We start from the raw sequence: 144,179 nt of genomic DNA, 5'->3' as shown, positions 1-144,179 counted from the left end.
TACACAGGCATGCCCCAACTTCTCTGCATACCACCTTTCCACTTCGTATTCGTTTATTTTGCTGCCATGCATAACTTCATCTAGCCACTCTTCATCGCTAAAACACCAAGATGGTTCCTCAATCTTTTGTCGATTCAAACGTTCGTAAACTTTGATCAACTCATAGCACTCTCCACTTGTTAGAAAGTTCGGTACCTCGTAGACATCTGGATCACTATGCAGTTTGATGTGCTCACGATCTTTGATTTTTTCTATAACATCAACCCACCAGTTTCTTTTTAAATAGTCAGGTGGATGCATAGACCCCTTATCATCAGATGGATGCACTTGCTCTTGCTGTAAGGAATTGAATGCAGCATGATCATTAAAATCCATTGGATCTTCTGATGGTTCTCTCGGCAACATGTCTTTATCAATACCCTCAGCTATCGAGTCATACTCCTCTGCTAATGAAACACTCCGCTGTACTGATTGTTTGCTCAAATGATCTGTCTGTCTTTTGTTGTTGCCTTTCTTGTCAAACGTTCTTTCTTGTCCCGGAAAGTTAGTTTCTTGTGCGTGATATTGCTGTTTATTGCCACTGTTCCAATACAATAGAACAACTCCACCAATGATGACTGAGATCAGTAAACCCAACAGAACTTCCTTCATTATTGCACCATGGCCACCTGCATTGACTGTTCTAACTGTTGACGCTTCGCCATTGGACAGAGCTCCAAGCCGTTTGCGTTTTCTTTGCCGAGATTTCTCCATCGAGACGAGTCACGTGGAAGGAAGAAGCACTGCGGCAACCATACACAGACGGATATCATCACACTATTGACATCTTTACTGAAATTACAGTAGCCGAACCAACAGCCGACCATATTTCTTACATTCTAGAGTCCACAGAAGACGACGAGGACAAATCGTTCCTCTGTTGTACGGGACTGATGCACCTTTGCAGAATCACGTGACATGACCTAGTTGATGGCTAGAAGTGTCGAAAAAATCGAGTTCATTAATCTCAAGTCGATGGTATACACATATTGATCTGACGATAGTACATATGTCTACAGACTCTGCAGAATAAAGGACCCAGTAGGTTATTGGAATTCCCGGATGTGTCGGTTGATTGAAGAGAGGTGACAATTAAATTTCTGAGGAAGACGACATCAGTCCAAAGTGCCGTGAAGACTGGTAACCGTACAGCTCAGCTTAGTGGTCATCATCTGCGCGAGTAAATTGGATAGACCACGCCCATCGGTTGTCATCGAGCTGTTGATTTTGAGTCTTACGAAGGTCTGTCATCCGGTGCCGCCGCCGCGTTCGGACGACGATCTCCTGCCGAGTTGTCAACTGACGGTTTGTTGTGAGATTATACGTTGAGGGATGGCGAACGAGTGCAACGTAAAGGTTTTCTGTCGCGTTCGTCCTCAAAATGCTTTAGAGGAAGCGACAGACGGACGGATGTCAATCAAATTCGGAGAGAAAACGGCATTATCTCACAATGTAGGCTCATATACTCTTTCTTATTTCGCATTTTATGGCTACTACGTGTCGTTGGTTAATTGCGTTTGTTTAGGGGCGAGTCTTTCAGTTTGACCGAGTTTTTGATACGGCGACGAAGCAAGTGGAGGTCTACGAGGAGGCAGCCAAACACATTGTTCAAGGTGAATAGAAATAACCTAGCTAACAATCATGATTAGTGCTAATATGTCGTGAAGAGTACGTGCGGCGTGAAAATGAATGACCTATGTAATTCTAGACGTGCTGAGCGGCTACAATGGCACTATTTTTGCGTATGGTCAAACTTCCAGTGGAAAGACACACACAATGGAGGTATGGACACATATGGTGGCAGTGTTGTTTGTCCGCTTCATGTATTATGTTCCTGCTATGTACCCACTAGTACTACTGTCTTTTGGACTAGACAAGTGTATAAATTGTGGAATAGAAAATTTTGCTAATAATGAATGCAGCATTTAACGGTATTACTGCATTTCTATGGCCAAGTGTACCATGCAGAGAAGAATGATGTAAAATTTAGGTCGTCATTTTGATTACATAATCAGCTAGAAATGAAAGTATTGAACCAGGGTGGTGAGACTGGGGCTGTGGGGCTCAGCTTGGAGTGAGAGGCAATGTCATGAAGTGTAGCAGTGTTAGCATAAACATACAGCATACTATTTGTGAGGCATTGGACTACATTACTATTTATCTAATTGCTGTCTAAAGTAAACAAAATGCTGTGACTATCTGGCTCTGCTGATATTCATATTGTCAGCCTCATCAGAGGAAACGTTCTCTTTTTACTTCTGCTTGAAGAAGTTTTTGCAGAGTAGCATGGCACACAAATTCTGAATAACTGTCTTATGCTTCATGTTCACAAGGAACTTACCGACGGCATAGATGCCTGTGCTATTGCAAACTACTTTGCGTTTACTGTTGGTAATTTTGGAAGATTTCAGTTTATGCACAAAATTAGGTATTGTAAATTAGAAGTGACAGTTTGTGATTTTACTTCATGTGCAGATTGTAGTGCAGGGGTGTTCCCAAGATTTTCGTAAGACACCGCGGAAATTGTTATATACCCACACCCACTCTAAGTTTTTTTGCCCGCCTATTGAATTTACACTGAGATGCTGTAAACTGTTGTGTCGTGGAATGCTCAAGCACAGAAGGAACAAAGTGGTTTATTTTCAAAGAAGATTTCTCTCAATCTTAGTGCACTGTGCTTGACCACATGATAGCTATATTAAGCCTTATAGCCGGTGGACCTCAAGAAGCTGAGAACCTAAAGTACATAGGATAGGAAGGGCCAGATATCTACAGAACTCGTTTGTTACCATGAGATACTGACTAAATAGTGGGGGTGCTGACAACTGCTATTGATTGATCTTTGAATAATTGTATTACAATTACCCTAGGGCAGTCTTTGTCTTAATTGGTTTTATCTGCAAACCAATCACCCCAGGAATTACTTGTTAGCCTCAAACAACTTCTCACTTTTCAAAGTACAAATACAAGTTCATAGTCTTCATAGCTAATCATTGCCTACTCATGCAGCAAAGCACGAAGGTCCTGTAACAAGTGGAAGCCAAGGCATAGTGGAATGCTGTGCCTTTTGTATGCTGGAGACAACCCTCTGTCTAAGTGCTACTTTTATACTTTCAATTTAGTCCCCAACTTGTAATATGCTCTGTCACCCTGATTGAAAACTAGACCTTTTCCAATTGTGGAATAACAGTGCATGATGACTGAACAGCAAGGAAAGATGTAGAACCAACTGACTTATTGAATATTTCCTTGTTGTCTTCAGACAGTAGGAGTGTCGGATACTTGTGCGCACCTGTATTCCTTGGCATGTTTGCATATTTTATGTGCGCATGTTTATTCATGAATGTACGTCTCTGTCTGTTTGTCTCTGTCTGTTTGTCTGTCTGTCTGTCTTTTATTTCTTACATTAAACTATGATACAATTCTGCAAAGAACTACAGTAATACAACTATACTAATGTTCATTGAAAGCTAACATTACAGCAAACTAAAACACTTATATATAACTCAGACAAATGAGGAAAAAATTGGGTGCTGAGAGAGTCAGGCCTCTCACAATATGCTAATTTTCTTTGATATAACTTGAACGTTACACTTCTGTAATTGTACAGAGAATCTTTTCCTCCCAAAGTCTAAAATTCTGCAGCATTAGGTCTTCCTGCTTTATCTGATGAAAAGGCTGCCAGTTTCTGCAAAATATTCTCACTTCTCCCCATGATCCAAAATGTTCCATAACCAGTGGAACGACTTTGACTACTGAGCCTCCAGGCAGTTTGTGTTGTTCGTACTTGGACACCTTTCTGGTTTCTCTTCGATTAGCTGCAACCCCTGTTGCCTCGCAGAGCTTGGGAAAACATTTGAGCTCCAAGGGTGTGCCAACGAGATGTCAAGGTCAAGATTAGAATCCGACTCAGATCAAACATGATAATGTCAGGTCTACATTCAGATTTAGTATACCTGTTTCTTGACTCACGACAATGATGAATTCTTAGACTTCTAAGGCACTCTGTCTGTCTGTCTGTCTGTCTGTCTGTCTGTCTGTCTGTCTGTCTGTCTGTTTGTCTGTCTGTCTGTCTTCATATTTGTGCTTTGATGAGTGCAGGGCATCATCACTGATCCAGAGATGCAAGGAATCGTGCCTCGCATTGTGGATGGCATATTTCAATACATCTTTACTATGGACGAGAATTTGGAATTTCACATTAAGGTACTGTAACTTTAGTCTTAAATGATGATGTGATATCCAGTGCAGACAATTGTTTTTGTTTTCTTAGGTAGCCTTATTTGAAATATACATGGAGAAAATTAGAGATCTCCTGGATGGTAAGTATGAAATACTAAGTGCAAGACTACTGTAGATGACTGATTGTTAGTGTTGAATACTTAATATTTGTGACGTCTGTAAATACTGTTGTGACTGAAAAGTCCAGTATTTAGATACTGTATTGGAAAGATATAGGATTGTTAATTGCTATGTGACTGCAGCTGAAGCTATAGATACAATGTAGGTGTGGGTATAGTAGCAGCAACAGCTTTTAGGCTAGTAATGGGGTTATATTATGCTTTTGAGTTTCTCTCAAGTGAATCATTTACTGTTAAAGTACTTACTCAACAGCTCTAATATCACCACCCCTATAGTATAGTATAGCAAACAGTGTATGTACCTTATTTCTGCGAAAGAACGCTGCCCTTACAGAACGCCGCAGGCTCTCGCTACTAACTTAAATGAATGCTTCCCTTAAAAACGCCGTAGGACAGGTAATTGATGTTCATTATACATACCTCATGCTTGACACGTGCCTAGATCGTCTAAACTGCACGGCTGAAGAGAAGCTCTCTTACGAAGCTGCCTTCAAACTCAAAGTAGTACAGTACACGTGATGCTTCAGGAACAGGCTAGCACAACGAGACTGGAGGGTACGTAGACGAACACCGAGTGGCCAAAAACAATTAACCTCAAAGACGATGTTGTGTGCATGGAAAAAGGCAAAGGCAGGAGGAAGAAAGATCAGCCTTGGGCCATGCAGACGTGTGAATTAAGCGTGTAATACTGTACATAAAATGACATTGAAAGAAAGCCGCTTTAATTAATTAATGTATTGGACATCTGGAATTGTGATGCAGTGGAACCTCACTAATTTGAACAGCCTCGTGCTTAGCGCTGTTCGGATTGGTGAAGTTGTTTTGATTACCAAAATGCAGAGCCATGTCAGCTTGAACAGTAGTTGATACCCAATCCATGCCACATAGACTCTATTGTTTGCCATTTGTCTGGTAATTGGCCTGATGCAGCATGTGACCATTATGGTTGAAGGCAAACAGCAATACATCGATGAGTTTGTCCAAATGCTATTTGACTGCAGCTATAGTCAACCAGTGGTGCAGCATCAACATACAAACAAGTGCTGCTTAGTTTTTGACAATTCTGTGTCGTCAAGGAATTGGAGAATGTCTGTTCAATGCAATACCCTAAAACTTTAAGTTGGTTTGTCTGCCTCTCTACTGTGTCCACCGTGATAGAGTATCATTTTAACACAGTTAAGGCCCATGTCAAATGCTGTCTGAGCCAGGACTGTCTCATTCTTCCAAGTGAATGTCAGACCCTTGTTGCTGCTAGAAGAGAGTTTCTGCATAGTCTATTTCCTGAACGCTGGGTAGGGATAATCGCTGCTGCCTGCCTCAATTCATTTTATTGTGTACCAAGTGATAGTGCTTTGGCTGCTGTAAGACTATGGCATTTCTATCCAGCAAGATTGCGATGCAATCTACAAATGATTACTTGGAAGTGTTATACCTCTCTACCCTATATACATATACATATACTATACTACATATAGTCAAGATTGTCTATTACCGACTCATACTTTTATCTGCATAACTTGATATGTCGGATAATCAAATGGCTGATTCAGATGTCTGGTTGCCTAAATCGGATTATTGAGCCGGAAATACTGCAATACGTAGGAAACACAATGGGGTAATGGGTTACATCAGGAGCATATAGGGAGAGAAGGTTAGGGTTAGAAACGTTTATGAGCAAGGAAAACAGGGTAACTCAACTGCACGAGGATCAGTAACAGACAAGAGTGTTGTTTAAATATTGAATTATGTGCACTGTTTTACACTTATTTTGTTTATTAGTAGATCTTTTTGCATATTTAATAAATGGGTTGTCTGTTGTTTGGAAAGGGATGCAAGTTTAGGGTTGCATATGACAGTGCAGACCCTATTGAAGCTAACCCAAAGTGCTACGGCCAAACATGCACTAGAAGAGGTGGTTAACATGGGTGTAATTAACAATGGCATTGCAAAATCTAACAACATATAGCAAACATGATTGACAGCGTGGACAACAGACCGTTTACATGTGTTCCAGACAATTCCTCAGAAACCAGGAATGCGACAGGCTGCTAGCAATACCTTTAAAAAGTGCTACGGCTATGGTTATAGCGCCGTAGTCGTTTTGCCGGTCCTGTAGTGGTAAACTTACGTGGAGATGTTCTGCTAGTGCACAATGAACTTGTCACTAAACTGATAGGCTTCTCTTGGTGGCATCCATGCTAGCAAAGATCTTTTATACTCCTATTTGCTAATTGTGTTGTTTCTTGAATGTAAGCATATGTACATTCTGGTAGTGAACAAAATCAATCTTGCTATTCACGAGGATAAAAACCATGTTCCATACGTGAAAGGAGTCACTGAGCGTTTTGTTTCCAGTCCGGACGAAGTGTATGCGACAATTGCCGAAGGAAACAGAAACAGGCACGTTGCTGTTACAAGTAAGAAATCAAATGAAAATGTGGCTAGTGTAACCAAGTTTATTCTATTGCTGTTAAGATATGAACGAGCACAGCTCGAGAAGTCACTCAGTATTCCTAATTCAAGTGAAGCAAGAAAACTTGGCGACTCAGAAGAAACTGAGCGGCAAGTTGTACCTTGTAGACTTGGCTGGATCGGAGAAGGTTAGCAAAACAGGTGCAGACGGACTAGTCTTGGAAGAGGCAAAGATGATCAATAAGTCATTGTCATCATTGGGCAACGTGATAGCAGCACTGGCAGATGGCAACGTATGTATATACTTTATGTTGTTTTTCGTCGTGTTCATTAGTCTATACATGATTATATGAGTTACGTCGTGTTCATTAGTCTATACATGATTATATGAGTTAAGTGTTTGCATGTTTTTTGTATAGAAGAGCCATGTTCCTTACAGAGATTCTAAGCTGACTCGCATTCTTCAAGAAAGTTTAGGTCAGTATTGTCTTTGTTATCGGTAATTTGAGTGTATTGCCTTTTATTGCTTTCTTTACTTAATTAAGTGCTTTATGTATTTGTTATTTGTTGGGAGTGAGATGATTTTTGTCATGCAGGTGGTAATGCAAGAACGACTGTAGTCATCTGTTGTTCTCCTTCTTCGTACAATGACACTGAAACACGAAGCACTCTTCTCTTCGGTCAGAGGTAAGTGTACGTTCTGTTGAAGTGTTACTATGTTATGAATTACTTGTAGATACTAACAAGTTTGTGTGAAAAAATTGTTATATTGTGTACTTAAAAAGAGCACAGACCTGGTTAGCCCCCAGACTCCACTTTGTACTCATTTTGATTTTGCAGCAGAATTCAAATTCCTTACAACAACAATAGACTTGAAATAAGTTACAGGAGGATGAAGCAGCTAAGTGCAAATGACAATTTATAAGCCAATTGATTTGAGTCTTTATTGTAACTATGTCCAGACTAACTAAATTATTGATGCTTGGATATCTGGACTTGAAACCTGGACCAGCTGTTTGAAATAGAAAATGGAAAGTGTGATGATCATGTGACATTTTGAGCTTGTGCAGTTTTCATTGCACTGCATACAAACGTGAGATAACGAAATGGACACTCAGGCAAAAGGTAGTCATACCGAGTGGAACATGGAAGCAGTCACTGGACCACATGCAGTGTTGACACTTGCTGAGTCATTGATACATAGTTGTAGTATTATGTACTATCAAGTTATTTTATAACAGGCATGATATCATTCCACATGAACACATCGAATTTAATTTCTGTTTGGTCAAGCTTGAAGATGGACTGGCAAATCTGAGCATCAAGAAATTTAATTGTTCTGTCCTTTCCATAAAGATGTGATTTCAACTTGTTGAAATTACAATTCTCTAAGAATTGCAGGAACTATATAGTACGTAATGAGATAACCTACTGAGTTGTCTATTGTATTAAATGTGGGATTTATTTAGTTAGTTGTTTTTATTCTTCTACTCTTTCGGAAAGGTTTCTGTACACTTCTTTGTGTTTGTTGACGTACTCTCATGATTCTTATGGAAATATCGGATGGGTGTAACTAAGAATAGCAGCATGGGTACTTTTCTGTAACTAATTAGCTATGTGGAGAAGCCAAATTAAAGTTTGCAGTTGCTTATTATACCGTTGCACTTGATGGGCATTGTACTGATCTTGTTCATGGATTTTCAATGACATAGTGTAGTGGAACAACGTAAAAGATGCAATAGGAAGAAACAGGGGCAATGTGGAGGTGTGAAATGGCAGTTCTTGCCGTCTTTACTGCACCACAGCTATCAGCTTACTCCTCACAGAAGAAATACCTAACTCCCTAAAGACATCAAAGATGATATTAGTAAGCTCTTGCCATCTTTACTTCACCACAACTACAGTATCAGCATACTCATTACACAAGAAATACCTAACTTTCTAAAGACATCAAAGGTGATATTAGTCAGTTATTGCCATCTTTGCTCCACTACAATTGAAGCCTGGGCTACTGCCAGCATATTCATTACACAAGAAGGACCTAACTGCCCCAAGATACCACAGATGATATTAGTGACAAAAGCCTTTATCACCAACATCATGTTTGAAGAGTGCTAATTTTATTGTTTAATACATACAACCCACAGCTGCAGCTGATAATAAGCAATCATTGAAGCTGTCTGATGAAGACGTGCTGACAGAGTGTTTGCAAGGAATGATTCAGAATAGTTTCTAAGACAAAATGAAGGTGTATTGGCACTCTTACAGCTTTCTTCACTTCTAGCATTCTGTTTATCTAATGAGGTGTTACAGCTATGAAAAATTTGTAGGAATTATGATGAGACACTATAGGGGGGTGAAGAAAACTGTAATTGTGACAGTCTCTTATTGCAGTCATGCAGTAACGTGTGTCTGTTCCTTTGTCTTCTTTGGATTTGCTTTCAAATGCAACTATTTACTAATATGATGCAACTTATTTTGAGTTTCTGTTCTGTATTAATAAATTTATAATTTAATCCAGACAAAGATGTTGCTGCATTTGACTTTTGGATAAACAGTTCTACTGCAAGTTGTCAGATTATTTGCTTTAATTAATTACTTCAAGCAGATGTGTCGTCTGACTAGCTTTTAGCATTGCCATTTGGCATCCATAGAATTTCATCAGAATAGTGAGCTATTGCCATCGTAATTTGTGGTATACATGGTACACTAGAAATTGTAATTAATTTATTGCACTAGTATTTTGAATAACTTTGTCTATTGTAGGCGTGGCTAGGTAGACTACTTGGACAATTCAGCAAGCTGTTAGGGGTTACATGCTGGTAGAGTCGTGCAAGTACTGTATGAGCTATGCAGGTACTGTCCTTTATGAGTCATAGGCTCTCTCTCTGGCATGGCAATCGCTCATACAGTGTTACTGTTAGAAGGAAAACCAAGCATTGGAACAGCAAGCATCAATTGCAGTTGAGCAATTAATAGCGCTATGCCTTGATAGCTCATACACGTACAGAGACTTACAGCAATTGCAGTTGCCGCTAAGCAATAGTGAATAGCAGATTGAATCGACCATGCACTGCTCCTTTAATAACACCAACCATCCCCATAGTATAACTTACTTATAACATGGTGGTTTACATTCAATCTGTCATCTTGACTGTTGGTGCTCATCACATTGATAGAACTTGTCTGCTGCTCTTTCATTTTCTCAGAGATGAGTTCTTTCATAAATAATACTTGACAAATTTGCACAAGTGTGTATAGTAGCTTGCGTAATGTGTTCACTGAGTGGAACTTAAACTTTTGTTTATGAGCTTTACAGATATTGTGCAATTGATCAGTGCATTTTGAACATTAGATTTTGAACACAACAAAGCAGCTGTTTGTATTTGTAGGGCTAAAACAATCAAGAACACTGTTGTGATCAATGAAGAACTGACTGCAGGCATGTTCTATTTGAGTAAACATCGATTAGTATAAATAAATTGTGCTATGTAGAGGAATGGAAGAGAAGGTATGAACGCGAGAAAGAGAAAAACAAACACCTGAGGGCTGCTTTAGAGCAAATGGAATGGGAATTGAAACGATGGAGAGCCGGAGAGCATGTGAGTCCATCTGAGCAGTACAAGTTAAAGGATTTGATGGAGAAAAGAATGGCAGACAAAGCGAACATGCCGATGAAGCAGACATTGTCGCCTTTAGAAAGAGAAGAGTTTGAAGTAGAGAGGCAGCAACTGTATGGGCAATTGGATGAGAAGGATGATGAGATCACAAGTACTTCACAGGAGTTGGAGCAGCTGAAAGCTGATATGGCTCAATTTGAATTGGTATGTTGCTGTATTTGTTGTTCATGTCTGAAATGAATAATGTACTGTTATTGTAGTGAATTTTTACTTCTGGGTCGCAAAAAAATTAACATTGCAGTTGTTACCCTTTTGTTGCTGCTCTGCAGCTTTTGTTTCGTAAGGAATCTTTTGCAATTAATCTTTTTGTTAAAATCAAGCTACTGTAACTAAAGAGAAATTATACATACATACTGTACATGTACATACGTTTGTTTTATGAATTTTATGTACAGTTACTGAAGAGTCAGAGAGAGTCAGCAGTGTTTGTCAAATTGTGTCACAGTTGTTATTTGCTATTTTGTCAACCATGTGCCAATAGTAGGTCCCATTAAAGTCTTATACTGTTGATCGTGTAAGAAAGCAGAGTTCATTGTAAAGAACAAAGTATATATGGTTCTCTGCTTCTGATTTGAATGGCATGGACAATAGTTTATACTTGTAGAATTGAAAACTACTTCTGTATGTTAAAACTGAAGAAACTGAATTTTTTAAATGTTCGTATTGGTCTCAACATGAAACCTGAACTTGTGCAGATCTCAACAACCTCTCATTGGATTAGAGGTTATTGAACTGGACTCTACATGAATTTGTGGTGACTTAGCATAGCCAGGTTTTTCTGAAGTATGTTTGGGGAATGAGGTCAGTGCTTTTTGTTATGCAAAATTGCTATTCTGTTTTTATGTTTTTTTGGTTGTAGTATTGTAGTTGAGAGTGAAAAGTAGCATTCATGATACAAACTATGATATGATACAGACTGAGATTTTAGTTGATAGATACAATGTACTAGGCATTTCATGTACATTGACATAGGAACCTAGCTTTGGGCATGGCACTGAACAACAAGTAGGCCAAATGTACAATGAACAAGTAAAACAGAAGACTTAACGATAACACTAGCAATAGACAACTATCCAGGTAGTTCAGAGTACTTTCTTCTCCATTTTCCTTTTCTGATGAAACACTATCACTGTTAGTTTTAGAGTTCTGTCACTCCAAATACTCAACATACTCAGTCAATTTTCATGCAAACAGAGAGGGGTATGGCTAGGCAGTCAGATTAGACGATGACCATGCAGATGAACAGACATGCAAACATACATAAACAGACAAAGATGGTATTCAAGTTAAATAAGAAATTTGTGGATGATGACTAAATGCGTTTACTTGATGTAATTTTGATGACATTTGTTAATACTTGTGTTAATTTGTTTATTAGGTATTGCAATCATCTCGGCAAGAGAATGCTAGCTTAAGTCATCAACTAGAGAGATTACAAGAAGATTACGACAAGGCTAAAGAAGAAGTGCAAGAAGTTCTTGGGTCACTAGAAGAGGTTGCTTTGAATTACGACATGAAATGCCAGGAAGCAGACGATCAAGTCAAAGAAACAGCAGCTATTGCACAACAGTTGGCAGCAATACAGGTAATCACTTATTGTGGCTCTATTTGAGTGTACCAATTATTTGAGGACAGTCAAGGTAGCAAGTTGGTCCATTGTAATAAATCGTTTCTCCGGCATTGCTCTTAGCTTTTCTTCTTAAAATATATGTTGGGCGCAAAGTGCAGATTTGGACATTGCCCGGTACAGTACTGTACAATCCATGGATAAGTGCCTGTATAAACCATGCATTGCCATTATAAACCATGCATACCTAACCCTAGCTTTAACTGTAACCCTAACCCTAATTCTACACATAGCCCTAACTCTCAGTTTACCCATAATAATCCATATCCACGCTTTGTGCATAACATATACATTAACCAGGTTTGCAGAAAGCTAGAATACAGAGAAGACATGTCATTAATTAATTCTAATTTGGTGTAGATGTACATAGTACTTGAAGTTGCAAATGTTTTTTAGATGCATTGGGGAGCTGACATTTGACCTATATACAAGCAGGAGCGTCGCATAATAGGGGCTAGAGGGGGCTGAAGCCTCACCACATTTTGGGGGCATATTCAAAATTTTTAATATCAGAGACCAGAGCCGAAGTCTTAGCAGCGAGTCAGCCCCACCACTTTTTGCGCCCCTGCGACGCCCCTGATACAAGATTAAGTGTGACCTTCTTTTTGGGTGTTAGTGCACTGAGAAAAGGTGGTAGAATCAAACTACGCAACTTGTTTAACTATGCTTGTATAAGCATTTTACTGTATGCTGCAAGACCGAAAGATTCCGAATGTTTGATTTCTATTTTTGTGTAAGATGATTTGTTTTTTAGATTTTAGTGTTGTGAATGTTTTATTTCAAAATATGCCAAAAATTACATGATCTGTACATATCACTACAGAACTGACAAATCTGAGCTGTGGTAGTGGATGGAACTATTTCCCTCTCAGTTGAATCATTAAGAGTATACGTGCTTTATTGAAAAAAGACATAGTTTAATGTGTACAATCAAAGGGTGCAAGCATAAACCTTGTGCTTTAGTTTTTTGTGCTGTCTTGGTCAGTGATAGTGTTCCTTTTTACAGGATTCATCAGAAAAACTAAGCAAGAAACTAACACAGGCAGAGACTGTGTTGCAAGTGCAACAACGCAAAGCAGCTGAGATGGTCGACAGTCTCCAAAATGAAATGGTTCACACACACACATAAAATCTTAGATGTCAATTGTGTAATATTTCTTGTTATCTAATGTTAGACTGGATTTGACATACTGTTGGGAACAGGAATGGAAGATGTTCATGAGGTTTTTCACATGAACATTTTCAGTATAAGTATCTAAATGTGTTAAATAAATTGTCGTCTGTTGCAGATGCCTGGTGGGTCAAATACTGATGAAGAGTATACAAAGCTTCGATTGCATTTGATTCGAGTAAAAGCCGAAGTAGAGGACATGACAAAGGTTTGATGTTTCGTTTAATGGAAATTGTCGTCAAGTTACAGATATGAATTGCATGTAGCTCAAAGCAAGTCTGCAGGCTGGTCTAGAGTCATCTACTTCAAAAATTTTGAGTTCCGAAAAAGAGCTTACTTCGTGTCGTCTTACCATTGTGCAGGTTCTATTTCATCGATCTTATTTGTAGATCTTTAGTATTTTAATTTGTTGGTTACATATATGTATTTATGGTAGCAAGAAACAAAGTTGCATTCGTTAGCGGTAAACTTAGAAGAAGTAGAAGAGAGGAAACGACTACTTGAAGAGACTGCAGATCAACTGAGTTCTGAATATCATCAACTGAATGCACAGGGTAGTACGCTGTTATTTTGTATTGTTAATTTGTTTTACAGTTGAAGTTGGTACGTTGGCTTGTTGTACTAGATAAATTGAGAGAGGCATCACAGCGAGACAAGGCTAAGCACCAGGAAGGTCTACTGCAGTCTGCTAATGAAATGAGGGTTGGTCTTCTATGAAGTTTGTGAATATTGTCGTCTATAATCGTCTGTTGCAGCAAGCATTGGAAGAAGAGTTGGAGAGTCATCGCGATGCACATCGCCGTCAAATATCGACAATGAGATCGGATGTGGCTAAACTAGAGAAATGTGTTAACGAACTGAAAGAGTTTGTTACTGTATTGCTGTTTATTAGGGCGACGTTTAACAGGGTTTCGTGTTTAGTGAATTGCAACAGAAAGAGATGGCTTATGAAACAATCAAGGTTAGTTGATTTGGTTTGTCTATTAGGTTTATATTAGCTCAGTTGACGTTGGAGTTTGAAGGATGTAACTGTTACTGTTGATCTAAGTTGCAGGATTAGGGTTAGTTAAAAAAATTGGTAATTACATACTTTATTACTAATGGTAATCACCATGAAATGAATGTATGAAAGAGCTGCATTCAATATCAAACTTTATAAGAAGGTTTGAGATAATGGACGATGGAATTGACAGATACATGCATGTACATCCAAACAGTGAAAGGATATCAATCTACAAATACGTTTGCAGTGTTATCAAACTTAGTGTTTTTCCAATTGTTTAGTGTGTAATGTTTTGTTATTTAATTTGCAGTCGGAGTATGAAAGGGAAAAGATTGATCGTCAGATGCAACGTATTGAGTTGGACAAATTAAGGCATGATGATGGCAACAGCATTATACTGCATAGTCGGTGGTGTATGGAATGTGTACGTGTAGATCTCAATCATCAATCCATGACAAAGCAAGGAAAGAACTGAAGGCAGTGGAAGAGACTGTGGTATGTCAATATGCGAAATGGGTATAGCGTGGGATTATTTAGTGATTGGCAATGTTGCCTTTGTAGATTAAAGAGTTGCATAGTCTGCAGCGTGTCCGTCAAGACCTTCTGAAGGAAGTGCAGTCACGTTCTAAGTCGGTAAGGTTCCATAAAGTGAGCTGTAACCTTTTTTCTAGACGTTCTACATACGGTAGACTATGGGCGACGGAGCTGGAGGGATGAGGGGGCTCAGGCACTCTAAACTTTAGCACAACCTGTATTTTTGTAAGCAAACAGTACCTTCGTAGTTTATGTACTCCGATGTCTTTTTATGCCCCTCCCTCCTCTAACTTGAGAGTCGCTCTGCCCACGCCCCCTGTTAGACGTTGGAGTTCTTTTTTTGAAATGGTGGTTTAGGTGTGTGCAGTTTTCTTGCGTGCGTGCACATGTGTGTGTGAGTGTGTGTGTGTGTGTGTGTGTGTGTGTGTGTGTGTGTGTGTGTGTGTGTGTGTGTGTGTGTGTGTGGCTGTGGCTGTGTCTGTGCATGTGTGTGTGTGTGTGTGTGTGTGTGTGTGTGTGTGTGTGTGTGTGTGTGTGTGTGTGTGTGAGTGAGTGAGTGAGTGGGTGCACGAAAGCGCTGTTGCATTTGTACTAGACTTGATGGATTACGTCCACTCTGTTCCAGGGTGTCAACAGCGAAGCTCAAACTCTTGAAGCACAAAAGATCGCATTTTTGGAGAACAATCTTGATCAACTGACCCAGGCACACAAACAGGTCGAAGCTTTTTACCACAGTGACATTCTTATATATATTTTTGGCGTCAAATGTATGTAGCTTGTACGGAATAACACCGAGTTGACTTGTCAACTACCAAAATTGGAGAGACGTCTAGCATCTAAACGAGATCGAGTCAATCAATTGGAAGAATCAATACGAGAATTCAAAGCTAACGCACACAAAGAAAAGCAGCGGCTAGCGACCGAATTGGAAAAATTAAAGAAAGCGTACGAATTGCGAATGCAAAGAGGTAGGAACATCATACAGTTACTATTATTGCTTGTGATTCACACATTGCATGTAATCATATCAACTGCATGCTGATACAAACATTGTAGGCTATCTATCACTTTGTTTCTTGAGTCGCTTTCTATTATTTAGGGAGGACAACGTCCAGACAAGCCACAATCGGTACATAGTGAGCAATCATCGTATTTCGCTCTTGCTGATAGAAATGACTGCATTTATAGTAAAAGCTGTTCGTCCCGGTCAACAAGTGACACCGTCATCCAGTGGCATATGGGGATTGCGGTCGAGCGACGTCTCGCCTTCCATCAGTGGTTCTCCATTTTTGACTCTCCCTGCACCTGATGCCGCCCCTCTTTTTAATCCTGCCACATCGGCCACAATGGGACAAAGTGAAGGTGGCAAAGCAAGGACTAATCCGTTTGCCAGTACAATCTCGAACGAAGCACGTGTTGGTCGACAGTTGGCAGTCGCACCCGACAGTGTGAGAACAGTTGCTGAATCAAGCAGCCGTCACAACTCTGGAGGTAAGGTCACTATTTGTTGCATGTTTGTCTTTGTTCCCACCCGCACTTGTACTCTTTTGGAACCGCTTCCAGTAGGGCCTCTGTAGCCATTAGTTATGCATTGCACGTGCACAGATTTTAGTTTTATGTACAGCATTTTTTAATTAAACGCTGCCTATTTATATGCCGCACTTGCGAAAAGGTATTAAGCACTGCTCTTGTATAAGCGTCACACCTTGTTTAGGCTATACATGCTCAAAAAGCAAATATTTAAAGTAATTTTCTACACTGGCTTAGCTGGCTTTGAACTGTATCTTTGATCAAATTTGCTTTCTCTGTGCAATGGCCTTTAGTTTGCGCCTTACTGTTGTAGGAACTTTAATTGAACCAGTTGCAACAAACTTCTGAGTGAGTCGTATTACAGTGTGACATCTCAGATGGCTACTAATAACTGAACGTCCTACTCGCTTTACTAATTGACACTGCAACTGGGCAAATAGCAAAAGTAGATGCCGCTGTGTTTATTCGAATATATACGGTATGTCATGGATGTCGATTCTTAGCTAAGTAAATTTAATATTGCATCTGCATTAGCAAACCTTTGCTGACGAACGCTTCCAAGTATCTCCAGAGTCCTGTCAGTAGTGCAATGCCTTTATTGTCAAAGTACAGTAGGAAGAGTTACAGCTAACAGATACACAGCCCCCATCTCGTAAGTGATCCAGAATGTGGTAGTCTACCTTACTACCACTAAATGTCTCCAATACAAAAGAGTATTTTTCCAAAGCTGGACAACTTTGGATCTCTCCAAACAAACGACTAGTTTTCCAAAGCTGGACCAGTTTGGATCCGTCCAATACAAACGACTATTTTTTCCAAAGCTGGACCAGTTTGGATCTCTCTCATACAAACGAACATTTTGGATCTCTCCAATACAAACGACTTTTTACAAAGCTGGACCACTCTCTCCCCATTTGCGAGTGTAGAGCGGGGATTACATATATCTTGTGTCCTCTGGTATCTTCCCTCGTCGAGGGTGCGCACCACCACTTTCCCTCCCTCGAAGAGGGAAGATCGTATTGAATGTCTTATTAGACAAGTGTAATCTACATATAGTATATAGCACAGCGATGACATCTTTGAGAATTCTTGCCCCTGTTCAAGCAGTGCGTTATCATGGTAAATCTCTTGCCTCTCTTCCTATACATTTTCAACGACAGTTAGGAGTCCAGGAGTTTGAAATGCATCCCAATGGAAGAGCTTGCATTATGAACCAACATGTTCTATTCGAGTGTGATGATTATACGTAGCTACCAAGTGGGGTCAGTGTTATGGGTGCATTGGCGAGGGAGCTCAGTGCTACCAACATCCAAGAAGCTATGTGTTCTGCAGAGCCGAGAACGGTTATCTCGAGATCGTGCGTCAATGCAGTGGGAATGGGTACCACCGAATACAATGGGACCATGCGTCAGGCGGCCAGGAGCGGTCACCTTGAGATCTTGCGACAGTGTTGGGAATGGGGTGCCATCGATTACGATCAGGTCATGTGCGGAGAGGCCCTGAGGGTCACCTCAAAATCGTGCAAGAGCTGGGAATGAGGTTCCACCCACATCAATGAGGCCATGTGCAGAGCGGCTATGGACGGTCACCTCGAGATCGTTCACCAGTGCCGGGAATTGGGGGCCATCGATTACGATCGTGTTATACTCCAGGCTGCGGGTGGCGGTCACCTTGAAATCGTGCGACAGTGCCTGGAATGGGGTGCCACCCACATCAACCAGGGCCATGCGTGCTGCAGTTGGGAGGGGTCACCTTGAGATCATACCATTGTGATGGGGAATGGGGTGCCACCAACATCAACCGGGCCATAGCTATTGCTCTAGAAGAGAATCGCGATGAGATCGTGCGGTTGTGCCTTGTCTGGGCTGCCCTCCAAATCTGATTTCGATTCCGATTGAGCAACAGACTCGCTGCCACCATAGATCATGTCACTATACACAGTGGTCGGCCTTCTCGTGGAACCGGGTGTACACCAAAGCTCATCGTACGACTCATTTTTGTTGTCGTCCTCGTCCAAAGTCTTTTGATGGTTTCTCTACGTCCATATTTTCTTTGGGAGATCTCCACGCATTCATCCCCGAGTTGAGGGCTTCATCACTGATCATCTTTTCTCTGTGCAGCTGTAGGAGATATACCAGCTTTTTCATCCACAGGGTCTGCAGGGCACACGAGCGTCGTACCATCGATTTGATGTTGGTCAAATAGCTCCAATAGATACTTGAGCTTCTTTGGCAATGGATTCAGAACGTGCGATGCGCTATTGAGCGCCACTCCACGGAAGCCTCCTTGGTCGTACAAGGTCAACAAGTATTCAAACTCCTCCATATACATTAGTTACACAAAATGTTGTGTATGTGCAAAGAAGACGATTTGTAGGGGCACCTGTCGTAAGCCTCGAAATGTCATGCAGTGTCCAAAATTGTAAGACTACCATCAACCACGGCGACTCCTGTTGGTATTGCTATCCTCACCCTCCTTTGAAATTCCAATGGGTTGATCCCATACCTAAAATTGTAAGTGTGGTGCGAATTTAGAGTAGTGTGCATGTTGTAGTCAGTCAAGAGCTTGTGGTGTACACCCAAATGTCATAGCAGGATCTCTCATGAGAAGCCAGGAGTGGCATAGTAGTGTGCAGGATTAAGTCGGTAGGTGTTTCTGCACGCCCTTTGAAACCTTTCGAATACATCTGCCAACAACAACATGTCCGTTCGGAGATAGAGATCGTGCTTGTTTCTCGTGTTCTTACATCCAATGGTCGTCCATACGTGTTTTGCGTGGTCGTAGTCTTCGTCGGAGCTGTCTTTGTTCAACATGCTGTGGAAAGTTCTTTTTGGTCGTGCGGGCTCGTCGAATCTTGCCCAGTCGTCCATGTACTCATAGGGATAGCCCCCTTTGCGGAGTAGGAGCTTGCGTTTTGCATTCTCGGACTTGGTATTGCTTCGTGATATATACATGGTTGTTGGGTCTTGTGCTTTGACCACAACCTGTCAAGGGAGGCTAGCAGGAATTGGACGCTATCGATGAATAGTAAGTTTCCTAGAGAAAATGAGATGTACTTTCTGTTGCTGGGAATGCAATCGATTTTACCTTCCACTTTGGAGATGGCTTGCATCAAGAGGTGGCTGTCGTATCCGCGAAGATTGTGGAAGACACAATGGGTATGGTTTTCGTCATTCGAAGTTTGAGGTTGCATTCGTTGTGGGCTGCACCTCGATATCGTCTCGTGATGTGGCAGTGGTCTTTGACACAATCGAGAGTTCCTTTTCAAGAGTGACTTGTTCCAGGTTTGGCAGAGGGTCTTGCTGCCTTTGGTGTCCTGTTCTTTGCTGGTGTCCTGTTCTTTGCTGGTGTCTTCATCTTTGGTGTCTTTGACAGCTTTGCGTTTTGATAGAGGACCTATGACGCTGGACTTGAATTCTCCAAACTTACGTGTGCTCTGTTTGAATTTATCGGTGGCTGCTTTGATGGTGTCGAACTGACCCCGTCTGTGTGAGGCTCCCATGTACTCGCCCATGTTTGGATCAAATTCTTTGATGGCATCTCGATAGAGAGGTATGACCAATGATTTGTCGCAGATGTGACAGTCTTTTGCCATTTTGTGTTTTCAATGGTCTAGCGTTTGTCATCCACATGGGTTCCTCTGGGATGTTTCGGAGCTGACCTCTTCTTATGGTAGGCATTCTATGAGATGTTGTGCTGCGGCGGGTCCTCGATAGACGACAGGTTGATTGGTTTGGTCATCGTACCCTACGATGATGTACGAGAACCCACAGGCTTCGTGGTGAGCCGTCTTTTGTGTATTGTTTAAGGTGGGATCACCAGTGAGGCCTTCGATTTTGTCCACGAGTGCTTTGAAATCTGTATAGATCACATAGGGCTCTTCTAGTTGGTTTTGGTAATTTTTTAACGTCAGGGTGATTTTTCCTGTTACGGGCATCTTGACTCGGATGGCTCTGGTACAGATGCCTTGGCAATCCACTTTATGTTCTTGTAGGAGGTCTTCTTGCGTGTATTTGTGAAAACATTGCTTGCAGAAGTAGAGACGATGTGTGTCCTTGCTTGTGTTGTTCAGCAGACGGTTCATGTCTTTGATCTAGGCATAGTGTTGTTTACCATCTTTCCCTACGAGAAGAAGGTTGATCTTGGTGGGTGCTTCAGATTTGGATATCCTCAACCGATACGCGTCTTTGTCTCATCCCAAGACATTTGATGGCGAGGTTAGGGTTTTTGCCTCTCCACTTGATCAATGTCTTGAAACGGTGTCGGTTCATGGATGCTGTCCCAACATAATCCGTCGTCTTTGGAATACTTGGTGGGTCATTGGGTGTGGTCTTTGGCTGGGAAGAGTGCCTAGCGGATGGCCCATCGCAGACAGCTGTTGCCTTTGTTCTTGACATTCACGACAGAATTCTTTGCTTGCACCTCTTTGGGTAGGGGATGTATGAGGCACCTGTCAACTGTTTGTATCACGCAATGTGGAGTTGGAGTGTGTTGAGAGGGTGTGGGTCTCTACCGATCCCAGAATGGATTGGAAGCTCTTGTCCAGAGCTGTTGGGATGTCGTCAGCCGTTAGAAGAGGTTCCATGGCGCTTCACTTTTTGAAATCAGTTGGTTGGTGGGGAGGGTGTTGTTTGCGAAATTGAATGTTTATCGATAGAATGGAATTTGATCGCTCTCGGTGTCACGATCTCTTCTACGAGTTTCCGGTGGATCTGAGAGCGAGAGGTAGATAGGAATGCTTGGTGGTCATGGGGTCTTGCAAGTGCCTCCATCTTTGAGCGTTGGTGGTTTTCTATTGCATACCACATGGGTTTCCACTGTAGACACGCGGAGTGGTCATAACCACTGGTTTCTTGGGTTGAGGAGTGGTCAAAACCATTTGGGTTCTGCAATGGCTGGAGCCACTGATTGTGGAGTGGTCAAAACGACTGGTTTGGATTGTGTAGTGGTTCAAACCGCTAGTTTCACACATGTGGCTTCGCACGTGGAGCTGGGGTTGGTTTCACACGTGGAGCTTGGGTCAGCTTCACACGTGGAGTAGTTACAACCAGTGGTTGAGCTTTGGTTTGTGCTTTTGTATAGCTTCTAACCCACAAGTGAATTGATCTAGGGTTGTCACCCCTTGCTTGAGAAGATAAACTATAGAGGAGATTGTTTGTCTAATAGGGTGCAACTTTCTCTACCTCAGAGAAAGCACACAATCTGTTGCTTCATATTATGGTTTAACATAAAACTTTACCATCCACACCAAGAATCACCCTTTCTCAAACGATTGTAGATCTCCATCCATATGGTATCGTATATTATCAAGGCCTTTTTCCAATGGGTATGCATCGACTGGCTTCTTCAAATAACCCCATTACCTCGAATATTTTTTGAACAGATAATTACATCTCGTGATATGTTCATCTGTACGGGTGCTTGTATCCCAAGCTGCCGAGATGTTGTCATATCGCATGTATAACTCAGATATCTGTTTGAGGGTTAGGTAGGATTTTGGAATGTTTTTGGCAGTCCTTACTAGGTATCTTTATCACCCGCAATCATGATTCTTCTGGTGCTTAGAATAGACACCAACTTATCGAAGGATAAGTTGCATCTGACGATGCCTGTGGGTCTCTCACAACACTTCTTATTCTTGAATTCTAATTCTACATAATTTGGGTCAGATATAAGAAATAATCATGGAGCTTGGGTGATCCTCATGTCAGTTACATTATTTTTGCACTCTTTAAACATAACGATCGTTTTCCACGACATCTATCTCATTAGGTGGATATACTAGGATATATGAGGTTGGTTTCACACTTGTAGTGACATGGTCCATCGCTGAGCTATATGTACATAGATTACGTTTGTGTAATAGAGCGTTCAATACGATCTTCCCTTGTCAAGGGCGCCTGGTGGGTGTGCGTGCCCTCGACGAGGGAAGATACCAGAGACCACAAGATAGATATATGTAATCCCCGCTCTAGACTCAGGAATGTGGAGAGAGTGGTCCAGCTTTGTAAAATAGTTGTTTGTATTGGAGAGATCCAAAGTGATCCAGCTTTGGAAAATATAGTCGTTTGTATTGGAGAGATCTAATGGTAGTAGGATAGACTACCGCGTTTTGGATCACTTACACAGTGAGTAGCACCCAGACCGGAAGTGGTCTAAAACCGGTAGTCTACTGCTCATGGCTAGTTACGCTCAGTTAGGTTCCCGTGTTAATGCTGAGTAATCTATGAAATGGATTGATTTCGCGTTAGCAGTTGCAGACAGGTATGTTCTGTTGTTTATTTCAGGCAATTGCAAACATGAACTACTACACTGTTTGAGTAAATACTCTTTCATGAACGTTTCTCGGATCTGATTGGGGGTTTTGTCCATTGTCTCTCATTGTCTCTCATTGTCTGTGGTTGCATTGGACTGCATTGAGAGCGTGGCAGACATACTCACACATCCATTTACACACATAGCCCTCTGAACGGAAGTCAGTTAACCCCTCTATATAAGTATTGAGGAGCTAGTCCCCTAGTTAGTCTCATGAATTTAAAAAATCTGCTTTTTATGGCTCATAGCTGAAAAACTTATGACTGCATATTGGTAATGCCCGCTCGCCTGCATGCAGTTGAGGAAATGTCTGGGGTGGGAAGCTAATGTGCAACACTCAGTGGACTAAATTGACTACACATTCTAGTTGAAGACATTATAAAACAGACGAAAATGTATCCGTTGTAGGGACTGACTCGCAACGCAGCCGTCGTCTTCCAACGGTTCCCAGTCAATCAGTAGGAAAGACGAGATCAAGGGGCTCGAATGGAAAAACAGGAGTTTTGGCTGCCACAGACGCGGTGTGTGTGGTAGATACCGCTCAACAACCAGACGGTAAGTCATTTGGTATACTAACATTTTGCAACGTGAAGTTGATGTATTCTTGCAGGTGCGGTATCCTCACATCGACGTGAAGACTATGTGTAGAAATCACGGCATGTTGTACTGATGTAAATGGATTTGTTAAAGATAAACTTTTGTTTTACAACCAGAGTTTGGGAGGTTTATTTTCATAGTGAACTTTAGATGCAATGCATGAAGTACCACTTTCTGCCTAAGAATTTTGTGTACATCAAATAAATCTTAAACGCTAGGACAGGAGAATATCGTCGTTTCGTGTACTGGTAACTTGCGAGATGGATAGTCTTGTAGGCAAAGACCCTAAAAGTCCAAACGGAACGACGTCGACGAGAAGAGGGAAGGGTTCGTCAAGACTTATCGACTGCAACGTTTGTCTCAGGGGTTACTGTTGTTGTGCAAGAGACATGTATGGTGGTGAGCCAAAGATTAACGCAAGTTCCCGTCTTTTAGCTATGTCACTGGATCTCGCTGTTATGACGCGCAACTTATTGTTAAATACAGACATGGGCATAATTATGGAGCCACCCTGAGCATGTGACTTAGATTAAAATATTATTGGACTTCCTCAGACACAGCAAGTACATGCATCTACAGTGACAGCTGCACTTCTAGTAAATTAATACAAGTCTAATGGTGAGGTAACGGCTCTGATTGTGCAATCCACATGTCTGCAGGTCTGAGATTGGAGGTGATGTGTGACCTGTTGAGATACACAACTGCTTCTTACTGTGTCAGTTCAACCAGTAAATTTGGAAGTTACTAGAATCAAAATCGTTTTCAAAAAGCTTCTAGCAATAAAATGACTTTGTTTATGTCGGAAGACATACTCAAAGATTAATTAAATAGAGACTATACATTTCAGTTTACTTGGATATTGTAGTCTATTCTCATCTGCTCCTGTGATGCCACATGTAACATGAACGGTTTGGACATGGTAGTGCATGGCGGCGGTGGTTAGTCTGGTCATTCTCTTAGTCTTTTTATTGCTAAGGGTTGTCAAAACGTCGAATCAGAACAATATAAATACCCAAATAGCATGATTTGATGTAGAACCAGAGAGTCAACAGGTATATTCATAAATCTGCAATGTTCTGTTGATTTCTCTGCCTCAGCTTACATGAGGGTGACTCCATAATTATGCCCATGTCTGTACTTTGGAATGGGAGTTAATCTTCTTATAGGTGATAGGAATCACAGAGTAATCGCAAAGAATTACTGGAGCTCACGGGAATCACGCAGAATTTCAGAGGAATCCCCCCAAAGAGCGCGTTTGATTTGCAGTTCTAGAACTTAAACTGAGGTTGTGTCGGAACAGTTGGAACTGACAGAACCAGAACTAAATCAAACCTTACTCTCACATCTCCCCTATATAAGTCTAATTTTTCCGGTGCCTTACTTCAATAGCAGTCCCAGTTTGCAGTCTCGTCTGTATCCTTCTCATGGGTTTCGATCAGACATTGGCCTTTCTTTGTTGAGGGTTCTGGTACTGCATGGTACTTTAGGTGACTTCTATTTCTCCTCATCTCCCCTTTTGGAGTGCATGGCTAGAATGTGATGTGTGTGCCTTCCGAATGACTGTTACATGCTGTGATGTACCCCCAAAAGTTACCCACACTTCTGTTTCATTTAGCAAGTATGGTCATTCACGAACGTGCACTATGCTTCTGATCGTACGCCAATAAATATATAAATATAGTATATATCTCGATCTCAATAGACATGACAATATTAAAACGGAAGAGCTGCCACTATGTTTTCTTTACTTCCAGCAGTCTAAACTCTAATTCAGGCAGGTCTATCTCTACTGGTTCAACTGCGATGAACTTCCTGAGTTGTTGACTAAAGCCTAGTTGACAATATGACGTTGACTACCCTCGCGACTCTCGCAAGAAGACGCCGAGTTGGTGTCAAAATGCTGACGCTGCAGATGTACCATGTACAATATCATTTGATGAGCGTCAGCGACGAGCCACTACGTGCATGCTCATCATGATCGTCTACCATGAATACAAAGTCTGTGATTTGGTTTTCATTTCCTGGGTTTTCTTCCTCAAGTTGTCGCAGAGACGATTCCACATTTTTGGCAGATTGCTGCTGGAAGCCCGGTTTTTCGATACGTTTTACCAAGCGTTTTTCTTGCGCCTCGTATCTCTAGTGACTTGATCTTCCGCAACTTGCGGTAAGCAGCCGTATCTACACATATACATTTTCGGTAGGTTTCTCTTCCATAGTTTGCTTCCGGGTATTTCACTCCCAGATTTGATACAAAAAGCACGTGCTTCCAATAGACGCGGAGCAATTCCGGTTTGCACGCTAGAGTTGAACTTGAATCAACTCTAGCATTGCCGACGCTGACGACGCTGACGACGCTGACGACGCTGACGACGCTCGTGACGCGATTTGCGAGTGTTTACGATATTACGCCTGTCTGTGCGTCGTCGCTAGCGTCGCCAGCATCGCCAGCGTCATATTGTAAACCTAGATTAAGATGTTTTTCCATTGCTTTTCTTTGTTTTTGCAACATCTTAGTGTCATTTTTCCATTTTTCTAACAAATCTAGTTGTTACAAACTGCACTACTTGCTCAAAGTTGAATTCAGTTGAAGATTTTCTTCGACAATCCAAGCAACTAGACCCTTTCTAACTACTGGTGGTTCAAACTGCAGACGAAATGAATTAGCAACCTGTGAGCGAGAAAAAACGAACCTCTCGTTTTGAATCATCAGCATAGAGATTAAGTACCCATATAACAGTCCAAATTTAAAATCGGTGATCGTCTTCGAATTGCTAAAAAGAAGATGACCTTGGAAAAGGGATACCCCCAAATGGACCGAAGAAGTCTTCGAGGTCGTCGAAATACAGAACACCAACCCGGTGACTTACAAAATCAAAGACTGGAACGGAGAGACTATAGAGGGCTCCTTCTAAGAACCAGAACTACAAAAGACGTCTCAAGACGTTTTTCGCATCGATAAAGTGATACGAAAAAAGGTTGACGGGTGTTGGGCAAATGAAAAGGATATCCCGATGTGTTCAACAGTTGGGTGTCTGTAGACGACCTCACCACACTTCAGTGAGATCTTCGATAGTGTTCCATAGTTGCTCGTATTTGTTGAGAGTCTGGGTGGTGGGTGCACATCGACTGGTCTGCTCTTGAAGACCCATTCGCGTGAATATCTTAGATAGAATAAAATCCAATTTGATGAGATTTCTTTGGTGGAGACTATACCATATTCCCTCTATCTGTCGAATTCTCATCGCGACCGTCCTCTTCTCATTCTCGGTAAGATCGAAGCGTTCCAATTGGTTTCTGATGTGATATTTAAGATTGTATTTGGATCTTTTGACGTGATGAGTGTTTAGTCCCGCTCTCGGGCAGTCTACGTCGTAGATGCTACCACATTCCACGCATACGTATTCCATTCGTGCACCTGTTTAAATTTCGCACCACGCTTACATTTTTTAGGTATGGGCTCGATCCAGTCCAATTTCTTTGGAGGATGGAAGGCACAATACCAACATTCGTCGTCGTAGTGAATGGTGGTCCGACAATGAGGACATTGGCTAACCTCTCGAGATTCGCGGTAAGTACCGATGCCGTATCAACCGTCTGCTTTGCACGTACACAACATCCTATATAGGCTATATTCTTCTCATAAGTTTTTATCTGATAGGACACAATATCTTTATATAACCTTTTATGTAGCCATGGAGATACACCAATACCTTCTGAACTTGTACGGCAAAACTTACCATTGAACACCAGAAACGTAGAGAGGAATTGGAAACATTACAAAAATACGTAGACGAACAAGGTCAACACTCAGAGCAGGAAGGTCCAAGAACAGGTATTGATCGTTCTACAATATACTACAACAAAGCTATCGACTCTTGTAGTAAGGCCAGATGATTCCAGATGTTGGGCTACGTTCAGGGCACCGCCCTTCTATAGCAAACGGTGTAGGTGTTGTCCTACGAAACAGTGTAGGGACCCGATTTGTAGTATGTGCCACCAATGGGCTATACAAGATACTGGACGCTTGCGAAGAGTATTCAAAACGTGTGCCGATGGCTATGGAAATTTGGTCTATTGTCTCTGTGGCGCAACCTATATAATATCAACTATGCATAGACATACAACCAACACGTATCTAACAAGAAAGAGGGCCGAGACATAGCTTGCAATATTATAGCAGTGGTACAAGCGCCAGATCCATAACAGAAAACGCTACTCCAAACACTCCCTGGCCTAGTGAAGCAAGCGCACAGATTGGAAGAAGCGACATCTCAAAATGGTACGAGCACCGATTCCACATCTGAAGCATTGCACCAAAGCGCTAGAGTTGGCCAAAAGAGAGTATTCGGGCAAACGAATAACACCTTATTTAGGTGAGAGTGTAATTAATTGCTTACTAACGTTATGTATAGTATTACTAGTGCAAATTCCGTTAAACGAAAATATCAAGAAGTGAGCGTAACTGTCCGTAGTGAGATAACGGGCACGCAAATTTATAAGCCATCTATAACATACGCTAATTAATCGTGTTTATCTAGCTGAACAAATGTCTCCGACTTTTTAACGACTAAACTACTAGTTTATAATATCGTTATGCTAGCAATATAATCTGTTACTTCTAAAAGACAGCTCAAGCTTAACCTTCGCTAAGTTGGCAATATACCAAAAGTCAAAACAGTCTAGCATGCATCTTACACATACATGTTCTCAAGACGGCTGACAACGTCGCTAAATGACGGCCGTTCACGAGCTCTCTCTGACCAGCAACCTTGCATTAGTTTCGCATACACTTCAGGGCAATCGTCTGGAATGACCGGACGCTCGCCTCTTTCCACGGCATCGTCGACTTCGTGCGCAAACCGATACTGCTCGAAAGGAAAACCACGCGACCAAATCTCCCAAAGCACAATTCCAAAGCTAAAAACAAATGGTTTAGTGAATGCAATAAAATTGACGTTCTCGAGTACCTGTAGATATCGATGGATTCATTGTAGCTCTCTCGTCGTGTCAACTCCGGTGCACTCCATCTCACTGTTCCAATACCATCTTCAGACAAGTCTCTCGTCTCGAGCATGATAAGATCAGTTTCTGAATTGTTGCTGACTGATGAATCGTTTCGGTTTGATTGTCGTCTTTTCTTAGCATCACAAAAAAGTCTTCCAAGACCAAAATCAGCGACTTTGACAATCCAACTTTGACTAACAAGTAAGTTCTCACTCTTGATATCTCGATGAATTCTTGGTGGGTCCAATTGGTGAAGAAATTCCATTCCTCTAGCAGCATCTAAAGCAAACTCTATTTTACGGTTTTGATTTATTTCAATACTGAAGTCATCCAGTACGTGGCGTAATGAACCTCGATGCGCAAACTCAACAACGATAAATGGTTGTTCTTGTGGACTTGTTTTACCTGCTCCGATAAAAAGTACAATATTTGGATGACGCATTGTTTGCATAAATTTAATTTCTCGTGCAAATTCCAACGACGATTGGGATTCGTCATCGTCCATCAAAATTTTTACAGCAACGTCTATGTTACGGTACTCCGCTTTCCACACTCTTCCCGATGCTCTTCCTCCTATTTCGTCTTGCAGTTCTATTTCTTGCCAACTGATCTGCCACGCATCATTCAATGTTTGTATGTGACGACGGAAAGCCGTTTCTCGCTCTCTTCGTTTCTTTAGAATGCGCCACAATACAGTAACAAGTAAAGTAATAATACCTGTAACAAGAATAACTTCCATTCCAATATGATAATAAGTTGCGTCTTGACAGTGAGAACCAGTGAAACCGATAGTACACGTGCACACGGGGATCTGTGTTAAACTATTGCTCACCACGAAACATCTCCCATAAAGACAGTAACCCGTGACGCAAACGTTGCAGTCGGACGCCTTAGACGAGCTCTCACCTTTCGTCATCGTTCCGTTCAGACATTTGCTGCACTTGGTCGACCTCAGTTTGTCAGCATAGAAGCCGACCTTGCAGAAGTGGCACGGAAATCGAGAAATATCGCTCGACATTAATCCTTGAGGACATCTAGCCTTCATGTAAACTAAACTAGAATGCTCCAAACTTATCAAATATTTTTACCAGAAATCCAAAGGTGAAAACAAAGTTTAACGGTATATTTTCTATTTCTTGAAGTGCAACGAAATTCCAAGTCCGCAAGTGAACTATAAACATGCACATCTTCAAATTTCCATAAAAATTCCATTTTGTAGCAAGAGAAGAACACTTAGCCGCAATCCATAGCATTCCAGTATGAGCTGTCGCCTTGTAAAAGCAAGTATGGTTAGGGAAAGGTGAAGGGTTAGTTGCTACTATCAAGTTCCACGAATTGCTAATCATGTTATATCTCCACAATTCTGCGTTACTAAAGGTATCATTATTGTTGACTCCACCAAAAACAAACATGTTGACTCCTATGACTGCAGCGGCATGACCATATCGAGGTGAGGGGACGCTCCTTGCAGACTCGATCATTTTCACTTTCTTCCAAATTTTGTGTGTAAGAGAAAATTGCCAAAGATCATTCGAAGGAACGCCGCAACGACACAGACCTCCAAACAGCAACGCTGAAGACGAGTTAAAGATGACGACGGAAAATTTTAATCTAAGAGGTATAGGACTTGATATTTGTCGGAATGTGATCCTTCGACGCTACCAACGTTGTGTGCTTGTATGATACAATCAGCCACACTCTTTCTTGCATGTGCATGCTTACAACATCTAATTTCATTATTTCCCTAGTTATCTTTATTCCTGTAACGTTGAGATATCCCTCCATTTGCCATTGCTTCGTGAGCAAGTTCATCGACCACATGGCTGGCGGCGCAGACCTTACATCGTAGGATGGAAAGACAATCCTATAATATGTGTCTTTCCACAAAGACTGAAATCCGTAATCTGATGGAATTAGAAGGCTGCTGTCCATTCTAGCAAAATTCCATGAAATTTCTTCCGCTACAACGCGTCTCTGTAGAATCCATGTACTTGAGACACATGAGTCAGATTCACCCAACGAAAAGAAGTAATGCTTTACTATTTTACCGTGATCGGCAACTCGTAGAGGATAAACATGGAATTTTAGCCTTACAGCGAGTGTTCTCGGTTGTTTCCAGAGTGGATCATCTAACTGTATCTTTTCGACGAAAGAGACCCCATTAGAAACAGACAACCCTATAACTAAACGTTGTTCAATACTAATGAAAACAATCTCCCTGGTATCATTAACGAAAACGATTTCCGAAACATCATCCTCAACTTTCTTCAAACTATCATATGGAAGGCAGAGATTCGTTTTGTTCCAAATTGATTTCTTTACGGAATATTTCCAAATGCATTCGTTAACCAGAGCCAGCACTGTTGTCTCAAGTGACCAACCACCAACAAATCGTACACTATTAAGAGAAGGAATTGTGTAGTTCCCTACTCTTTCCCAACGATACGTTGTATGTTCTATTACACAGCTGAGTCTGTACCCCACATGATTTTGTTTATTAATACGGAAGAAAACGAAAACATCCTGACTGCAAGAGCACAAAGAGTCCTCACCTTCCACGGCCACCGCGCTAAAGTCATTGCGCATATCCATAGAACTTGGCCAGTTGCCCACAATCGTGACTCGATTCCATTTCAGTTGTTCGAGCAAAAATATCCAAGTCATACTGATAGCATCAGCAGAAACAATGATGGCGCATGAACTACAAAGAGTCACCAGACGGAAATGGATCATCCCTGGAGGCCCTTTCGCCACATTAATTTAGCAATTCTCTTCCATGAGTTTCTCTCTTCATAATAAATCCATGTTTGTTTGGAATTTATATCATTAAACACTGGGTTATTGAGTTCTGTTGTAGATATTCCTCCCAAAATCAGAATCCTGTAACGATCTTTTGGGACTGTCGTCGATGGTTCAGTAGCTAATACTGCAAAGCCAAAGTTCGTTACCCGTGGTGCATTGCAGGTCCAAGAACGGAAACGTTCAAACTAATTAAAAGACTGACCATTACTGTTAGAAACTGAAAATGGTTTATTTTCTTTGTTTACAGCGACTGTAGGTGAGATATGATCCAGTGGCATTTGTTGTACTCTGTTTTTTGTTGTTGGACTTAGAGATGAGCTTGCGCTTAGCTTGTTATGTGGAATAAAGAGGGTCAACAGAAATACGTACAAAGCGCATTCCATGCTGGCATTCGTCAACGACCTGCTACAACAAAAAATTATAAATGAAACAGGCACGCATTGTGGTTGTCCAAAATTCTTAATTATAAGAGCTAATATGGCAAAATAATAAAACAATATCTGCACATGCATTTATTTACTGCGCTATACATGAAAGCTGGTGTTGTTTTTATTTGAAATACAAACAGCAAAGAGACAGACAGACACAAACACAAACTGTCAGAAAGAGATAAATATACCCGTAGACGTTGACAGAGCTCTATACAAAGACCACTCTACTTCCACACACCGAGCGGGTAGCATGTGCATAGTGTGGCATGGGCTAGACTAGATTAGCTATGCCCCCGTCATTTGTAGGCGTTGTCATAAAAATTGAGGACTAAAGCTGTATATAGTATTTACACCACCCTTTATCAAGTCTGGATATGCCACTGATACAGTATGATTCTACCGTATCAGTCAAGTAGAAGCCAATAAAACTAGACGTGTCCAAAAAGTAGGCGTGAAGCATCTTGAAGTTTAGCCCCCTCCATTTCTAGAGGTCCTGCTATGCCCCTGCGAGTAGCCAGCCGATATTTGCTCTTGCGCAAAAGTTTTGCGGTGAAGGCATACTACTGGACCATACGGCCGTTGCCGTACAAATATTTGAAATTAGTACTTTCACCAGTTTGAGATTGCCTAGGAATTCCGGTATAGACTATAGATAATTAATTTAATACTTCATTTCTTCGTTTTAGTTACCTCTATTTGTACAGTCTTGCGTAGCCAGCCCCTCCCCTTTTGACTTCCGTTGGCTGGGAGAGGGTCTGCTAAGGTTCTTTTGATGTCTTGGTTCTGCCCACCCCAGCATTCAATGGAGCATAAAGACATAACGATGACCTGTTAATTCAGATAAGCGAGCGAACACACCACTAAATAGTAGCCGCATGTACAGCAAAGTTTTCGCTTCTGTTTCTGCTGCAGGTGCTGCTGGACTTTGTTCTTGTTTTAGGCGTGATCATTTGCTCTCACAGGTTGCGCGACCGCTTGCTATAAGAATGGTAAGAGACGCACGCAGGTCGTCTTCTTGTACGACAACATTGGCAGGTGAGTTGCTTTTTGGGAACCACACATTCAACAACTAGCATGTGCGCAACAAGAAAGACATCTCACCTACGAAAATTCGAATTGCTTGATCACGCATCGGCAATTTCCGAATGTGACGTACAGTACAGAAGCCAATAAAGTGTGCTACGACAAGAGTGCACGTCCTGACGTCCAGATGAGCCTCTATGCAATTTCGCGAAGAACAACTCACCTACCTGCCAATGTTGTCATACAAGAAGACGACCTGCGCGCTTCTATTACCATGCCTACAGCAGGCAGCCACATAACCTGTGAGAGCAAATGAACTCGCCTAGAACAAGGACAAAGTCCAGCAGCACCTACAGCAGAAACAGAAGCGGCAACTTCGCTTTGTACATGCGGATACTAATTAGTAGTGTATTCCCATCAGTTGCTCGCTTATCTCAATTAACAGATCATCGTTATGTCTTTAAGCTCCATGGAATGCTGCGGTCTGCAGAACCAAGACATCAAAGAAACCTTATCAGACCTTCTCCCATCCAACAGAAGTCAAAGGGGGAGGGGCAGGCTGCGCGAGACTAGTAGTTGTAGTTCCCTCTAATTGTAGTTCCCTCTGATTGTAGTTCCCGGAGGTGTTATGACCCTCAAATGGGTATCATTAATGCTTCGTGACCAGAGAATGCGCTGCATTTCGATTGTGTGGCATCGCCTTCCGCCACGAGTAGGCTACAATGGAAGAACGGGCATTACTTTGACCGTCTCACGCTCCCTTTATTGCAGGGGCATTTTAGCTTGCCTTCTAATTTATCTTCATATTATTGTTCGCTTGCAAATATGCAGATGGATATCGTTGGATTGAAGGAAATACTAAAGTTCGTTCAAAGAATGGAGAGCCCGTGGAAAATGTGGTTAGCAGATAAGACATATAGCGCGGAAACAACATTATTGCTATCATCCTGGAGTGTAATGCTAACAATTGATAAATGAGCAATTAGAGCAATGGTTGCTACCCAGCACTCACTGCCTACTATCTATCTACTTTAGTACGTCAGGGTCTGTCCTCTTCAACAGTTTTCGGCCATTCGAACTGGCCAGAGAAGGCGTTGAAATGTGACGGCGGCGAAATGGAAGAAGTATGTCGACCACGTCATCCAGAAAGTGGGAAACCAATACAATGTCAGACGGCACGGTAGAACAAACAGTAGAGAGATTAGTAGGTGCAGAGTACTCTTCAGACAGTGAAGAGATCCTCCTAGGAGACGACGAGGACGACAACAATGATTAATACAATTAGTGTCGTGGGTACCATTTACTGTATTCTTTGCCGGTAATACAGGGGAGGAGTCTCTTTCCGGAAGGATGCTGTATCTACTAACCCAGGATCAATAGAGTTAATTTGTCCAGAGATCTGACTCCACCTAGTCACGTGCTCTTGAATGATATGTTTCTCAACGGCGTAGGCGCGAACTTGCCGAGATACGGGAATTTTTTCCACGTGTTCTCAATTCTTTGAACGGACTTTGCACGCTCAAGAATCTGCATGTCTTTGTTTTTAGAAATTAACAGTGCTATTTAATTGCAATAAAATTTCTATGACGCAAAAGAAACGCAATTAGATCACGTGATTAACCACGCTTCTTACCGTGCGCTAGGACAGACTTAGCTTCGGCTCTAGATTTCAGAAAAGTTGACATCACGAATCAAACGGTGATGTGACGGAGCAATTCATAAGACACAGACTGGTATGGAGCGCATATACCGTTGGGTAATTAGACGGCAGTGATTTCTAGCGTGATGTACATGCATGTAATCACACATCCATCCATACACGAAGGCAGCAGACCGCGATCCAATCAAGCCATGCATAAATGCTTTGTACTACTAAACACCAAGTCTGGTAACTTCTACAAAATCCCATTTCTTACAGCTCATAGCTGCATGAAGTCTCAAGAAATCCTTGCGATTTCATTTTCTTTCCTTAAACTACAGTCTTCTCAAAATACATGTTTGGAGTTTCAGTCTTAGTATCAAAACGTGATGTACTTCACCAATTGAGAACTTTGCCCTAGCTAAACGGCTTTGAACCAAGACAGTCGTGAGTATTATTAAATAACTAATATATGTTCTAACACACTGTGCATGGGGCGTACTCAAATATTCGAGGTCACCACGTTTCTCGACATTCAGCAGTTTTCGTTTTAGTGTTACAAGTGTAGGTAAACAACGACTAAGATTATTGGCTAGCTTTTAAGTGTCGTAGTTGTTGAAACGAAAACGAGTTAGCGTGCACTCGCTTTCGTGTGACCATGCCCACCTAACGCGCGGTAAGCCATAGCAGTTTTCATTTACTTCCAACGCCCCTGCAACCTACTGCGTCAATAATTTGCTTAGGAACGAACGATGCAGATACTCAGAGTCAGTGTAGCACAAACGCCCTGCACAGTGACACTCTATTCTATCTAGGTTAACGTACCAACCCAATAGGTAGTCTTCTCGGACACTGCTCTAGGACAAATAAGTCATTGTCACTTAGGCGTTTACGCCCAAACACACAGCACTTGACCATCCAACTTACGGCAATGATTTCGCTTCGTAGGGCGTCTTGTTTACCTTCTCTGTTAGTTGTGAAAGCTTTTCTGGAAGAGAAAAGGCCTAGACGACCGGCAGAGGTACAGATGTTGGGAGGCGTTTCACTAAACACACAGAAGAGATCGGCGGTTGTTCTATTGCTCTTGCGCAGAATGCATGCTAGACCAGGCGTTTGCTCTTCACTCTGGTTTTTCACGATATGAAACGAGTAGGCTGCAGTCGTCGCTGTGATCTTGTGGCAATCGACATGCTACACTTCCAGAGCTATCTGTGCATGTGTTTTCTTTTCAATCGCAAATCATATTTGTTCACAAAGCTAAACATGACGGACAATAGACAGTTGAAAGCCGTTCCTCCATTCATTCTGTCTAAGAAATCCTCTACTCGTGGCATTGGAAACCCATCTTTGGTTGTTACCGCGTAGAATTTTCGGTAATCAACACAAAACCTTTATAAGCCATTTTGCTTCCGTACACCGGCACCTTGACCGCCACTTGCAGCCCATAACATAACTGAGTCGAGATCGGTCGCTCCCAATCCTTTACATAAATGGACGACTTCCTCGTGACCACCTTCTGCAGTCAATATCATGACTTCGTCGAGATTGACATTGTATAATAGTTGTGATACAATCGCACGACGTGTACATGACCACAATATGCAGCTATGTTCATAGCATAGCCTCTTGGACGTGAATGGCGCCGAGTTGTCGAGCCAGATGCACCATAATAGCATGGCCGCAAGTGGCAGCTATGGTCATGACTTTATTGGAAGAAAGGATATACTGGTCTGCAATAAAATCTTTTTTTAGGATGTATTTGACCACCCAACCGGTAGACTCCTAAGTAACCGTCGTTGAAAATGTCTAGGAAGAGTAGTAAGAGATTCACTATGATAACGCACCGCATGAGCAACGGCAAGAATTTGTAAAGGTAGTATCACCATTGTATGTACTATAGATCACATTTGTCTCATAAGACGTTCAACACCAGCTTCCGCGTCTTGGGCGCCGAGTGGGGGTGCGCACCCTCGACGAGAGAAGATACTAGACAGACAAGATACATATATATATATATATATATATATATATATATATATATATATATATATATACATACTTTAGACTCACGGATGGGAGATAGGGGGTGGACAAATGAAATAGATTGGGGAAAAGGTGGACCAAAACCGGAGTGGGCCACACCGGTACTCTATATACTACTGCTATTTACATTGCACGTCATCACTTTGCTACCTTCGCACGAAACAATGGTAGCGAACGTGATAGCTTGTATGTTGGGCGCGCAGACTTGGAAGAACGAAGGCAAGCGTCTTCCTTTTATTTGTGTTGCTAGGAGTAATAGATACTTTCCGTATGTATTGTCTGAAGTTAGGAATGGCCATTTTAGATTCTTTGGAAATTTGAAGCGCCGTTCCAAAGCTAGGAAGATCAGAAAGAAAACGCGGAAATTGGCTAAAACTGTTGCAGACAGCGACTGCTGCATTGTTGGTAACAATTTACTCTGATCAGCATGCAGGAACCAAATTTGGTGAAATTACTGTCGCTGTTTTGGAGATGTGCGCAAGCACACGCACTCCTACACTCGCACACACACTTCCTTATTAATTGTTGTTGATGCTGCTGTTATTTGCCGTTGTTGTTGTGTTGTTAATGTTGTTCATAGCTGTATGTCGTTTATATCAAATCTCTGTGTACAATGCAAATATTTATTATTACATTATGGTATGACATCTGCCTCCGACTAGTAACTTTTGAGGGTAGGTCTGCTGTTTCGCAAAATATGAAGAGACAGCCCAGTAGACGAACGGCGCAAAACGCAAAATGTGGGCGCATACACGTATATCACTTGAAGATATAGCAATTAAATGTAAATGTATAGTACATATACCGTAAGAGAGCTGACCTACAAACGTTTTAAGCAAGACGTCTAGAGATGGCAAGTATACATTGCCAGTGGCGGACGCAGAGTTTGCCTAAAGGGGGGCACAAACGACTAAAAGCTGGTATAAAGTCGTCAACTTTATGACGTCACACATTCACAGCGTGACTCGAAATTGTAATTAGGTACCGATTTATGAGACGTATGCTTATATTGGGAAGTCAAGACAAATGTTTGGGCAAAGAATTTACCAAATTACATGGTTTTATTTTCTAGACCAGGTCTGGTTCTAGACTCTAAAGTTACGGTCCGTACGTGCATGTACTGTGCATGAGTCTGTCATGCTTTCTCTTGAACGTGAATGTGGTACACACAATTAAGAGTGAAAACAGTAGACGAAATGCTCATGCGCTGTTTCTCCACAAGCTAGCTGCCATACAACGTTCTAAATTAAAGAAAAACATGCGCCGCAGTACATTTAGAGGAAGTAGTCAGCAGAAGGGTACTAAGATTACTCGGTAATATGTATAGGTTCTAGCCACTAGCTACATCTAATAATATGTCAATGAATGGAGTAATAATGATTATTAGATTTATCTCGGATGTGCTCATTCTTAGGCATTACTAGTCTTAGCATGGAAACGGATTGCTCTGGCAGATATTAAGGTCGAACCAGCTTTAAGTAATTAAGCCACAACGCGACGCTCTGCTTATATTTTAGTATCCACGCAAAGTCAGAAATATTATACAAAGCAATTGTTATTGAGGGCGCTTCTAAAGGGGCACGTGCCCCAATGCCCTCGTCTAAATCCGCCACTGATTGCCGTCCAGTTATAATTTGGTGTTGCAGATCCAGTAGACGCTCTCGTTGTCGTTGAACGTAATGTCTCTAATTTCAACGACCAGGCATTATTATTAATTAATATGTCAAATTGTAAGTTTAAACTTTGCAATAAAAATAGCAGCTACTGTAGTCAGAAGATTGAGCTATACAGCAGGTGGATTTTTCAACAACCAACCAACCAATAACAACAACCGTCAACTTTCTAGTAAAATAAGCACTACATTTTTATAACAGTTCAGCTACCTGCAACGTCTATATATAACAACATACACAGCAAGCAGTAATCAAGATAAAAACAGTAACCAAGATGAAGAAAAGAAAAAGCACGCCAAGAGTTGGTACTTCATCAGTCAACAAAGACAGCCATGGCGTCTGCTTCTCCCACATTACCTGAAAATGTAAGAAAGCTCAATGACACTACGAAATTGAAAATTTGTTAACATGCATGGGCGAGTAGCATACATACCAGTTGACCATTTCTGAGCTGTATTGACACGACTGTATTTGATTTGAAATTTGTTCCTTGGATCCCAACCGCAACCAGTACCAGGAGACAAAAAGACAAGCCAGCCTGCATCAGCTCCACAACCACCGTAATTTCTGTTGATGAACCATTGACGAGTTCCCCATGCGTGAATTCCAAAATAGTTTGGGGTACTTGTTTTCAGATCAGTGTATGGAGAGAAAGCTAGACGTTCTTTGGTAAACCAAGAATTCTTGTTGGACAAATGACCATCAAAACTCATTCGGAGCACCTCAGCTCCTCCTTTGTACAACACGACAACAATCTATGCAATCAAAAACGAGACAGCATTATTATTATCATTGTGGGAAACAACAATTAATACTGTTCATTTGACCTCTTTGGGTCTATATAATCGCCATTCGTCAACAATCCGGTTCTTATAGTGACCTTTAAAAAAGTTGTTTGTGTTGAGTGCATCATCTCGCTCCTCGTTGACCGCACCTTTGTTGGTCCACACCTTTGCAACGTTTCCTGGTACTCCACTAACTGCTTTGTAGACCATTGTGTAGCCTAAAACCACCCGAAAGATTCTTTTCAGCCCAATACAATATTCTTTATTAATTAATCAATTAGTCTAAAACAATAAATTTTAGGCTTTAGAAAAAGTTGCTGATCCGGTGAACCATGCAAGATGATACGGAATCGACGAGTCTTCATGAATAGTAAATTGTTAAGAAATCATCGAGTTTCTTACTGTGACGTATATATATATATATATATATATATATATATATATATATATATATGCTAGTAGAGGTGCCAATCTCTAGAATTATGCTTTTGTCTTTATATATAAGTATAAATATATATTAATTAGTACGGAACGCTTTCTATCCTTGGTATGTACCCTTTAAATCTCCTGGGTGTGTATGCAATGTAGCATTGTCAAAATCCTCATGGTCAATAAGTTAGTCATCTGTAGCTGAAATTATGCAGCTACAAGTACAAATGGTTACTGCATAGAAGTGTGTAAACCGTGCTCACCTCCATTTTCCATGTCGCAGAACACAGGAAATGAATCACCAGTAACTAGAGCAAAAGTTACTCATTTCTCATATCAACAATTTTAGCTAAGTACATAGGCAGACTATTACCAACACTTTTGATGTAGTAGATACCATTGTCCACATCACGAAGAAGCTCAGCTATTTGCCGACAAGAGTGACCTGGAAGCTGTTTTGTTCCAAACAAGACCTGGAAAATATCTAGCTGTAAATATAATACTAATTTGAAAAATCATTTCTACTTACAGTGTTGCCAGTGTAATCACCTGCAAAAAAGCAAATTTAATTATTTGTTAGACTAGGTTGTAGAAATCAAAAATGTACTAAATCACAACATACTACATGCAAATATATTACATAGTCCTTATAAACTGCCTGATTGAACGTTCAAAACGTAAAAAATATAAAATTTGTAATGTACTTCATTATATGTCATTAAATGGCAACCAAAATTCTAGCATTGTCATAACATTCAAACTCTCGCGTAAGATTAGTATTTAACTAATTAGCATATACTGTCCATATTAGATAGAAAAGATTTTTTGTTTCAAAATTCCAGAATGCACATGTACATCGCTGGCCTAAAGTGACATGACCCTCTACCAAACCTACTTAGCAAGTAAAACCTCATAATTCAAATGAGGCGTTTGCAGATCGAGGTAGACCAAACTTCAATCAATTAAGTTAACAGCAATCTACAAAAAAAATGTCTTACTGAGGGTGGTGCTGATTTTAGCTGAGTCCGAGTTCTACAAGCAGAGATCACGCCAGTCGTCAGTTATCTAATTTAAACGTTAACTATTCAAAGGTGTGTGCACTTACCCCAACGCTGTGCGTCTTAGACGCATCCAAGAAAACTGCTAGGAAACTGAGCAGCACAACAACGACAGTACTAGTCTTCAGCCTGAGGTATGGCTAGTAATTGCATACATGAAGATACCAGCGCAAACGCTTTTATAGGCGCTCATCTGGCACTGCAGCCACTTGCAGTTGCTCAATCCTTCCGTATGACGTTGATCTTACCGTACACCGTGGCATGCAAATTTCGACGGACGTCATGATTTTCCTTGAACCGTTTCCAAACTTGGAGTATTCCGGATTTGGGATGCAATGTAAATTTCTAGAAAAGCGGTTACTCGAGGGGGACGTATTATAGACCGACATACTCGAAACTCTAAGGGCGTGGTATATTGCCTCAGTAGAGTGACTGTCTAAGCTGGCTAAATCTCAACTCATATCAGCACTCGAAGACACCTTTAATACTGAGGCATGGATCCAGAGCACGAATCAATCGTGAACAAGTCAGCCTGTTAGTCATACAATCAATTAACATACGATCACACGTGAGCACGATAACAAGTGATGGAAACCCCGAGTTTTGCGTCTAGTAAACAAAATCGCTCACTGTTAGTCTAGAGATTGTAACACTGAGTAGTGGAACATACTGAGATAAAACCAAAAGCCGTACCAAACAGGTATGGGCTCTGGTTCCAACAAATTCTGTAGTACCGTAGTCAAAATTTAGGTATGTAAGCAAACCACACATGATACGGCGTACACACTTTTCCTGTTCTGTAGGAAAAATAGTGTCAGTTCTCATACAAAAGCACATTAATTAATATACAGCTACATTTATCACGCTACCGCCACAATTTCGCCTCTCGGACGCTTGGTGTCGTCATTCGTTCTAGGGTGAGGCTGTAGGTCACAAGACCTGCAGCAAACGTCATTGACCTTGCACGTGACACATTTTTAGATACAAATTTATCACAAAAAATTTTTTGTTAGTAAAATTATTAAAATTTGTACTCGTACCATACTACACAACATCACCAAGTCTTCGAGTCGAATAGTTCAAAATTACGGTACCTGCCTACTGTACATGTAGCATGTAGACTGATCCTGCATGCTATAGATATCATATTGCTTGTTAATCAACGTGTACTAATAAGCATTTATTAACAAACTTTCTATCGTAAGCAAAAAGGATTACGAGGTTGCTGTCTAGAGTAATAGGACATATGCTCACGTGATCTGGCCATTCGATAACGTTTGTCTCAATTCCGTGTCGTCCAATGTAAACACGTAGTGGCGGTTCAATAGGCATTCTCGTTTAAACACGAAACACTAATATGAAAGTCAAATGCAAATGCAAATGTCAGGGCAGATATACGGTAGCGATGGCACAAGAGTAGCTGCTCAACTTGATGAATAAGATAAATACCACCAACTAGGAAGACTAAAAACAACTTGTGGTTAAATGTGGTCTAAAAGACAAATTGAGGGACAGTTTTTTATCCTAAAATGCATGTTCACAAGCAATACATAAGCAATAAGATGCATAACATTAACAATAAAAACACAACTATTTACGTGCAACCACACCTTACCTAGATATTAATTAAATATTATTATCTTGTAATCTAAATTCTTAACAACTCATTGACATTGATCTTTTGTTTGCTTAGGTTTCCAGGAATTCACAATTCCAGCTTCTTGCTAGTTGCTGCCTTTGGTCCTTCCCCACAACACGTTCATCCTCCAGATCACACTTATTACCAACAAGAATAATTGGAACCTAAATCCAATGTGTCAATGACATTCCTCCCTAGACATGACGTCACAACCTACGTCTTTGGTGTCTTTCACGGGCAAAATTTGTTCGCGCAAATCTTGAATGTAGTTGAACGTCGACTGCGACGTAATAGAATAAACGAGTACAAATCATTGTCCATTCTTCATGTACAAATCACGCATGGCCGTAAATTGTTCCTACAAGAGACGTTCGCTCTATCTCCTACGTGCGCCATTTCGACAAACACTCACCGTTTCCACAGTGTCCAGAATCTCCAACATGCACTGCTGTCCGTTTACTTCTACTTGCTGAACACCCACCAACACGACAACAAGCAAACGATTAGCCACAACTCGCAATCCGTAATAAAGGCATCCGGAAGCTATTCATTACGCTGTCTGCTGACGCTCACCATACGATACGAATCTTCTGTCGTCGAGTCATACTTCTCTACAAATATCTCTTGCACAAACTGGACAGTCTACAACACACACACACACACACACACACACACACACACACACACACACACACACACACACACACACACACACACACACACACACACACACACACACACACACACACACACACACACACACACACACAAACACAAACACAAACACACACACACACACACACACACACACACACACACACACACACACACACACACACACACACAAACACACACACACACACACACACACACACACACACACACACACAAACAATAGTCAAATTGACACCTTGTATGGGGACCCTCGCACAACAGATTTCCACATCAGGCATCCTCGTATGAATTTCAGTCACTATAACCGTATAGAGTAGAGAACCGTGTAAAATTGTCTCCTAATAACAGTTTCTCACGATTATCTAGAACTCCTACTTCTCGTACACGTTACTCTAGCTATCTAATCTGAAACATTCAAAATGGTCGTGCAGCGACTCTAACATGCATCTTCAACATACATGTTTACCAGACAGCTGACAACTTAGCTAAACGGCGGTCGTTCCGGACCTCTTTCGGCCCAACCATCTTGCATTAGGATCGCATACACATCCGGGCAATCGTCTGGACGACGGAACGCTCGCCTCTTTCCACGTCGTCGTCTGTTGGAAACTAATTAGCATAGTTAGATACTTAATTAATCATAGAACTCCTTAGATCTTTTGTAGTGCGAATGCGCGTTTTAGAATTTTTCATAGCTGGTGTTTTACAGCCACATGTATGGTTGCTCGCACTTTAGTGAATACAATAATTGTTCTTTAACTGAGTTGAGCCAATACGTTATGCGCCCAGCGCGTTTTCCACTGCGCTATTTCAAGTACTGAAGTATAGCTAGAGAGCGAGTCAGTTGGTGCTTGCTGAACAGAGCGCGGATCTCGACGGTTTGAACCAGGAAAAGAACGTTGAGATTTCTCGCATGGTGATCTATGGATGAAAAATGGATTATTGATAAGTTAGATGGAGGTAACTAGATCACCTGGAAATTGCAGTTGAGGCATCTACTGCTTGCGAAAAACTTGTGGAGTACGTTGGTGGATCAGTAAATGTAGTGCTTCCGCAAAATTCAACTGGTGAACAACGAGCTTAGTATCAAATTGAGTCGCAAAAGGAAATTTCGATTATTGTTATGTCTGTCAGTACATCTCAACTGTATCTCATAATCTCTTATGAAGAATCAAAGGAAGCCTAGGATCCTCCTAGGAAGTATTTTGAGAGAGAAATTCTAGCTAATAACTCTTCCGTAACTAAAGAAAGAGTATTTTCGAAAGAAAATGAGTGACTGCAATTCAATTGACAGCCATCTAAACGAAATGAAAGAACTGACAGATAAACTGAACTCAATTGATTGGTGCACTAATTTCTGAAGAAGATCGAGTAGTTACTCTACTTGGAAGTTGAACTTAATCTTTCCCACTGTAGTCACTGCTTTTGAAGCACGTACAAACAATCTGAAAATGGATTTTATTCAGCAGCAACTAATCCATCGTGAGAAATCGTAATAGTCAGGAACCGAAGTCTGCAGATTTACATGATTCAGCACTAGCAGAAGCGGAAATCTCCATCAGTGTTGGACCTGCATGTGACGAGCCTGGTCGTATTCAGCGATTTTGTCCAAAACGACAAGACAAATTACAAAATCGAGCAAAAATTTATTAAAGACGAAATTGAATCAGACTGTGATGGTGAGGGAGAATTTCCTGTGTCTGGTGAAGTTCCTAAAGTTAGATGGTTGGTGGACTCACGTGCATCTATAGTCACACGACTCCTAAAAGAGAATACTAGGTTGAGTATCAATCATTCTCAACTCCTGAAAAGGTTGTTTTGGGTGACGGTAAATTAGTTAATGTTGTTGAAGCCAGTGGGAGTTGGTACTATACGACTGCACATGCTATTCGATGTTAGTAACAGCAAGAAGGCAGTAATATGATATTGCATGCTCCAAGATTGTCCTGCAATTTGTTCTCTGTAATAGCAGTTGTAAAAAGAGGTCATACAGTAAAATTTGGTCAATATAAGATGCTTAATTGATTAGAGGTCTGGCCAAAGTTTGCAAGGAATGCGTTTTGTAGCTAGAAAACTATATCACTTGAAGTGTAAAGTCATAATTGGTGAAGAAAGTGCGTCAATGAGGTTGCAAAATCCGCCACAAGTCGATGGCATCAACGGTTGGGTTATTTGAATGGGCAACAGCTCACTAATGTTGAGGCTTAGTATCTGGCATCAAGTTGCCTATAACTTCAAGTCTGTTATATTTTGTGAGAGATGTATATGGAAAGAAAACCATTGAAATCCTTGACACATACACAGTCAAAATATAAACTAGAACTTATCAATAATGATGTATGTGGACCACTTCAAGTAGAGTCCATTGGTGGGAGTCGATACTTTGCTACGTCTATAGATGACTATTCGAGGAATGTCTCAGTTTACTTTACTAAACAGCAGGATAACCAGATGTTGACATCCAGAAACAGAAAACAAGCAACCAAGCACGCACGCACGCACGCACGCACGTACGCACGCAACACAAATATTATCATACAGTATATTAATCACTTAAAAACTCGAATCTCATGCTCAGTTACATAAGTTTTGCTTTATTCTTAGGACATACAACAGCGGTCTACGACTAATGTCTACTCAAGGGTTTCAATCTTCTGCCTATATACCCTTGTATTGGCTATAAAACGATTCTCCAATGCTATAAATATTGCTGTTTGATTAATGGTTTAATTGAAGAGAATTCTCTGAAAGCCATGATGATGGTGACACAGGTTTGAAAACCAATTTTAGTTACAATAGAAATTGTGCTTAATTAATTAAATTACAATTTGTACAAAGAAGAATGTCGTGAATGTAATTGTTCTCATACTTATAATGATGGCCATTATTGCGACTCCACTCATAATTAAGTCATCCCAATTACTATTAATATCAATAAATTGATAAAATTAAATTTACTCTTTCACGTTCAAACTTAACAAAATCAATAGAAATTTCATCTACAGTCAGATCAGAAAATCTGACAAAGCAGTATCCCTGCAGCCATCCTTTCTGAATAACATTTCAATCATGAGCACAAATTAGTCTCGCGTGGCCAGACGTTCGCGCGCGGGGGAGGGGCGTGTAGTACGTTTGGAGACTTTGGACACAACGGCCGAGTTTTTGTTGGCGACGCCAGAATTTTGGCGTGACCAATCACTTTGCAGAACCGCAATTATGAGCGTAGCTAAACTATCACGTCCGGGACTTCATGGCTGCTATCGCTAAAATGTTGTACGATGAAGAGTCGATTTCACTTGCCATTCTGTTTGCAACTAAGTCTATGGGGTACCTCGAGCTTTGATCTTTACAGGAACAGGTAGTAAAACACTTTTTAGGAGGTAGAGACGTTTTTGTGTCCTTTCCCACCGGTGGTGACAAGTCGCTGTGCTACGTTAACCTACCTCTTGTCGTACCTGCGTTTTCTAGTGCCAGGAAGATTGATACCAGACTCTTTGGCAAACCGTTCTACTGTATAACGAGCTCGAGCTGAAGACGCTGACATCGGTATCATGCGCGCACGTTCTGATGGTTCATCACCCTCTACTCGCTGAGCCTGAACATGCAATTTCCCAATGGCGTTGACCCGCCGTGGCAATTCTGCCTCCTTCCTATTGAGCTCATCTCGTAGGGATTTCAAATTCTCTAGATTTCTTGCGCAAGGTCGACAGAGCAAGAGTGTGGTGGGAGCATGACGCTCACCGAATCAGAGTAAAACTCGGCCACAAACTCTTCTAAGAATAGATGTTCATTGTGAGAACTGTGCACTAAACGGCGGGTCGCACTGTAATGTAGTGTATGGTCACGTGATACTTCAGCGATGTATTTAGCCTGCAGCGCTATAATAATAGCTCATTCTTGATACCCCCACTTGCGCGTGCCAAAGACATTACATTGGTGACAGGATGGACAATTGTGTACCTACAGCCTTTGGAGGTTATGATGACTTGCTGGTATTTCTGGATCGTGTTACTGTCTGGTCACAGTTGAAGGGTTTTTCTGGAGAAAAGAAGGCTCTCGCCCTAGCATGACGATTGGAAGGGGCTGCATTTGATAACTACCGACGCCTGTCGGTGGACGACAAAACAAGTTTTGACGCAATCGTCAGTTCGCTAAAACGTGAGTTTCTACGTGGCGGAGCAGATCGCATGCAGGCAGTCACTGACCTACGACGACGAAAATGGGCTGTTACTGCAGAATCTGTTGGTGCGTTTGGTCATGATGTTCAACGACTTGTTCGTTTATCTTACCCTAGTTTTGACGTGGATTCGGTAACTACAGTGGCTCGAGACGCGTTTTTGGAAGGGTTGCCGCATGAGTTCCAAGTTCAGCTTCGTTTGAGTGGAGATACAGCTTTAAAATCAGTGGCAGAATTAAGTGAAGAAGTACATCGTTTACAGATAGCAGGTATCGGTGAGAGAAAACCAAGCGGGACGATGTCGGCACTTTCACGGGATTTCAGTCAATCGTCCGGTTCCAGTCATTTGTCAACCGGCGAAGATACACGATGTCATAATTGCCGATCATTAACATTTGACAGGTCGGCGGATGCCGATGGTGTTGGTCATGTCAGTGCGGTTGATTCGGTTTCCGGTAGCCGACAGAAGTCTCTTTGGGGTCGCGGTCGCGGTCGACGACGGAAAGACTTTGAAATGCAGAAAACATCTGGCCGATTTTGTTTCATCTGTGGCGATTCTAACCATATTCGTCCCAATTGTCCTCATTTGCACGATTGTCATCGGTGTTTACGTCCAGGACATGTAGCCCGTAATTGCACGGCACAGGCTCCAGTACATCGAGATAGCGGTAAGCAAAGTCACGTTACAAACCTGACAACTAATGTACATGGTTTCATAATGGTGACAGCTATAATTGGTAAAGAGAAATGCCCTTTCCTCGTTGACACGGGAGCTGATGTGAGTTTAATAGGCTATGATGTCGTTGAGGGAAACAAGTTGGCAATGACACGGCAGGTCGCCCGCCAACCGGTAATGGTCGATGGCACCATACTTAGATGTGAAGGTATGGTGAATGAATTTATCCAGCTAGGATCTCGTGGTATTCGTGCCTCCTTTTACGTGGTTAAAGGAATTCCTTATGGAATATTGGGAACCGATGTGTTGTCGTCTCTAGCGGTACAGATTGATGTGGCCAATAAGAAATTGTGTATTGACGGAGATGAAGTATCAAGTTTCGAGAAGGTTGACACCATTCAACAATCTGTTCAGCTGGTAAAATTTGGGCGAGTATTTGCACCGGTCCACATGACGATTCCTCCAGGACAAGAAATGACTATATGGGGTCAAGTTCGTTCTGCCATACCAACGGAATGGACAGGTATTATTGAGGTAACAGAAGATTTGTGCGAAAGATCTGGTTTGTTGGGTTGCGATACGATTGCAGTTGGAGGTAATCAAAAGAGGGTTCCTGTCCGAGTTTGCAATTTGACGTCTTCCTCTATAGCAGTGTATAAGGGACAAAATATTGCAGAATTTTCGGAAGCGGCCGTTGTTAATAATCAGAATGGAATTGAACGTGGTACATCCCCAGATGTAGGGAGTAAACCTTGGACGGAGGTAACTTTTGGAGACAAGTTGACGCAAGTGGAAAGGACTCAGTTAGAAAGATTGCTCAAGCGTTATCGTACTGTATTTTCATATGAAGGAAATGAGGAAAGTGCAAAAGGAATGGAGCATACAATTCCGTTAACAGATGATGCTCCTGTGACATGCCGCCCTCGTAGATTGCCGACAAAGTGGAGAGCGGAAGTTGCAGAAGAGGTGAGAAATCTTCACCAACGAGGAGTTATACGTCCTTCAACGTCTGCGTTTGCTGCACCAGTATGTCCGGTACGAAAAAAAGATGGAACTTTACGTTTGTGCATTGACTATAGAGCTTTAAATGCGAGAACTAAAGATACGGCTATTCCCACGGGAAATCTATTAGAAGCTGTTGAATCTATGGCTGGAGCACGGTTCTTTAGTAAAATCGACTTAGCGCATGGCTATTTCCAAATACCCATTGCAGAGAAAGATAAAGAAAAGACTGCTTTTAGTACACAATCCGGATTATGGGAATTCAACAGAATGCCATTTGGACTAAAGGGAGCACCAGCTACATTTTGCCGTATGATGAATTCAATCTTAGGTCATATGTCACCATTACAGCTAGTGCTATATATGGATGATCTGTGTGTTTTCTCTGACTCGTTTCATTCACATTTAGAACGTCTAGAACAAGTCTTTCAGACATTACAAAGTCATGGATTGAGAGTCAATGGAAAAAAGTGTGAGATTGGTATGACTGAAGTTGTTTTTTGTGGATATAGAGTGAATGCAAATGGCCTTAGTCCAAAATCAGAAAAGACAGTGGCGATTGCCAAAATTCAGAGACCGAGTTCAATTAAAGAGGTCAAGTCATTTTTGGGTATGACCGGTTGGTACCGACGTTTTATTCCGAAATATTCAACAATTGCTAAACCACTTACGTCGTTATTAGAAGGTGACAAAATTTTTCATTGGTCTCCTGAATGCGACAGTTCGTTTGTTACTTTGAAAAAGAAGATAATGTCTGCTCCGGTGCTAGCTCATCCTGACCCATCTCAGATGTTTATACTTACAACGGATGCCTCAACGGTAGGAATTGGAGCCGAATTAGCACAAAGCACTCCAGACGGTGTGAGACCTGTAGCTTATTTTAGCAGAGTTCTGACCAAAACAGAAAGAAAGTATTCTACCTATGACCGTGAGTTTCTCGCTATAGTTATGGCGGTACGACATTTTCGACACCATTTGATTGGAACGAGGTTCATAGTACGAACGGATCATCGTCCCCTCCAATTTAGATCGGTTGTTAAAGACCCTTGGGGTCGAAGAGCCAGGTGGATTGCGGAGCTGGAAGAGTACTCGTTTAGTGTAGAATATATAAATGGTGAAACAAATAAAGTGGCCGACGCTTTGAGTCGTTTGGAAACTCAGGATGAGTACTGGTGCGAAAACGACATAGAATATGGTGCAGTCGACAAGATAATTCCCGACTGTGCTATGAGGTCGTTATCACAAAAGTGTGTTGCCTGGGCTGAAGATGTATGGTCAGCAGATAAGTTCAGGGAAGCACAAAAGAGAGACCCGTTGCTTAACAAAGTGTACGACCTATTGAAAAAGAATATTTCTGCTTCCGCTGCAAGCTTGTCTTTGGACATGAAGCAGTTGTTTAAAGAAGAATTACACATTTCTTCAACTGATATTCTGTATAGAACAAATCCTGGAGTTGGATCACAAATTGTGGTACCATCAAAGTTAATTCCAGAGGTTCTTAGACTGGCGCACGATGAACATTTGGCAGGTCATCAGGGTTCTAAGAAAACTTTGCTTCGGGTTTTGAGTCGTTTTTGGTGGCCAACCGTTCGTAAAGATGTAGAAAACTACACGCAATCTTGCACTGTTTGTGCTGAAAGAATGCCTGTCAACATTAAAGCTCGACCTCCCCTGTTGGAAAGACCGTCATCGGCAAAACCATTTGAGGTTATTGAAATGGACATCAAAGGTCCTCTACCGAAAACCGACGGCGGATATCAATACATTTTTGTTATACAAGATGCCTTCTCGCGGTATGCAGAAATGTGTGCCATACGGAGACAAACAGCCGATGAAGTTTGTGAGAAACTACAAGAATGGATTGGAAGGTATGGTATTCCAACACATTTTCATTCAGATAATGGTCCTTGTTTTGTAAGTCATGTCTTTAAAGAATTTTGCAAACAATACGGTATTCGACATTCGTTTTCAACACCTTATCATCCACAGGCTAATGGATCTGTTGAACGTCTTAACCGCTCTCTGGGTGAATCTTTGTCTAAGATGGTTGCGTCACATCAACGAGATTGGTATGACCATCTCTTTGCGGCACAATTTGCTCATAATACAGCATACCACGAAACCATGGGAGATACACCTTATAGAATCGTTTTCAAAGATTCCCCAAGAACTATGTTACACGTAGCAGCGGATCTGGTATATTCTGAGTCAACAGATGAACATCAACTACCTACCGTGTATGCTGACCAAGAACAGGAGAAAGTTGCAGAAATGTACACTAATGTCGAAAGTAGATCCAAGCAGATGAAGGAAGCTAGACAACAACAATATCAAAAAAAAGTTCGAAATTTTCGTAAGTATAAGATCGGTGACCTGGTATGGATAACAGCAACGTCTCGACGGGTGAAGAAGTCTCGATCACTGTCTCCCAGGTGGATAGGTCCCTATACAATAATTCAACCTTTGTCGGATGTCGTCTATTTGCTGCAAAGATGTCGCGGAAAGAAAGTTATTTCTGTTCATGCTGCAAAGATGTCGCGGAAAGAAAGTTATTTCTGTTCATCACGATCGGATGAAACCATACAAGTCAAGGCCCGTACATCTCACATCGAATGAACGATCGGAAGTGATATGTCAACCGATTGATAATCTCCAACACGATAAGACGGATCCTGGACGGGATAAAGGGTCCAAGGAATGGGAATGTTGTTCAGGAGGCGTTGACCAATCGGAGAATGGCAACGATGACGATATGGACCAACTGGAGAATGATAACGAAGACGGTATGGGTGAAGACCACAATGGTGATGATGCAGTTCGAATCCAACGTCCCGTCCGCAATCGACGTCGCCCACAGCGATACGGAGATTACCTAATGGATTCCGACATTGATTCTAGTATGGACTCTGATTAAGTCTATTCGCTAATTAAGTTAATTAGAGAAGGTTATTTTAGACACTTTTTAGAGGGGGAGTGATGTAATGTAGTGTATGGTCACGTGATACTTCAGCGATGTATTTAGCCTGCAGCGCTATAATAATAGCTCATTCTTGATACCCCCACTTGCGCGTGCCAAAGACATTACAGCACGTTTCGTAGTCGCTTTGCAATAAACGCAATCCATCAATCAGCCTCGTAATTCTGACATTCGATCAACTTCCTGCTGCGGAGGAGGAGCAGGTCTCCGTCTGCGTTCAAGTTAATTTACAGTTCACAATAGAAAATTGTGGGATGAAAAGAACGCTTTCATATATGGTAACTACCTGAACTAGTCATTTTGCGCGGTAACAGCTAATCATGACGTAATGCATACCAGCCGCCAACAAAAACCTGGCCACTGTGTCCAGACGTTTTTCACGCCCCTCCCCGCGCGCGAACGTCTGGCCACGCGAGACTAAGCACAGCTTTCCACTATATCGTAACCAAGCACTGGTGCAGTATAAATTTGATTTGGTCTTGTGGTAGTACATATAGAACAAACTACAGCACAAGAGCAATAACAACACCGCTACCGAGTGCTGTCTACTATAGAGATAATCGCACAATCTATAGTCAACAAACAACACCCTAATGTCTTCATACTAGCTGTTACATTACCTCGATTGCCGACCGTAAACAAGACTGCTACACCAGTTACACAACAGACACTGGATCGATCTCTACGCGATCACTGCCATGTATGACTGCCCTGGAACTTCCTACACCAGCTTCTTCTTTAGCACCTTGATCTGCAGCATTTCCATCTCCTGTCGCTTTTTGAACTTTGTTGTGACTTGAATTCTGGTGCTTCACATTGCGAGCAGTTGGCATTCCGCTATACATAGTAGTAAGAGCTTCACATAGAGTGAGAGATGATGATCTATCTTCTATATTCACTTGATAAGGATAAGCTCTTTCTCCATGTTTTACGATATCAAGACCTAAGCAGTACATATTACAACACTGGAACAATTAGAGTACCCTAAAAAATGGAAGAAACCTTTTCTTTCGTCATATGATGTAACTCGGAGAATATTTAGCCACGACATAATTCCAAATATAAGAGAAGCCCACATCAATGTCCATACAGTTATTACAAGTAGGCCACATAAATTCCAACCAAGTAGCACCATGGATACTTTGTTTCCTTTATAGAATAACCCCATATTGGCATCCAGAAATGGGACGCACAGAATTCCACATACACCACCACCAAAATGCACTATAAAAGTCAAAGTGTTAACTTTCTGTAGCCAGCATATACATCGCTAGTAATAATGCACACATCATGTAACATGGAGAGCTAAAACAAAAAAGCAATTTTTATTCAATTGTCAAACGGGCATTTCCTAATGGATCATGCACTTTTCCCCATCTACATCAATTTCAAATTCGCAAATAAATGCTGAACCAATACATACCATATAAGATTTAAGTAGAATCAAACATTTCATTCCAACATTTTCCACTGACTGACTACTTTGACAACACACACCATTACAATTAGACACAGACAAACCACAAGTTATGAAAGCTAGCATCAATTCTGATCATAAATTGTTATTTCTCTTTGTATATAAATAAAAATATAAATACACATATACAAACATATACTATATATATATATATATATATATATATATATATATATATATATATATATATCCGGATGTATGGTGGGCGCTTCCACGTGTGTTGCTGTCTTCGTCTTTCGTCAAGTGAACAAGAGAAACAGCGGTCGTCATCTCTCCAGGTTACGCTATTGTGGCTTTTGCCACTCTAGCTGCTTGCGTCAGTCCTCATCCACGTGAAGGGATCCCATTGGGGGAATGAACGCTTTTCGTATGTTGCTGTTGTTGTTGCTGTGTGGAGTTCCTGTGATTATTTTGTTCGTCTCTTTGCGTTCTTTCTGTCTGCGTTGGAGTGTACTGGTTTTCTCGTCTTCCTTCTTCTCGTCATTTCTCTGCTGGACAACATAGTCGGTCGGGAGTCTGTTGTTTGCCGCACCTTCTCTCTGCTCTTTGAGCATTTCGCGCTCTTCAGGTTTCTTCGGCTGTCTGCGGTGTTCCTGCTGCCTTACCCATTCTTCTTGTGTCATCTCGTCTTCCTTCTCGTCACTTCTCTGCTGGACAACATGGTCGGTCAAGAGTCTGATATTTGCCGCACCTACACTCTGCTCTTTCAGCATTTCGCGCTCTTCAGGTTTCTTCGGCTGTCTGTGGTGTTCCCGTTGTCTTATTCATTCTTCTTGTGTCATCTCGTCTTCCTTCTTCTCCTCACTTCTCTACTGGACAGCATGGTCGGTCAAGAGTTTGATGTTTGCCGCACCGTCACCCTGCACTTTCAGCATTTCGCGCTCTTCAGGTTTCTTCAGCTGTCTGTGGTGTTCCTGTCTTTATTTTCCTCTTCCCTGCTGGACAACATGGTCATTCGGGAGTCTGATGTATGCAGCGTCTTCACCCTGTTCTTTGAGCACTCAGCGCTCATCGTGTCTATTCGTCTGCCTGTGCTGCTTCCACTTTGTCCTCTACTCCTGATTTCTTTTCTCATAATCACACTTTCTACTTCCTTCTCTATAAATCTTTACAAATCATGTATTTCTGTCGTCTTTGGACCAGTAGTGCATTTGTTTGACATATCCAGTAATAGTACTTGTCTTTCATGTATGTTTTTTGTTTGTCCCATATGGGACATTTAGTTATAAATAAATGTGTGTGTGTGTGTGTGTGTGTGTGTGTGTGTGTGTGTGTGTGTGTGTGTGTGTGTGTGTGTCTGTGTGTGTGTGTGTGTGTGTGTGTGTGTGTGTGTGTGTGTGTGTGTGTGTGTGTGTGTGTGTGTGTGTGTGTGTCTGTGTCTGTGTATGTATGTGTGTATTGTCTAAATGGTTGCTCAACTGTATTGTAAAATCGATACTGTAGCATCCCTTTCAGTCATCATTCCTCAGCTAATTTTTGGTGAATATATTGGTAGACCATAAAAGCTCTGTAATTTTGATGGCACTGATGCTGGTAACCATTTTGTTTAGTATTACAAGAACAACATCACTTGTAAATTGAGATTTCTTAAGTGTTATAAGTTGTTTTCAAGAGTTTGTAAATGCAACTTTAAAATTAATTCCATAATGTACTTAAATCAGGAATAAATGCAATGCTTGGCACACAGACACACACACACACACACACACACACACACACACACACACACACACACACACACACACACACACACACACAAATCCCCTCACCCACCCACACACACACACACACAAATCCCCTCACCCACCCACCACCACCTCCATCCCCCCACCAACGACCACCCTCATCTCCCACCACTCCATCCTACCACCAGCACACCCATCCTCCCACCACCACCCCCTCCCACCATCCCTTCCCCATCTCACCACCCCATCCCCATCCCCACCCCATCACCATCCCCCGTCACCATCCCCCATTCCCATCCCCAACCCACGCACGCACGCACGTACGCACACACACACACACACACACACACACACACACACACACACACACACACACACACACACACACACACACACACACACGTTAGTCATAGGAGCTTTCAGTACTCCTCAATTAAGTAAATTAACAATGTAAATTTGCCTAAACAACAAATGTCAAGAGCTACATGTATCTTGATCTATCATAGAATAGTTTTAATTGATAATTACGTTACCTTCACAACCTCTAGCTGTATATCTAGTACAATACCTGCGATAGCATCCAATGGATCATCCAGTCGTTTACCTTCCACCAACTTTGCTACAAAGCTGTACACCACACCTGATATCATCCCAATAACAAAAGCACAATAAGAATACACACTGTTGGCACAGGCACTTATAGAAACCTACGCAAAGATAAAAACAAAATCCATACAATAATACACACGACATTCATTCAACGTACCAATCCAGCTAACGAGCCATTGATTGCAGACACAAGACTCCATTTTTGATTTACCTTATCACTAAATCGTCTATATATGAGAGAAGTAAGGCTACCACCAGAAGCTGCCATTATGCAGTTGACCGCAATAAGACCAAGTGCACCACCAGTATTTGGTTTGGAAAGGTCACCAGTAGAAAGCAGGTTAAATGCAAAAAAGCCAAATAAGATAATAAACCCTCCGAGTGTAGTCATCTACAACAGAACGCACCCACTTTACTTCAACTAAATACTCATTAGTTTTGCTATACACATAACAGTTCATAACTGAATGCCATATTCACAAATAGTATAAATGTTTTACAATATCACGTCACTATTACATTGCTGTTAATATGCTTATTTTATAGAAAAAGAATGCGGTTCATATTCCACTTCATGTGACACTCCTAAACAACTGACTCCACACAAAAGGCATATTGCAAAGTGGTTATCAGATATTCTCAACATACTTCTCATCTCAGACTAAACAAAATTAAAAAAACCTGGCACTATATGAAAGGTACTGTGTCTATTATATATCTGTACGCTAACTATAGAGTCCATCCAACAACGGAAATTGTGGATAGGAACTTCTACAGCTTAATCTCCCTAGTGAGAAACAGGAAACTAAATTAGCGTACCTATATACTCAAAAATGTCTGCTAAGAATAATGTAATCGCTCCATTGCAAGCTGCATGATGATGGAATTCTTGGTATAGCTGCAGAAATATTATATGCTATATTCTGACAAAAGTAGGTGCAGATCGATCTTCAACCTCTGAAAGCGAGGAGATTTTCATTTGTGACTCTCAAGATGTCAATGACAACTATAGCAATTGGCTGTATTATAAATTCAATTAATGTGATTATGGTGTATTGTGTGTACTAATTAGTTAGAGACGGAGTTACAATGACATATATAAAATAGCGATAGAGCAATTGCATTCTTAGAGTCGGTGTTACGCGCTCTGCGATACTTCTGTGTGTCTATAGCAATAGATCGTCAGTCTTCTGTGGTGTAGAATCAGTGCGTGCGTATAAGTACAAATACAGCACGATTAGAGACGATGATGGCCACGTGAAGACATGGTAAGCTGGGAGAATTCTACGCAGCAGGGGATACAGTAGAAAGAGCGTTTTCTCCCGTACTGCGCTGCGAATGGGTTGGAGACGCAGACAAGGAGAAAGCAGTCTTCTTGACTTGCGTCGGTACTGCGACATACATTCTCTTGAAGAATCTGGTGAGAGTAGAGAAGCCACAAGAAAAGTTACTGGATGAGTTGCTTGCGCTGTTGATGACCCATTCTGAACCACGTATCGTTTTGATCGCGGAGATATTCCGTTTTTATCAGCGTCTTCAGAGAGAAGGTGAGACTATCGCGAATTGTATGGCTGAACCATGCAGGCTATCGTAGCACTGCGATTTCGGAGACTAACGGGATGCAGCGCTCAATGATCAACTGGTGTGTGGATTATATCACGAGGCTGTGCAGAGAAAGATTCTTGCCAAATCAGAGCTGACCTCGACGAGGGAAGTCCACATTGCACGAAACGCTGAAACAGCGAGAGACGAGACGAATGCTATATGGGAATACCACAAGGCGACCACCTGCAAAGCAAGTCGAAACTGAGTTTAGTGTACAACGTGACATTCCAGGTGGCGTTTACGAAGCAAAGCAATTAGGCAGCAGGCGTGGACATCACCCCAGTACACGCAAATTCAAGTCTCAGAAGTGTCATTTCTGCAAGGTACAAGGACACATCAGTAGAGTATGCCTCAAACGATCTCAACAAGATGAGCTCAAGAACTGCACCGCAGCCGTGCCACAGCGAAAGGCCAGCCACAAATCATTCATCAAATTGATGAAGATACGGTCAGTGTGGTGTTTGCTTCATTGTGAAAGGGCGGAGTCAAGATCAACCCTGGAAATAGCTGGCAGTGAGACACCTATGGAAGTGGACACAGAAGCCACAGTGACGGCAATACCCATCAGTGTATATGAGCAGTATCTCTCCCATGTCCAGATACATGCAAGTACGGTGACATCGAAGACGTACAGCGGTGGAAGCCTCAAGGTGAAAAGAGAGGCAACAGTACCAGTGACATACGGTGAGCAGCATGCTACTGCTATGATTATAGTAGTGATGTACGGGGTAAACCAGCCATTCTTGGGAGAAACTGGTTAAATGAGATTCAGCTCAATTGGGGATCTCTGCTCAGTGTTGAGGCATGCCAAATTTTTTACCCCGAGGAGAATTTTCCAAGATTATTTGGTCCTTGTGTGTGTACTGTACAAGAGCATGAGGCAAGAATTGCACTGACAGCGGAGGCTAGACCGAGATTCCACAGACCTCAACAGGTGCCGTATGCTCTACGAGAAAAGTCAATCAGGAACTAGATCGCATGCAACGCAAGGGAGTGATACGACCAGTAGAGAAGAGTGACTGGGCAACTCCAGTAAGTGTAATTCGAAAGGGAGACGATACAGTGAGACTGTGTGGTGACTACAAGGTCACGATAAACCCATATTTAGACATGAAGGGTTTTCCAATGCCGAACCCCCAGGATCTGTTGGCACCTTGGTTAGAGGAAGACGATTTCGCGCATGGATCTGAAACAGGCGTACCAGCAGATGTGTGTTCCTCTGATAGCCAACATTATTTGACGATTAATACCAAAGGGTTTATTCACGTCTAATCGGATGCCTTTCGGAATATGTTCAGCGCCTGAAATTTGGCAGCGAGCCATGGACAACCTCTTGTCAGGAATCTCTGGTGTCGTCTGCTATTCGAATGACATATGTATTAGTGGTTGGCGAAAATGAAGAACAACACGAGCAGATGTTGTTAACAGTTCTGTGACAATTAGATGAGGCATGTATGAGACTGAAATAGGAATATATTGCGAGTTCAATCATTCTCGAGTGAAATACTTGGGTCATATTATTAGTGAGCAAGGCATCTCGCCCTCGGAGACTAAGGTCCAGGCAATAAGGGATGCACCGGAACCGACAAACGTGACAGAGATTAAGGCTATCCTAGGCTTACTAATTACTACGTGCGGTTTTTGACAAAACATTTCAGCGACCTTGCATCCCTTGTATGCGTTACTAGGCAAGAATCGACCGTGGAATTGGGGATCTAAGAAAAGAGAAGCATTCCAGAAAGGGAAACAAAAGCTTCTGGAATCAGAATTCCTGACACATTACAACCTGCAAAGGCCAGTGAGTCTTAAGTTGTGATGCATCCCCTAATGGGGAAGATGCCTGTCTGACACACAATGCGAGATGGCGAGGAAAGACTGATAGCCTTTGCATCCAGAACACTATCTACAGCGGAGAAAAAGTACGCCCAGCTGGAAAAAGAGGCATTAGCATTGATATACGGAGTGAAGCAATTCCACACGTACCTATTGGGCAGACAATTTACGTTGGTTACAGACCAGCGAACTCTTCTGAAGATCTTGGACCATCTGAAGGCGTTCCAACTTTGGCAGCAGCTCGGTTACAACAATGGGCACTGCTTCTCGGTGCATACAACTATAAGCTAAAGGTCAAGTCAGGAGTAGACAACAAGGAAGTAGATTTTTTTTCTAGATTGCTCATGCCTATGCAAGTGATTGACTCAAATGAGGAGATTTACCACGTGGACTACTGTGATCAGTTGCCAGTGACCGCAACCAAAATAGGCAGAAAAACACAGAGATATCCGATACTGAGGAAGGCTTATAAACATTCCAGAACTGGATGAAGAATTTTAGGGGATCCGCGCTTAGAGCCGTAAGCCAGACGATCCACAGAGTTGTCAATCGATAGTGGATGCAAACTCTGGAGTAGTAGAGTAATTATACCAAGAACCTCACGTACTGTGGTGGCAGAAGAAACTCATGATTGTAGTAGAGTAAGGGACTATGGGACTACCCCTAGTACTCATTAGCATACTGATAGAATATGACACTATATAGTACTGTGGCATGTGTTAGCCAGTCGCGTGTAGTCTGGTGTAGTATTGCGTAGACACTGTAAGCGAGCTGCAACAAAACCAATATATAGTCGGTAACGACGCAGCAGTGGCGGCGACGATGGGATGTGCAGCCGCAAATTTGAAACATGGCTTGTTGGGCGAATTCCGAGCAGAGGCAGAAAGCATCGACGAATACAAGGAAAAGTTCGAGCTTTATTGCGTGGCAAACGCAGTACCGATAGGAGACGAGCACGTAGCTCGTAGGAAGGTAATCTATCTAACGTGTGTGGGTGCATCGACCTACAGTCTGTTGCGGACCTTGGTACGACCTCGCCAACCGCAATATTTGGAGCTTGATGACATCATTCAGCAACTGACAAATCATTACGAGCCAAACAAGATTGTTATAGCCGAGCGATTCCGTTATTACAAGAGACAACAGAAAGAAGGTGAAACTGTTACAGTGTTCTTGTCAGAATTGCGTCGTCTAAGGGACCAATTCGTGTGTGGATTACGAGTAGAAGCCCTACAGCAGAAAATTATGGCGAAAACTGAATTAACACTCGATGGAGCAGAACGAATTGCGCAAGCCTTTGAATCTGCAAGACAAGAAACGATAGCTTTGCGAGGAGACACGCGCAGACATGGATCAACAACAGACCACGAGACGGCATTTAGCATGCAAAGTAGTAGCAGTGGGAGGTCAAAGACAACACAGTCTGATGTGAAAGTATGCTACAGATGCAAGGGCAAGGGGCACGATCTTGATAAGTGTCAGATAAAATCCAGAGAGTGCTATTTATGTCACAAGAAGGGACATAATGCGAAAGCCTACCGAAGTAAGAAGCAAGACGGTTTCAAGAACGGGAGCGAAGCAACGGGAACCAAGAATACAAAGTACCAGAAGCAAGTCACGTTACAAGTGGAAGAAGAGGAAGTATGTTGAATTTATGGTCTGGGAAGTCAGGACGCAATCAAAGTCAATATGACTGTAGTTGGACGAGAATTAGAGCTGAATGTTGACACGGGTGCAACTATTCCCGTGATACCCAAGAAGAGCTATGAAAAACAACTATCTCATGTCAAACTCCAGAGCAGCAACGTGAAATTACAGTCATATTGTGGACAGACGTTGTCTGTACGCGGAAAAGCGTTAGTACCAGTACGCTACGGAGATCAAGAAATACGAGGTAGAGTAGTTGTCGTCAATGCTGCAAATATGCCAACAGTGCTTGGCAGGAATTGGTTGTCACAACTCAAGTTGGACTGGGCATCTTTATTTAGCTTGAACGTCTTGGATCCCGTACACAATTTTTCTGAGTTATTCAAGGAAGGAATGGGAAAGCTTCAAGGAGTGCAAGCGAAAATTACTTTGAGTGCCAATGCAAAGGCCAGCCTTTCATAAGGCAAAACCAGTACCATTTGCGTTACAAGCTAAAGTGGATACTGAAATCGATCGCTTAGTCCAGAGAAGAAGTACTGACACCTGTAGAACAGAGCGAGTGGGCTTCACCGATAGTAGTGGTGAGGAAATCGAACGGCAGTATCAGATTGTGTGGTGACTACAAAGTAACCATCAATGAATATTTGGAAAATATTGAGTATCCTATACCAAATGCTCAAGATTTGTTTGCTACTTTAGCGGGTGGTCGACGATCACCAGGCTTGATCTAAAGCAAGCTTACCAACAAATGGTAGTGGATACCGAAAGCCAACAGTATTTAACCATAAATACTAGGAAGGGGTTGTTTACTTATACCAGAATGCCTTTTGGTATACGAACAGCACCGAGTATTTTCCAGAAAACAATAGATATGATATTGTCTGGAATACCAGGAGTTTGTTGTTTTTTTGATGACATACTGATTGTGGGTTCAACTGATGCTGAGCACGATGCAAGAGTGAGGCAAGTATTACAGCGCCTAAAGTAACGAGAAGCCCGGCTAAGGAAGGAAAAGTGTAAATTTGGTCAGTCGGAGGTGACATACTTAGGTCACAGGGTAGATCACGAAGGTCTGAAACCTACAGAAGAAAAGAGTCAAGGCTATCAGGGAAGCACCTAAGCCAAGAAATGTGACCGAGTTGAAGGCATTTCTGGGGCTGTTGAACTATTACAGCCATGCATTTCTTACCAAATCTGTCGAATACTCTACAAGCACTGTATGAGTTACTTCAAAAATGAAAACAGTGGAGATGGACAAGGAAACACAGAGCCGCATTCAATGCAGCAAAGAACAAGTTATTACAGTCTGGTTTTCTTACGCACTATGATTGTCTCGACCAGTCAAGCTCAAATGTGACGCATCCCTATATGGAATAGGAGCCTGTTTGAGTCACGTTTGTTGAGGATGGATTGGAGAGACCGGTAGCATTTGCTTCACGAAGACTGCCATCGGCAGAAAAGGGCTACGCCCAAATAGAGCGTAAAGCACTGGCAATAATTTTCGGCGTTCGCCATTGCCACAATTTCCTCGTTGGCCAAATATTTACATTAGTGACAGATCACAAACCTTTGGTCAAAATTCTGGGACCTAAACAGGGTATCCCGGCGTTAACAGCAGCAAGACTGCAGAGGTGGTCACTAATTTTAAGTGCGTACGAGTACAACCTGGAGTATATGGCTGGAGAGGAGAATAGGGAAGCAGATATACTGTCCCGACTGCCAATGCAAGTGAATGTTATAGACCCTAACCAGGAATTGTACCATGTGGATTGCTGTGAGAATTGACCTGTAACAGCAGCAGAACTAGCACAAGAGACTAAAGCAGATCCAATTTTGAGACGGGCATACCAGTATACATTCTCTGGATGGTACTAGAAAAGTCACATGGATCTAAGGTTAAAACTCTACTCACGACGGTCAAATGAACTTAGCGTTGAAGAGAACTGTTTACTGTGGGGAAAACGTGTGATAATACCGCAAAAATTACAGTCGAGATTTCTAGCAGATCTTCATGAAAACCACCTAGGTTCAAATCGAATGAAAGCATTAGCTAGATCGTATATCTGGTGGCCGAGTTTGGACATGACGTTGGAAGAATTGTGCAAGAAATATGAAATTTGCCAAAGTCAGAGGAATAAACGGCCTGCTGGTATTCCTCATCCATGGATGTATCCCACAGCACCTTACGAGAGAGTTCACGCAGATTTCGCAGAGTTGGAAGGTCAACATTATCTTATTATGATTGACGCTTATTCAAAATTGGAAGTGCATGAAATGGGCACTAGTACAACGGCTAGTAGGACAATTGAGGTGATGAGACGAGTTTTCAGTTTTCATGGCATTCCAAGACGATTGGTGACTGATAATGGTCCACAATTCAGGTCAGTAGAATTTCAGGAGTTCATGAAAGGAAATGGTGTCAACCACAAACTCACTCCCCATATCACCCATCGAGCAATGGACAAGCAGAACGAGCAACGACCTAAAGGACGTATTATTTGACATCTAATATCTATACTACTGCTGCAGTATATGTCGACTCCAAATACCTCAACAGGAAAAACGCCATCCGAATTGCTAATGAAGATAGTCTTACGAACAAGACTAAGCCTTGTTAAACCTACAGTTGGAGGAGAGATTCGAGACAGACAAGAGAGCCAAACAGAAACTGCATCCAGAAAATGTGAGATGTTACCTGGAGAATCAGTGGCAATATGGAACCCAAGACAAGATATTCGGGGACCATGGCTTTCTGGAACAGTAGTTCAGAAACTGGGACCGAGCAACTATTTTGTAAACGTGAATGGTCAGGCTAGGTATGTTCATTTAGAATATATATGTTACATTGTGATATCAGAAGTTTTCCACAGGACGTACATCAGGAGCAAGCTTCCAATACTCATGATAGGACTGCGGTTTTGATTCCACCATAAGCTGGAAGCTATTCCGAAGTCAGTGCTGAGAAGACAATCTCATCAACAGACTCTATCAGGGAAGACTCAGTACCAACTATTCCTAGCCACCCTGAGTTAAAAGAGACACAGTGGGAACAGACTGAGAACATGCTGAAAAAGAAACCGATTGAAAAGTCAACAGAGAGAAAATCGAAAATATCCCACAAGGAAAATAGAAGACTCCAAGAGATATCGAGAGATTTAGTGGAAGGAAGTGTAGTAGAGTAAGGGACTATGGGACTACGCCTAGTACTCATTAGCATACTGATAGAATATGACACTATATAGTACTGTGGCATGTGGTTAGCCAGTCTTGTGTAGTCTGATGTAGTATAGCGTAGACACTGTAAGCGAGCTGCAATAGAACCAATATATAGTCGGTAAGGACACAACAATGATGAACATCTTAGAGTAGTCAGGATGAAGGCTTTAGCGAGGAGCTTCATCTAGTGGCCCAATCTTGACAGAGATTTGGAAGACTTAGCTAGGAGATGTGAGAGATGTCAGAGTCAAAAAGGAAGACTACCATAAGTCTTACCATCTCACTCATGGATCTACTTAGCGATGCATTGGGAGAGGGTGCATGCTAACTTTGCGGAACTATACGGAAGACAGTACTTGCTGATGATCAACGCTTTCTCAAAGTTGCCGAAACTATACCAATTAGGCACTCATGCCACCACAAAGCAGACCACGACTGCGATGAGACGTATCTTCAGTTATCATGGTTTATCCAAGACGTCGGTGAGGGGATAACGGGCCCAATTTAGGTCACACGAATTTCAGGTGATCATGAAGGCCAATGGAATTCAACATCAGCTAACACCAACTTATCGTCCATCATCCAATGTACAGGCTAAAAGACTGTTCCAAGAACTCAAGAAAAGTTTGAAGCATCGGCCAACAGAGAGATCCACCAATCATCAGATATCACCATTCTTACTGCGGTATCGAACGACCCAAACACGACAACAGTGAATGAAGGTCCCGGCTGAGCTGAGGTTGAAGAGAGAATTGAGAACTAGAATAACTCTTTTACGGCCTGAAACAGGGAACAATATCCGAGATCTGCAGACTGCATGATCAATAGGAAGAGGCTACCTTTCGACCCAGAGACCTCGAACCAGGATCACCTGTAATTGTCTTGAAGTATAGATAAGGTAGTAGAGGGAAGTGTTTAGGTGGTCCAAAGTTCAGAAACTGGGTTCCACAAACTACTTGGTAAATTTCGGAGGCAGTACTAGATACGTACACGTGGACCAACTAAGATCCAGAGATGAGAGGAGTATGCCACAAGTGGTAGAAACAGAAGAAACACCAATTTCAGTGACCCTGGATCAAAATGCACAGCGAAATAAAACAGCAGTTGAAGAGAAGACAACAGCTAAACCAAGTGAATCAAGCCAGGAGACACCCACAATAGCAACAACCGACTTATCACCAAGAGCAGGAAGAAGATATCTGGCGAGATGCAACAGGAGACTTCCTGCTAGATACATGTACCGACAAGACTAAGGAAGGAGGACTGTGGTGTATTGTGTGTACTAATTAGTTAGAGGCGAAGTTACGATGACATGTATAAGATAGCGGTAGGGCAATTGCATTGATGGCGTCTGTCTTTCGTGTTCTGCGATAGTTCTGTGTGTCTATAGCAATAAATCGTCAGTCTTCCGTGGTGTAGAATCAGTGCGTGCTTATAAGTACAAATACAGCGCAGTGCTCATTATGCTAGATTAGAATCAGCCATGAGTGCATGTAGATGGGCAATCAACATCAGACTATCTCTTTAAAGGATAACTGAAACGCAAAAATCAAAATTCTTTTATGTTGGAAATTGATAGTTCTAGTTGCATATATGACAGAAAAAATAGCTTTAGATTTTAAGTTAGGTCTTCGCTGAGATAAAACAGGATAAAGCTGAGCATTATGATAACGCAAAAAAATCGTACGTGTAGGTTTCATTTTACCGCTTCGTGTAAACTTCAGGGCCGACGGAGCTGGGGCGGCAGGGGCGGCTCAGGCCGTTCCAATTTTTGAAAACTCGGCTTCAGCCAGCAAACGATTGCTGCATACTTCCGGTCTAAAGGTAGAGCTGATTAAATAAAATAATATATTTGTCATCTAACGGATTGCGGCTCTACTAATTTGGTGACTGGCTTGAAGTCTCCTACGACTTCTCTTTCGTTACCTGGACTCTGTTTTCCCGATCTCTGTGACAGCACATTGTGCGCATGCTCACTAGTCACAGATGGGTGCCAACCCACTCCTAGCGTGCGCTAAGCCACACCATTTAACGCGTGCTAGGCCGCTCCACTTTCAAGTTGCTTCCGTCGGGCCTGAACTTTGATATTTGCGAAAGTGAAATGAACTTTCACATCACTGACTCGCCTTCAATCGTCGGTGAAAAGTACACATACAGAGATGGCTCGGCTGTAGAATGAAGGCACTTTGTGTCACGTGATTATGTGCGATGACGCACGTATCCGTGTGGTTTTCACATCACTCAGCCCTTTGTACTGTGGTATGGCCTCCATTCCTAGAAAGAAACACGGAGGAAAGTGGACAGGACCGAGCGATTGCAAGTCGCTCAAGACGATCATGTAGAGTCTACAACCTACGAACGACTTAGTCGCTTACGAACTGTAACTTGTTCTCTTTCACTGCTAGAGTCTTCTGAAGCGCTTACACCCGTCTCTTGTGTGCCCTCGTAGTTGGCCTCGGAAAGCAAGACTAAAACAATGCGCCGCGCGACACAGCAAGCGTTCGGTCCACAGCCTAAGACCCTAACGTACGTTAATGTCTACAGCGCGTGCGTCAATGGGTGAAGTGCTCCTTTAAGGAAATTATTACGTAGTTTGCATTCACTGTCACTCGAACCTCAAGATCCCAGAGGTTTTTATTCTCCAAATGAACTCTCTAACCAATTGAGCTACAACACCACACACACACACACACACACACACACACACACACACACACACACACACACACACACACACGCACGCATACACGCACACGCACGCATGCACGCACACGCACGCACGCACGCACGCACGCACGCACGCACGCACACACCCCAGGGGCATAGCGTACCTCTAGAAATGGAGGGATAAACTTCTTGATCCTACAGAGCACGCCCTCTATAGACACGCTCAATTTTATTGCCATATATAATTGACTGGTACGATGGAATCCAGAGTGGAAAAAAGGTGGTGTATATACTAGATGCAGCTTTGGTCCTCACACGTATTTACAGTCCACAATTTTTTATGACCACGCACACAAATAATGTGCTGTAGCCCTGTCTAGCCAATGCTACGCTATGCTCCTGCACACACACACACACACACACACACACACACACACACACACACACACACACACACACACACACACACACACAAACAAACACACACACACACACACACACACACACACACACACACACAAAATGTACGCACACTCACATGCATTATCATATAAACCACTCACTGTTGTTGTATTCGAAGATATCATATTTGACCTTCCCCTTTCGTCAAAACGACCCCTACGTGCACCAACTACAGCAGCACCAACGAGAGCAGATGCTCCTCCGACGACATGAATGACACTGCTTCCAGCAAAATCCTACAACATCAACAAGTTTCTAAACATTTCAAGCACCATATAATATTACAACTTAGTTGACCTACCGTATAGCGAACTGTTACATTATGGTTTTCATCAATAACCCCAGAAAATAGCCATCCTTGTGGTGCCCAAACCCAGTGAGCTATAACTGGTTGTATCCATCCTACAAGATATACACACAACCTACACACACACACACACACACACACACACACACACACACACACACACACACACACACACACACACACAAGCACGCACGCACGCACACACACACCTCTGTACCCTTACCTGTGCATATAATTGTAAATATAAAATAACCCTTCATTTGTGTTCTCTCTGCCATGGCACCACTCACAATTGTGGCTGCCGTGACAACATAAACATAATGAACAAACCATTCAACTAACTCTTGACCATAAAGCCCAATTCCCGAAAGAAAAAAGTGGTTAGTTCCAATAAATGCATTGCCTCCTCCAAAAGCAAATGCATATCCAAATGCCCAATATGCAACACAACCGCAAACAGCATCCATAAAGTTCTTGAAGAGAATGCTGGTGGTATTTTGAGATCGAACTGAGCCAGCTTCCAAAAATGCAAAACCAGCCTGCATAACTAAACTTCCATTAACAAAATATTCAAAAATGTCACCACAAGATACTTACAGAAAACAATAGTAGCAAGAGTAGTGAAAGTAGCACCCTCTATATTTTCAATCAATGTCATCTTGAATCTGATTTGATAAAAGTATGTACACTGAAACCCTACAGCAAATCGAAGAACGTCTTAAATAAACCAACTTTAGTACAAATTACAATGTTTTATAAGCATATTTCAATGTATACTAAAACTTGTTGCTCTAGAAAATGGTAAGTGCAGATATAACCGCAGGGCACACTCCAACCACATGCAATCAACTACTGTCTGTTCTCCATAAGTGTGAACTTTGCAAATCATCAATATCCCTGCTGTTTTTTGGGCTTTCGCGATGATCTCAGTATCGTTAGAAACCGCTAGGTCTGGCATTTCTGTTTATCAAATTATCTAAGCCTTTCCTACAAACGAAACGGAAGGATAATACTTGTGCATATCAAACACAAACGGGTGCAGCAATGGTTGTTATCCAATTATCTTGTAAGACCAAAAGATCAGCAACTGGAACCATTTAAGATAATTGGTCTAACATGGTCCAACTGCAGCAGCTCTTAGTGCTCTGATGAGCACACCTGGTGTGACCTCTAATTCATTACTCACCTCCGAGTTCACGTTTATGGGGAATAGACAGTACATATTTCTCTTCCTCCCTAAATTTAAACTAAATTAAAATTAAATCTTAAAACTCGCTAACCATGTAATCTATAAGGAATTAGTCTGTAGAGCATGCATTTTGTGTTCCGGTAGCTTTACAGGTGCAACTTTTTTTTTCATTTTTGAGACCGGTGGCCTGGCCAGCACTCAGGTAGCTATAGCCAACACAAACAGCTAAACACACGCGTTCGTGTACGTTTCCCCGCCCGCCCGCACTAATTAACTAAACCAGCCTGTCTATGCTAGGTTCCTCAAAAAATTAGGATTGTTTCTAATAATTAAATGTCTTCGTTTCATTTCAGTACCCAACAAATGTCCGTTGAAATTGGTTGTGATTCTCTGTCTTTCTCCACCTTGTCCGCGGTTATTGTATCTCACTAGGAGGTCGCTTCAAGTTACTTGTGTCCCATCCACACAGGAAGGGGGCATGGCTTAACAATATGGTGTCTATAGTAACAATATGGTGTCTATAGTAACAACATAGTTACAAACAACAAGAAGACCGAATGAAAATAGATCCTTCATGAATACTCAGATACTTACATCTCAATTACTATGGAACACATACCATCCTACTCAAGATCGGTGTACTGTAACATACTCAAAACGGTCGACTCAAAATATGGCCAATGACACTATCTAGCTCCTTTCGCGTGGACTTCCTTTCAATCCTAACGTTTTCCTAGATGTATCAACTACCTACATTTACGATGACATTGTAGACTTCAGCTAGATAAACATGCACATTGTCTTCCAGTGGTGTGCAATGACATTATCGACGGGCCTAGCATCCGAAAGTCCTTAACTCAGTACTAATATATCGATTGTGTGCTCGAGTATGTAGTCTAGGATGCGTGCGTGTCACTATAATAATAGGCTTCCGGGCACATGACTCACTTGCTCACCTCCGTATGTTTGAAACTTTCTGATCAACCGACTTCGGATCTACCCGCCTGCAATGGCAAGATCTGCAAGAGACACGTAAGTAAAGCCTCTTCTCCAGAGATTGTCTCGATTGCTCTCTCCAATGAGGTTTCTGTAAAAACATTTAGTTAGGTAGAGCGCGGCCCCGTTCCTCGGACACCATCATATTCCGGACGCGAGTTCTCAGTTATCCGTTTTAGAACGCAGTCCCTACCACATCATAAATGTAGGTATCCAAGTTGTAATTGAGCAAACCAAGAGAGAGCATTGTAACTCTTCTCTGCTTAGAGTGAGATTGAAAACTGTGCGGAGCCTTGCATACCCCGTTCATCGGACAAACACATCGTTCACCGGACAGTAGCGTCTAAATTGCACACACGCATCCTTCAGCCTAGTTGCTTATATATCGCTAATCAACAACTCTTTACCTACAAATCGTGTCGTTACCCTGCATGTCAGCCAACATCTGTATGAGTTACAGTCGGTCAAACGCCCGTGGTAACGGCCCTGTGCATCTTTTATTCTGGATCCTTCGTGCAAACGGGATCCGAAAAATTTCTTGCAAATGGGATCCGAACAGCGTGCTGATACCGACTGCTACAACCTTTTCATCGATAACAATGCAGCGTCTCTACGCTTACTCTAGCAGTTGTATGGCCGCGCTCATTACTGCGACGCGGAGGTCACCATTTGCATAATGCCTTTCTCTGTGCCAAATGCAACGAAACATGTCACAGATCGCTTTGCAACTACTTTTTAGAGTCTGCAAAAAAATAGTTGCAAAGCGATCTGTGACATGTTTCGTTGCATTTGGCACAGTGAAAGGCATTATGCAAATGACGACCCCCGCGTCGCCGTAATGAGCGCGGCCGTACAACTGCTAGAGTAAGCGTAGAGACGTTGCATTGTTATCGATGAAAAGGTTGAAGCAGTCGGTATCAGCACGCTGTTCGGATCCCGTTTGCAAGAAATTTTTCGGATCCCGTTTGCACGAAGGATAAAAGATGCAGAGGCCCCAATCGTCGGACACCCATTTTCTTGCCTTCCTACCTTCTCAGTAACAGCTCGAGGTTTCAAATAACTGCAATTGATTAAATTCAGCTATCTGAAACGCCGCAGAACGCAGACCACTTGCCTAGAGTACTTGATGGCAATTCTGAGTCATTTCTCCTACAACCACGCCCCACTAGGACGTGTAAAAGATGTCGCTTGAACGAATTAGCCGTTCAACCAAAGAAGACGACAACCGAAACCGATGAGAGGGCAGGGTTGAAGTGCTAAAACGCTCTTTTACCCTTTGCAAAGAAAGTCGATCGCTGCGTAGCGCGCGTTGACAAGGACTTGACGTTATCTAATTCAACTTTACCTAGGAGAAGCAGGGGTCAAGGTTCTAGCTGCTCTGATAGTAAACAAAGTTCCTGGATTCAGTACAGCTGGTTGTACCAACGATGACGTGCTGCACTTCGTGGCGGTGCAAGGTCAGGCAAGGTAGATATCAAACTGAGATCAGAACACCTGCACACGTCCTATTCAGAGCCGAGTAACAATTTAGGGCCTTGAAAGGAAAGCACGGGCTGTTCCTGTGCGAGTTGGGATAATGTGCTCACCGCTAAGCTCGAACATGGATGACGTGAATCGTCCGCTACATCCGTGTGCATCAAGCCGGTGCAGTTGTGCTGCAAGACACTCAGGAGTTCAAATTCTTACGTTGGGAAGACTAGACAGTACCGAAGGGCTAGTAGATGCCAACAGAGTGAGCTTGTCAGCAGAGAAAATTTAGCAGTTTCCGCTAATAAGGTCCGTGACCCTTCCGGCCATTTCAATTTTCAAATTTTAATTTCCAATTTTCAAATTTCAATTTTCAATTTTGTAATTTCAATTTTCATTTTCTATTTTTCAATTTTTAATGTTTTGTCAAAGGTTTTAGTTATTTTGCTGAAAAAATTTAACTCGGCAAGCAACTTTTTAATTTTTCATTTTTGATTTTCATTTTACATTTTTCATTTTTCGTTGTTCTATTTTCAAGTTTCTATCTTTGATTATATTTGGTTGAGTTGAATGTCACAAGAATTGAACGCAGCAAGAATGAAAATTGAACGCAGCAAAAACGAAAATTGAACGCAGCAAAAACGAAAATTGAACGCAGCAAGAACGAAAATTGAACGCAGCAAGAACGCAAAATGAAACAGCCTTGTGCGAATTACGCAGCAGGGAGTCTGGTGGAACGCGTGCCCTAGTCATGACTCAACGCAGTAGGGAGTTGTTTTTCATTTCAACGCGTGCTGTGCTGATTGGAAGGGGGGAGTGAATCTTCGACGACTTCCGCCCTATGACAATCTCTTGCAATCTCCGCTCTAACGAGAAGGGAATCTCCTGCTTCCCCAAAAATAATCAATCTCAGGTGCGATCAGCCATTGCTGATGAGCACAGTACATATGCATGGTATATGAATTTATCTATTATCACATATAGCAACAATCTAGCTAAATCTAAAACTCAACAAAATTTAGTAACTATGCTAAAGTCGTTCAAACTCAACTAGGCTTAATTAATTAACTACCATGCACTTTATGCAGTACACACAGCAACTAGAAACAAAGATGCGCGGTTTGCTGTTCTACACACGCGCGCCTACGTGCAATTCAATCAATTCGCTCAATCGATCACCTCGGGAGAATCTTGAGCTTCTATCCTTGCGGATGGCTCTCTTGTCACTGCAGATCTAGACCTGCGTAAGCCGGACGACTGGCCAAGTACCTCGGGTAGCTCAGACTCGGTTGACTCTGCGACGATAACGTCGCTGTGAACGAGAGATGTATGTTTGTTTGTGGTGCGGAGGGTATTCCCCGCTGACCGCTAATTAGCAGCGGTTGGGCGTTTCCTGTCTTCAGTAGCTCGCTAACCCTAGGAGCTTCGAACTGTTCGGTTCCACGCTACAGGAGAGAGCAGATATACGATGCAGGAGAGCACTATATACGCAATAGGTGAACACTTGCAAGTGAGACGTGAATGTGGATTCGTAGACCAAGTACCAGGAATTCTCACGTTTTCACTCCTGTGGAGGTCAGCCGCCAGAGAGTTTGCCTAGGAATTGCTGGTCGTCGTCAGGAACGAATTATGAACTCCTGTGAAGACTGAGTGTGAGGCCTACGCTTCACATAACTAGAGAGGCGTGTCGATCGCCGATGTCTACTGTATATATGCGGTTGGTGCAGACACCGTTGTGCATTCGAACGATTCTGTGAACATGGCTGGACGTGGCGACCTAATAACGGTTTTCAGTGGTGACCGAGAACTGGCACTGAAGGTGGCAGATGTGATTTGTGACCGATTGTCACAAGTGTTCAAGGTAGACTCTAGCTGTCTAGACTGCATTCACGGTGTTGCTAGAGCTGCATGTACCAAACTAGACTAGTTTCACTATAGGCCGTGCGTGGTTGACAATAGTATATCGATAGTATATCGATCGATGTAGGAGTTTTATTTCTTGCCTGCGCTGTAGGTGAATGCCATCTACCTGGAGACAGATGTCGGCTCGGCAATATTTCCCGGGTCAGACGGTCTCTTTGACGAGTTGACTGCTGGACAAATGTACAAGCTGCATGGCGATCCTATTGGCAGTCTATCCGCTGCTGCGCCGGCGTCTGAAATTCGCAATGTAGTACTAGGATTTGCCAGCGAATGGACGACGTCTATATCATCTGTAGCTATTGCATCAACACCTGCTCGTGCAACTTCGTGGACGTATACATCAACGCCTGCTCCTGGAACGTCATGGACACCTGCAGTACCGTATTCGGCTGAGTCGTCGCGCTCTTCGTGGTCCGCGTTTAGGTCGGTTGCACCGAGCAGCCGAAAGCAGAGGATCGCGACCAGCAGATACATTAGGAAAAATGTGGACCTTTGCCTCCTAGAAGTAGTGAGCAACAAGCTCCAACTGGGAGAGGCGAGGTCTGCGACATTTATCCGCATCGCGGAGTCAGACATTTGTCTGTCGTCCATGACGGACTTGGTGCAAATGCGATTTGAGGAGTTCATTCCACCAGACGACAGAATCATTCTGGTGGACAGCCGAGCTGTACCATTCCAGGATGACGACGGAACAAGAGGTATAGACATACTCACTGACATAGATCGCACTCACGATCGAGTCTGTATGTATATATATTGTATACCGTACGTAGATATACGTACACGCACATGCACTATCACATGCAGACACACACGGGCATACGTATACGGTACCAAGTATTTGTAACTATACTCCATGTTATCTATTAGATGCTGAATTTTGGAAATCTCCTGCACGAAAAGTAGCAGCAGTCCTGCATTCCGACCTGGAGACCATGCGAAGATATATGGAGTCGGCGCGAGCCAACACACCCATTCTCGGCAGCAGAAAGAGGCCTGCATCAACACCGCCCGTAGAGGTTGAAAGACCAAGAAAGACAACATCTATGGGCATCTCCAACTTGACAGCCACAAGTAACGCCGGCTAGTTGAAACTGGAAGGCGAAATAGACGATGTACAGACGCAGCTAAGTGGCGTAGAGACCAGTATGGATCGACTGCACAATCGTTTGGAGAACGTAGAGGACAAAATGAATCGTTTGATCGATGCACAAGAGCGACCAAGACGACGTTCTCAGCGGTCGAGAAGACTGGCAGAAACGACAGCGAAGGTTCTTCAGTGCCAAATATGCCACCTCTTTGCAAGACCTCCGGTAAACATCATCACCTGCTGTCGGCAGTAGCTTGGGTGTCAGCGGTGCGTAAAGCGGTGGCAAGTCACAAGTGGCCGACGTTGCCCTCTCTGCAATACAACATGGGATGACGGTCCACTCTGCGTAACTCTCCGCAGCTTGGACGAATTGACAGAGCTGGGCAAGCAAGTAAGTGATCTAGTGGCTAGTAGCCTCGTTCACAGCGACGGTGACGGCGCAGAGTCAACCGAGTCTGAGCTACCCGAGGTACTTGGCCAGTCGTCCGGCTTACGCAGGTCTAGATCTGCAGTGACAAGAGAGCCATCCGCAGGGACAGAAGCTCAAGATTCTCCCGAGGTGATCGATTGAGCGAATTGATTGAATTGCACGTAGGCGCGCGTGTGTAGAACAGCAAACCGCGCATCTTTGTTTCTAGTTGCTGTGTGTACTGCATAAAATGCATGGTGTAGCGCGCGTTATAAGTGCATGTAATTAGATTATAGTCACGTGTTACATAGGTATATAGTTAAGGTACGCAATATACTTTTGTCTCTTTCCTCATCCCCGTGGTGTAAGCCAGTACAGACCGCGCGTTCATTACATTTTGGTGGAGAACCGTCTGGCAATGCCGTGCAAAGGAACGAGATCACAGTCTCAGTCGTACGACGACTCTGTCATTGCTGAAGAGAATTCTGGTCGCTCTTCGTCTTATGATCAGCCAAGCGACAGTTCGAGTTCCCGCCGACGCTATTTGGTTCCCATCCAACTCGACAAATTTTGGGGCGATGAAGGCGAAGACCTAGACGGATGGCTGTTCCATGTAGACAGCGTGGGTCAAATGGAGCAGTGGACGTCGGAAGAGAAGATGCGTCGCGCGGTCGTCGCTCTGGCTGGCCGAGCTCGTACAGAGTACCGCAGCCACATGTCCACTTATGATGCCTCCGATTTGCTCACTTGGGACACGTTTCGTACGTTCTTAAAAGAACAATTTGGTCCCAAGAACCCAGCTCTGCATTGGAATAAGAAGCTGATGTCGATCAGACAAGGAGCAGCAGAAACGGTCACCGCCTACTGTTCGAGATTCCGAAGAACTCTGCTACAACTGCAAGAAGCTTCAGCTAATCCGCTGCCTGACTTAACGGTAGTTGCATGGTTTCAAGAGGGCTTAAGACCTGACTTACAGACAGAATTAGAAAGGGACTTGCCTACAAAACTGACCGACGCGTTTCGCAGTGGGGAGAAAGCTGAGCGTATTTGGAAGCGTCAACAATGTCAGCGTGAGTCAAATGTTTCTTGTTTTTCGGTCGACCAGATGTCTTCCACAGTACCATCTGCAGCTGTTCATCGGTCGCGTATATCGTCTAACCCACCACCAGGTGGCGGATCGTACGTTGTATCACCGGCTGTTGTTCCGTCTGCGGTTCCGTCTAGTAGTCAGTTGCTTCAGCAACTTGTGTCACAACAGTCGCAAATTATTGCTCAACAGAGTGCGGTTCTAAAACTTTTGCAATCACACTCTCAACCTCAATCTGGGTTTCACCAAAGCAAGAACCCGCGGTTGTCTGCTTCTGCTTCCGGTCACCAAACCGCCTCTAGAGCATTTCGTGGTCAATGTCATTATTGTAAAAGTTTGGACACCGTATTGCAGAATGTAGGAAACGACTTGCTAAAGACGATGCTTCGGTGTCTACTCCAGTCGTCACCGCTTCAATCGCTCATGATAATGACTCTAGTGGTCAGATAGTTACCGTTCAGTGTGATCATGCCGCCTTAGGTCATACGTCTTCCAACGCCATTCCTACTTGCAATCTAGTTGTAGAAGGCACTCAGCCAGTCAGTTGCGTTCTCGATTCGGGAGCTGTTACTTCAATCGTTTCTAACCACTTTGTCGACAGTCTTGACAACGACGTTCAGGAACGGGTCATGTCTGCTGACCGGAAGACGTTGGTTGCTGCTAACGGTGGTAAACTTACAGTAGTTGGTACTGTAGTTCTTTCCTTAACTATTGGCGACGTACGGGTATCACATCCGTTTACTGTTGTTCGCGACTTTGCCTTTCCAGTCCTTCTTGGGTCAGATTTCTTACGAGACGTTAATGCGGTACTCGGTTACCAGGATGAAACGGTTACGCTATGGGTTTCTCCGTCGAGCAAGGTAAAGTTATTAATCGTTGGTGTCGTCGCTGAGAAGAGTGGACTGACTCTTTCTGGGTTTAACGAGGCCACAGGCAGGATATGCGCGTTCACAGCTCAAGATCGACCTGCTGTCGTTTTAGATACCAATGATAAACACTTCATGGGAGACGTACATTCGTTAGGCTCCGTCGTAGACTCCGTTCGTGAGTCTCAGAATGTCCGCTTACAAACCACTTTCGGTTTTAACACTTAACATTCTGCAGTTGATATTGATTGATTGGAGACGATTCATGACCACCCAATGCATTGATATCTCATCTATGTATATAATGTGATTTAGAGTAGATAACCGTGTACACTTGTCTAAACAACTGTCTTCCAATAAAATTTTCTCACGACTAAAACTCCTACTTCTCGTACACGTTACTCTAGCTATCTAATCTGAAACATTCATAATGGTCGTGCAGTCACTCTAACATGCATCTTCAACATACATGTTTTCCGGACAGCTGACAACTTAGCTCAACGGCGGTCGTTCCGGACCTCTTTCGGCCCAGCAATCTTGCATTAGGATCGCAAATGCATCCGGGCAATCGTCTGGACGACGGAACGCTCGCCTCTTTCCACGTCGTCGTCTGTTGGAAACTAATTAGCATAGTTAGATACTTAATTAATTATACAACTCTTTAGATCTTTGTACTGCGAATGCGCGTTTTAGAATTTTCTATAGCTGGTGTTTTACAGCACATGTATGGTTGCTCGCACTTTAGTGAATACAATAATTGTTCTTTAACTGAGTTGAGCCAATAGGTTATGCGCCCAGCGCGGTTTCCACTGCGCAGTTTCAAGTACTGAAGTATAGCTAGAGAGCGAGTCAGTTGGTGCCTGCTGAACAGAGTTCGGAACTCGACGGTTTGAACCAGGAAAAGAACGTTGAGATTTCTCGCAAGGTGAGCTATGGATAAAAAATGGACTATTGATAAGTTAGATGGAGGTAACTGGATCACATGGAAATTGCAGTTGAGGCATCTACTACTTGCGGAAAACTTGTTGAAGTACGTTGGTGGATCAGTAAATGTAGTGCTTCCGCAAAATGCAACTGGTGAACAACGAGCTAAGCATCAAATTGAGTCGCAAAAGGCATTTTCGATTATTGTTATGTCCGTCAGTACATCGCAACTGTATCTCATAACCTCTTATGAAGAATCAAAGGAAGCCTAGGATGCTCCTAGGCAGCATTTAGAGGGAGAAATTCTAGCTAATAAACTCTTCCTTAAGAAACAGTATTTTCGAAAGGAAATGAGTGACTGCAATTCAATGGACAGCCATCTAAACGAAATGAAGCAACTGACAGATAAACTTAACTCAATTAATTGGTGCACCGAATTTCTGAAGAAGATCAAGTAGTTACTCTACTTGGAAGTTGACCTTCATCTTTCTCCACTGTAGTCACTGCTCTTGAAGCACGTGCAGACAATTTGAAGATGGATTTTGTTCAGCAGCAAATAATCTGTCGTGAGAGAAATCTCAATAGTCAGGAAGCGAAGTCTGCAGATTTATGTGATTCAGCACTAGCAGGAACGGAAATCTCCGAAGTGTTGGACTTGCATGTGACGAGCCTGTACATATTCAGCGATTTTGTCCAAAACGACAAGACGAAGTACAAAATCGAGCAAAAGTTATTAAAGTCGAAATTGAATCAGACTGTGATGGTGAGGGAGCATTTCCTGTGTTTCGTGAAGTTCCTAAAGTTAGATGGTTGGTGGACTCACGTGCATCTATAGTCACATGACTCCTACAAGAGAATACTACGCTGAGTATTAATCATTCTCAGCTCCTGAAAAGGTTGCTTTGGGTGATGGTAAATTAGATAATGTTGTTGAAGCAGTGGGAGTTGGTACTATACGACTGAACATGCTGTTCGACGCTAGTAACAGTAAAGGCAGTAATATGATATTACACCCTCCGAGATTGTCCTGCAATTTGTTTTCTGTAAGAGAAGTTGTAAAAAGAGGCCATACAGTAAAATTTGGTCAATATAAGATGCTTAATTGATTAGAGGGCCGGCCAAAGTTTGCAAGGAATAGGTTCTGTAGCTAGAAAACTACATCACTTGAAGTGTAAAGACATAATTGGTGAAGAAAGTGCTTCCATGGGCTTGGAAAATCTGCCAGAAGTCGATGGCATCAACGATTGGGTTATTTGAATGGGCAACAGCTCTCTAATGTTGAGGTTTAGTATCTGGCATCAAGTTGCCTATAACCTCAAATCTGTTATTTTGTGAGGGATGCATATGGAAAGAAAACCATCTAGATCCTTGACACATAAACAGTCAAAATGTAAACTAGAACTTATCAATAATGATGTATGTGGACCACTTCAAGTAGAGTCGATTGGTGGGAGTTGATACTTTGCTACGTGTAGAGATGACTATTCGAGGTATGTCTCAGTTTACTTTATTAAACAGCAGGATAACCAGATGTTGACATCCAGAAACGGAACACAAGCAATAAAGCACGCACGCCCGCACGCAGGCACGCACGTACGCACGCAACACAACTATTATCATACAGTATATTAAATCATTTAAAAACTCGAATCTCATTCTCAGTTACCTAATTTTTACATTATTCTTAATATTTTGCATTATTCTTAATTGACAGACAACAGCGATCTAGGACTAATGTCCCCTCAAGGATTCCAACCTCTTGTCTATATACCCTTTTATTGGCTATAAAACTAATTTCCAATGTTATGAATATTGCTGTTTGATTAGCGGTTTAATTGAAGAGAAATCTCTGAAAGCCATGATGATGGTGACGCAGGTTTAGAAAAATCAATTTTAGTTACAATAGAAATTGTGTTTAATTAATTAAATTACAATTTGTACAAAGAATGGCGTGAATGTAATTGTTCTCATACTTATAATGTGGCAATTATTGCGACTCCGCTCATAATTAAGTCATCCTAATTGCTATTAATATCAATAAATTAATAAAATTAAAATTAACTATGCACTGGTGCAGTATAAATTTGATTTGGTCTTGTGGTAGTACATATAGAACAAACTACAGCTCAAGAGCAATAACAACACCGCTACCGAGTGCTGTCTACTATAGAGATAATCGCACCATCTATAGTCAACAAACAATACCCTAATGTTTCTATACTAGCTGTTACATGATTGTGTTGCCGACCGTATACCAGACTGCTACACCAGCTACACAACAGACACTGGATCGATCTCTACGCAATCACTGCTATGCAGTGATGCTTTGGAACTTCCTACGCCAGCTTCTTCTTTAGCACCTTTTTCTGCAGCGTTTCCATCTCCTGTCGCTTTGTCGTGACTTGAATTCTCGTGCTTCACATTGCGAGCAGTTGGCATTCCGCTATACATATTGGTAAGAGCTTCACATAGAGTGAGAGAGGATGATCTATCTTGAACATTCACTTGATAAGGATAAGCTCTTTCTCCATGTTTTACAATATCAAGACCTAAGCAGTACATATTACAACACTGGAACAATTAGAGTACACTACAAATGGAAGAAACCTCTTCTTTCTTCATCTGAAGTAACTCGGAGAATATTTAGCCACGACATAATTCCAAATATAAGAGAAGCCCACATCAATGTCCATACGATTATTACAAGTAGGCCACATAAATTCCAACCAAGTAGCAACATGGATACTTTGTTTCCTTTATAGAATAACCCCATATTGGCATCCAGAAATGGGACGCACAGAATTCCACATACACCACCACCAAAATGCACTATAAATGTAAATGTGTTAACTGTCTGTGTCCAGCAAATACATCGCTAGTAATATAAACCACACATCATGTAACATGAAGAGCTATTACAAAAAAGCAAATTTTATTCAATTATATAACGAGCATTTCCCAGTGGATCCATGCACTTTTGCCCATCTGCATCAATTTCATATTTGCAAATAAATTCTGAACCAATACATACCATATAAGATTTATGTAGAATGAACCATTTCATTCTAACATTTTCCAATGACTGACTAATTCGACAACACACCATTACAATTAGACAAAACACAAGTTAGGAAAGCTAGCATCAATTCTGATCATAAATTGTTATTTCTCTTTGTATATAAATAAAAATATAAATACACATGTATAAAAACATATATGACATATATATACATTGAATTTTCGCTCGCGCGCGCTCACACACACACACACACACACAGACGCGCGCGGACGCACGCACGCACACACACACACACACACACACACACACACACACACCCACACACACACACACACACACACTGCTACTCTTTCCTTGCTGCAAATAGTCACGGCTCACGCCACCAAATAATACAGAACAAAGTCAAGTGTTTGAAATCAATTTGTTACACATTTGTTTATGGTATAATTGTCTCTCCTTGAAACTATTATTGACATATATATTACAAAAGAGACAATTCGTTGCTAGTTGACATCTTTCAGTCATCCTATAAGACAATTAAGACGTTTTCTGTCACCCTTTCTACAAGAGTAGTACTAGAAATGCCATCAATGTGTTATTCTGAAATTGGACCAATAACGTGTTATTTTTTAATAGATGAAAATACATATTTCCGCTAAAATTTAAGACTAACAGATAAATGAGTACCAGTGTGTTAGTAATGAGGGGCAACTTAAAGATACTAACATTTTGGATCTACTCAAAGCTTTTCTTTTCAAACATTTCCAACCTCTGAATATCTTTAAATTACATGTTATGATTTCTTTCTTAGTCTACTTTGATTGTAGAAACTCTTTAGGCAGGTCAACTGAAGATTAGAGATTGAAGCACATTTTTGGAATTTTGATAGTCAGGTGTTCACGTAAGATGACTAAACCATTCATAGAAACAGCATTTAGTTAGCCTCTGTATCATCATCTCAAGGTCTCCCTAACTATATGTCTGAGCTCTTGCGATGAAACGTGTATTTCCGTTATTGCTGTGTAGAAATTGATGCCGATGGCAATTTTAATGCATCCATGATTGAATTAGTGTAGCCACTATATGTTATTGACACTTACGGTAAGAAACTAGATCTGATGCAAGGCCTGCCATACGTACACGTACGCTTAGTATACAAGCCTTTCGGTTGTGAAAGACAAATTCTTGACAATAACAACTCTGCGCAAACAATCAAATGCCCCAAATGAATTCAATATTATTCTCTGCACCTGAAACTCCTCGTTTGTAAAAACCACAGTAGAACGGAGATAGCAATCGTTGTCTCATATAGCTATACATGTAAGCGTATAGAGGAGAGCCCGTGTGTGTGTGTGTGTGTGTGTGTGTGTGTGTGTGTGTGTGTGTGTGTGCGTGTGTGTGTGTGTGTGTGTGCGTGTGTGTGTGTATGTGTGTGTGTGTGTGTGTGTGTGTGTGTGTGTGTGTGTGTGTGTGTGTGTGTGTGTGTGTGTGTGTATTTGTATGCTTTGTATGCAAGAGAGGATTTCCAGAGTAAGGTGAGTCTGATCTCCACCAAATTTAGCTCACGCACGTTCAAACTACCGAGCTCGAAAGTGAAGTTGCCGTCGTCTTCCGAACTTCTATGAATGACGCGATTTCCTGCTCGCGCACGAGTATCTCTAGAACCACCAAATCTGAATTGTCATTCAAGATCTCAGACGGTATACGCACGGAACGTATTGATTATTGCCGACGTCGTCGAAAAAAACGATATTTTTTTAGCATATCCCACTCATTTAAAAATCTGTCTACCCTTCCTTTCTCCGTATACTCACGGCGAACAGCTGCCACGTTTGATACGCCTGCATGCTTCCCGCAACGGCAACAACGGCTCCAATTTTAAAGTGGCGACGTCTAACAGAACTGTTGAAATGACAAACGTACTTCCAAATTCTGTTTACCCCATATATATCTCTAAAGGGATTTCTCAAAACGGGAAACTCTGTTACATTCAACGGAACTGTTGAAATAGCCGAGAGACGAGAACATTCACTGCAGTCTAGACGGGTGAGTAAAAAATAACAGGTGACTTCCGAGTCTCTGCTGCCCGGATACATAATACTCACTGCCAATTTCTTGGAACAGGACACTCGGTTACAGTTTCATTTGTCTTCAACGAAATACTAAACAATCTAATCAGGCCGGGAGAAGAACTGGATCTATCTAGTCTAGCATCTAGACACGCTATATATATATATATATATATATATATATATATATATATATATATATATATATATAGTCTAAATAGTTGCTCAACTGTATTGTAAAATAAATACTGTAACATTCTTTTCAGTCATCATTCCTTAGCTAATTTTTGGTAAATATATTTGTAGACCATAAAAGCTCTGTAATTTTGATGGCACTGATGCTGGTAACCATCTTGTTCAGTATCACAAGAACGACATCACTTGCAATTGAGATTTCTTAAATGTTATGAGGTGTTTTCAAAGTTAATAAATGCAACTTTAAAATTAATTCCATAATATACTTAAATCAAGGATAAATGCCATGCTTGACAGACAGACAGACAGACAGACAGACAGACAGACAGACAGACAGACACACACACACACACACACACACACACACACACACACACACACAAAGACACACAAACACACACACACACACACACACACACACACACACACACACACACACACACACACACACACATACACACACACACACACACACACACACACACACACACACACACACACACACACACACACACACACACAAACCCACCAACCTCTCACCCACCACCACTACCCACCACCACCCCATCCCCTTCACCATATCCACCCCTATCCCACACCACCACTCCATCTCACCACCACCACCCCATCTCCCACCACCATCTCCATCCCCCACCACCATCCCCATCCCCACCAAACCTATCCTGTCATCACCACCCGATCCCCATTCCCATCCTCACCCCCATTCCCACCGCATCCCCACCCCACGCACGCACGCACGCACGCACGCACGTACGCACGCGCGCGCACAAACACTTTTATAGTCATACGATCTTTCAGTGCTCCTCAATAAGTAAATAAACAATGCGAATTTGCCTGAACAACAAATTTAAAGAGCTACATGTATCATGCTCTATCATAGAATAGTTTTAATTAATAATTACCTTACGTTTACAACCTCTAGCTGTATCTCTAGTACAATACCTGCGATAGCATCCAATGGATCATCCAGTCTTTTATTTTCCACCAACTTTGCTACAAAGCTGTACACCACACCTGATATTACTCCAATAACAAAAGCACAATAAGAATACACACTGTTGGCACAGGCACTTATAGCAACCTACGTAAAGATAAAAAACAAAATTGATACAATAATACACGACATTCAATCAACTTACCAATCCAGCTAATGAGCCATTGATTGCAGACACAAGACTCCATTGTTGATTTACCTTATCACTAAATCGTCTATATATGAGAGAACTAAGGCTACCACCAGAAGCTGCCATTATGCAGTTGACCGCAATAAGACCAAGTACACCACCAGTATTTGGTTTGGAAAGATCACCAGTTGAAAGCAGGTTGAATGAAAAAAAGCCAAATAAAATAATAAAACCTCCGAGTGTAGACATCTACAACAAACACACCCACGTTACTTCAATTACATACTCATTAGTTTTGCTATACACATAACAGTTCATAACTAAATGCTACATTCACAAATAATATAAATTTTCTCCACTATCACGTGACTATTACATCAGTGTTGTTATTATTATGCTTATTTTACAGAGAAAGAATGCACTTCATATGCCACTAGATGTGACACTCCTAAACAACTGACTCCACATAAACGGCATATTGCAAAGTCGCTACTAGATATTCTCAGCTCAGACTAAACAAAATTCAACAAACATGGCAATAGATCAAAGGTACTGTATCTATTATATATCTGCACGCTAACTATAGAGTTCATCTCAACAGTGGGAATTGTGGATAGGGACTTTTACAGCTTAATCTGCCTAGTGAGAAAACAGGAAACCAAATTTTATTACTTATGTACTCAATAATATCTGCTAAGAACAATGTAATCACTCCATTACAAGCTGCATGATGATGGCATTCTTAGTATAGCTGCAGAAATATTATATGCTATATCCTGACAAAAGTAGGTGCAGACCGATCTTCAACCTCTGAAAGCGAGGAAATCTTCACTTGTGACTCTGAAGATGTCAGTAACAACTATATCAATTGGCTGTTTCCTCTTATTAGAAATTCAATTGGTGTGATTGTGGTGTATTGTTTGTACTAATTAGTTAGAGGCAGAGTTACTATGACATGTATAAGATAACGGTAGGGAAATTGCATTGTTAGAGTTTGTGTTCCGCGTTCTGCGATACTTCTGTGTGTCTATAGCAATAGATCGTCAGCCTTCTGTGGTGTAGAATCAGTACGTGCGTATAAGTAAAAATACAGCACAATTGGCGACGATGATTAATTACCACGGGAAGAGGATGAGTAAGCTGTGAGAATTTAACGCAGCAGAGGATAACGTAGAAAGAATTTTTTTCTCCGGTAATGCGCTGCGAATGGTTTGGAGGACGCAGACAAGCAGAAAGCAGTCTTCTTGACTTGCGTCGGTACTGCGACATACACTCTCTTAAAGAATCTGGTGAGACAAGAGAAGCCACAAGACAAGTCACTGGATGAGTTTTTTGCGCTGTTGAAGAGCTATTCTGAGCCACGTATCGTTATGTTAGCGAAGAGATTCCGGTTTTATCGGTGTCTTCAGAGAGAAGGTGAGACTATCGCGAATTGTAAGGCCGAACTACGCAGGCTATCGAAGAACTGCGATTTCGGAGACTACCTGGATGAAGCGTTCAAGGGTCAAATGGTATGGATTATATTACGAGGCTCTGCAGAGAAAGATTCTTGCAGAATCAGAACTGACCTCGACGAAGGAAACCACATTGCACAAACCGCCGAAACTGCGAGAGACGAGACGAATGCTATATGGGAATACCACAAGCCGACCACCCAAAAAGCAAGTCGAGACGGAGTTTAGCGTACAACGTGACATTCCAGGTGGCGCTTACAAAGCAAAGCAATTAGACAGCAGGCGTGGACATCACCCACTACATGCAAATTCAAGTCTCAGAAGTGTCATTCTGCAATATACAAAGACACATCAGTAGAGTAGACCGCAAACGATCTCAACAAGATGAGCTTAGGAAGGGCACCGAAACGGTGCCACAGCGAAAGGCCAGCCACAACCCACTCATTAAATTGATGAAAATACGGTCAGTGCGGTGTTTGCTCAATCTGGAAAGGGCGGAGTCAAGATCACACTGGAAGTAGCTGGCAGTCAGATACCTATAGAGGTGGACAAAGAAGCCACAGTGACGGTAATACCCATCAGTGTATATGATCGGTATCTGTCCCATGTCCAGGTACATGCAAGTACGGTGACATTGAAAACGTACAGCGGTGGAATCCTTAAGGTGAAAGGGGAGACAACAGTACCAGTGAGATACGGTGAGAAGCATGCTACTGCTAAAATTATAGTAGTAAAAAATGTACAGGGTAAACCAGCCATTCTTGGGAGAAACTGGTTAAATAAGATCCAGCTCGATTGGGGATCTCTGTTCAGTGTTGAAGAATGCCAAATGTTTGACCCCAAGGAGAAGTTTCCAAGGTTATTTAGTCCTGGTGTGTGTATTGTACAAGAGCATGAGGCAAGAATTGAACTGACAGCGGAGGCTAGACCGAGATTCCACAGGCCTCGACCGGTGCCGTATGCTCTACAAGAAAAGATCAATCAGGAACTAGATCGCATGCAGCGCAAGGGAGTGATACGACCAGCAGAGAAGAGTGACTGGACAACTCCAGTAATTGTAATTCAAAAGAGGGACGGTACAGTGAGACTGTGTGATGACTACAAGATCACGATAAATCATAGTTAGATATGGGAGGTTATCCAATTCCGAACCCCAGGATCTGTTGGCAACCTTGGCTGAAGGTAGACGTTTCTCGCGCAGGCGTACCAGGAGATGTGTGTTGCCTCTGATAGCCAACGATATTTGACGATTAATACCAACAAGGGTTTATTCACGTCTAATCGGATGCCTTTCGGAATCTTTTCAGCGCATGCAATTTGGCAGCGAATTATGGACAACCTCTGCTCAGGAATCTTTGGTGTTATCTGCTCTTTGGATGACATATGTATTAGTAGTGGGCGAAAATGAAAAACAACATAAGCAGAGGTTGTTAACAGTGCTGAGACGATTATGTGAGGCTGGTATAAGACTAAAACAGAAAAATTGTGAGTTCCATTAGCCTCGATTGAAATACTTGGGTCATATTATCAGTGAGCAAGACATCTCGTCCTCGAAGACTAAGGTCCAGGCGATAAGGGAAGCGCCGGAAGCGACAAACGTGACAGAAATTAAGGCTTTCCTGGGCTTACTCAATTACTACGAGCGGTGTTTTCCTTGTATGCGTTACTAGGCAAGAATCGACCGTGGAAGTGGGGATCTAAGAAAAGAGAAGCATTCCAGAAAGGGAAGGAGAGCTTCTGGAATCAGAATTCCTGACACAATAGGACGTGCAAAGGATAGTGAGTCTAAGTTGTGATGCATCACCTTATGGGGTAGGTGCCTGTTTGACAGGCAATGCCAGATCGCGAGGAGAGACCGATAGCCTTTGCATCCAGAACACTATCCACAGCGGAGAAAATCATAACGATGCAAGCAGAGGACGATTCTCTACGAGGGCCAAGGAACATGATCGGCGAAGTAAATGTGAGGTATCGACGAGAGGTTACATTCGTGAAGAACGAGACACTGTATCGTATCTTCAAACACCCATTCGTCAATAGAGGAGAGCTTGTCCGACAAGTTGTAGTCCTTAAAACTTTGCGGAAACAGGTAATCCACTTATCGCACAACTCCGTCATTTGAAGACATATGGGAATACGAAAGACCACTGACCGAGTTCTTACCAACTTCTTCTGGCCGGCCGTGCGAGAGGACGTGCCGAAATACTGCAGGTCGTGCAATGTGTGCCAGCAAACTGTTCGAAAGGGGACGATAACTCGAGCCCATCTTGATCAACTCACCGTTCAAGTAAGTGCCCGTGGACATCGTTGGTCCTATTCATCCAGCGAGCGACGAAGGACACCGATGCATTTGATGCTAGTGGACTTCGCGACACGTTATGTGGAAGCGAAAGCCTTAAAGTGTATTACCACAGAAGAAACGGCGAAGGCTCTTCTTAGTCTGTATAGTCGTCTCGGAATCCCCGAGGGAGTTCTTAGCGACATGAGAAGCCAGTTTGTCTCCGAGTGTATGCAAGAAGTGTCGCGTCTTCTTTGCATTCGACAGATGACAACTACACCGTATCACCCGATGTGTAACGGACTGTTCGAGAACTTTAACGGTACATTAAGGGGATGCTAAAGAGACTATTTTCGGAGCAACCTCGACAATGGCACCGGTACGATGAAGCCTTATTGCTTGCCTATAGAGAAGTTCTGAAGAATCTACAGTCTTTGCCCCCTTTGAGTAACTGCACGGAAGACCGGTAAGAGATCTCATGCACATACTACACCGCCTTTGGACCAAGGAAAAGACGAACCCAGTGAGCAGACGTCATACCCGTACGTGTTCGAGTTGAGGGAGAGACTGGAAGAACCGCTAAAACTTGCCAGAGAGGAGCTGAAGAAGTCGCAAACACGGCAGAAGCAATACTTCCAGCGTAATGCAAACGACGCCAACTCAAGGAATGTGATCAGGTACTGCTACTGCGTCCTACGGATAGAAACAAGCTTATCATGCAGTGGAAGGGGCCCTATGTAACCGAAAGAAAAGTAGGACCGTTGGACTATGTCGTCAACGACAAGGGCAAATCAAAGGTCTTTCATGTCAACTTGCTGAAGCGATATTACTCCCGAATCCATGAAGCGGACCAGAAACGTGACATCCCAGACAAAGGAGGAGCGGTGCTAGAAATGGTAGCCTCGGCCTCCCAGACCCGTGTAGCGCCGATACAAAATCGTCCTCCACGGGTCTGAGATGGTACCGCCTCTTCTCAATATATTGTGGTTGGTCCTAGGACCAGCATTAGTGTTTAGTTTCATAATGCATACCTTTCCAATTACAGCTGTAATCAACGAAGACATCTCATGCATATCTGCCGTCTACCAAAGACTACACTGTACACAAACGACGACTTTTAGTGTGCTCTTCACGCAAACTCACGTCCCTACACGTCGTGGTTTGTATTCTGCGCCTGTCAACGGCAGTAACGACACCTAGTAGAGCCGTTTGTTCGAACTGATGCTCCGACATCTATACTAGCCAGCCAGCTGCATTCTCAACGACTTCATGATCACGTCTACTACACAGAGTCTTGCAGAGAATTCACGGCAAAGTTTTGTCGCGATTTCGCGGCAACTCGCATCGAATCCGGACGATCGAGTCACAGCGGATGCACGCATCGCGAATTTTCATCGCGAATTCGAAGCTCCACGCGCGAATAGCAGCTACTCGCAGCGGATTCACGGCCATCAGGACGTTTAAAAGCTGTTGCTTGAACGAACTATCTGTTCAACAAAGAAGACGACAACCGAAACCGATGAGAAGGCAAGATTGAAGCGCTAAACCGCTCTTTTACCCTTTGCAAAGAAAGTCGATCGCTGCGTAGCGCGCGTTGACAAGGACTTGACGTAGTCTAATTCAACTTTACCTAGGAGAAGCAGGGGTGAAGGTTCTAGCTGCTCAGATAATAAACAAAGTTCCTGCATTCGGTACAGCTGGTTGTACCAACGATGACGTTCTGCACTTAATGGTAGATATCAAACTGAGATAAAAAAAAACTCCTGCACACGTCCTATTCAGAACCAAGTAACAATTTAGGAGCCTTGAAAGGAAAGCACGGACTGTTTCTGTGCGAGTTGGGAGAATGTGCTAACTGAAAAGCTCGAACATGGATGGCGTAAATCGTCTGCTAAATTCGGTGCATCAAGCCTGTGCAGTTGTGCTGCAAGACACTCAGGAGTTCAAATTCTTGCGCTGGGAAGACTAGACGGTACCGGAGGGCGAGTAGATGCCAACAGAGTGAGCTTGTCAGCAGAGAACATTCAGCAGTTGCCGGTACTAGTAGCCGTTGCTGAGTCAAGTAAAGGTCAAACAAATTGGGGGTCGTACGATATTTCCTTCCAACTTTCTCTCATGACATTATTACCTGCAGACTGCTGCTGCAAAGAAAAAACGACTGTCCGATGAAAGGAGCGTTACCTCGACTCAATGAGCGTGCGCTATCTCTCCTGGAGAGTAGCAAACGAAGACAGTGATAGTGTTGTTGTGTTAGCTAGTAGCCTATAAACCTATCTCAGGTGCGAAGTTGCAAAATTGCCCTTACGTTTTCATGGGGGAGGTCGTGTCCAGTGAATGATGGTGGTGTCCGATGATAAGATTCGCAGAGAAGGATCACGTTTACCATCCTAGCATAACCGTTTTAAGCCTTTGGAAGTCCCGCGTCCGAAATCACAGTCTTTACTAATCCTTCTTACTGTGGGCTTTAACAAAGCTCAGTCTTACTTCGTTTACTTCTTGCACGGCTGTCCGATGATTGATGGTGTCCGATAACAGGAGCGTCGCTCTAGTAGCGTCGGTTGATATCTAGAAAGTGTCAAACGTTGTCAGAGTATAGATCAGGTTTACGTTGGATGTTATATCCTCAATTCTTCTAGCAGACTCGCATACACTAGCTAATCAGTCTTACGCTAAAGTAGACATGTTTTCATCACATGTGCAGCTAGCAGGGATTTTCCTAGGCAACTCTCAACTTGACTACGGGCTGTTAATTTGCGTTCAGAAATTTTTGATCTTTGATTAGAACGTAACAGCAACAGTGACCTCTCTGAAATGAACCGTACGATGAAATGCAGTTATAATTTCTAAGACTTAACTAATAATTGTTTCATTTATCCAAAGCAATCATTGACTAAATGCAAGGGTTTCACCTCGAGTAAGTGCTGCATTAAGTAAATATGGTGTATTTAAAGTTTATACAATAAAATTAGTTTGAATCAGTCATCCATATCTGTGACACAAGCATACCTGGTTCAGACAAGCTAGGGGCTTGATTACAGGGAGGCAAACTTGCGTACACGTACGCATAGAATGCATTGTGGAAATAGCACTGAAGTACGTATAGCTATGTACACTGTAGGTCTGTGTATGAATGTGTCTATATAGTGTGTGGATAAGTCATTATACATCATTTCGTAATAAATTATGATTATAAGTGATCACTATAATCTATATAGTGTGTGAATAAATAAAAGCCAATAAAAAGTGGGCTTATCCCGTAGTATTGTAAAGTCTAGAGCCCTTTATTTCTAGAGGCCACGCTATGACCTTGTAGTGGATTTATTAAATTAAACCTTTAGTAAATTATAATGAATTGCACAACTTTGCCTCTATCTGTAGAAGTCGTTACTGTTTTAGCATTACATTTTTGTGCGTTAGCATGTAATACTAATAATACTACAGAGGCAAGAAAGAAACTTTTTATTTCCAGCGTAACGACAGTAGTCAAGGTGATGTAGATACCAGAAGACGAACTTTTCACCCTGTCGATCTACGCATGTGATGATACATAGAGTTGCACTAGACTGCAGTGAAGCAGCTGCTTTTACCACTGTCTGACGGATGTAGACGGTCTCTTACGTCGTTTCCAGCAAAAAAAGTTGTAACACACTTTTGAAAGCTACCGCAATACGTAGAATTGGACGGCAGAAGAGGCAGAAACTGCCTCTCATGATGGCAAGAGCAACAGCTAATAGAATCGATACTAACATTTTCAGTGTATTATCATCTTTGCCAAGTATTCGCTGTCGTTGGACTTACTTGAATTATTGACGTACTCTTTAAGACCGGCAATTAGGTAATTTGGATGGGTCATTGCATGATGAAAACGGTAAAATCCAAACTTTTTGCTTTTTTGGAAAAATTTCAAAGACATACAAATCTAATAGCGTAGTCCCGTCCAACACCATAAAATCCATCGAACGTGTTGCAACCATCGCGGGACTAATTGCCGCTGAACACAAGTACTATACAAATCTTGTTGTTGGCCACTCACAATCCGCCAAGTAAGCAAGAAAGAAGTCTTTTTGACCACGCTCTCTCTGTTGATGTTGTCTGTGTTCCTAAAAACTTATCCTAAAACGTTGATTGACTACTGTCGTTGTTAAAGTAGTCTATACAACATTTCAAGAGAAGTTTCATGTCCAAAAAGTAGTTTTGTGGCGTCCTTAGAATACTATATACGGGCTTTTGATGGACTATATCCGGGTATCGTATACCGCTTCTAACCCCGACGCGCTTTTCACGTAAGATCTGCTGTTTGATTCACTTTGCACATTTAGGAAGGCCAACAAGCGAATTTAAGTGGTACATGAGTCTAGGAAACAGCTGCCAAGTGGGCAATTAGTCCCGACGAGGTTGCATCTAGACTCAAAAATTAGACGTCTTTTTGGCTGCTGAAAGTGGGGAGGGGGGGAATAAATGTGGAATACTCCAGAATTTGCATGTTCAACTATTTGAATACACAAATGTGTCCATCTCTTCATGTTCCTTTCCAGAGTATCAATATCAGTATCACAGTAAAGTATTTATACAGGCGATTAATTCAGATCTGGTGATTTGACAATTTTCCCACACTTTACCAAATATTGAAATAAAGTCTGTTGGTATACATAGCAACTGCACTCGTAAATACATTATTTGTAAATTCCAGTTTGCAACATTTTTTGGGCATAGCAAGCAAATAAGCATGCAGAGTGCCACCTGAGTGCCATATTTCCAAAAGTGCTCGAAGAACACTGCATTACATATAACTCATGATTCGTAATTTGTTGCAGCTTCATTACATGTCATAAAATTGCATCTGTTTCACAGCAGTTTATCAAGTAGCTACTGTCAATCAGCTAGTTACTTATTGGCTGTCATTTCTATAAGTTATTTAATCGTGTTTCATGTATTACCTAACTATCTAGAGGCAGCTAAGCACATAATAAATTTTAAACTATACTACTAAACATTAATTAATTAATTAAGTTACTAGATAGAATTCTTCTAACGTCAAACTTATTTATGGAGCGCATTCCTTCATTTCCCTCTTTCACCATCTCTTCCCCTCTTCCACCACCTCTTCCCCACTCTCCTCCTGTCCTATATGGACAATGCACACGCACGCACACACACACACACACACACACACACACACACACACACACACACAAACACACACACACACACACACACACACACACACACACACAATGTACGCACGCACACACACACACACACACACACACACACACACACACACACACACACACACACACACACACACACACACACAATGTACGCACGCACACATGCATTATCATATAAACCACTCACTGTTGTTGTATTTGAAGATATCATACTTGACCTTCCCCTTTCATCAAAACGACCCCTACGTGCACCAACTACAGCAGCACCAACGAGAGCAGATGCTCCTCCGACGACATGAATGACACTGCTTCCAGCAAAATCCTACAACATCAACACGTTTCTAAACATTTCAAGCACCATATAATATTACAACATAGTTGACCTACCATATAGCGAACTGTTACATTATGGTTTTCATCAATAACCCCAGAAAATAGCCATCCTTGTGGTGCCCAAGCCCAGTGAGCTATAACTGGTTGTATCCATCCTACAAGATATATACACAACCTACCTACAAGGTATACACACAACCTACACACACACACACACACACACACACACACACACACACACACACACACACACACACACACACACACACACACACACACATCTGACATCTGTACCCGCACCTATGCATATAATTGTAAATATAAAATAGCCCTTCATTTGTGTTCTCTCTGCCATGGCACCACTCACAATTGTGGCTGCGGTAATACCATAGACATAATGAATAAACCATTTAACTAACTCTTGACCATAAAGCCCAATTCCCGAAAGAAAAAAGTGGTTAGTTCCAATAAATGCATTGCCTCCTCCAAAAGCAAATGCATATCCAAATGCCCAATATGCCACACAGCCGCAAACAGCATCCATAAAGTTCTTGAAGAGAATGCTGGTGGTATTTTGAGATCGAACTGAGCCAGCTTCCAAAAATGCAAAACCAGCCTGCATAACTAAACTTCCATTAACAAAATGTTCAAAAATGTCACCACAAGATACTTACAGAAAACAATAGTAGCAAGAGTAGTGAAAGTAGCATCCTCTATATTTTCAATCAATGTCATCTTGAATCTGATTTGATCAAAGTATACACACTGAAACCCTACAGCAAATCGAAGAACGTCTTAAATAAAACTAACGTTATTACAAATTACAAATATTTTATAAGCATATTTTCAGTGCATACCAAAATTTGTTGCTCTAGAAAATGGTAGGTGCAGGTATAACCGCAGGGGCACACTTCAACCACATGCAATCAATTACATATTTCTCCTCTTCCCTAAATTTTCAATTATATTAAATTTAAATCTTAAAACTCGCTAACCATGTAATCTATAATGAATTAACTAACATGTAGAGCATGTATTTTGTGTTCCACTAGCTGTACATGTGCAACTTTTGTGTTCTAGTTTCGAGACCGGTCGCCTGGCCAGCACTCAGGTAGCTATAGCCAACACAAACAGCCAAACACACGCGTGCGTGTACGTTTCCACGCCAGCACACACGCACTAATTAACTAAACCAGCCGGTCCATGCTAAGCTCCGCAAAAAACATTAGGATTGTTTCTACTAATTAGATGTTGTCAGTTTCATTTCAGTAGCCAACAAATGTCCGTTGAAATTGATTGTGATTCTCTGTCTTTCTCCGCCTTGTCCGCGGTTAGTTCACCTCACTAGAAGGTCGCTTCAAATTACTTGTGTCCAGGAAGCGGGGCATGGCTGAATAATACGGTGTCTATAGTAACAACATAGTTACAAACAACAAGAAGATTGAATGAAAATAGATCCTTCATGGATACTCAGGTACTTACATCTCAATTACTAGGGAACACCTACCATCCTACTCAAGGTCGGTGTACATACACACGACTGGCTAATTAGCTAAGACGGTCGACTCAAAATATGGCCAACGACACCATCTAACTTCTTTCGCACGGACTTCCTTTCAATCCTAACGTTTTCCTAGATATATCAACTACCTACATTTACGATGACATTGTACAGTTCAGCTAGATAAACATGCATGTTGTCTTCCCGTCGTGGACAATGACATTATCGACGGGCCTAGCATCCGAAAGCCCCTAGTTCAGTACTAACATTTCGATTGTGTGCTCAAATACGTCGTCTAGGATGCGTGCGTCTCACTATAATACTAGGCTTCCGGGCAGATGACACACTTGCTTACCTCCGTATGTTTGAAACTTTCTGATCAACCGACTTCAGATCTAACCGCCTGCAATGGCAAGATCTGCAAGAGACACGTAAGCAAAGCCTCTTCTCCAGAGGTTGTCTCGATTGCTCTCTCCAGTGAGGTTACTGTCAAAACATTTAGTTAGGTAGACGATATTTGGGGGCGGAGCTTCTACAGCATACTCAACCTCAAGGGTAACAACGCACCTTTCGCCGATCTCGCTGTACAGAGTTCACGTTTTCGGGTCTGCTTCTGAACCGTAGATCATCTTGCCGTTGACTAGGCTTTGTAAGTAAGTTCACTACTTACCATTTCGTGCATCTTGTGAGAGACTTTGCCTGCGTAAAGACGCGTAGGAAGCCATTTCTTGAGTACGGCTTCTCGAGGTTAGGAGATTGCTGTTCTAGCTGAAGTCGCCTGATTCACACTCTGAACAGATACACGTGGAGTGGAAAGACAGACTAGTCATTTTATAGCAAGGGAAGTTTTGTCAGATAAAGATTTTGCAGTAGGGGAACCCATTCGAGGTAATCGAACGTGTCTCACTGTCACTGTCTGTCAGGCTGTGGCTGAAAATTAGGACTACTTTTTCCCCTATCTAGCGTTCTTAAACTGTGTAACTGTGAAACTATGTATTTTGTCGAACTAGATTCAGCAAAATTCGTCTAGCCTATCCAATCTTCATGGAAGGCGGTGAGCTGATGAGTTTACATCACTTGATGTACCTTGGCCTGGTTTTTGGATTGCTATACTGAGTAATTGTTTTGGCTGCTTTCAGTCGAACTCCACACTGCATCAAGCACATTTCTCTATACAAAACCTGTAAAACTTGATTTTATCATTTGGCAGTACGTGTGTTGAGTGAGAATGCCTTCCCGTGCAACTTAAGACTTTGCAGATGCAAGCTCTTGCTCGAGAACTCTAATCTTGTTTTGAAGTTCCAGTATTTCATTTGCTTGCTGTTCAGTTATCCGACGTAAACCATCAGCTTCAGCGCCTCAGTGACATTTTTGACAATCAACATCTTCACTTTTGAGATCATGCACTACTATACATATGTCTTGATCAATTGCGCATGAGGTAGAACAGCCTCTGCTTTCTGATTTAGACATTACAGCTATGAAATAGTGCGTATGTGTTGTGTTACTTTAGACATAACTGTTTCTGGGACTTGTAGAGTGTCAGTGCCAATTGTAAACAGACTACAGAGTACGTTTACTGTACTCTGATCCGCTTCAGTGTACTTATCGAGTGTAAGTTATCCCAGTAAGAACTTCGACTTGGCCAATCACATATATACAAAAGCAAGCTAGACTGCCCAGAAACAACGCGGAACGCCTACATGTCTGGTTACCCGAAATGGGTTCCCAGGTGGCATGATTTCTCTCGCCAAAACTAATCCATCTTAAGTCAATGAGTAGTCTGTGCCTCCACTCCACGTGTATCTGTTCAGAGTGTGAATCAAGCGACTTCAGCTTGAACAGCAGTCTCTTTATCCTCGAGAAGCCTTACTAGTCTCGCGCAGCCAGCCCCTCCCCTTTTACTTCCGTTGGCGGGAAGAGGGTCTGGTAAGGTTCCTTTGATGTCTTGGTTCTCCCGACCCCAGCATTCCGTGGGGCATAATGACATAACGATGATATGTTAATTGAGATAAGCGAGCGACTGATGGGAACACACTACTAATTAGTATTTGCATGTACAGCGAAGTTTTCGCTTCTGTTTCTGCTGCAGGTGCTACTGGACTTTGTTCTAGTTCATTTGCTCGCAAGTTCATTTGCTCTCAGATTGCGTGGCTGCTTGCTATGGGCATGGTAAGGGAAGCGCGCAGGTCGTCTTTTTGTACGACAACATTGGCAGGTGAGTTGTTCTTCGGGAAATTGCAAAGAGGCTCGTCATGCAGTTGCAGCGTTAGATCTAGCAACAGGACGAGCAGCTCAGAAGCAGCTTAGCAACAGAACAACTGACCTGCCAATGTTGTCGCACAAGAAGACGACCTGCGCGCTTCTCTTACCATGCCCCTAACAAGCAGCCACGCAACCTGTGAGAGCAAATGAACTAGAACAAACAAACGCACACACATGCACGCACGCACACACGCACGCACGCACGCACGCACGCACGCACGCACACACACACACACACACACACACACACACACACACACACACACACATGGACAATTAGACAAATGTTAGGCCTTTCATGTCATTCGACATCGACCTTAGGCCGGTTGCATAGATAACTTCCCTGCCTTTGCAGACAGAACTTCCATGCGCAACGTGGAGGCTTACAGCCAGAGCTGCAATCCACCGAGAGCTTGGTCAGAATAATCCAGGGACCTGACTATGACGCAGCTTTGGGACTGGACACCAAGGCCCACAGATGACCGCCATGCCAGCCCGGGTCTTGTCCACCCCAGTCAGTGATCAAGTATTCATTTACACTCCTGAGTCGAAAGGGGCAATTGCGTGTGAGTTCCCTGCCTAAGAAAAATGCGCCAGTGGCCGTCCAGTCCTTGAAGCTCCAAGTCAAAGGTCTTCGATGTTACTATTTTCCAGATACAAATCTCTAACGAATTGAACTACAGACGCCACACTGACACGCACGTACACTCACACACGCACGCACACTCACACACATATAACTTTCTTGACTTTCTCTGCATTCATTATAGGAAACGATGCATGTCAAGGCCATTACATAAGGGGGTGGTCCAGTGTACACTCACAACTCAATTGTGTCAGCATGGTCTAACTGCCTTTCTCAACGCAACTTGCCGCACAAACTAGAGCCACAATACAGGTACCTAAACAGTGACAAAAGGTACGACATCCTCGTTTTCGACCATGATTCAGGTGCAGACATGGAATTAGATGTGTCGTTGGCTCATCCATGGTGTTTGGACTTAGTGAAGGCAGCCTCCAGAGAAGAAGGAGTAGCAACAATGATACGTGAGGAGAAAAAAGAGACAACATGTAATTCTGAGCTGCTGCCAGAAGGGTCCTGTCCATTGGACATTCCTCTTGTTTTCGAACATTTTGGCCGTTGGGGCAAACAAGCGGCTTGATATTTGAACAAGATGGCAAAGAGTGCAAGGAATGAAGAAGGAAGACGAGCTGAGACCGACTTCAAGACCAAGTGGCGATCAATTATATCAGCGACTCTACAGCGTTGCAATTCAAAAGTCGTTTCAGACATACTCATTAGCATAGCGAGATTAGAACGTCAAAATGTAGTTTGCGCAGTATACTTTTGTATGCTTCAAGAGCGTTACGGTCTTGTTGTGTTAGGTTGCTCATGATGTCAACGTTTGATTTAAATAGAAAATGTATGTATTGAGACATTCAGACACACAGACATACATACATACATACATACATACATACATACAGAGAGACAGACAGACTCACAGAAACACAGAAACAAACACACACACACACACACACACACACACACACACACACACACACACACACACACACACACATAACACACACACACACACACACACACACACACACACACACACACACACACACACACACACACACACACACAAACACACACACACACACAAACACAAACACACACACACACACACACACAGACACACACACACACACACACACACACACACACACACACACACACACACACACAAACACACAGACACACATACATACACACACACACACACACACACACACACACACACACACACACACACACACACACACACACACACACACACACACACACACACACACACACACACACACACACCGCAGACACACACACACACACGCACGCACACACGCACGCACACACGCACGCACACACGCACGCACACACACGCAAACACACGCACACACCACAGACACAGACACAGACACGCACGCACGCACGCACACACAAACACACACACACAAACACATACACACACACACACACACACACACACACACACACACACACACACACACACAGACACACAGACAGACACACAGACAGACACACAGACAGACACTAATTGCAAGCACGTAGAGTCATACATCAATTATCGGGCACTTCCCAATATCGGACACCGGCGTACGGAAACCAGACGAAGATTTCTTGTATCTATGGCATGAATGTAGAGGTAACACGACGTGTTAGATCACTTGGTGTATTACTTTTCACAGTGTCAAAATAGAACTTTCCCTGCTTTTCCCGTATATCGGACACGCCCATCAACTATAGGACAGCAGCCAGTTTTGCTTTTGACGGTACCACAGTTCACTGTCTGCACCTTGAAATAATAGGTACATGTCTCTTCTACTCGCACTCATACCGGGCTCCACCACTCTCCACGGTCACGCCTCATTTTGCCGGCTGGCTCAGGTAAGTGGTCGCGTCAAGTCGGCAAATGAATATCCGATGATCGTCACTGAAAAACTAACAGAGGTAAGAATTCAACTCATTAATGAATTGAACCAAAAAGAATGCCGGTGCTAGAAGCAGATCAGCCCATTAGACGAAGTGGTTAGGTCATGAAGTTCATTGGAATATATAGCAGCCGTCTACTGTTCTCGTTTACATGGGGCATTTCTGCATCTTCTCCTTCTGCATGTAGCGTTTTAGCGGGGGCGAATACTGGATGGGGCACCAGGGGCACATGCCTCCGGCAGTGCAATACCAGACTGGAATTCTAGGACAGCAATTTTGACTCTTAGTACATACATGAATGCAATTGTTCTACTTCAGTAGTAGAAGTACCTTAGTTATATACTGAATACCATGGTCTGGTCTATAAGGAACCAACCGGGAAAGCTGACTCACAGTGAGGGAGAGGTCAGGACCTACCCAGGTGAGTGCCGCCACCGCATGACAAGATCTGGTCTGCGAGGAATTATCCGGGACAGGTATCTATCCGGGCGAGTGCATCTACTAAACCAGATTCAAGATGGACATAGGAACTTATCCTCAGCAATACAACTGAGAAGTGGATAAAAGGCTACGCTGTAATTTGTAATGTATATGCTATCTTGTGAATACTAAGCCGTTCCCCCGGCAAAAGTGCTCTTGTATCCGTCCCTGGTTTGTAGCGACGTCACCGTCTACTTCTAGAGTGACAAGAGTTTATACGGGGATTTCCTAAATGCCATCTTGCTCCCAAAAACGTTCATCTTTCCTTTCTAAAAAACGGCAATATGCTTGCCACATCTGGGAAGTCACTGAGAACTTGCGGAGATCAGTTGTCCCATACCTGGCATTGCCGCGACTTGAACATGTGTTGCGTTTGTGTAGATCTTTTCACTTTTGTAATGGAATATTGATTACATTCTTATATCTACTGTAACCATACAGGTGTCTCATTAGTAACCCCGGCGGGAAAGTCATCACGAACAGGCACTTGCTGCGATTGAACTCGATCTGAAAGTAATGGTCACTCAGCACTTGCTTTACGATGTAACTCTAGAACTAACAGTTACTAGCATAGGCAATTGCTGCTATCTAGAAGCAATAGTGATTATCTAAAGTCACAATATTAATGCACTACCTTGCAAAAAGAGCAATAGTTACTACGCATTGGTTTTGGCATAAACCTTCACGCCTTAGTACAGCTTGGTGTCTAGTATCCTACTGACATCAGCTAGTTCCTAAAACAAGGAATAGCGTCATTCTTTGCGTCCAATTACTGACATGACACCAGATTGCAAATCCAGCTACACAGCAGATACTGGATCTGCCTCTGAACTTTGGCTCATATTGACTAAGTTTTGCAAACTTCCAACGTCTTCTTCTTGAGCATATGGTGCAGTGTCTCTGCCTCTTTCTCTGGGTTGTTGAGCCTCGTCTTGGCAACGATTCCCAAGCCTTAATTCTGTCACGGTTGTTGTAGATGCAGAACGTGATCTTCCAGTCATTTCATAGGGATATGCTTTTTCTCCGTGCTGTACCACATCAATACCTTAAATGTCAAGATAAATCGTAACAAACTCAGACTACAACATAGAAAAATGATTCAAATTTTAAGCGAGCCTTTATACCTTGTTTTTCTACAGCTGATGTAACTCGAAGAAAATTTAGCGCCGACATAATTCCAAATATAAGAGCAGCCCACATCAATGTCCATATGATTATGGCAAACAAACCACATAAATTCCAACCAATAAGCCACATGGATAAGATGTTTCTTTTGTAGAATAACCCATAGTTAGAATCCAGAAAAGGAACACTCACAGTTCCCAATATACCACCACCGAGATGCACTAAAAATTCAAATCAAATATTCCTATTTAAATTACCAAACAACAAAGAATGAAAACATTATATAATTAATTAGAAAAAAGTGCTTTAATTAAAAGAGACCATTTACCAGCAAACGAACTCCATGCAATTAGCTCTGACAAAAACTCGGAGCAATATTGTGATTTCGGACCACAATGCCCAAGGCTGGCGAAGTTTTCATACTTACAGACAGTTATGTCAGACTTGTACTTTTCTCGTGACTCATATTTGGCACACACTTTAATCTGATATATGATACGAATAAATTATTAATACAACATATTTATGCAATAATATGAGGCTATTACCTATACAAACGGTATATAATTATTTGTATCTTACAAAGTTCTGACACTTTCCACATTACATTCTATTTATTGCACATTCTACCCAGTGGACCAGCAAATGCAATCCTTCCACTATCTGTTCCACCTGTAATATTTGACGCTAGCTAAAGTGTAATGAATTGATGTGTGTCTTCAAGTCGACCTATAGCGTTTAAAGAAATCTATGAATAAAACTAAAGCAATTGTAGAAGCTCTTAGTTGCAAGCCTGAATAGTTGTTCTTAGAAGACGAAACAATAAGACATGTACAGTATACGCTCAAAGAAGCATTAACTCTAACACCTCCGGTTCTAGATGCTACTTCAGAAATGAGTCATTTGCTGTCTGCCTGCGAAAGTAGAATGAAACGATACCAAAAAGAGATATCATTCGAAAGAAACGACTAAATATAGACCAACATCTACGCAATTATTAGATTATGACTGTCTCTAGATAAAGATCATGTTAGATAGAGGGCATGTAGTTTAACTGAACTCTCCTAGTATTGCTATTGAGATGCCTGAAAAATTGAAACATGAATGAATAGTCATAAAAAGACGACAAAAAATAGTACGTGGGCCAAGTCCTGTCGCATGTCAGTTCGCTCCGAACATCGGCCAACATTTATTTCTCTATATATTTCGATAGTTCATATTGCCGACACATCAAATCAACGTGTTGTCATTCTTGGAAAAGGTCCAAAGTAGGCGAAATTACGTCAATGTCAGCTGACTTGTTCTCTCGCAAACAGCGGTAAGGGAACCCAAGGACAACTAGATTATCTAGCATTTTTGGCACATATACAGCTTATATGCAAGAGATTCCTACTAGAGACCGTCAAATAGTTCAACTCTTAGGCGGTCATCCAGATAATTCGTCTTCAAGACGTCAATCAAAATATAGTAACACATGTGACAAAACGCCTACGCATTTCTAGTACCCGGATGTATTCCTGCCGCAAGGTTCGTTCGCATAGTCGGCAGGCAGAGTAAGTAGAACAAACTTGTAACATTGGCTGTTTCGTTCAAACAAGTAATCGACAGCTTTTAAGCACTTCTTAAGTAGCCTACACGAGATATTTGAACGCTTGCAATGCCCTTGTGTTCTCCGCCCAGCAGGGCGCCACTGCTAGTTGTCACACTGTTTGTGTCACTGTTCGACCAGACGCTAAAGGTTGTCTTTCATTGTTCTAGTTGGAGAACCAAAGAAGCTGCAAACATACGGCGCGATGCAATTTCGATTTTCTGCCTCTGAAATTTCATGAAGGCCTAATGATTAGGTTACCAGACTTATACCAACAGAACTATTCTGAGTAGGCTCCTTTCTAAAACAGTCAAAGGTAATTGTAAAAAGAATGATATATATGCTGCTGATGCTGCCTCTGTTTCGAAACGACTTCGTTGATAGTTAATTGATGCGCAGCAGAGTACCGACAACTAATTTATAAAAGTGTATATCTGTCAGACAGAAAAGAAAATCAGTAAGCGACGATATGAAAATCTCAGTCAGTGCCTAACGTTGAAAGCTGCAGAAAAGTTGTTGAGTGCCGCTCGCATTCGGAGTGAGCAGCAAATTTGTATCGCATGCGAAAACCAAGATCTTATAGCAATTGAAGTACGCTACCATCGATCCTGATATTACGCATCCAAAACATTGAGCCGAATTAGTCAAATAAGCGTACGCACTTGAATGACCAAGTATCAGTCGAAGTTGAAGCTTTTGAAAAGTTGTCAAATGAACAGCATTATCAAAGGGTCACAAGTGATAAAGTTAGGCGATCTTTATGAGCGCGGTTCGAAACTCTTGTTAGTGAAATATCTGGAGAAGTAGCAGAGTATCAATGTTTGAAAAATCGTCTTTATGTACGGTTCGGTGACACGATTGAGTTTTGGCATCCAACCGATCGTCGACAGTCAGCCTTATAGTGTACAGCAATGCTATCCCACGTAGTCATTTTGTGGAAACATGTGTGGAAATGGCAGAAGAGGCTTACAACGGGTTGGAATCGCAAACGTGTGAATTTTCTAGACAGCAAGAGACAGAATCAACGGTTGATGCATGATATGATGACGGTATTCCTCGAATGCTTTACCATTGCGCCATGCATATTACAGGAATCTTGTCGCAAATGCAGAGCACTATGCCATGGCTCCCTATGTCTGAAGATGTGGCTGTCTAGAAAATGGTTAGAATTCCTAATGACCTCTACTACGTACTTCTTTGGATTACGGCCGGAGACAACAGACTGACCGCGCGCTGTAAGCACAAATCAGGAAAAAGCACCATCAGTAGACGTTCATCGTCGAGTGCAGTCAATTAGTCAGGACATCATTTATTGTACTACAAAAGGACATTCCGAGCCCTCATGGCTGGATACAGCTTTATTGGATGGACAAATTACAGCACCGAGAGTTCTATTGGAGATGGTTAGTTGCAATTGCAAAACAGGCTGCGCAAGTCAGCGATGCTCTTGCCGGTCAAACGATTTCGTTTGCACTGATGCTTGTGGCTGCATGGAGAATAATTGTTGTAACAGGCCTCAAGAAGACGGAACTCGATCACGGTACGGATAAATATGAAGACTCCTGTGGTAGCGACGAGGATAGTAGATGACGAAAGAAACCAATTATCCAGAAGTTAGAGTGGCCTGAGCTATAATACACTTGATTCGTGTCGTAATCAGCGAATCTGGGTTGCCGAGGCAATCACGTGACCCCAAAGTAAGTTTTTAATTGGCGTTTTTATAAAAGTGAGAAATAAATGTTTATGCTTCTTTTCAGACTTGGTCCACGTACTAAAACAGGTATAGACACAAAACTAAGTAATGTGTTACATTATAATGTTATATATCTATAATTGATAACTATATAAGTAAATTAGCAATGAGGTTAGAAAAAAAAAGCTACAAAGTCTCAAATTTGATCACAATGCAATACAATTTCAGTGGCGTAGGAAGATGTTTACGAGCGGAGGGAGGCTGTACCGTGGATGTCATCATGAGTAAGCAAAAACTACCTCGCTCGCCAGACCGTAAAAAACTTGCGCAAGTCACTGGCACAGAAAATTTCAAATTCCTAGACTGAGCGAGGGGACTGTAGCCCCAAGCCCCCTCCGCTTCCTACGCTGGTGAATTTGTTAATTTGAATGTTTTTAGCAAACTGTGTATTTGTATTACCAGCAATAGCATCCAATGGATCATCCACTCGGTAACGTTCCACCAACTTTGCTGCCAAGCTGTATACAACACCTGATACCAAACCAACAAGAAATGCACCGTAAGGATAAATACTGCTAGCACCAGCACTAATAGAAACCTATGTCAAAAACACACAAATCTGTTAACAAATAAAATCAACTATAGTGTACCTATACAAGATTACTCTACAAATTTTAATCATTAATTCTACTTACCATTCCCACTAATGACCCATTGATTGCAGACGAAAGACTCCATTTTCCTATCTGCTTATCTCTGAATCGGTTATAAATGAGAGCAGTAAGACTACCACCGGAAGATGCCAATACACAGTTGACAGCGATCAGACCAAGTAGACTACCGTCATTTGCTTTCGAAAGGCCACCGTGAGAAAGCAAGTTAAATGCAAAAAAGCCAAATATAATAATGAACCCTCCAAGGGTAGACATCTACACAGCAAAAAAACTACTAAATGCTTTTATTTTTAAGCAAATATACTAATTTTACTCAATTCGATTTTTAGACTGTAAAAACTGTTATCAGCAATGCAATGATATTAAATCAGTACTAGACAGCCTTACGAAAAAAATCATAATTTATTATCTTTAACAGCAAATTGTTAATGTCTAAACACATGGACAAATAATGGTTAAGTCCTTCAGAAGCTTCCAAAAGATGGGTCTAGTTTGCGCGCTATGCGTAGCAAAACCATAACCAAATGCTGACGATCAACTTATGCGCGTGCGCGCACACACACACACACACACACACACACACACACACACACACACACACTAAACACTGCCCACAACCGCTTACTGCTGTTGCACTTGCAGGTATCTTAATTGAATTTCCTCTCTCATCAAAGCGACCCTTACGCGCACCAACTACTGCAGCACCTATGAGAGCAGATGCTCCTCCAACAACATGTACAACACTGCTTCCAGCAAAATCCTACCACATAAATAGATAAGTAGGTAATGGTTAATTAATGTCACATTACGAATACATTGACGTACTGCACCTCATAACGAATGGTCACATTATAGTGTTCATTAAAGATTCCAGATTTTAACCAACCCTGTTCTGCCCACGCCCAGTGACTTACAACTGGTTGCACCCATCCTACAGAAGATCCACACAACATATAAACAAAAATAAACAAACTTACGCACGCACGCACTCACGAAACAACGCATTCACGCGCACACACACACACACACACACACACACAACACACACACACACACACACACACACACACACACACACACACACACACACACACACACACGCTCACACTAGTACACACGTGCACACGCAAACACGGTGTTGAAATCTTAATTTACCTGTGCATAAAATTGCAAATGTAAAATATCCTTTCATTTGTGTTCTTTCTGCCATTGCCCCACTCACAATTGTGGCTGCCGTGATAGTATAAACATAGTTGACAAACCATTTGACTAACTCTCCACTATGTTGTCCAACTCCAGAAAGAAAGATGTATTTAGTTCCAAGGAATGCATCGCCATCTCCAAAAGCAAATGTATATCCACATGCCCAATATGCGACACAACCGCAAATACCACTCATGAAGTTCTTGAAGAGAATGTTAGTTGTGTTCTTCGATCGTGTTGAGCCAGCTTCCAGAAACGCAAAACCAGCCTGCATAACTGGAATGGCAAACACACATATGTACAATTTAAAAACTATATAAATAAGAGAGAATCGTCAATTACTAACAAAAAACAATGCTGGCAAGAGTGGTCAAATTGGTATCATCTGCAATTTCATTGGCCATCTTGTTTCACGTTTGAATGACGTATATACTCGATAGATTAAAGTCTACATCACAAGTACGTTTAATCATGATAAACAAATTTGCATATGCAATTAAATTTACCGCATTATAAATTATCTTTTTCCCTAGGTACCTCAACGAAGCTATACGTCCAAACTCTCCAGAAATAAATTAATTGCACTTTACTTCTCTCATACGAGCACGTGCAACGTAACGTAGTCTTAATTAATATGTACAGCATGGTAAAAAATACTGTAATTATTGCTGTTTGTACACAAAGACAAATTAGCAAACACGCGTAGCTAAGACTAAAAATGTCCAGTGTTTTTATCATTATAAGCCATGATTATGCGTGTTGTGCTGACTGTTTGTTGACAGTAAAGACAATATGTCAGTTACATCCGGATTTGTAGAAAACACCTGCCTAACAAACTGCTGTGATCTCACCAACGGATTCTACTCAACACTGGAAACGACACATTCTGAAGTAGCTATAGATGCAAGCTAAACGTTAACACATCTCTCAAGTCATGCAATACAACACAGAGCGAGCAATCTACTAAACAATTTACTGGAAGATCAGTTTACATGGTTCATTACGCATTCGTTAGCTAGATGATACGCAATGTGACACTCGAAAATAAGACGCTAAACGCATTTTTGGTCCCACCGCAGCCTTTATAGTAGTTGCTGATTTAAATCGTACACGTACGAATGCGCATAAGGTCTATTGTCTAGGCATATCCCGAGGCTATTTCTCGCCGGAAGAATGTGGGCGGAGATGGTCTGTCTATGTGAGACCAATCTAGATGTGCTTCGACAACCCAATCAATTGTAGTCTAGAACTAGAGTGAGTTGCAGCGACTGCCTAACGCGTACAAGATATATACGACATGTTGTAACTCTCCAACCAGCTACCAAAGACTAAATACTGCATGTGTTGTATACAGTTAGAAAAGTGGGAGAGTAGGCACTTCGATTTGTTTTGTGGAGATCAAAAATGCAGCCTTGATGCAATCACACAAAACAAGAGTGAAAGCATCTTCAAAAACTAGATTCTCTGTAGTAGATATAATATAATTATATATTATTCCTTTTTCATGCAGTCTCCCATACAATTATTGTGTAGTAGCTGGATACGGCAATCTGCATATTGATGCAGTCTCATATTGCAATCTCATATTACAGTCTCGTCACCTCATCGCATGGTCTCATCGCGTGGTCTCATCGCATGGTCTCGTCTCATGGTCTCATCGCCTCATCTTATTGTCTAATTTTGACACAAATGGCACGCCTTAGCTAAGTGCAGGCCAGAGTCGTGAATAGAAACTCTGGTTTATGCACGCGTCGTAGTCTTAGTTTCAGCTCTAGTTCTTCGATCTTTCTAGGCTTGCGGTGACAGGACACGCACAGCAGCGTCGCTAGACCCTAACATTTTAATTAATAAATACCTAAATTGACAACTGGCCGAGCGGTAGTCTCGCTATAGTCGAACGTTTAGACTAACTAGAGTTCTGCCGAAGAACTAAACAGCCGTCGTTTCATGCCGTCCACCAAGATATCGCCGACAACACGGCAGACTTCTCCATTTGTTCGTGAGATCAATGGCATTTACGAATGATATGTTTGTGCTAGGGTTAGGGTTAGGTTAGGTTAGGTATATTTAGACTTAGAGAAAATGACCATGTGTACAACAGTATAATGTACATATATTTTATTATTTGCTTCCTCCATTATGCATGGCCGGAGCCTAACCTTAGAATTAAAATTGAAAATGTGATTGAGCTCCACGCGCCGTCATTTCGTTTCAAGTTATTTTCTCCCAACTCCATGTACGGCTACAACTTGAAAAGACCTAGCTACTTTATGTTGACCACTTGGAAATAAGCTTTGGTGTTTGAAATGCCATGTTTTGCATTGTTTATAGCCATCCACTCTGGCTCGATGCGTTCAGGTGACACTTGGGCACTGAGTGGATTCGCCTAGAAATATTTTCATGGAAGACGAAAGTCTTCTCTGCCTCATCCTAGATACTGCTTATTATGTACTAATTATCGCATGGTCAGCTTGTCAACGTGGCATGTATTGACCGTGTAGGCAAGCAAAGCTAAGTAATTGCCGGAGGCGCAGACGAGGTCGATCTACTAAATGGGTGGCACTATTCAGCCTAGAGTACCATGCCAATCGATCCACTGACATACTATATATTTTTATAATCCTACGCATTAAGAATTGTTGCTAGTAACTACGAGAAAAAGAGAACTAAAAAGAGAAAAGAACAGACGAAATGGCATGCACTTAAATTCAGACATCTATACCAAACTTATATAATCACCATCGCATACAGCAGCGTAAAGTATGCGTGGCGGTGCATTGGTTCGGCAAACGTTTGTTTCTCTTCAGTCTTCTGGAAGTGATAACCATGGAGCAATGAGTCTCCGTTGGACAACCTTAACCTAGATCTAGTTATGCATCACGTTTAAAATACACGCGTGTACGAGTCGTGACACGCACGGTTTCTAAAGATTTATATTTATAGTAATACACCAATTCTGACGAAAGTGCTTCCATGTAGTGCATGTTTCGCATATGACCTGCATGCAACTACTAACAGTCTCCATACATCCAGTTCCAGCTACAGTAAACCATGCATGCATGCAGTTAGCAGTCAACTCCAGATCACTCACCTGGTCACTTCCGTGTGTTTCTGATCAAACAAATTGTCTTCTATTGAAGATGTTCAGAAAAGAGGAAAGTGAAGCGATGTGCTAGCTTTCCGTTCTTTTAATAGGACAGCTAGACTGCTGTTGGTTTGACTGTCCCCTCGCTGTAAGTGTAGGTTTCTGTTTATGTAATTGAACAAGAATAAACAGGAGCGCATTTACGTCCGCCAACGCCTAAAACCCCTCGCTTCCTCGCAATTTGTGATATCCAAAACTGGACCGATATGGATGTTTTTGTTCCGATTTACGTTCTCAGTGCGATTGCCAATTTTGAAAGAAATTAGCTAAGCCTAAACTGCAGAAACGCCGAGGCATTATTGTCAAACGCTTTTATGATTGTTACAGATATATTCCTATATTCTTTGGATGACTAAAGGCGTAGCAACACCGGGCAAATTTTTTTGGGTCCACCTCACACACATCCGGGATATATAATCCGGATAAATCTACGATTCACGTGCCCACTCTCTAATATACACGTGCTGCATTTTCGTACACGTGTAGCGGGTGCCGGATTATGTCCCGAATAATTTGTGGCCGTTCCGTAACTACGCAAGAAAGAATTCCCTTCGGACCAACTCGTGGCACACTAGCCTGGAAAGACACTGGGAAGAAGGAGAACCGCGCAACATTCAACTCATTATTTTTATTACTGTTTCTGCAGCTAGGTGGCAGAGTATTAATTAATCAATAATCGAGAACAATCCAGGACATTTGCAGTTGTGAATTCAGTTAACATGTAGTGGTGAGCTAATATTTAATGGTGGAAGTTTTGATTGACTTCTACAGTCAATGTTATTAATTTATCGTAAATGTCGATTGATTATCGCAGTTATATTTATTGATTTAATACATTTCATTTTCTTTGATTAATTAATACAGTCAATATTGTAAATAGAGTCAAAGTAACTTCTTTATTCTGGTTGTTGCAGATTCTAGATAAGTAACCTGGTTAACTTCCATTATTGCACCTGCCAGAAGACGAATTACATGTGTGGCTTAGGCATAAGTCACTTGTGTTTCGATTAATTAATTAACATTTTTGGATCTCGATAAGGTACTTGCATGCAATGTCTCAATTGTACCTACTGCACTTGTAAGTCAAAGAAGGTTTGAATTTTTAGTTCACCTTTCGAGATTCTCCACAGAGTTACACAGAAAGTGCCTTTTCTCCAGGGAGTAGCTGTGACCAGTTTTCTGAAGAAATGAGTTCACCTAAGTTTGTATAGCTGGATGCATTTTGACTCGTAGTGCTTTCAACTATTGTACTTTGTAAATTTGATATTTGCAGGACCTTTTGGGAGACCAGGGATGCTGAAAGAGATTTCTGAATAAATTTTCATGCATCATGTGTTTATCTATTTATACCTATAATGCTCACTTGAGTGCAGTAACGATCTGCCATTCATTGTGTCCTTGACTGTTATACTGGCTTTACACTACTGTTTATTCCCGGCAAGTGTGAACTTGGGAGTGAGTAATGAAGTAGAAGTCACACCAGGTGTCCTCATTGGAGCACTAAGAGCTGCTCCAGTTGGACCATGTTACACCAATCAACATAACTAAATGGTTCCAGTTGCTGATCCGTTGATCTTACAAGGTAATTGGATACTAACCATTGCTCTACCCGTTTGTCTTTGATATACAAAAGCATTATCCTTCCGCTTCCTTTGTAGGAACGGCTTAGATAATTTGATAAACTGAAATGCCACACCTAGCGGTTTCTAACAATCTCGAGATTATCGCGAAAGTAAAAAAAACAGCAGAGACAACAGCAGAGCAGGAATGACGAGGGCTGAGAGAGAGACTTGGTCGAGTCTACCCAAACTATGCTTCAACAACGAAATTGCAAAATCGCTCCCGTACGTTTTCCCTAGTTGTAACGGTGACTACGCTCTGATATCCAACTTTGTCTGATATTCTCAGCCCAACCTTCCATCTCGATTGCGTAGACCATGCAATCAAGTTTGCGGGGGCGTAGCGCTAGACGACGGAATGTACATGTACCTTTATTAAGAGAAAACAAAACTACGCTTTGAGATGAAGTCCATGTAACGCAACGTTCTTCAAATTGAGTCTATCGGGGGCATCCAGTCTCCTTCCTGAAATGATGAGAAACCCGGCTCGTAAGGGTAGTTCTTCAGCACTACGTCGTTCTACGTTGCAACCCTTAAAAGGGACCTGTTCATCTTTTTTTCTGGTAATTCCTGCAAAACAGGAATCTTTCTGGTAACTAGGAATACGTGCTACATCCGGTTAGTCTATGTTTGATTCATGTTAGAAGCAGCTCTATTCTACTTACAAACAAACATGAAGTTGCTACACCAGTCCAGAAATCAAGCTTCTATATAGCTATAATCAAGCTTCTCTATAGCTATGCAAGACAGTCAGTGCACGTGACCACGTGACACTAGCTCTCTGCATAGTAGGAATATCGCTACAACTTTTCTTCCAGAACACAGCCAGTTTGCTTTTGTTGTTTCGCACTTTTCCACAGTAAGGCAAACATTTCTGAGCTTGTTCAATGTTTGTCCAGGCTCCCGTTGACGAGAGTCAGCAGCGCAAACTACACGTGGTCAAGCACGACAGACGCCATTTTATGCATACTAGTTATGTCTCGGCAAATCGCTACTATTCAACTTGACAAATCAAAATTTACATTGAATGTTTTCCACAACGCATACAATCATATCCCAAAGTTTCTGATTATTATTACGTCATGTCAGCTTTTAAAAATTCTACCAAATGATCGAATTTTGACGTTTCGATTACATGGAGTCACTTCCGCTGGTAAAATATAACGTTTCGGCATTACCTTCTCGTGCACCGTTTAGTTATATCATATTTGCGAACGATTTTGTCATCTTGCGCAAGCCGCGCAAAACTGCATAGTAGGAATATCGCTAGAACTTTTCTTCTAGAACACCGACAGTTTCTATCCGCTGCTTCCCACTTTTCCATAATAATACAAACATATATACATTGGTGTAATGTTTGTCCAAGTTGCCGTTGACGAGAATCAGCAGCACAAGGTACACGTGATCAAGCACGACAGACGCCATTTCTGCATACTAGTAATATCTCGCCAAATCGCTACAATTTAACTTGGCAAATCAAAATTTACATCGAATTCTTTAGTTTAAGTTATTAGCTGTTGTAGCATTAGCAAGCCTATAATGCGACACACAGCCATCTATATCAGTGTAGTTATCACAAAGGTGATGTATAATTCGTGCATTTAGCCACTAATTAAGGTAAGAGCTTTTATTGGTCGATTTCAGTATTTCATGTACACACGTACCTTTTTCTTCGGATCTTTTTCTCCTTCTTTCCCTCCTCTCCTTTCCTGTTGCTGTTATATCAAATATTTGGCTTTCATGCGCGTGCATGCACCGGTTTCTTAGAGTGCGACATCATTTTAATACACCTGGCAGTGGCGGATCCAGCACACGGCGAGCCCGGCGGCTCGCCTTCCCCCTCGGATTAGAACTCTTCATAGAAACTTGGTACACTTTTTCCAGTTGTAATAGAGTCTAAGATTATCAGATAGCTAATTCTAATATTGTAGGCTAGTTATCATATTATGAATCAGCGATCATGAATAAATGAGGTCGTCCTTTGTCTGTATTTCGAGGCTACTACTACGAACTCCTAAGTAGGTGTTTCCGTTTCCACATCTGTAAAGTTCTAGCATATTGAGTTACTTTGCAAAGTAATTATATATGTCCAGAACCTTGCCGAAACTTCGAGCCGCAGACCAGCGCAGTTTGTTGCAACTATGGAAACAGCAATGAATTTCCTGCGAAGCGTATGCCATTCGATCAGAATGAATCTTCTGGACATAAACTAAATGGACATAAACGGAACTACCTTCAAGTCGTAGATGCCTTTCTATTAGGCGAAAGATTGTCAGATGATGATAAAATCTGGATCAGGACACCATCTTGTCATACTCCCATGCCTTCAAAGAATTTCCCCAGACAAGCGGCGTAAGGATGGAGTCAGTCGACGCTTCTAGCAAATTTAGTTGATTCTTAGTGATGTCATAAGTAGAAATTATTACTGCGCCACCCCCTCAGTAAAACCCTGGATCCGCCACTGCACCTTCAAACAATAAAATTGTCGTAATGAGCTCTATAACTGTTTACTATTTCCGCAGGACACAGCACTGCCCGTCAGTAACCAGACGTCCAGATAAAATTGTAATAATCTCGTTGTCCGGATTGTACCGACGAGACAGCAAGTCGGTTAAAACATATTTTTATGGTGGGACGATTTTAAACACTTGAAGAAACAGTCACACAATTTGTATACTTCTTTTTATATACTTGTTGTTGTTGCCTAAATGTTTGTAACCAATAGTGCGTACTAGAGTTACGGCTAGAATAGAACGGCAGTATACATCGATGCAATCGCGGTTACTTGCTTTTGTAATAGTCTTGCTACTTTAGCAAAAGGAGATTGGCTGAGACTGTTGTAAGATAGTGTGCCAATGGTGCATCTGGCTAGCATTCTACTGTACACACACACACACACACACACACACACACACACACACACACACACACACACACACACACACACACACACACACACACACACACACACACACACACACACACACACACACACACACACACACACACACACACACACACACACACACACACACACACATGAATATATATATATATATATATATATAGAGAGAGAGAGAGAGAGAGAGAGAGAGAGAGAGAAATAATATTATATTTTATGACAAACTACTAACAGACAAAACCGGCAAATCCCAAGCAATTACATCAGCATCTAACATTAATCTACTTTGTATCATACGAGCATTAAATTTCCACAAATTAACAGACAACTGTTGCATTAAATTAGAAAACGCTTGTGTAAATAGAATGCTAGTCGCAGTCACTACTTTAGACGCAATAGTTTTAATAGTATTCAGACTAGCAGGAGTCCAATAACCCCATACGTTTCCACTGCTAGTGGGAATTAAGAACAAGACACCACTGTCAGCGACTGCTTCTTCGTACTTGAGATCTTTTTCAAGTTCACCTGCTGCTGCAGCTGAACCGGCAGAATTTGCACTGCTGGCAACAAATTTCAATTGGACTGTGTTACGGATGGTAAGGTCAAAATAGGCAGGACGTCCAAACAGAAAGTTGGGATGGTAAACATCACCAGGGCGATTGTTATTTTGTGACGAAAATCTCTGTTCTAGTAAAGTCCCTTTGTCATCTATCAACAGCGCATTATAGATGGAGTCCCTCAAAGCATCGTGACGTTTTGATCTCAACGAGTTCTTACGACAGCCGAGAAGATGATCACCAAACTTGTCAATCAATTGACCACATGGGCAGCGTACAGCGTTTGGATGAGACGGAAAAGAGGAATACCCAGCCGAAGTCGTAGAGCAACAGTGAACTCATGCCTGGACATAGCAAGCCCGAGATTTGGGTTGGGAATGGCTGTGCGCCATGCCCCTGCATGTGGTTCAGATATTGCGTTTAGTCTAGCTTGGTCACGAATAGTTGAAGACTGTTTCAATGAATCAAACTTCCGTGTATCCACTTGCTTTTGCAATGAACGTTGAGATACCGAGTCAATATTAGTGTCTGATGTAAGACTCCCAAATTCCTGAAGAAAGGTTGCTTTGGAACTCATCTCACAATCCAAAAGAAGTATCGAAGATTCTTTAGTAGCAGAAGTAGAAAGGAGGCGTTTGACTAGATCTCGACTAGAATTACAACTACCAATAAATGCAAGAGAAGAGACACTTTGTGCTTTACGTAATCCTAGATCTCCAAGAGTGATTGGCAGAGATGCTTGACACCACGCTTCGTCCGAAAGGGACGAGTGAGACAAAATTTCTAGTAAATGTAGCAAGCATTGATCGAAAAGATAGCGTTTCTGTGTTGCTTTCCTGGGGAAACAGTGTGAAGAAGATGGTTGATCTTAGAAAGAGATAAACAACTGCGCAGAAGATGAAATTCAATCTGAGGATTATTATTATCTATGAGATGGTTTTGAGCTTTCGTTACCGTGTTAATGTGTTTTTGGAAAACTGCGTCATAATACTGTTCAGATCCATAAATGGGTGAGCCCAATAAATCTGCACCACCTTCTACTTGCATAACACGTTGGACTTGTGAAGGAATTTCTGGAAATTTTTGGTCACCGTCACACTTGTTCAAGTTCAGGTAAAAGCCATATTTTGGACCTGTTGATTGTAACGAATCAAGCAGTGAAGCAATCGATGATCTTGTGCCATTCAATGTTCCATCGTCCAAATACCAAATTTGTAAGCGCAGATCAGAAATTTGGTTGCCAATCTCATCTAGGAGATCTAAAAGCACTAGGCTGAATAACAGTGGACCCAATGGATCACCTTGTTGAACACCAGATTTGGAAAGAATACGGTGGGTACCAAAGCGCAATTCTCCAGAGCAATGATAAGACCAAGAAACCCAAGGATATATATCAGGCAATTCTTTATGTAGGCGATGAAGAAAAGATAGTCTGTTGCATTCATTGAACGCGTTCTTCATGTCCACTTTTAAACAGCAGAGATCTTCCTCTGAAGAATGGCAACTAATGAACCATCTCCCCGTGTGGACAGCAGCTTCCAAAGCGCCTTTTACTGCTACTCCTATTTGACCATATGGTAGTAATAGTTCTTGAAGACGAGGTTTAGTGGCAGCACAACACACGACTTGCAAGGCGACAAATTGTTTCACCAACTGCAATGGGTCTGTACCCACCATTCTTCTTTTTCAGAGCTGTAAGAGAGGCACCTACTAGCCAAGGAGCAATACATGTAGGTAATTTTCCTGCAAGCAGATTGTTCATAAAATCGGTGAGACTGTCAAGGCAGGATTGAGCTGCTGGGGCTATGGTACCACAAATTGCATCCAACAGATGTTGCGCCCTCAACTGTGAAGCACCAGGACTTGAACCTTTTGGAAATGCGTGAAGACTTGATAGAACATCTTTATTCTCTACCACTAACGAAGGTGGTGTGTCATAAGAACAGTCAGGAAATTGACAGTCTGGATGACGAAATAAAAGTTCTTCATATGCAGCAGAGTTTTTATGATCTGCACAACCCTCTGAGGAAAGAGAGAGAACAGCGTCACTGTAACAACCTTCACGAGCCAGTCTGATGGCTCGACGTGCAGTGCTTTCTCCAACATCAACAGATGTGAAACTCTTGTTGTCAAGACGAGAAGCATCAATACGAGCTTCTAACCACAATGAGACTATATCTCCATTTTGCCATTGCTTAATACGTGACAGAAATAGATTTTTTGATAACATGACGTCTCGTCTTCTCACCCCGATGAGGCACACGAAGAACAGATTTGCAAAAGCAAACAGTCTCACCATGCCCAGCATACTATGATTGACACACAAACGAAATTCCCGGAAAGTACGTCAGCTACCAAAGGACGAACCGATTTGAGAATGTGAACAACAGTGAAGACTGGGAGAGTCATCACCTCATTCATCACAGCATCAAAAAGTCGGTATGTCGATTGAATTAGCATAATTTAGACGAGCAGCTAAGGAAAGACCATTCAAGGCAATATCACTAGATGAGTTAAAGCTACGGTCAATAGCAACAGAACGTTTATTTGTGGTTGAACATCCATATGACAACCTCGAATTTTAGACCGTTCAGTAATTTGTTCACCATCTGCAGTATCCCGTATAACAGAAGCCTGTGTTGTAGACAGCCAAAAAGAATTGTTTGGATCCACCATAATGTCACCACAATGACAGTTTCCATAACCCTGAGATCGACGACAAGATTTCCAGTTGTACCAATAAGCACGAGCACGACGAGCACCATTCAATCTGATGAGAAAACCAGCATTGCGGTAAGTTGAGCTCCTAGAGTGATAATATTCCATTTGTGCTTAAACGTAGTAAAGACTATCGTTGGAAATAGTGACAACACTGTTGCTGTACTGCATGCCACCGTAAAGAAAGGAGACCAGACGGAACCACTGCTCTCATACCATCGAGTTTCGATCACTACACAGCAGAGCTGTAGTAGTTGCTGCCCGAGCTGCACAAGTGAGCAGCAGGTTTCTCGTTGCTAGCCTCCAAAACAATGCGATAATTAATTAGTACGACACCAACACACACTAACATTTGCCAAACATTTGCTTACTAGGATTTCTTGTCTACAAAAATGTTAAGTGAGCAGCTGGTGAAGATGAGTGCTCTAAACCGATGAATTTGACAAGAGAAACTGCTGACAGAGAAGCTAAACATGACGGCCTATCATAAGATAATACGTTCAGTTAACACAACGATTAGGTACTTGAACTGGTCACACGAGCTTTATATAATAACTGAGAATTCACGCGTATATCTTGTGGTTCAAGTCCTGAGTACTTGATGTTTCAATGATCACTACTACAGTTATGAAGTTGCAGCAATATCCCATCCCCAATACAGAGTAATTTTACCGACTGAGCTCAAGGATTTTCAGGCTCCACATATTCGACAAGTAGCATCAAAACTGAGCACTGTCAATCTAATAACGCCAAAATACAACATAGATTTATAAATACAGAGACAGTCTAAGCATCGTTTATTATTCAGTAGAGTAAATTTACTATTTTGACTTTGGTTTGTGTCTAATAAAAGTTAGAGATGGCCTTATTCCCATCTTGCCGTACACATTGTGGCTAAATTCTGCAAAAACCAGTATTGTTCATATCTAGCCACTTCACTCATGACCATGCCAAATGAAAATATATCAGATTATTCTGACTGTTTCATTTTACCCTTCTGGAGCAATTTGTTTATATCTCTTTATAAACTGTTGCTGTTTGCATTTATCAACATGAAGATAAATAGCATTTTCAAATGTACAGGCTTACCCAAAATCAACTATAACTGGTGACAATTGACCATCATGTTGCCCCTCAATCACAATGTTATCTGCTTTCAAATCATTGTGCAGAATTCTTCTTCCATGCAAATACTCAAGAGCATCACACACCACATACAACATGTGAGTGAGGTCATCTGATGTGATAATCTCTTTAGACCCTTCTGGATGCAACAGTCGCGTTAAAGTGCAGGGAATGTAGTGATTTTCTTTAAGAAGACCGTGAAATTGCATTACAATAAGGAATGGCTTTCGTTCAATGCACACACCAAACACGAGGGAGTGCAAGGTGAGCCAGAGACATCATCAAAGTTGCCTCCTCCTCGACCTCTAGATCCATTGGCAGTTTAACACTTAACATTCGGCAGTTGATATTGATTGATTGGAGACGATTCATGACCACCCAATGCATTGATATCTCATCTATGTATATAGTGTGAGCTAGAGTAGATAACCGTGTACACTTGTCTAAACAACCGTCTCCTAATAACATTTTCTCACGACTAAAACTCCTACTTCTCGTACACGTTACTCTAGCTATCTAATCTGAAACATTCATAATGGTCGTGCAGTCACTCTAACATGCATCTTCAACATACATGTTTTCCGGACAGCTGACAACTTAGTTAAACGGCGGTCGTTCCGGACCTCTTTCGGCCCAGCAATCTGTCATTAGGATCGCAAATGCATCCGGGCAATCGTCTGGACGACGGAACGCTCGCCTCTTTCCACGTCGTCGTCTGTTGGAAACTAATTAGCATAGTTAGATACTTAATTAATTATACAACTCTTTAGATCTTTGTACTGCGAATGCGCATTTTAGAATTTTCTATAGCTGGTGTTTTACAGTCACATGTATGGTTGCTCGCACTTTAGTGAATACAATAATTGTTCTTTAACCGAGTTGAGCCAATAGGTTATGCGCCCAGCGCGGTTTCCACTGCGCAGTTTCAAGTACTGAAGTATAGCTAGAGAGCGAGTCAGTTGGTGCCTGCTGAACAGAGTTCGGAACTCGACGGTTTGAACCAGGAAAAGAACGTTGAGATTTCTCGCAAGGTGAGCTATGGATGAAAAATGGACTATTGATAAGTTAGATGGAGGTAACTGGATCACATGGAAATTGCAGTTGAGGCATCAACTGCTTGCGAAACACTTGTTGAAGTACGTTGGTGGATCAGTAAATGTAGTGCTTCCGCAAAATGCAACTGGTGAACAACGAGCTAAGCATCAAATTGAGTCGCAAAAGGCATTTTCGATTATTGTTATGTCCGTCAGTACATCGCAACTGTATCTCATAACCTCTTATGAAGAATCAAAGGAAGCCTAGGATGCTCCTAGGCAGCATTTTGAGGGAGAAATTCTAGCTAATAAACTCTTCCTTAAGAAACAGTATTTTCGAAAGGAAATGAGTGACTGCAATTCAATTGACAGCCATCTAAACGAAATGAAGCAACTGACAGATAAACTTAACTCAATTAATTGGTGCATCAATTTCTGAAGAAGATCGAGTAGTTACTCTACTTGGAAGTTGACCTTCATCTTTCTCCACGTTAGTCACTGCTCTTGAAGCACGTGCAGACAATTTGAAGATGGATTTTGTTCAGCAGCAAATAATCTGTCGTGAGAGAAATCTCAATAGTCAGGAAGCGAAGTCTGTAGATTTATGTGATTCAGCACTAGCAGGAACGGAAATCTCCGAAGTGTTGGACCTGCATGTGACGAGCCTGTACATATTCAGCGATTTTGTCCAAAACGACAAGACGAAGTACAAAATCGAGCAAAAGTTATTAAAGACGAAATTGAATCAGACTGTGATGGTGAGGGAGCATTTCCTGTGTTTCGTGAAGTTCCTAAAGTTAGATGGTTGGTGGACTCACGTGCATCTATAGTCACATGACTCCTACAAGAGAAGACTACGCTGAGTATCAATCATTCTCAGCTCCTGAAAAGGTTGCTTTGGGTGATGGTAAATTACAGGGGCGGCGGAGCCGGGGGGGCTGGGGGGGCTAGAGCCCCCCAACTTTATCAACTTTATGCTGTAGAATTCCTGCTTTCTGTAATGTTTACCCTTTCGTTAAAGAATAGACCGCTACATATATTACGCTCAGAGTGGGTGTGACCTAAATATAAGTGGGCGGGGCCTTGCTCCTAAAATTCAGCCCCCTCAACTTTCAACTCGCTCCGCCGCCCCTGAATTAGATAATGTTGTTGAAGCAGTGGGAGTTGGTACTATACGACTGAACATGCTGTTCGACGCTAGTAACAGTAAAGGCAGTAATATGATATTACATCCTCCGAGATTGTCCTGCAATTTGTTTTCTGTAAGAGAAGTTGTAAAAAGAGGCCATACAGTAAACTTTGGTCAATTAAGATGCTTAATTGATTAGAGGGCCGGCCAAACTTTGCAAGGAATAGGTTTTGTAGCTAGAAATCTACATCACTTGAAGTGTAAAGTCATAATTGGTGAAGAAAGTGCTTCCATGGGCTTGGAAAATCTGCCAGAAGTCGATGGCATCAACGATTGGGTTATTTGAATGGGCAACATCTCACTAATGTTGAGGCTTAGTATCTGGCATCAAGTTGCCTATAACCTCAAATCTGTTATTTTGTGAGGGATGCATTTGGAAAGAAAACCATCTAGATCCTTGACACATAAACAGTCAAAATGTAAACTAGAACTTATCAATAATGATGTATGTGGACCACTTCAAGTAGAGTCGATTGGTGGGAGTTGATGCTTTGCTACGCGTAGAGATGACTATTCGAGGTATGTCTCAGTTTACTTTATTAAGCAGCAGGATAACCAGATGTTGACATCCAGAAACGGAACACAAGCAATAAAGCACGCACGCACGTACGCACGCAACACAACTATTATCATACAGTATATTAAATCATTTAAAAACTCGAATCTCATGCTCAGGTACCTAATTTTTGCAATATTCTTAGTATTTGCATTATTCTTAATTGACAGACAACAGCGGTCTAGGACTAATGTCCCCTCAAGGATTCCAACCTCTTGTCTATATACCCTTTTATTGGCTATAAAGCGAATTTCCAATGTTATGAATATTGCTGTTTGATTAGCGGTTTAATTGAAGAGAATTCTCTGAAAGCCATCCATGATGATGGTGACACAGGTTTAGAAAAATCAATTTTAGTTACAATAGAAATTGTGTTTAATTAATTAAATTACAATTTGTACAAAGAATGGTGTGAATGTAATTGTTCTCATACTTATAATGTGGCAATTATTGCGACTCCACTCATAATTAAGTCATCCCAATTGCTATTAATATCAATAAATTAATAAAATTAAAATTAACTATGTCCCGTTCAACCTAGAAATTTCATTTACAGTTAGATCTGAAAATGTGACAAAGCAATATTACTGCAGCTATCCTTTCCGAATAACAGTTCAATCATGAGGACAACTTTCCACCATATAGTAACCAAGCACTGGTGCAGTATAAATTTGATTTGGTCTTGTGGTAGTACATATAGAACAAACTACAGCTCAAGAGCAATAACAACACTGCTAACGAATAACGTCTACTATATACAGATAATCGCACCATCTATAGTCAACAAACAACACCCTAATGTCTCCATACTAGCTGTTACATAATTGTATTGCCGACCGTACACCAGCCTGACACCAGCTACACAACAGACACTGGATCGATCTCTACGCGATCACTGCTATGCAGTAATCCTTTGGAACTTCCTACACCAGCTTCTTCTTTAGCACCTTTTTCTGCAGTGTTTCCATCTGCTGTCGCTTTGTCGTGACATGAATTCTCGTGCTTCACATTGCGAGTAGTTGGCATTCCGCTATACATAGTGGTAAGAGCTTCACATAGAGTGAGAGATGATGATCTCTCTTCTATATTCACTTGATAAGGATAAGCTCTTTCTCCATGTTTTACAATATCAAGACCTAAGCAGTACATATTACAAAACAGTAACAATTACAGTACCCTACAAAATGGAAGAAACCTTTTCTTTCGTCATCTGATGTAACTCGGAGAATATTTAGCCACGACATAATTCCAAATATAAGAGAAGCCCACATCAATGTCCATACGATTATTACAAGTAGGCCACATAAATTCCAACCAAGTAGCAACATGGATACTTTGTTTCCTTTATAGAATAACCCCATATTGGCATCCAGAAATGGGACGCACAGAATTCCACATACACCACCACCAAAATGCACTATAAAAATCAATGTGTTAACTGTCTGTAGCCAGCAAATACATCGCTAGTAATATAAACCGCACCTCATGTAACATGAAGAGCTATTACAGAAAGCAAATTTTATTCAATTATCAAACGAGCATTTCCAAACGGATCCATGCACTTATGCCCATCTGCATCAATTTCATATTTGCACATAAATCCTGAACCAATACATACCATATAAGATTTAAGTAGAATCAACCATTTCATTACCACATTTTCCAATGACTGACTAATTCGACAACATACACGATTACAATTAGACAAACCACAAGTTAGGAAAGCTAGCATCAATTCTGATCATAAATTGTTATTTCTCTTTGTATATAAATAAAATATAAATACACATATATACAAACATATACTACGTATATATACATTTAACATTTCGCACACGCACACCACACACACACACACACACACACACACACACACACACACACACACACACACACACACACACACACACACACACACAGACACACAAACATACCAACCCCCTCACCATCTCCACCTCACCCATCCTCCCATCTCCACCCCACCCATCCTCCCATCTCCACCCCACCCATCCTCCCATCTCCACCCCACCCATCCTCCCATCTCCACCCCACCCATCCTCCCATCTCCACCCCACCCATCCTCCCATCTCCACCCCACCCCCATCTCCCACCCCCATCTCCCACCCCCATCTCCCACCCCCATCTCCCACCCCCATCTCCCACCCCCATCTCCCACCCCACCCCCATCTCCCACCCCACCCCCATCTCCCACCCCACCCCCATCTCCCACCCCACCCCCATCTCCCACCCCACCCCCATCTCCCACCCCACCCCCATCTCCCACCCCACCCCCATCTCCCACCCCACCCCCATCTCCCATCCCACCCCACCCCATCCTCCCATCCCCACCCCACCCCATCCTTCCATCCCCACCCCATCCTTCCATCCCCACCCCATCCTTCCATCCCCACCCCATCCTTCCATCCCCACCCCATCCTTCCATCCCCACCCCATCCTCCCATCCCCATCCTCCCATCCCCATCCTCCCATCCCCATCCTCCCATCCCCATCCTCCCATCCCCATCCTCCCATCCCCATCCTCCCATCCCCATCCTCCCATCCCCATCCTCCCATCCCCATCCTCCCATCCCCATCCTCCCATCCCCATCCTCCCATCCCCATCCTCCCATCCCCATCCTCCCATCCCCATCCTCCCATCCCCATCCTCCCATCCCCATCCTCCCATCCCCATCCTCCCATCCCCATCCTCCCATCCCCTTCCTCCCATCCCCATCCTCCCATCCCCATCCCACCCACCCCTCACCCCCATCCCCATCCCCGCCCCCACCTCACGCACGCACACACGCACGCACGCACGCACGTACACACACACGTTATAGTCATACGCGCTTTCAGTACTCCCCAATTAAGTAAATTAACAATGCCAATTTGCTTAAACAACAAATGTAAAGAGCTACATGTATCTTGATCTATCATAGAATAGTTTTAATTGATAATTACGTTACCTTCACAACCTCTACTGTATCGCTAGTACAATACCTGCGATAGCATCCAATGGATCATCCAGTCGTTTACCTTCCACAAACTTTGCTACAAAGCTGTACACCACACCTGATATTACCCCAATAGCAAAAGCACAATAAGAATACACACTGTTGGCACAGGCGCTTATAGAAACCTACGTAAAGATAAAAACAAAACCCATACAATAATACACATGACATTGAATCAACCTACCAATCCAACTAATGAGCCATTGATTGCAGACACAAGACTCCATTGTTGTTTCAACTTATCGCTAAATCGTCTATATATGAGAGAACTAAGGCTACCACCAGAAGCTGCCATTATGCAGTTGACCGCAATAAGACCAAGTGCACCACCACCATTTGGTTTGGAAAGGTCACCAATAGAAAGCAGGTTAAATGCAAAAAAGCCAAATAAAATAATGAACCCTCCAAGTGTAGACATCTACAACAAAACACACACACTTTACTTCAATTAAATACTCGGTAGTTTTACTATACACATAATAGCCTCGTCCACACAGGAAGATAAGTGTCATACAGGAACCGGACACTGACTAGCTCACGTGAGTCTGGGGACGAGGCTAACACATAACAGTTCATAATTGAATGCCATATTCACAATGGTATAAATGTTTTACAATATCACGTCACTATTACATCAGTGCTATTATTATGCTTAGTTTACCTAGCAAGAATGCATTTCATATTCCACTCAACGTTACACTCCTCAACAACTGACTCCACACAAACAGCATATTGCAAAGTCACTCTCAGATATTCTCAACATACTACTCAGCTCAGACAAAATAAAATTCAACAAACATGGCAGTACATCAAAGGTACCAACCATATATATATATATATATATATATATATATATATATATATATATATATATATATATATATATAAGAGCTGTCTGTCTGTCTGTCTGTCTGTCAAATAACATGTAACACTTAAAACAGAACAATGCAGACTACCCGAAGCCAACTTAGTTGCTGAAAAACTGGGTAGAGCAATCTACAGTACAGTCAATGTCATTTGTCAGAGCTGAGAGTTTTCTCATGATGACCTTTGCGTTGCATTTCTGAAGTTGAGTTGAGAATCTCTTTCTCCAGATGTCTGTCTGTCTGTCTGTCTGTCTGTCTGTCTGTCAATACATATATTTTCAAACATTGAACTATTATACACCATCTAAGTAAAGCAACAAAATACTACCAACGCCAATAAGGCTTGGTTCTACCTACAACTATTTATGTTTATGTGGCTGTCTGGCTGTCTGTCTCACAGGGAATCCAACAAAAAACCAGTCAGATTAATAGGTGTTTTGTGGGGGTTTATGGGCCTCCCTACTTAAAACCACAAAGCTTGAAACTCCACACAATTTGAACCACGCCTTCTGCTGTACAGTTCAGTTGCAAGAAGCGCTGCCAGCATTTTGAAGTTTACATTGTGACCCTCTCCATCTGTAAACTCATCTACAACAGAGAAACGGGCAGATGGAATGCTCTCAACTGAACTACGGCACGAGTTTGTAGTGCAGTCCATTACCCACCGTAATTCTTCAAAACCCTGAAACACGCCAGACCCCTTACATAACCCTAGCAAACCCTTATTAATTGCCAAGTTACCGGTATACAATTGGGGGCCAGTCGCAGCAGTCATTACTGATCTAGGACTTGGTGAAGATCATTCCAAAGATGGCAGCAGAACAATTAGTGGAAGTTAGCTATAGCAATTCATCAATCTTGTATACCACAGGCGTAGAATGCGGTCCCGCATGGCCGGACCAATATTCAAAAAGACCACTTTCGCCAGATGCTCAATAGCATCAACTTCCATTTTACAGGTATAGCCGATCGAATAAGTAATATATTGGTGATTGTGCTTGTAAAATACATCTCTAGATGTGACATGGAGTCGAGACTATCAATGTTCCCGAGATATGTAAACTCTGATATATAGTGTTGCCCTACCATCTACTAGCGTGCGTAACGTTGCCCCACCCATTAATGCGCGTTGGGCCAGACCAGTCACTTTTTGCTTCCTACGCTCCTGTATACAGATGCTAATCTCGAGAATGTTTCTCAAGAAATTTCTTACAGCCCTGACTTCATGAACAGCGCACGAATTAACTTGGGCTACAGCTTATTGGTCTTACTACAAATATTCTGAGAGAGAAATACCGCACTGTCAGGACAGTGGGCGGGAGCAAGGTATTAGAATTTCGAGGCACATCACTACTTGTAAATTGTACTATTCAGTAAAGCTCATTAGTTGTACACCCTAGAGAGGGATGCACTTTCCCTATTTCTTTCTATTTCTATAACCTTTTGGAAGACAAAAAATTTTGCAAGGTTTTGTTGGCCATGTTTACTTTCATACCTAGCGGGCAGTAAACTAGCAATTAGAATGATTTAGAGACTAAACAGCTACCACGGAGCCTGACAAGTCTGAAGATGTGACCCATATTGCAACATCAGCAGTAAGATCAAGGAGGACTGAAATGAACCAATCAGCATCAAGCTTGGAAATAGGTCCTGACGGAGCCTTGACTGTATAACCATCACGCACTGTTCAAATAGCAAATACGCTGGCACTTGGACTCAACCGGCAGTTGAAGTTCAGCGGTCTATCTGTTATAGCGGCTGTCTAGCGTCGGCGGCTGCAAGAGGATTACACATCCTATGCCTTCACCTGCAACAGCACAGTCCAGCAACAGGCAAAGACGTGTCCCTAATCCAAAATGTATACTTTTTGTCACACCAGCGCTCCAGTAGCTGCTGCATGGTCACCTACAATGCACAATCCGAGATCGACACGACGTGGTGTTGATCGACGCGTTACAGACAGACAGACACGTGGACATATGGACAGACGGAAGTGGGCGTTCCTGAGCGTTCGCATATTATAGTATAGGATTTCATGAGTATCCTATTCTAATTTATTTCTCAGAACGGGATATAATTGAACAGGATGTAACTCTGAATGAGAATTCGTCTGGCTGCTAATTTTCATACTAATAGCTAATCTACCAGTGCGGAGAACAGGATGGTGGGTTAGTCTATTGCATATCTGCACACTCACTATAGAGTTCATCCCAACAGTGGAAATTGTGGAAAGGGACTTTGACAGATTAATCTGCCTATAGTAAGAAAACAGGAAACTAAATTAGCGTAACTTTACTCAATGATGTCTGCTAAGAACAATATAATCACTCAATTACAAGCTGGTGAGGGCATTCTTAGTATAGCTGCAGAAATGATATATGCTATATACTGACAAAAGTAGGTGCGGACATATCTTCAAGCTCTGAAAGCGAAAAAATCTTCACTTGGAACTCTGAAGATGTCAGTGAAAACTATACCAATTGGATGCCACCCCCACCCCCTAATACAAATTGAATTAGTGTGATCATTTTTGCTAGATTAGAATGAGCCATGTGTGCACGTAGATGGGCAATCATGCCACACTTGATCTGTTTAGATATATAATACTTCAGAAACTGCTTGTTCTACCCTATCTGAGTATCATTTGGACGGACTATTTGAATACACCAACGCGTGTCCACCTCTTCATGTTCAATTGCAGAGTAATAGTATCAGTACCACAGTTACATATTCAGATCGGGTGATTTGGGAATTTTACCACACGACACTAAATGTTGAAATGGACTCTGTTAGTATACATAGCAACCGCACTCATGAACATTTCAATTTGCAAATTCCAGTTCACAACAGTTTGTGGGCATGCAAAGAGGTGTATTTCCAAAATTGCTGGAATATAACCCATGATTCATAATTTGTTGTAGCTCACATCTTAGGAAATTGCACCTGTTTCACAACAGATTATCAAGTACATACGGTCAATCAGTTAGCTACTTATTTGTGGTCATTTCTGCAAGTCAATTGTTTTTCATATAATACCTAACTAGCTAGAGGTAGCACACAATAAATTCCAACCTATGCTATTGAATACAGTTACTAGATAGAATTCTTCTAACACCAACATATAAAGCGCATTCCTTCATTCCCCTCTTTCACCATCTCTTCCCTCAATCTCTTCATGTCTTATATGGACAATACACATGCAAGCACGCACGCACAAACACACACAGACACACACACACAAACAGACAGACAGACAGACAGACACACAGACACACACACAAACACAGACAGACAGACAGACAGACAGACAGACAGACAGACAGACAGACACACACACACCACACACACACACACACACACACACACACACACACACACACACACACACACCACACACACACACACACACACACACACACACACACACACACACACACACACACACACACACACACACACACACACACACACACACACACACACACACACACACACACACACACACACACACACACACACACACACACATACACACATACACACTGACAAAAACGGCAAATGGATAAGGAGCTCCTGTTAAACGGTAATGGCAACCAGCCAGATGGCTGGGTTCCTGTGCATTAAGTAGGAGCTACGAACGGTGCTAAGCAATTTCCTGGAGCCTGGCCAGGTGCTCGCTTGAGCACCGACTGCGACGCCAATTGTGGTGTGGGCACCCGAAGTTCCATCCGAACCTGCAGTGGCTGATGGACTTTGTCGCAGTCAGAGGTCTTTGCCACCACAGTCAAACACCAGGTACTCATTTATACTCATGAGTCGAGAAAGGCAATTGTGTGTAAGTTTCTTGCGCAAGGAAATTATGCCATAGATCGCCATCACTGGGACTTAAACTTGCAACCCTGCAAGGTCCAGGATGTTTCTGTTCTCCAAACGCACTCTCTAACCAGTTGAGCCAAAGCGCGCGCACACACACACACACACACACACACACACACACACACACACACACACACACACACACACAACACACACACACACACACACACACACACACACACACACACACACACACACAACACACACACACACACACACACACACACACACACACACACACACACACACACACACACACACACACACACACACACACACATACACACAATAGCAAAAATGGCAAATGGATAAAGAGCTGCCAATAAAAATGGTAATGCCCCAGACAGATGGCTGGGTTCCTGTGCACTAAGTAGGAGATATGGGTCGTGCTAAGCAATCTCCTGGAGCCTGGCCAGGTGCTCGCAGGAGCACCGACTGCGACGCCAACTGTGGTATGGGCACCCGAAGTCCCACCCAAAACCCAGTGGATGATGGACTTTGTTGCAGTCGAATGTCTTTGCCACCCCAGTCAAAGACCAGGTACTTATTTTTACTCCTGAGTCGAGAGAGGCAACTGTGTGTAACTTTCTTGCCCAAGGAAATTATGCCATAGCTCGCCATCACTGGGACTTGCAACCCTGCAAGGTCCCGGATGTTTCCATTCTCTAAATGCACTCTCTAACCAATTGAGCCACAGCACACACACACACACACACACACACACACACACACACACACACACACACACACACACAAAATGTATGCACATACACATACATTAGCATAAAACACTCACTGTTGTTGTATTTGAAGATATCATAATTGACCTTCCCCTCTCATCAAAACGACCCCTACGTGCACCAACTACTGCAGCACCAACGAGAGCAGATGCTCCTCCGACGACATGAATGACACTGCTTCCAGCAAAATCCTACAACATCAACAAATTTCTAAACTTTTCAAACACCACTACAACCTAGTTGACATACCACATAGCGAACTGTCACATTATGGTGTTCATAAAAAATCCCAGAATATAGCCATCCTTGTGGTGCCCAAGCCCAGTGAGCTATAACTGGTTGCACCCATCCTACAGGATATACACAGAACCTACACACACGCTCGCATGCACGTACACAGGCAGACACACATGCGTGCACAAACATGCACATGCACACGCACATGCACACACACACACACATGCACCCACACACCCACACACCCACACACCCACCCACACACCCACACACACACACACACACCACACACACACACACACACACACCACACACACACACACACACACACACCACACACACACACACACACACACACACACACACACACACACACACACACACACACACACACACACACACACACACACACACACACACACACACACACACACACACACACACACACACACACACACACACACACACACACACACACAAACACACACATACACACAGTGTTAATATCTGTACCTGTACATAAAACTGTAAATATAAAATAGCCCTTCATTTGTGTTCTCTCTGCCATGGCCCCACTCACAATTGTGGCTGCGGTGATAACATAAACATAATGAACAAACCATTCAACTAACTCTTGACCATAAAGCCCAATTCCCGAAAGAAAAAAGTGGTTAGTTCCAATAAATGAATTGCCTCCTCCAAAAGCAAATGCATATCCAAATGCCCAATATGCAACACAACCACAAACAGCATCCATAAAGTTCTTGAAGAGAATGCTGGTGGTATTTTTAGATCGAACTGAGCCAGCTTCCAAAAATGCAAAACCAGCCTGCATAACTAAACTTCCATTAACAAATTATTCAAAAAGGTCACAAGATACTTACAGAAAACAATAGTAGCAAGAGTAGTGAAAATAGCACCCTCTATATTTTCAATCAATGCCATCTTGAATCTGATTTGATCAAAGTATGCACACTGAAATACTACAGCAAATCGAAGAATGCCTTAAATAAAACCAACGTTATTACAAATTACAAATATTTATAAGCATATTTCAGTGAATACTAAATGTGTTGCTCTAGAAAATGGTAAGTGCAGATATAACCGAAGGGGCACAACTACATATTTCTCCTCTTCCTTAAATTTAAATTAAATTAAATTTAAATCTTGAAACCTCGCTAACCATGTAATCTATAAGGAATTAATCTGTAGAGCATGCATTTTGTGTTCCACTAGCTGTACAGGTGCAACTTTTGTGTTCTAGTTTCGAGACCGGTGGCCTCGCTCAACCTCCAGGTAGCTATAGCCAACACAAACAGCTAGACACACGCGTGCGTGTACGTTTCCACGCTCGCACGCACGCACTAATTAACTAAACCAGCCTGTCCATGCTAAGCTCCGCAAAAATTAGGATTGTTCCTAATAAATGTCCTCAGTTTCATTTCAGTACCCAAGAAATGTCCGTTGAAATTGCTTGTGATTCTCTGTCTTTTTCCGCCTTGCCCGCGGTTAGTTTATCTCACTAGGAGGTCGCTTTAAGTACTTGTGTCCAGGAAGCAGAGCATGGCGTAACAATATGGTGTCTACAGTAACAATATAGTTACAAACAACAAGAAGACCGAATGAAAATAGAGATCCTTCATGTACCTAGCTCAAGTACTTACATCTCATTAATAGGGAACGCCTACCATCCTACTCAACATCGGATCTAACTCCTTTTGCGCGGACTTCCTTTCAATCCTTACGTTTTCCTAGATCTAAGAACTACTTACATGTACGATGACATTGTACAGTTCAGCTAGATAAACATGAATGTTGTCTTCCCGTCGTGGGCAATGACATTATCGACGGGCCTAGCATCCGAAAGCCCTTAATTCAGTACTAACATTTCGATTGTGTGCTCGAATGCGTCGGATGCGTGCGTCTCACTCTAATACTAAGCTTCCGGGCACATGACGCACTTGCTCACCTCCGTATGTTTGAAACTTTCTGATCAACCGACTTCGGATCTAACCGCCTGCAATGGCAAGCTCTGCAAGAGACAAGTAAGCAAAGCCTCTTCTCCAGAGATTGTCTCAACTGCTCTTTCTCCAGTGAGATTACTGTCAAAACGTTTAGTTAATTGCATTAGTACAGAGCTGCGCGAACGCTCGGGAACGCCCACTGCCATCTGTCTGTCTCTAACGCGCAGATCGACACGACGCCGGTCTCGGATCGTCACGAAACGCGGTGGGGCAAATTTTTTTTGGTCCACTTCACACACACATCCCGGATATATAGCCCGGATAAGTTTAACTTACACGTGCACGGTAGACCATTCTCACGTGCACGCATGTTGATCATGCATGATTTAGTAGTTCGAAATGTGTTGTTATGCTGAGAGATCGTGGGAATTTCGTTTTCTCTGCGAGCAGTTACCACACTCAGTAAACAGCAGTGGCTAGTGAAAGGAGAGCCCCGATATGGGGAATGTTGGTTGCTACAAACCGTTTTCTTTGCAGAAATCGACTTTCTCGAGAAACATTTGACTCCAGAAAAGCTTTTCGTGATGCAACTATTATACAAGACGACAGAGGTTTGTACGTTTTGCTAGTGAATTGATATTAGTTAATTAACTAATTATTAATTTATTAGAATACAGTATTTAGTAACATTAAAGCACAATTTATGTATTTATGGTAGTATTTTTGAACCTTAAATGTGATTTAATAAATAGTAATTTATAATTTATGTGTGTATATATATACAGTAGTGGACAAAGTATTTGCCAGGCAAGAAATTTCAAGGGTTTTCAGGATGTTTGTGTTTGGGTGGAAGCACAAAATATTAATAAAGCGACTTCTTGGTCAATGTTTGTCATGCAATAGGAAAATCAAGACTAATTGGTACAGAATTGAGTCTAAATCAGTTGGTTGTTGCAATTTAATTAAGATTATTGTTACAACCTAGTTAAAACAGATTAATTAAGTTTGCATTACAACTTATCAAAGCATATTCAATGCAAACAATATTACAACCTTTGAAAACAAACTAACTTATCAATTTATGCTCATATCAGCACTTATTTCCATTCTGTAGTCCAGAATATGATGAAAAATCAACAACAAAAACTACCCGGCAAATACTCTTGCCCACTACTGTATATACTAGTAACTATTGCAGAAGAACCTGTTTATTAATCATGTACTCTGCTGTTGCTGAAATTAATTTGTTTGCGTAAGAAATGTATGGCAAACAGGCAGGATTACAGGAAGTTGTTGATGCGGACAGTCTGTTGCCACAGAACACAGTTTTTCGTTAGCTTACAATACATAGAATCAATCCATGATCCATTTTAACAATAAAATTAAAACACACACAATGGAGATGCCTATGTCCATAGTGGGTGCACAGTTTGCTGGACATAAAACTGGAATGACTTGTTCTGAACACTAAATACAATCTGTTTCTCTTTATATCAAGGAATATTAACATAAACAGTTTTCTCAACTCAAAAAATCTTGTATTCTTGTACAGTTTAGATGGCATTAGGGGTATTTGTTTTCAAACTTATTGTCAGATTGTGGTTTCTCCTTGCTCTCTGGTGGATTCGTATGGGGATATTTTGGTTGTAGTTTTGGCTTTCATGAACAAACTTGGACGTCCTGCTGATGCTGGACGGGTAGAAAAGGACTTGAAGTGTCGTCTAGCTACAGCAATAGGTTGTACTCGAATCTTTTTCTTTTGTTTTCTGACTCCCACCTCTTTACCAAACATGTGTAGAGCAGAAAGCAGTCGCTACTGTGTACCAGGTGAGTGGATTCCTTTGCCTTGTAGTTTTCAATAATTGGAACAAAACCTTTTCTACTGCAGCTATGAAGCTGTCTGTGACATGACTTTCATGCAGTCCGTCCTTGATATCTTTAGTGACCTGTAGTACTCTTTCAATGACATCCCTTGACTTTTCATAGCTTCCTCTGTTAATTGGTTGTGCTTGATCTCTTTGAAATGTATTGCTAAAATCAATGTTGTCGTCAGCTGCAGTTGCCACTTCAGTTGTTTCACAGGAACAAGGAGCAATTTTTTCAAAGGAACGTTTGATATCTTCGTCAGACCAGTTCATACTGATGGAAGAGACTTTAGATGTTCTTCTTCAGCTTTTTGGTGGACACTACTGTAAAAGGAAATGGGTTGGTAGTGCTAATGCCACTGCTGCAAAAAGCTGACGGTCTTGAGGTGAATAAGTTGGGATAGTTTTGACACTGCTTTTGCGATACTTCATTGCTGCTGCAAATTGGTGTTTGCAAGGTCGACTTTGCATTCCGATGGGACAGGTGCACTCACCCAGTTGTAAGTCTACTACCACATTGTATTCTTATCTGACTGACTCACAACAGTGTAAACGTCTGGGTCATCTGATGCGACAATGTCGTCAGATGGAATGGTGTACGCTTTTACTCCTGTCACAGTAAATCTTGTAGAGGCAAAATGATCTAATCTGTTTGTGGCAACAGATATTAAATGTCGCTGGTAATACAGTTCGCGAGTCTGTGTGAGAAGATTGAACATTTGTACCACATTCCAAGCTTTATTCCTTTGGAAAAGGATGTCTTTTCTGATGCGTATGCTAGCCTCTGAATAAAGGTTAGTATAGTTGCCTTGTGTGGGAAAGTTCTTTCGGAAACACACAGCCCATTCTTTCCTTTGTTGCCAGTAATCACCTAGTCTCTTTTTGAATGTTTGAAAAGGGCTTTTGTCTACTTCACATTTAATTTCAGTCAATGCTTGCTCACTTGGGGCATAAACAAGTTGTTTTGTTAGTGCCATACAGGTAATTCTGTCTGTACCACAGATACCAGAATTTGAGCTCCAAGCCATCTTCATATAGTTTGTAAAAAATGAAAGACATGTAGGTGTAATTCCGCTTGAGGCCATGTACTCTTTAGAGCAATCCGTTCGCTTGCACATTCATCTGTCAGTAATGCTAGTGGTCCAAGATTTGGGCCTCTTCCAAAAAATGCACACTTGGGCAGTATGTGGCACAGTGCTGTAAACCCTGCTGACAAGGTAACAGCATCTTCACTGGATGTCATAACTGCAGCAAGTGGTAGAGCTCCTACTGATGTGCCGCAGCTAAGTATGAACACAGCTGTGTTCAAGTTATCAAGACTGGCTGTTGAGTCACAAAAGACTAGCTTTGCACTTTGTGTGACCATTTCATGGACTCTGACCATGAGAGGAGTGACTAGAGCTAAAAGGAAGGGCATGGCATCAGTCTTTCTGGTTTTTGGTTTAGGTTCATCCATGTTCATTGCAGCTGCTGCTTCGTAAGGTTGAAGAAATACTCACCCACCCTCTTTTTCATGTTCCTTGTTGTATCGTTGTACTTCCTCGAGCAGTCGCTCAAACACAGCCTCTCCATCTTCTGGTCCAATGTTGTCTGATTGCCATTTTCTAAAGAGGCGTTGAATGTCTCGTACATTTGGGGTTATGGCTCTGTCTGCAAGAGTGCTCTCAACTACTCGTTGATCACTTTTCAGTTGGAGTTGGGTCAAGTATTCATGTTTTGCAGAGGCAGCAGAGCTGCCAGACTCAAAGAGACTAATTTTCGCTTTTTTTCACAGCTTCTGTGACTGGCCTAGAGCTGAGCGCATGGCCACTGTGGATTGGGTGGTATGTGATTGTTAAGGCAAGATATTCAGGGTGGTCTGAGATTCTAGATGCCTCAGGTGGGTATACCCTAACTATTAAAGTGCTAGGACACATTGACTTTTTGTCTTGTGTGGAACAATGTATGGTGGTTTTCTTTAGTTTGCACTTCCTTTCTGTGGACATTTGTGACAGAGTTTTTTGTTTCCTGTAATGATGACAATGACGAACAGTTTTAAAAAGGAGCCGCCATTCTTTTGCTTTGAAACCTGTAGTGATTCGATAGGTGGTTTTTGAAACCTCTTCAAAATGTGTAATCCACTGGACAGCTGCAGTGTCACAATTGGCACTTGTCCATGCTTCTAGAGTAAAGTTGCTTGTTTCAGCTCCAAGAAACATTCCAATTCATGCCGACAATATGAGTCAACAAAATAGTTGTACCGCTGAGGGAGCAAGGGTATAATCCTGGTAGGGAGGCCTGAATCAGATTTGCATTCTTGTTTGGTATCAAGTGGGTGCTCTAGATTGGCTTCACTGGTAGTTTGAAATTGTTGAAGTGTGTTTGTGCTTAAAGTGCATCTTTTCACATAAACTGACTGTTGTTCTACTACAGACATGGAGGTTTCACTGACATTGTCAGCTTCTGTACTCTGTGAATGTCTCTCATTAGAAGTGCACCAGGTTACATTAGAAAAGAAAGGAGTCTTCTTGCCAGCTGAAACGGCTGGCAAGAAGACTTTGCAAAGTTTTTTCTACCAACTTTGTTTGCTTTGTCAGGCATATAGCAAGAGGGCCAATCAGTAGTTGCTTTGCATGGTGAAGCTGCTGAAGAGTTACATTTTCTCCTGAAACTTTGGTCTTGAAAGTTTTACTCAGACTTAAGCAAAGCTCCTGGCGTTCAGGTTGCTTGAGATGGTGGCTTTGAATTTGCTGAGACTGCAAGTTTTCATCAGTTAATATGGACTTATCTAGGATATTTGAAATTTTAATTTGATCAGAAAGCAGCCATACTGCTAAGGTATTCCTCAGATAGTGAGTGTAAGGGCTTGGTTGAAGCAGGGTTCTCCCCAGGGTGTTTGAGCATAGCGTTGCGCTACGCTTGAATTTCTACTTCACTCTCAGAGATCAGTGATTTGAGATTGTCTAGATATGCTCCAAATACGGGATAGCAAGTGCATGTGAAGGAAACGTAATCTTAATGATGTAATTTGCATGTTTAGAACCTGCTTACTAAGTAGGCGGCTTGAAGAAAGCCAATACTGAATAGGTCGGCTGATTGACCACTTTGCAAAAATAGTTCCAGTCAGATTACAACAGCTGTGCCACTTCAAAGTGCAAATTCTTTGCCATACAGAACAAGACGTGATGGCTACAATTGTGAAGAAAGAGAACCTTTCCTTAGTGTTTCCAAACATTTGTAACCTTGCAGCCATTGCCCAGCTAATCCCTGCTTTCACTGCTGACTGTGAGAGGGCTTTTCTGAACTGAATAGAATAATGACACCTCTGAGAAACCCCCTCTGAGCAACAAAATCACAGTGCAGCTGCTGTTTATCTCTATTGAAGGTCCCTGTTTAGAAGACTTTGACTTTAACGCTGCATGTCTGGAGTGGGCTTTCAAGAGGAACAGATGCATTACAATATTGTAACAGAGTCAGCATAATTTCATTTTATAGTGGACAGCTTGTAAGATTGAACACAGTTTTGCTTATTACTCTCTAACGTAGCAAGCAACCTTAGGGTATATACTCAGTCACTGTTTGAAGCAATGATTACGAATAAATAGTATGTCATTGTGTTTATGCATTCAATTGTGTCACATTGTGTATCTAGCAAGCTTGCACTGCTACTTAGTAGACTAGTTAACAGGTTTGTCAATGCATGGTTGCAAGTCAAAGCAATATCTTGACTTCAACAGCTGTCCATGCTAAATTCGTACTCTTCCAACTAATGGGTTACTGATAGCTGACAGCCTGTAAACAACAACTAGTATAGACGATTTTCAGCAGCAAGTCTAATATATTGATAATAGATCAGTATTGCAATTGGGACTTTGTCGTGACGTTATTGGATGGGCGTGGTCTTAGGGAGGGGCTAGTGCTACACTTTCCTGAAATCCTGGGGAGAACCCTGGTTGAAGGTAAAGTTTGAGTTTTGCTTTGTCACATAGAAGGACAGCTGTGGTGAACAGATGTGTGCCCACAGATTCTCTGGAGAAAATGCTGCAACTGCCACAAAAACAAAGGCAATAACCCCACAAAGAGAAGAACATGTTTGTATTGGGAAATTTTTGCAATGCCTTGATCATGCGTGTTTTCCATCTTTTCAAATGTCGGCCTATGCATAGGAATCAAATCGTGAATATCCACTCTTTCACCTAAGGCAGTGCTTACATAGTCCAGTGTTTGTATTAGTTCTACCAACAAGTTGGTAGGAACTGGGTATCCCAATGGGTCACCATAGAAGGAAGCTTTTGAATTCAAATCTAAATCAACCACTGTCCAATGATTCCTACTCATCAATGTATTTGATGCAACAGAAGATCCAGTTAAGGCATCAATTTGTACGTTGACGATCAGGAATATAAGTCTAATCTTCTTTCTGTTGTTCAGAGCTAATGCTATGGATGTGTTCAACGTGAATTAGCAAACTTTGGATAGCACAAGGCAAAGACAATCTTGTGATGAGCAATTGAGAAGCGATGCCATACCTTCAAGCAGTGTATCAGGTAACCAACCATCTGTCACATGCCAGTCTAGGCATTTGGTAGCTACTGTAGTCACGTCACCAAATGCCACAGCAGAGGCTGGCTTGTCTGACAGAATTTGTTGAAATTGCTGTATCTTGCTCAAGTCAAGAGTTCAAGATTCAAAGTGTCAGGAATGTGACAGACCTTGTTGAACCACTTGTCTTCTTGAATAACCTGTGGGAGGACACCACTTAGACAGGAGTATGGACATTAAATTAAGGAACAAACTTGTTTAGCTCAAAGTATTTTTATTACTTTACTGCAGTTAGGTGGCAGAGTATTACTAATCGACATTTGTAGTTGTGAATTCAGTTAACATGAGTAGTGGTGAGCTAATATAATTTGTGGTATTCTGGACAGGAACAAATTCTCATGCATATTGGTTAATATCTACACTGTCTAAACAAGATAGTGTAGGCACACTCTAAAAGAAGCATGCTTTAGCTATAGGTACTTAGCAAGGATGTGTGGTACATGTGATTACAAGTAACTAGTTCATGTAATGTACAATCTCATAATTAAATGGGACATGAAATGCTAACTAAAATCATCTAGTCACTTAGACAGAACACTACAATGCGTAGAAAGAGATTCAAGAATTTACCTGAAGAATGAGATGCTTAATATTTTGCATTGTGTGTATAGGATGTGTGAAGAATATTGGAAGGTAGATCGGGGAAGGACATGTCAAAGTACTCTCTAGCAAAATCTAGCGACTGCTGTGACATTTCTTACCATATTTATGACGTTTGTTTACCAGTTTACAATGCTGTATACGCATAACTCAATCTTAACCAGTTATAGTCATTACCAGTTGGATATAACAGTGTACGCTCTAGATGTTGAAGAAAGACTTAAAGTAACATGATAATGTTTTGTGCTTGTATATACGTAGTTCTATTTGTGGTCAATTTGAGCATGGTATAAGATACTGTGAATACGCATCATCAACTGCTCCATCTCATCATAGTAAAGAAACACTGCCCTTTGGTATTTATCAAGTTTTGAAACCAGAATTACTGTAACAGCTAGCCCTCATATATGGAACCCTATCTGAGAGCAACTCCCAATCTAACAGCCAGGGACACAATGAATGGCAGATCGTTCAAGTGAGCATTATAGATATAAATAAATACACCATCATGTTGCAAATTTATTCAGAAATCTCTTTCAGCATGGCTGGTCTCCCAAAAGATCCTGTAAATAATCTATCAAATGTACAAAGTACAATAGCTAAAAGCACTACGAGTCAAAATGCAATGCAGCTATACAAACTTAGTTGCACTCATTTCTACAGAAAACTGGTCACGGCAGCTCCCTGAAGAAAAGGCACTTTCTGTGTAACTCTGGAGAATCTCGAAAGATAAACTAAAAATTCAAACCTTCTTTGACTTACAAGTGCAGTACATACAACTGAGACATTGCATGCAAGTACCTTATCGAGATCCAGAAAATGTTAATTAATCAAAACATAGGTGACTTATGCCTAAACCACACATGTAATTCGTCTTCTGGCAGGTGCAACAATGGAAATTATCCAGGTTACTCATCTAGAATCTGCAACAACCAGAATAAAGAAGTTACGTTGACTCTATTTACAATATTGACTGTGTTAATTAATCAAAGAAATATGAAATGTATTAAATCAATAAATATTAACTGCAATAATCAATCGACATTTACTATATAAATTTAATTAATAACATTGACTGTAGACATCAATCAAAACTTCCACCACTAAATGTTAGCTCACCACTACATATTAACTGAATTCACAACAACAAATGTCCTGGATTGTTCATATTCCTTGATCTATAGAGAGGAACAGATTGTAGTTAGAATTTTCAGAATGAATGTTCAGAACAAGTTATTCCTGTTTTATGTTAAAATGGATCATGGATTGCTTCTATTTTAGGCTAATGAAAAACTGTGTTCTGTGGCAACAGACTGTCCATGGCGCAGATCAACAGCTTACTGTGATCCTACCTGTTTGCCAAACATTTCTTATGCAAACAAATTAATTGCAGTAACAGCAGAGTACATGATTAATTAAAAACGGGTTCTTCTGCAACAGTTACTGGTATATATATATATATATATATTATCTATATATATATATATATATATATATATATATATATATTTAGAAATACATATATTTATATAAACCCACCTACGTGGGTATCTAACACACATTATCCATATATATAATGTAATGCAACAACTGTCTGTTAATTTGTGAAAATTTAATGCTCGCATGATACAAAGTAGATTAATGTTAGATGCTGATGTAATTGCTTGGGATTTGCCGGTTTTGTCTGTTAGTAGTTTGTTATAAAATATAATATTATTTCTCTCTCTAAAATATATATATATATATATATACTTATAAATTATAAATTACTATTTATTAAATCACATTTAAGGTTCAAAAATACTACCATAAATACATAAATTGTGCTTTAATGTTACTAAATACTGCATTCTAATAAATTAACAATTAGTTAATTAACTAATATCAATTCACTAGCAAAATGTACAAACCTCTGTCGTCTTGTATAATAGTTGCATCACGAAACCGAGAAAGTCGATTTCTGCAAAGAATACGATTTGTAGCAACCAACATTCCCCATATTGGGGCTCTCCTTTCACTAGCCACTGCTGTTTACTGAGTGTGGTAACTGCTCGCAGAGAAAGCGCAATTCCCACGATCTGTCAGCATAGCAACACATTTCGAACTACTAAATCATGCATGATCCAACATGCGTGCACGTGAGAATGGTCTACCGTGCACGTGTAAGTTAAACTTATTCGGGCTATATATCCGGGATGTGTGCGTGAAGTGGACCCAAAAAAAATTTGCGCGGTGGGCCGGTCGAGATCGCGAGTCCGAGACGAACGGTCTCGTCGGATTTCGCCTCGGCTGCCTCCGACGGCCCGAAACGAGACGTGGTGGCTTGAAATGTGATGCGCAGGAGTTTGTTTATTCAATTGACCGAGTATGCGGATGGCGCACACCAGCTATCATACTCCGTTCTAGTTCTCTCATCTACAGTGTGAGGATGCACCGCGGGTGTAGTCCGAGTAAGCCGGCTGGCTCACCGGGCCGCTTGTGCGTGCGTGCGTCCATGTGTAAAATATTGGATGCCTGCTGAACCAGACAAATAGCGTTTCTAGTGGACTACTGTATACACATATTAGTCTATTTTCTCAGTGGTACAAAAATGATAAAGCAAACCAAATAGCCCAGTATTGCCATAAACATGTATCTGCAATTAATAGCCATTAGTTACAGTCTAGCAATGAGTATTAACTTAATTAAAAAGTAGCACTACATGACAAAATTTAACTGTAGTTAATCAATTATATTTTACTGTAAAATCTATATATCTACTTATTCCGTTAAGTTATTGGAATTTTTATTTTTATACCCTAGCTATGCATGAGACATTCTCAATTACCGGACATTTTCCTAGATCCCAACAATGATCAGATTGGCAGTGCATGACCACCCTCCCACCCTTTCAATTTGAAGAAATGTGTAACAACACTGACTTTAATATCGAAAAACGGCTCACTTTCTCGATTAGCGTATTAATTTGCATCGAGACCGCCCCTATTAATATTAGTACAAACAAGGCAAACAATAGTGTATGTTGCCCTGGAAATAGTCGGCAGGAAAGAGTAGGTTGAGGACAATACTCTAGCTTCCACTGCATTAATGGTCTTTTTCTGCAAGGCCATACAGAAAACATCAATTATTATTGTGAAACATTTCTCCACTGTCATTACGCGATATAAAAAATTAAATATTTCATTGATCGCTGTACTTGCCGTACCGCTCTTGTAAACTAATTTGTTGGAATGAACTAACGAAGGCAATGCAGTAAAGTAGCTATAAAGTATTTTCCAAAAAATTTGTCAATGTTTTAGGGCAGCAGCTAAGAGTCAGTGTGATTTCTATTTGTGATCTAATGCATGGATTCGTTAATTTAGTAACATGTCTTAATTGTACTCAAACACTAAAGAACCACAAGGGCAACTTATGGCCATCTGGTCCCACGGTAATCAATCACATCAAACAAATCTCGATTGTAAGCAATTTACTTCTGTAGTATGGTATCAATAGTGCATGGGTCTATTTACAGGGATAGAGATAGAGGGTTTCCTGGCCCTGCTGTAGCTCCTACCCATAATTATAATGTCGTTGCGTTGTGTGAGAAGCTGTCATCGAGTGTCGATGTTCTTGGTTGAGCATACAATTACGCTTCATTGCCAAAATAAACATGAACACTGCGACAAAGAAATAAACGGTAGTTAATTGGAAGGTTACTGATTGTTTGTTTTCCAAGAATCCTGTTCGAAGAGACAGAATATACATGCACACAAACACAGTAACAGTTGTCTGCAACCGGAGAAAGATTGACTTTAATTGCAAAGAATACACAAATTGTAAACAAAAACTATAGCGAATTTATCGGAATAGAAGAGAGGACATATAGACATACACGCAAGCTTACAGAAGGACAAAGAGACACGCAAAGCGTAGAAACAATTAAGCGTTGACCTTCTGACAGAACTATTCCAAAGGTACCCGGCAGCATCTTGACCAACAAATCCAAAAGCATGTGATTGTACGAAACTACTCTTACTAGCCATTTGATGTAGAAGATACCGAACAGCAGTAAGAATTGAAAAATTGACGACCACAGAAACAAGGCAAACAGCTGGATACAAAGACAGATGTATAAACCGATTGATGAACAGAAACGAGACGGTTAAACACACAGACGAACAAACAAACAATGCAATCAACATTGTTGTAAGATGTTGTGATGTAGCTGACAAAAAATGACAATACAGACACAAAAAACTGAAAGCAAAGATAAAAGGACTACAGACCTACAAACAACACACACACACACACGCTCACACACACACACGCGCACGCACGCACACACGCACGCACGCACACACGCACGCACACACACACACACACACACACACACACACACACACACACACACACACACACACACACACACGGACAATTAGACAAATGTTAGGCCTTTCATGTCATTCGACGTCGACCTTATGTCAGTTGCGTAGATAGTGTAGTATATTAGAGTATTGTAGTACTATATACGGGTACTATATACGGGTTAGTTAGAGTGTTGAGTTGTGTTGAGTGTGCAGAACAATAAATCAACCAGAACACTACAACTGGCGACGAGGATAGGCCAGATTGGAGAAGGATCGACCGGCATCCTGAAGGGTACGTTTGATACCACTGCCCGTGCGCTGTTTGGAGCGTAAGGTACACAAGGACCCCCAAAGAGGTGACCACGTGCGCGTTGATATCCCCTACGGAGCTCTGTAACAGTCCCAAATAGGCGAATGGAGATACCTCCAGTGGAGCGATTTCAATTTCCTGACGAATCGACGTCTGACCTAGGCGCAAACTGGGAAAAATGGAAGCGTAGTTTTCAGTACTACCTTGACGGACGAGGCATCAACCAGGACGCTCGGAAGAGAGCACTCCTGCTGCATTCCGCTGGACCGCGAGTCCAAACGATCTTTGAGACTCTAGATGACACGGGGAATACCTATGCATCTGCCATCCAGTCACTCGATACCTATTTCCAACCGCTAGTCAACAAATACTATGAACGTTACCGATTTAGATAAATACGGCAACAACAGGGAGAGGCGATTGATCGATTTGTGAGTCGTCTCCGACAGCAGGCCGCCAAGTGCAGCTTTGCAGATTCGGATGAGAACATTCTGGATCAACTGATAGAGAAGTGTGATGGTTCAAGAGTCCGCTCAAAACTGCTTGAGGAAGGTAATGACCTGACTCTGGAAAAGGCAATATCCCTAGCACGTACGCTAGAATCAGTAGCCGCGCAAGAGAGAGACATTTCGAGTCAACAAGATGCAGGACCCTCCACTGAGAGAACCCTTCGAGTAGAATCTACATGGAAGGACAGGCAAGCCAAAAGTAAGGGCAAACCACAAGCGGAAAAGCCACAACACGCGAAGCAGTGCTCACGATGTGGACTAGAAGGCCACGGCCCAACAGACGCAAAATGTCCAGCAAAGAAAGTAGAATGCAACAAGTGTCATAAGCAAGGACATTATGCTCGTATGTGCAAGACGAAGAGCAACGGCTCGAAGACTGGTAAAGTCCTCATGACAGAAGAGAGTCAATGTAAACAAGGAGAATGCTTGAGTAAGTCTGATTCAGAGTATGTGTTCGCTGTAAATCACGAACATGCTACAGCTGTTATTCGAATTGGTGGAGTTGATACACAAGTTGTCATAGACAGTGGAGCCTGTAGTAATATTATGTCACAACAAGAGTTCACACGGTTGAAACACAAAGGGATGAAATACAAATCATGCAAAGTGAAGAAAACCCTCTACACGTATGGTTCAACCAGACCCTTGTCTGTAGTTGGGGGATTTGACACAGAAGTAGCGTCAGAAGGCAAACAAATGACAACCCAATTTATTGTTGTACGCTGTTCAGGACCAACATTGCTGGGACGTCAGACTGCACCAGAGCTGCATCTCCTAACGTTAGGATCTGTTCGAGAAGACAACACGCTTGGTCGAAAAGAACTAATAGAGGAGTACAGTGATTGTTTCTCAGGATTAGGGAAGTTGAAAGACTTCCAATTGAAGATACATATTGACGAGTCTGTGACCCCCGTAGCTCAGCAACCTAGACGGATCCCATTTGGCTTG

General features: G+C 42.0%; 10 protein-coding genes, 2 long non-coding RNA genes and 1 pseudogene across 13 annotated transcripts in view; 3 read left to right on the top strand and 10 right to left on the bottom strand.

Moving 5' to 3' along the window:
• LOC134193544 (uncharacterized) overlaps positions 1-1,077 on the bottom strand; it is a 7,839-nt gene extending 6,762 nt beyond the window's left edge. The window contains exons 1-2 of the mRNA XM_062662371.1: positions 876-1,077; positions 1-782 (exon numbers count right to left, since the gene is read on the bottom strand). The exon at positions 1-782 is cut by the window's left edge and continues 3 nt beyond it. Coding sequence (XP_062518355.1) covers positions 1-753 — 753 coding nt within the window. The 5' untranslated portion in view covers positions 754-782; positions 876-1,077. The remainder of the gene's footprint in view (positions 783-875) is intronic.
• A 64-nt stretch (positions 1,078-1,141) lies between these two features.
• LOC134193543 (kinesin heavy chain-like) lies at positions 1,142-23,497 on the top strand. Its single transcript, XM_062662370.1, has 30 exons — positions 1,142-1,219; positions 1,282-1,491; positions 1,565-1,652; positions 1,748-1,821; positions 4,141-4,245; positions 4,313-4,361; positions 6,674-6,817; positions 6,876-7,105; positions 7,232-7,289; positions 7,409-7,499; positions 10,205-10,254; positions 10,308-10,636; positions 11,871-12,077; positions 13,126-13,230; positions 13,295-13,342; positions 13,409-13,498; positions 13,557-13,652; positions 13,727-13,844; positions 13,916-13,992; positions 14,046-14,155; positions 14,212-14,251; positions 14,604-14,665; positions 14,728-14,788; positions 14,855-14,926; positions 15,453-15,542; positions 15,603-15,795; positions 15,927-15,956; positions 16,016-16,318; positions 23,081-23,227; positions 23,283-23,497. The coding sequence occupies exons 2-30, from the start codon at positions 1,372-1,374 to the stop codon at positions 23,318-23,320; spliced, it is 3,225 nt and encodes a 1,074-aa protein (XP_062518354.1). The 5' UTR covers positions 1,142-1,219; positions 1,282-1,371; the 3' UTR covers positions 23,321-23,497.
• A 4,463-nt stretch (positions 23,498-27,960) lies between these two features.
• On the bottom strand, positions 27,961-29,291 carry LOC134193528 (probable serine/threonine-protein kinase drkC). The gene is made up of 2 exons (XM_062662354.1): positions 28,237-29,291; positions 27,961-28,186 (listed from the first exon to the last, which is right to left on the bottom strand). The coding sequence occupies exons 1-2, from the start codon at positions 29,289-29,291 to the stop codon at positions 27,961-27,963; spliced, it is 1,281 nt and encodes a 426-aa protein (XP_062518338.1).
• Positions 29,292-38,027: 8,736 nt separating this feature from the next.
• Positions 38,028-40,398, bottom strand: LOC134193433 (uncharacterized). Of its 2 annotated transcripts, XM_062662265.1 has the most exons (8): positions 40,204-40,398; positions 40,097-40,130; positions 39,628-39,647; positions 39,472-39,571; positions 39,362-39,406; positions 38,712-38,887; positions 38,318-38,639; positions 38,028-38,241 (listed from the first exon to the last, which is right to left on the bottom strand). In XM_062662265.1, the coding sequence occupies exons 5-8, from the start codon at positions 39,372-39,374 to the stop codon at positions 38,198-38,200; spliced, it is 555 nt and encodes a 184-aa protein (XP_062518249.1). In that variant the 5' UTR covers positions 39,375-39,406; positions 39,472-39,571; positions 39,628-39,647; positions 40,097-40,130; positions 40,204-40,398; the 3' UTR covers positions 38,028-38,197. The 2 variants fall into 2 exon arrangements, with proteins under 2 accessions (XP_062518249.1, XP_062518248.1); XM_062662264.1 differs by lacking the exons at positions 40,097-40,130; positions 40,204-40,398 and having other exon boundaries at positions 39,472-39,674.
• Positions 40,399-41,804: 1,406 nt separating this feature from the next.
• On the bottom strand, positions 41,805-46,014 carry LOC134193527 (ras-related protein Rap-1b-like; annotated as a pseudogene).
• Positions 46,015-51,752: 5,738 nt separating this feature from the next.
• Positions 51,753-55,547, bottom strand: LOC134193525 (putative ammonium transporter 1). Its single transcript, XM_062662353.1, has 5 exons — positions 55,521-55,547; positions 55,231-55,464; positions 55,033-55,171; positions 52,305-52,526; positions 51,753-52,245 (listed from the first exon to the last, which is right to left on the bottom strand). The coding sequence occupies exons 1-5, from the start codon at positions 55,545-55,547 to the stop codon at positions 51,959-51,961; spliced, it is 909 nt and encodes a 302-aa protein (XP_062518337.1). The 3' UTR covers positions 51,753-51,958.
• A 6,495-nt stretch (positions 55,548-62,042) lies between these two features.
• Positions 62,043-62,660, top strand: LOC134193524 (uncharacterized protein K02A2.6-like). The gene has a single exon (XM_062662352.1). The coding sequence runs from the start codon at positions 62,043-62,045 to the stop codon at positions 62,658-62,660; it is 618 nt and encodes a 205-aa protein (XP_062518336.1).
• A 2,569-nt stretch (positions 62,661-65,229) lies between these two features.
• Positions 65,230-69,051, bottom strand: LOC134193523 (putative ammonium transporter 1). Its single transcript, XM_062662351.1, has 6 exons — positions 68,948-69,051; positions 67,408-67,506; positions 67,034-67,357; positions 66,805-66,905; positions 66,605-66,739; positions 65,230-65,322 (listed from the first exon to the last, which is right to left on the bottom strand). Exons 2-6 carry the CDS (start codon positions 67,466-67,468, stop codon positions 65,230-65,232), a joined length of 714 nt encoding a protein of 237 aa, XP_062518335.1. The 5' UTR covers positions 67,469-67,506; positions 68,948-69,051.
• Positions 69,052-78,830: 9,779 nt separating this feature from the next.
• On the bottom strand, positions 78,831-93,047 carry LOC134193251 (putative ammonium transporter 1). The gene is made up of 7 exons (XM_062662073.1): positions 92,726-93,047; positions 92,480-92,580; positions 92,280-92,414; positions 83,205-83,438; positions 83,008-83,146; positions 79,369-79,590; positions 78,831-79,310 (listed from the first exon to the last, which is right to left on the bottom strand). Exons 1-7 carry the CDS (start codon positions 93,045-93,047, stop codon positions 79,033-79,035), a joined length of 1,431 nt encoding a protein of 476 aa, XP_062518057.1. The 3' UTR covers positions 78,831-79,032.
• Positions 93,048-99,715: 6,668 nt separating this feature from the next.
• LOC134193522 (putative ammonium transporter 1) lies at positions 99,716-108,690 on the bottom strand. Its single transcript, XM_062662350.1, has 10 exons — positions 108,567-108,690; positions 105,822-105,923; positions 105,665-105,751; positions 105,428-105,610; positions 105,103-105,203; positions 104,898-105,032; positions 104,294-104,527; positions 104,058-104,196; positions 100,317-100,538; positions 99,716-100,237 (listed from the first exon to the last, which is right to left on the bottom strand). The coding sequence occupies exons 2-10, from the start codon at positions 105,877-105,879 to the stop codon at positions 99,993-99,995; spliced, it is 1,404 nt and encodes a 467-aa protein (XP_062518334.1). The 5' UTR covers positions 105,880-105,923; positions 108,567-108,690; the 3' UTR covers positions 99,716-99,992.
• A 12,300-nt stretch (positions 108,691-120,990) lies between these two features.
• Positions 120,991-129,868, bottom strand: LOC134193323 (putative ammonium transporter 1). Its single transcript, XM_062662151.1, has 7 exons — positions 129,567-129,868; positions 129,066-129,166; positions 128,873-129,007; positions 123,519-123,752; positions 123,321-123,459; positions 121,516-121,737; positions 120,991-121,456 (listed from the first exon to the last, which is right to left on the bottom strand). Exons 1-7 carry the CDS (start codon positions 129,808-129,810, stop codon positions 121,179-121,181), a joined length of 1,353 nt encoding a protein of 450 aa, XP_062518135.1. The 5' UTR covers positions 129,811-129,868; the 3' UTR covers positions 120,991-121,178.
• Positions 129,869-136,541: 6,673 nt separating this feature from the next.
• Positions 136,542-138,300, top strand: LOC134193321 (uncharacterized). The gene is made up of 3 exons (XR_009972055.1): positions 136,542-137,227; positions 137,293-137,408; positions 138,075-138,300. It is a non-coding gene; the product is annotated as an uncharacterized LOC134193321 (long non-coding RNA).
• A 273-nt stretch (positions 138,301-138,573) lies between these two features.
• Positions 138,574-140,180, bottom strand: LOC134193405 (uncharacterized). Its single transcript, XR_009972070.1, has 3 exons — positions 139,974-140,180; positions 138,865-139,241; positions 138,574-138,797 (listed from the first exon to the last, which is right to left on the bottom strand). It is a non-coding gene; the product is annotated as an uncharacterized LOC134193405 (long non-coding RNA).
• Positions 140,181-144,179: the final 3,999 nt, after the last annotated feature.

The sequence above is a fragment of the Corticium candelabrum genome, chromosome 17 (genome assembly GCF_963422355.1).
Source record: "Corticium candelabrum chromosome 17, ooCorCand1.1, whole genome shotgun sequence".
In the NCBI taxonomy this organism is placed as follows: Eukaryota; Metazoa; Porifera; class Homoscleromorpha; order Homosclerophorida; family Plakinidae; genus Corticium; species Corticium candelabrum.
Note: the sequence above shows the minus strand (reverse complement) of the source record. Positions and strands in the feature narration are given on the sequence as shown.

Bases quoted from the DNA above. Each gene is read 5' to 3' on its own strand.
- LOC134193543 (XM_062662370.1), top strand. From the start codon at position 1,372: ATGGCGAACGAGTGCAACGTAAAGGTTTTCTGTCGCGTTCGTCCTCAA. The intron at 7,500-10,204 runs GTAAGTGTACGT...TTGTATTTGTAG, and splicing joins ACTCTTCTCTTCGGTCAGAG to GGCTAAAACAATCAAGAACA. The intron at 13,231-13,294 runs GTTCACACACAC...ATCTAATGTTAG, and splicing joins ACAGTCTCCAAAATGAAATG to ACTGGATTTGACATACTGTT.
- LOC134193528 (XM_062662354.1), bottom strand. From the start codon at position 29,291: ATGTCGAGCGATATTTCTCGATTTCCGTGCCACTTCTGCAAGGTCGGC. The intron at 28,187-28,236 runs GTACTCGAGAAC...ATTTGTTTTTAG, and splicing joins GAATCCATCGATATCTACAG to CTTTGGAATTGTGCTTTGGG.
- LOC134193433 (XM_062662265.1), bottom strand. The intron at 38,640-38,711 runs GTCAAATGAACA...TTGATTGCATAG, and splicing joins GATTATATAGACCCAAAGAG to ATTGTTGTCGTGTTGTACAA. The intron at 38,242-38,317 runs GTATGTATGCTA...TTACATTTTCAG, and splicing joins AGCTCAGAAATGGTCAACTG to GTAATGTGGGAGAAGCAGAC.
- LOC134193525 (XM_062662353.1), bottom strand. From the start codon at position 55,547: ATGGCATTCAGTTATGAACTGTTATGT. The intron at 55,465-55,520 runs GTATAGCAAAAC...GTTCTGTTGTAG, and splicing joins TCAGTTATGAACTGTTATGT to ATGACTACACTCGGAGGGTT. The intron at 52,527-55,032 runs GTATTGTACTAG...TGACTTTTATAG, and splicing joins TCCATTGGATGCTATCGCAG to TGCATTTTGGTGGTGGTGTA.
- LOC134193524 (XM_062662352.1), top strand. From the start codon at position 62,043: ATGGATCTAAGGTTAAAACTCTACTCACGACGGTCAAATGAACTTAGC.
- LOC134193523 (XM_062662351.1), bottom strand. From the start codon at position 67,468: ATGACATTGATTGAAAATATAGAGGGTGCTACTTTCACTACTCTTGCT. The intron at 67,358-67,407 runs GTAAGTATCTTG...ATGGAAGTTTAG, and splicing joins TCTTGCTACTATTGTTTTCT to TTATGCAGGCTGGTTTTGCA. The intron at 66,740-66,804 runs GTAGGTCAACTA...TTGATGTTGTAG, and splicing joins ATGTAACAGTTCGCTATACG to GATTTTGCTGGAAGCAGTGT.
- LOC134193251 (XM_062662073.1), bottom strand. From the start codon at position 93,047: ATGCAGGCTGGTTTTGCATTTTTGGAAGCTGGCTCAGTTCGATCTCAA. The intron at 83,439-92,279 runs GTGAGTGGTTTA...TGTTTGTTGTAG, and splicing joins TATCTTCAAATACAACAACA to ATGTCTACACTCGGAGGTTT. The intron at 83,147-83,204 runs GTAAGTTGATTG...ATCTTTACGTAG, and splicing joins ATGGCTCATTAGCTGGATTG to GTTGCTATAAGTGCCTGTGC.
- LOC134193522 (XM_062662350.1), bottom strand. From the start codon at position 105,879: ATGGCCAATGAAATTGCAGATGATACCAATTTGACCACTCTTGCCAGC. The intron at 105,752-105,821 runs GTTAGTAATTGA...TTGCCATTCCAG, and splicing joins TCTTGCCAGCATTGTTTTTT to TTATGCAGGCTGGTTTTGCG. The intron at 100,238-100,316 runs GTATAAAGGCTC...TTGACATTTAAG, and splicing joins ATCAGCTGTAGAAAAACAAG to GTATTGATGTGGTACAGCAC.
- LOC134193323 (XM_062662151.1), bottom strand. From the start codon at position 129,810: ATGGATGCTGTTTGTGGTTGTGTTGCATATTGGGCATTTGGATATGCA. The intron at 129,167-129,566 runs GTACAGATATTA...TATATCCTGTAG, and splicing joins ATTTACAGTTTTATGTACAG to GATGGGTGCAACCAGTTATA. The intron at 123,460-123,518 runs GTAGGTTGATTC...ATCTTTACGTAG, and splicing joins ATGGCTCATTAGTTGGATTG to GTTTCTATAAGCGCCTGTGC.